The 144,179-nt window shown below is 41.6% G+C and overlaps 3 protein-coding genes across 3 annotated transcripts in view; 2 read left to right on the top strand and 1 right to left on the bottom strand.

Moving 5' to 3' along the window:
* Positions 1-33,655: 33,655 nt before the first annotated feature.
* LOC114683636 (solute carrier family 22 member 19-like) lies at positions 33,656-99,016 on the top strand. The gene is made up of 10 exons (XM_028857957.2): positions 33,656-34,271; positions 35,466-35,569; positions 42,857-43,011; positions 43,113-43,281; positions 52,702-52,825; positions 58,292-58,407; positions 94,560-94,774; positions 96,100-96,208; positions 97,250-97,453; positions 98,721-99,016. The coding sequence occupies exons 1-10, from the start codon at positions 33,870-33,872 to the stop codon at positions 98,779-98,781; spliced, it is 1,659 nt and encodes a 552-aa protein (XP_028713790.1). The 5' UTR covers positions 33,656-33,869; the 3' UTR covers positions 98,782-99,016.
* On the top strand, positions 59,553-87,714 carry LOC114683642 (lysine-specific demethylase 2B-like). The gene is given in 4 exon segments (XM_028857965.2): positions 59,553-59,637; positions 84,412-84,594; positions 84,597-86,098; positions 86,100-87,714. Coding segments are annotated over 4 exon segments (2,340 nt in total). The 3' UTR covers positions 86,670-87,714.
* A 31,712-nt stretch (positions 99,017-130,728) lies between the features above and the next one.
* LOC114683613 (solute carrier family 22 member 19-like) overlaps positions 130,729-144,179 on the bottom strand; it is a 15,184-nt gene continuing 1,733 nt past the window's right edge. Inside the window, exons 2-6 of the mRNA XM_028857935.2 lie at positions 141,719-141,834; positions 139,922-140,136; positions 138,543-138,651; positions 132,074-132,277; positions 130,729-130,919 (exon numbers count right to left, since the gene is read on the bottom strand). Coding sequence (XP_028713768.2) covers positions 130,859-130,919; positions 132,074-132,277; positions 138,543-138,651; positions 139,922-140,136; positions 141,719-141,834 — 705 coding nt within the window. The 3' untranslated portion in view covers positions 130,729-130,858. The remainder of the gene's footprint in view (positions 130,920-132,073; positions 132,278-138,542; positions 138,652-139,921; positions 140,137-141,718; positions 141,835-144,179) is intronic.

Here is a 144,179-nt window from a genome sequence, read left to right on the forward strand (position 1 = left end):
GGTAGACAGCCATTATTGGACTAGCTGGACCAAAGCCTGTAAACTATTCCAATAAATTGCACACACACATGCACACACACACACACACACACACACACACACACACTGAATCTATCTATCTATCTATCTATCTATCTATCTATCTATCTATTGATTCATTCTATAAGTTCTGTTCCTCTAGAGAATCCAGTTAATATAGATTTTGGTACCAAAAATGATTCTAGAGCAACAGAAGTCTAAGGATGAATTTTTAAAGGATCTGGAATAGGTTTCCCAATTTGCCAACACCTACAGTTACTGAAGCCTCTCCTAGAAACTTGGAGAGTACTGAAAACCCACTGTGTGAACTATTTTACAAACTTAAGGAAACAAATGCATTTGATTATCCTGATTCATCAATTGTGAGAGGCAACGGATTTGGTGCCTTTGTATACAAAACTTTTGACCATTTGTGGAAAAATAAGGAAAACGATGCTGCTGGTTGGTTGCTCCTCCATCTCTGGACAGAGGAAAAGAATGAGCTCTGTGATAAAAATTAACTGACTTCCAGCATCGCAGAATATGGTGAAGGACAAGGAACACAGAGATAAAACCAACAGGCTCCAGATACATATAAAGTTTAACGTTTCTCAGTGTGCCCTGGAAGAGAATCTTCTCTCCAGCAGCCACAGAACTCAAGTTTCAGAAAATCAAACTGAAGCCCTTATTATAAGGTTGGCTGAATTACAGCAAAAATTCAAGTTCCAGCTTCAGAGGGCATTGATTGGTACAGAATGGGATTCTGCAATGTGGGATGGAGACGTGTGGGAGGACCCTATTGAAGCTGAGAACTTTGAATATCAGATTCTTAGGGGTTTATCTCCTGGAGGAAGGAGTCTCTCCATCCTCAGCAGAAGAGGAACTCCCACCTCTACCCCCTCAAATATTGCCTTTTCTGCCTTTGACTGAGGAAATTAATCCCTCATCGTCTGTTAAACCAGCAGAGACTTTCTCTGAAGGAAACACCAGACAAGACAATACTAATGTCCCTCAGGGCTCTAGTTGCCTCTAGATCTATAACCAGACTCAGGCAAAGCAGGCTCCTAGAGGGGAGGTAAAAAGTGTAGTCCGTGAGGAGGTGCACCACACTACTCAAGAGCTTAATGGGTTTGCTAATTCATTCAAGCAGAAGTCTGGGGAATATGTGTGGGAATGGATTTTGAAGGGTGTGGGATAATGGTGGAAGGAACATAAAACTGGATCAGGTTAAGTTTGTTGATATGGGCCCTCTGGGTGGAGAGTCTAGGTTTAATATGGAAGCTTGCACAGTTTGTTTGAATTGTTGGTCTACTGAAAAGGAGTTGGAGATGCCTGATATCCCTTGACTTAATGCTGATGAAGGGATTTTAAGGCTCAGAGAAACCACAAATGCCAGAGTGAGTACACTGTGTAAAACCTAAATCATAACAACGGGAAGGCCCAGAAGACATGACCGTCACTAATCCTACAAGAAGCAAAGTGGTGAGGGGGTACCAGCACATTTGAAGAGCCTTATTGTTGACTGTTTCCTTATGCCAGACCTTAGGGCTGGAGATGCTGCTGCTCAGTTGAATGAATTAAATCCAATGGGTTTATTTGGGTCTCGAAGTAACAGAGCCTAGGTGGCAGAACTTAATTGCCAAAGGCAAGGTAGTCATAATTATTGTAATGGGCAGCACAGACAAAGCAGTGTCCATAATGGCCTGACCCATAATGGTCAGCATAGGCAAAGTGGATTTTATGGTGGCAAGACTCATATGGACCTTTGGTCCTGGTAATGTTTCCAGGCATGAAATAGATTCATGGGCTGTAACCAGTGAATTGTCTGGACGGTCAGGGACTTGGAAAGAGCATGATTGGAAAACTGGTGAGAAAGACATCTGAGGAAAAAGTAAGAGGAGAGATCTCTCCAAATGGACAAAGGATGTGAAGATATTTGTGTCCCATGTAAATGCACATCTTCAAAGGTGACTCCAGTAGAAAAGGAGTTCCATAACCAAGTAGATAGGGTGCCCCATTCCTTAGACAGTCAACCTCTTTCTCCAACCATCCCTGCCCACTGGGCTCACGAATGTGACCATGGTGGCAGACATGGGGCTTATGCATTGGGCATAACAACATGAGCTGCCACTCAACAAGGCTGACCTGGCTACCACTCTTGCTGAGTGCCAGATCTGCCAACAGCAGAAACCAGCACTGATCTCCCCAGATATGGCACCATTCCCTGGGGTGGCTAGCCAGTGACCTGGTGGCAGGTTGACTCCATTGGACCACTTCTTCTGTGGAAAGGACAATGCTTTGTCCTTATTGGAGTTGATACTTATTCTGTGTATGGGTTTGCCTTTACTGCATGCAATGCTTCTGCCAAAGCCGCTATCTGTGTACTTACAGAATGCCTTATTCACTGTCATGGTATTCCGTATAGTATTGGTTTTGACCAAGGAACTCACTTCATAGCCAGAGAAGTGAGGCAGGAGGCTCGCAGTCATGGAATCCACTGGTCTCACCATATTCCCCATCATCCTGAAACAGTGGCCTGATGGAAAGATGGAGTGGCCTTTTGAAGTAGTGCTAATTAGGTGGTAGCAGGAGGTCTGGGTAGGGTCCTTCAGAAGGTGGTATATGCTTTGAATCAGTGTCCAATATATGGTACAGCTTCTCGCAGTGCCAGGATCCACAGGTCCAGGAACCAAGGTGTGAAAGGGAATATATAGTTCCTTTCACTATCACCTCCCAATGGTCCACTAGGAAGATTTTGCTTCCTGTTCCCATGACCTTAAGTTCTGCTGCCCTATAAATTTAGTTCCAGAGAGGAGGGCACGCCTGTCAGGAGACACAACAAACATTCCTTTGAACCGGAAGCTCAGACATCCCCCTGGTCACTTTAGGCTTCTAACGCCCTTAAACTAACAGGCTAAGAAAGGAATAACAGTGTTAGGAGGGGTGATTGGTCAGCTTACCCAGGGGACATTGCATTGCTTCTCTACCGTGTCTGAAGTGCAGGAGACCCTTTAGGGCATCTCTTGGTGCTGCCCTGTCCTGTGGGTAAAGCCAATGGGAAACTACAACAACCTGATCCAGGCAGGATGGCCCAGGGCAGACGCATCAGGAATGAAGGTGTAGTCACTCCTCCAGGAAAAGGGCCAAGAGCTGCTGTGGTGCTTGCTGAGGGTGGAGGGAATACAGAATGGGGAGTAGAGGAAGGTAGTTCTAAAGACCAGCTAAGGCCACGTGACCAGTTGCAGAAACAAGGATTATAAGTGTGCTTCTGTCGTTATTGGTTAAGAATACATTTGCACAGATATTTGCTTGCTTTATCATGTAATGTAACGTCAATAAAGAGAATGTTGGTGGCTGTCATACATTTAAGTTTGGGATATTAAAAGACTGCCCTCCGATGATTATTGCCACCCTTTCTAAAATTTATAATGTGTTTGTGGTTGTACAAGGGATTGTTACATCATGTCAAACATAATTATGATCTGGCTAAATATATGTGTTTGTGATTGTACATGTGATTGTACATTGTACAAGTTTTATCTTGTTAGGTGTAATGATGATTTGGTTAAATACTTCTCCAGCACCTGGCCTGAGCTTTCTGGAAAAAAAAAAAAAGGGCATTGAAGATGGGGCAGAAGAATGAGAAATATGCATTGTTTTGGTGACTCACAAACCTACAGAAGGAAAGTGGCTGGAACAGGAGCCTGGGCCAGGTGTCAGACACCCCAGGGATACCTTCCCACAAGCCTCCATTCTCTCTGAGGTTTTGTGTCCTCTCAGGGATACCATCCACAGTGGGGGTGGACCCATTTGGTCCTAAACTGTGCTCACCCCTTCTCAGTATCTTCCTATTCCCTGGTTCCAAAGCTAGCTCCTGTTAAGCTCCTCAAATGTCACGTCCCCAGAGAGGCCTTTCCGGACCACACTGGCTAGTGCAGCCTTATCTCCATCTTTCTATGTGCTACAATAGGCTCTCTACAGTGTCCTCAGATACCTGAAGTTACGTGCTTACTTGTCACTGGTTTTCCTCTTGTGGACTGTAGGGCTGTGGAGGCAGGACCTGGCTGTCACACACGCCACTGCTCGGCTTCATGGCAGGAATCTGGTATTTTTATGTTTAATGGACATACCCTGGTGACTAAGACTAAATGGGAGGCTTAGACAAGGTCTGAGAGTCTTTTTAAGATTGCAGTCACCTCCTTTGTTTGAGGGGTGTGTCTATAGCAGAATCCAGTCTTTTGTCATCTTTTGGGGGGCCTGGAAACCCTGGGGTTGTTTCCAGGGCGCAGCCTTAGCAGAAGCAGAGTTCAGTCCTGGATCTCCCTCGCTGGGCCTTAGTGTCCTCAGCTGTAGATGGGCAGTGACAGTGGTTTCAGTTCTGATGGGCTGTGAGAAGAGTGGCGCTTCTGTGTGTGCTGTGAGGTGGTTTGTGGTGTCTTTGCACCTTTGGGTCCTGATTGGAAGCCTGGAGTTTATTGACAAGTGTCCTCCCCCACCGAATAGTGCGTTTTCCCAGCCTGCCTTGTTTTTTGCCCAGGGCTGGTGCACAGGTTTGCTCCAAGGTGGGTTTCCCTCAGCGAGATCAGTGACAGAGGAGCTGAGTGATAAAGATGAGCTGAGCTGCCAGAAGCAGATGGTACCAAAGGGAAGAAACCACAGATGCTAGGGGAGATGCTCTGAGCCAGAGAAGTCCCAACTCAATGGTTCTTGGGTCTCAGGTCTCCTCCTGGAAAGGGAGGGGCGTCCTTGTGAGGGGGATTGGCAGAACCAACTTGGCCATGATGAAGGCAAAGGCCAGAAAAAACTTGGAGTCTACATGTGGAGGACTTGGCAGTGGGGTCCAGATAGACAGCTGCTTGCACAGGGAAGAGACTCTGAGCCTGGGGCTGAGGGCGGAAGAGCATCGTGTGTGGCACCCAGTTTCGTGAATGTTCGTAGCTGAAAACACAGGCTCTGTCACCATAGATAGGGTGTCAGGGGCTGACCCTTCACCTCAGGGCTCTGTGCTCACCCCTGTTTCTCCAACACTGTTGATGAAAATCGATAAGTAAACTTGATTGAGTTTGCTGAGAACCCAAAGCTGGGATAGAGGGTGTCTAAGTGGGACGAGAGAATCAGAATCCAAAGCCATGGGAGGGTTGAGTGCTGCTACTTTGTAGCAGTATCACTTCCCACAAGTCAGTTAACATTTTTCTTTCTCAGAGAAGCCGATTGAGCCACAGCCTCACATGTTCCAGGCATCATGTGCTCTGCCACTGAGCTACATCTATTGTCTGCCTGTCACATGTGCGTGAGTGCATGAGTGAGTGAGTGAGTGCGTGCGTGCGTGCGTGCCGTGTGTGTGTGTGTGTGTGTGTGTGTGTGTGTGTGTGTGTGTGTGTGTGGTTTTAGCTTGCTTTCTATTGGTGTGGTAAACAGCATGACTGAAAGCACCTTGGAGAGGAGAAGGTTTATTTCTTCTTACAGATGTAGTCCATTATTGAAGAGAAGTCAAGGCAGGAACCTGGAGGCAGGAGCTGAAGCAGAGGCTGTGGAGGGGTGCTGCTTACAGGCTTGCTTTCCATAGCTTGCTCAGCCTGTTTTTCTACCTAACTCAGGACCACCTGCCCCTGGGTGGTACAACCCCTAGTGGGCTAGGTTTCCCGAATCAACCATTAACCAAGAAAATGCCCAACAGACTTGCCTACAGCCCAGTCTCATGGAGGCATTTCCTTAACTGAGATCCTCTCTTCCCTGCTTGTGTCAGTCTGAGAAGACTGCTGATCGGTGCAGGTGTCTTTCCTCAATCACTCTTCACCTTCACTTATTTGTAAAAAAGTTTTAGATTGACTTATGTGTATGAACGTTTTGCCCCTATGTGTGTCTATAAACCACCGTGTTATTATGGATGGTTGTGAGCTACCACATGGATACTGGGAATTAAACCCGGGTCCTTTGCAAGAACAAGTGCTCTCAACTGATGAGCCATCTTCCCGACCCCTACCTTTATTAATTAGTTAATTAATTTTTTGAGCCAAGGTCTCTCACTGAACCTGAAGCTCAGAGATTCAGCTAGGCTGGGTAGCCAATGAGTTTCCGGAATCCACCTATCCTGCTGTGCCCAGCTTTTTCTGTGGGTGTCAGGGGTCTGAATCAGGTCCTCATCCTTCTACAGCAGGCATCTGAAGAAGTTAGCCATCTCCCAGCCCACACAAGCTTACTGAATCTTGGCTTTCCCCTCTGCAAAATACAGACAATACCACCTACAGCGCAGCGTTGTGAGGGGTCACGAGACAGCTGTGATTATGATATTAGCCATGTGTTCCTGGCACAGAGTAGGTCCTTTAATAACTGGTGACTGTTGATGTGATTGGTGTCAGTGGGAGCTCCTTAAGGGCAGGGGACTTGTCTCTCATTTCTGTACCAGCACCTGGTACTGCGTGGGCACTGAACAAATGTTTGTCAGATGAACGAACAAGATGAATTTGACAGGGATAAATGTCAGTTCCTGCACTCAGATCCAAAGACCCAGCTGCACAGGGATGCAGTCGGGGGAGAGCTGTAGGGATGCAGTGGGGGAGAGCGGTCTCAGTACCAGCATATGTGAGAAAAGCCGAGGGCTTTACACTGGTGCAGATTCTGGCCAGTGTTAGGTGGCTGCCAAAAAACAGCCAAGGCAAGCTCTGGTGGCATTACCAGAGGCCCCGTGGGCCAGTCTCAAGGGCCACATACCATTCTGTCAGACGAAGTGGGGAATGAGGGCCAAGACCCACATCACAGAGAAATCCAGGCACTGGTCCTGGAGAAGTTCCCATGAGGCATGTGGTGGCATTCAGCCCTTGCCTCTTGCATTTGCTCGGGACACCATAGTAACAGCACCAAGTCTCAGTTTCCTTATCTGTGAAACATCAAAGCTACAGGTTGGACGCGGCATGGTTGCTGGGGAAAGGCAGGAACCAAGTTCAAGCCTCGCTGGACTCACTCCCCCACCCTTCTCTCCGAGCTCCCTGTGTGTGGGCGGCTCACACTGGAGGACAGCTTGCAGGAAAGCTGTGGGTGGCCGGTGGAGTCTTTCCATTTTTGGGGAGTTGGATCAGGATTACATGTGTGGCTTCTCTCGGGTAGAGCTCCATGCCTCTTTCCTCTAGTTGAATCCAATTAACAGATCTGAAAGATCGGTTACCTCTCTGGTCCACGTCCAGACCCGGCCGGTTTCCTTTTCACGTGCGGGATTCTGCCCTTACTTAATATGCACAAAACTAGGTTTTTGGTCCTCTGCCACAAACAGCGCTCCAGCCTAGTGGTCCCTGTGCGCCCTCTGGTGGCTTCAAGGAGTCACTGCATCGGGCTTAGCATAGGGTTGGAATTAGACATTTTGGCAAAATCATGGCCCTCCATCAGCAACAGATGCATGAAAAAAAAAACATACTATGATATATGTATACAGTTGGATTGTTTATTAAGCATTAAACATGAGGGAAATGTCACCACATACTACAACATTCATGGACCCTCAACATTTTTTTCTTAGTGAAACAAGATACAAAAGGCAGATAACTATAATTTTGCGTCTAGGAAGCACTAGAAAAGGAAAACTGAGACATGCAGGAATTAGAATAGAGGTTTTCGCAGGATGAGAGGGCTTGGAAGGAGAGTTATTGCTTAACAAGTTCAGAATTCCGTTTCCCATGACAACATCCTAGAGATGGGTGGTGGTGATCACTGCTCAGCACTGTGGATATGCAGAATGCCACCGAGATGTTCTCACACACATGGCGTGGTGTCTGTGCATGCCTGCGGTCTCAGCACGAAGGAGATGGAGGCGGGAGGAAACATAAGATATTGTCTCAAAAAGCAAAACAGGGCTGGCAGAGGGCTCAGTGAAGTGCTCTAGGACTTGGGTTCGGGTCCCCAGCACTCAGGGACTGTACACGTCAGGGTGTTGATTTTACAGGATCTGCTCCAGGTAGCAGATTCCTGGAGCTCATAACAGCTGTGGTTACCTGCACACTATTAAGCCAACCAAAATTCCAGCATGGATGGAAGGGCCCCTGAGGTCTCGCCCCCAGTAGGGGAGCTGTTGGCTGTTGGTGGCTGCTGAGGGAGAGAGTCACTTTCCTTTCTTCGGGAAGGTTGCCCATTCCCCAGTGGAGAGGACCCCCCAACCCCCATGAGCATATGGGCAGCACTAATTGGACTTGGGGTTATTAATCACAAATTTTTAGAAAGAACACATGGAGTTGGGAAAGAGGCAGGGTGGGGGACACTAACAGGAATCTTAGAGTGTTAAGGGTGGATGGATATGATAAAAATATATGGTGTAAATGTATGAAAATGTCAAAGAATAAATTAAATGTTATTAAAATTAATAAATATAATTAGGATAAAGTTTTCCGTTTTAATCATGGGCAACTTTATGTCTCTTTGCATGTTTGCGTATGTGTACTTATGTGCAGAGGCCAGACAGAGGTCAATGTTGGGTGTCTTTCTCGGGCTATCCACCTACAGATAGAGTCTCTCTTGGAGCAGCTAGACTGACTGGCCAGTGAGCCTAGGGATCTGTTAGTCTCCACTCCCTGCCCCCTGCTGCTGGGGTTACAGATACATGCCACTGCACCCTTATTTTACAATCCATGGGTGCCGGGTATCCAAACCCAAGCCTTCAAGCATTTTACTAACTGCTTAGCTGTACTTAAGTGAGTACATGCGCCCAGTCGTGGTCCTGCTGGGTTTTTATTTCAAATGCCTCACTCTGAGAGGTCTGAGCTGGTTCTAACATTCTAACATAAGAGCAGCACAGTTCCTAGGGAGAAATGAAACTTGAGCATATATTTTGATTTCAAGAAGTGCTGACCCAGAGGAATTTGAGTTTTTGCTAAGTGGCTTCTTTGCACTGTTTTTTAAAGTGGAGTTTTGTTTCATTTAACCCTTTGATAGAAAAGATAGTACATTTTGTTTACATTTCCCACACACATGAGCAGTGCCTTCAGAAACAGAGGTTCCCCTGCCCTTCCTTCTTGTCTTGCCATCTAGTTCTGTTGGGAAGCCAAGAGCAACGACACTAGCTTGTGTTCTGGATGTCTCTGGGGCTGGCTGACAGTAACACATAGGGAGACATCTTATGCCTGGCACTGAGACATTTCAAACGCATGCCTTCGGGAAAAGTGTTGTCCACCTCTGCTGGTGTCTCAGTTAGGATTTCTATTACTGTGAAGAGACACCATGACCATGGCAATGACTATAAATGAAAACATTTAACTGAGGGGGCTCACTTACAATTTCACAGGTTCAGTCCATTATCATCATGGTGGGGAGCATGCTGGGGTGCGGGGAGACATGGTGCTGGAGCTGAGGGTGCTGCATCTTGACTCAGAGGCAATAGGAAGTTGACTAACTGTCACATGAGGGAAGCTTGAGCAAAAGAGTCCTCAAAGTCCGCCCCTACAGGGACACACTTCCTCCAACAAGGCCACATCTCCTAATGATGCCATGCCCTTTGGGGGCCATTTTCTTTCAAACCACCACAGCTGGATACTTCTGTTCAAATTACTGTCTTATATTTATTGTATTTTAAAAACTAGCTTACAAACTAGTGGATCTCCATAAGGCTTCTTTAAGTATCCTGAGTCTGGCTAACCCACCCTACCTTGTCCTGTCCCCGGTACCACAGTCCCACCTAAACCTTTAACCTCAAGCATGCCTGTCTCCCCTTTCCTGTTGCCTGTGCTCTGCTGTTCCTGTTAATGAATTTTGTTTCTTGGGTTAGAAAGCCGTAGGCTCCATACGGTGTTTTCGAGCATCTTTCCTTTTGGTTAAGGCTTCTACCACCTACCCATTTCCCGCCCCTACCTACCTCTGTCTCGAACCAATCTGCCCCAGGAGTTCCCCTTTACATTCACTTTATTATCCCCCTCTCCCATCCCCAGTGGCCTGTCTGCAGTTTCCTGGCTTCCACATGTACTCCAGGTTAAGGGCACAGAATGGAAGATGAGAAGCTGGCATCCACATATGAGAGAGCTGTGATTATTATTTTTTTTTCTGGGCCTGGGTCATCTCACTCAGAGTAATATTTTTCTAGTTTCACTCATTTACCTACAAATTTCATGATTCATTTTCCTTTATAGCTGAGTAATATTCCACTGTGTAGATGTACTGAATTTTGCCATCCATTCCTCAGTTGATGGCCCTGTAGGCTGTTTCCATTTTTCCAGCTATTGTGAATAGAGCAGCCATGGACATGGATGTGTGACTATTTCAGCAGTAGAGTGTGGAGTGCTTTGGATATTTGTTTAGGAGTGGTGAGGTTGAGTCATATGGTGTCCCTCTCTTTAGTCTGGTTGCCACAGTAGTGGCACCCATTTACATGGCCACCAACAGTGTATAAAGGTTTTTTTTTTTCCCTCCCCACACCTGTGCCAGCCTTTGTTGCCATTTCTACTATTGAAGATGGCTGTTCTTAATGGGGTGAGATGCAACCTTAGTTTTAATCTGTATTTTCCTGATGGACAAGTATGTTGAACATTTTTAAAAAAGTGTTTATTAGGGACTGGAGGTATGTCTCAGCCGTTAAGAGCACTGGCTGCTCTTCCAGAGGACCCAGGTTCCATTCCCAGCACCCACGTGATGGCTCACAACCATCTCTAACTCCAGTTCCAGGGGGTCTATAGACACCCTCAACTGGCCTCTGCAGGCACCAAGTGCACATGTGGTCCACAGCCACACATGCAGGCAAAACATCCCCCCCCCCAAAAAAAAATAAATAAAAACCCTAAGAGTGTTTATTAGCCATTTTCACTTCTTTCGAGAACTCTCTGTTCAGTTCCACCGTCTGTTTTTTTGTTGGGTTGGTTGTTTTCTTGGTGTTTAGTTTTTTGAGGTTTTTGTTTATTCCAAGACACAAGGCCTGCGTCAGCTACATAGTTGGCAAAGATTTTCTCCACTCTGTAGGCTGCCTCTTCACTCAGCTGACAGTTTCCTTTTCATTATATGAGACTGTTCTTGCTGGTTGCTGCTCTTATTTCCTGTGTTACTGGAGTCCAATTCAGAAAGCCCTTAGCAGTGCCCACAGGCTGAAGTGTGCTTCCTGCCTTCTCTAGGAGCTTCAGAGTTTAGAATTTCTTCTGTTGAAATCCATGCTCCATACAGAGGTTTTAAATTGTTTTTAATTTATGTATTTATTTAAAAATTTTATGTGTATGAGTGCCTGACTGCATGTACGTATGTGCATCACATGCATGCCTGTTTCTGTGAAGGCCAGAAAAGGGAACCAGACCCTCTGGAACTGGAGTTACAGACTGTTGTAAGCTGCTGTGAAGGTGCTGGGAATTGAACCCAGGTCCTCTGCAAGAACAGTAATTGCTCTTAACCACTGAGCCAGCTCTCCAGGCTTGGCATTGGGCTTTGTGCAGGGTGGGTAGTAAGATTCTAGTTTCATTGTCTTACATGCTGATATCCAGGTTTTCCAGTACCATTTCTTGAAGAGGCTGTTTTTCCTCTAACATGTATTTTTGGCATATCTGTCAGAAATCAGGCAGCGTAGTTGTGTGGACTCACCTGGGTGTTGTGTGTGTTCTAGTCTACTGATTACATGTCTGTTTAGATGCCAGTACTATCCCGTTTGGTTATATGGCTCCATAGCATAACTAAGTCAGGTATGATGATACCTCCAGCAGTTTTTGTTGTTGTTATCCAGGATTGCTTTGATTATGTTTGGTCTTTTGGGCCTCTGTATAAATTCTAAGATTGTTTTTTACATGTCTGAGAAGAATGGCCCTGGAATTTCGACTGAGATTTCAGTGAGTTGGTAGATGGCTTTTGGTAGGTCAGGCACGGTCACAATATTAATTTTTCTGATCCATGAGCATGGCAGGTCTTTACACGTTCTAGTGTCCTTTCCAGTTTCTTCTGTGAGCACCTTAAGGCTTCCATCACAGTGGTCTTCATTTCCATCGGTTAGGCTTTTTCCTAGGTAATTTATTTTATCTTTGTGACTATTGTGAATGGAATTGTTTTTCTGACTTCTTTTTTTGTGTGGTATATATATGTAATAAAATTTTATTCAACTGTAAGTCTTCTTTTTAAGTATAATTATATTTGGCTTTCAAATATTTTATTGAGAAATATTGCATCTGTGTTCATCAGGGAGACTGGCCTATAATCTTGTTTTTATTTTATTTTATTTTACAATACAATTCAGTTCTCTGATTTCTTTTATAGCATGCTTGCTGTTGGTGTGCAGGAAGGTAACTGATTTTTGTGTGCTAATTTTGCATCCTGCCTCTTTACTAAAAGTGTTCATCTGCTTTGACCGGATTTAGCAGAAATTGACCTGACTTAGTTTCTTGGATACCCTGGCTGCCTAGCTGAAAAAGACTTGGGGGAACAGACCGGATTTTGTTCCCCAAGTCTTTTTTCAGCTAGGCAGCCAGGGTATCCAAGAAACTAAGTCAGGTCAATTTCTGCTTAAAGTCCCCCTCCCCACCCTTCCCTTGGCCCCATCACCCTCCTCTCTCGGCACCGTCTCCCACACTCTCCATCAAGCTGTCACTCCAGGCTCTTTTCTGACTCCCGGGTTTTGACCTCACAGGTCACTCTCTGGATCATGTTCTCTGGTTTTTCTCTGTCGTCCAAGTGAGCTCAGATGCCACCTGCTCTCCCCTGGGACTTCACTACTCAGTCAGCTCCTGGTGCCTCACCTCCTCAGCTTCTCTCTCACCTGTCCTGTGTTTTCTTCTTCAGGTCTGCTGTCCTTACTGCATTATCTTATCTTTATGAACTTGGTTTGTTTAACTGCTTGAACTTTGTAGGGCACACAGCAGGAAGTCATCCCCCACTTGCATTGGCTCTGTTGCTTCTGACTTCCTTGAAAACATTTCAGGAGTGCAGCTTTATTCCTGCGGCTGTTAGAGCAACTCTGAGTCCATCATTTAAAGAGTTAAGTTACTTCAGAGGTGCACACTGAGGGCTTTAGCAGTGATGCCACATGTCTTTTTTTTTGTTTTTTAATGAATGTCTTCTAGAATTTATTATATTTCTGTTGATTTCCAATTGGCTGATTTAATTAATTAATTAATTAATATTATGTTAACCTAATATTTTATTGATTATTTGGGAATTTCACATAATGCACCCCATCACCCTTACCAGGAAGGACAGTCCTGGGAGGTCTGTCCTCCAGCCCTTGTGGAGGAACCAAGTTCAATTTGTGTCGTCCACATAGTTACTGGAGCATGGTCAAACTCCCTGTGGTCAACCCCTTAAAGAAAAGTGAGTCCTTCCCTACCCCACCCCTTCTAGTAGCCATCTATTGTAGAGAGCATCCTTATCACAATTTTTAAGAGTTCTCTTAAATGGCTTCCTGTCTAGGTGGCTCTCTTACTTTGGGTGGGAGTTATCACAGAAGCCTTCAATGTCTCTCTTTCTCAGTTGTGAGTCTGCAGTCATCGACGTGACTGCAGAAGAAGCTTCCTTTACAGTTTATAGTCAGCAGGAACATGGACCATGGACTTCCACATGGTATCTGGCAACAACATGGGCCACAGACACCTACCTGGCCTCTGGTGTTAGCATGTGCCATGGATCTCAGCATGGTCTCCAGTGGCAGTATGGGTCATGGACACCAACACGGACCCCAGCAGCAGCCTGGCCCACAGACATCAAGATGGCTTCAGGGGGCAGCACAGATCATGGACATTCACATGGCCTTTGGTGGTAACACTGGTCATGGACATCAACACGTTCCTGGGCTGTAGCAGGACCACAGATCCAAACATGGCCCCCAGAGGCAGCAGGGATCACAGACATCAACATGGCCTCTTGGCAGTAGCTCAGGTCTCAGACGTTGAAATGGTTCAGCCTCTCTCCACCTTGCGGGCACTGCTCCGTTCCTCCATCCTTCCCGTCCCTCTACCACAAATTTATTTGTCGAAGTGGCATTGGAAACTGCAGCATATCACTGCAAATATTTTTTCCCACACAGCTCTCCGTGCAAATACTCATTCCCATGAATCATTGGTCTGGCTCAAGGCCTCTGGTCTCTGAAGCACCATAAATACCAGACCAACATAGAGATGTCTTTGACCACAGCCATGCTTCAGGTTTTCATCTTTGCTACTGATGACATGCTTCTGGATCTGGTTCTGCATCATTGGCTCCTTCTTGAGGTCCAGCAGCTCAAAGATGGAGTAGGTGTTGGGATTTACCATCTGGGCCAGATGGCTTTGGAGTTGGCCTTGACTAGATCCTGATGCCCTTGGCTTCCCCAAGTGCTGAGATTATAGGCATGTGCTACCACACCCAGTTTTGTTAGCCTGTTAGTTTTACAACATAATGCTTTCATCATGACATTTTTCATACATGTCTGCAATATATTCTGATCATTCATGCCCTCAGTACCCTCTCAGATCCTACCTCCACTTTCCCACCATTTCCCTTCCTCTTCACAAATAGCCTTTCTCTTTTCATATCTTTTTTTAGTCTAGCATCCATGTATGAGACGAGACATTTGATATTTGTCTTTCTGAGTTGGGCTTATTTTGGCTAGCTTTCAAATGCTTCAGCAAAACTATGGACAGCTGGCCCTCTGCACCTGCAGCTTCTGCCGCCTCTATTTGGTTAACTCAGTGGTTCTCAACCTTCCTAATGCTGCAACCATTTAATACAGTCCCTCATGTTGTAGTGACCCCAACCATAAAATTATTTTCATCGAGACTTCGTAACTGTGATTTTGCTACCATTATGACTCATGTAAATATCTGATATGTGACTCCTATGAAAGGGTTGTTTGACCCTAAAGGGGTTGTGACCCAGGGCATGAGAAACACTGTACTAATCTCACTTAAAAATATTTTAACAAATTGCATTGGGTCAGGTGTAGTTGTGCAGAGGCAGGTGGATCTCTATGAGTTTAAGGCCAGTCTGTTCTATATAGTGGGTTCCAGGACTACCAGGGCCACATAGAATCCTATATTAAAAAATATGAATATAGGCCATGGTGGTTCATGCTCTTAGAGTGCCAGGCCAGTCAAGGGTATGCAGTGAGACCCTCTCTCAAAAAATGGAAACGTTGACATAGTATTTGCACTACATTATGTATTGTAATTCCAAGGTGATTTAAGGTATAGTGAAGATAATGCTGAGTGGGTTCTCTGCAAATGTTACTCTAAATATTGCATGTCCGTAGATTTTGATATCTGAGGAGGTCATGGGCAAGATGCACATGGGTACCGATGGGGACAGACAGACACAAAGACACACACACACACACACACACACACACACACACATAAAGTGTGCCTGCATCTCCATCACTTCATCCTCCCTCTCGTCCAGTTCCTTCATGTCTTGCGCAGTGGTGAGTGCTCTGGATACTGCTGACATCCTGAGGTCTAAGTGGTGACCAGATGGGTGTTCGTTATAGTATTCTTTCAATTTCTTTGTATGTTTGAAAACTCTCTTTTAAAAAGTTGAGTGAAAACAGAAACTATGTTAGTAAGCTAAATATCTAAATATCTGTCTCTCCTCCAGCATAGTCTAGCCAGCTTGGCAAAGGCCTGGATTTCCTGGGGACAGATTTCCAGTGAGCAGTGGCACTGTGGTTGGTGTCTTTTCCCCTTTGAGTTCACTGCAGGCAGCTGTTCCTGCTTCTTCAGGAAAGGGAAGGGAAGGCTGTGTGTGGGCAGTTCCAAACCACACCTAAGGAGAAAAAACAGTTCAACTGTCCCTGTTGGAAAGAAGCAAAGAGCCTTCTCCAGCTGCCTTAAAACCTTCCTGGCAGAAGTGTGGTAATCACCTGCCTCTGGGAAATGTTTGCAAATCCTTTCGGAAGCAAAGCAAGCCCTTCTTCAGCCCTGCTCCCAGAAAGGTTTCACAAGATCCCCTGAAACATCCATTTGAAATGTAACCAGCAAGGAATCCAGTGCCTATTGCCCAGTTTCTGTCGCAGCAACCTAGCCTAACTTCAGCTGGGCCTGGCTCCAAAATGGCAGACCTACCTTCCTACCCACCTGCTGTCTTATTAACAGGGAAAGTGGGATTTTCATTTGAATTATTCCACACAGGTGACCACCGTTATCACCAGGCTTGGATGGATGAACTCTTTGTGAAGACAGGGTTGTTTAGTCTTCATTGTTATCTGTCTATCTCTATCTATCTATCTATCTATCTATCTATCTATCTATCTATCTATCTATCTATCCAGGTATATAATATAATGGGGAACTTTCTGCTTGGCTACACAAAATGGGGAGAGTATTTCTCTTTGCAGTCTCTCGGTATCTTGCTGACTGGCACATTCTGGCTTAGTGGTTATTCGGTATTTCTTTCCCTTCCTATTTTTTTTCTTCCCCTTTGCAGGAGACTTCCTGGATCGCCAGGAGATGGTGCCTTTCTTTAATGTGTATTTCCTTGGCAGATGGTGTGTGCCCCTTCCAGAGATGTGTGCTTGTGTGTCATCTTTTCTGTAGAAAGGAATGGCACCGTTTCCTTCAAGCCTCACTAAGGTCCCATGGGTCCCTATGTCTAATGTGGCCTCCAGGGAAGGGTCAGCCGCCCTGCGGTTATCAGGGCAGCCTCCCCTAGAAAGGGCTTGAGAAGTGTTCGCTCCCAGACAAAGACTGAGGAGAGGATTTGCCGAGACTGCTGTTGGCCCTTTGGGTAGTTGAAGAGGCTGCTCCGCCAATTCCCCCAACCCCGACAGGACCAGTGTGTAGAGTGCAGCGGGAGAGAGGGGAGGTGACAGCTTCCTGCACTGTGCTGGGTGCTGGGGACTAGGCTGGGCGCAGGGGACTAGGCTGGGCGCTGGGGACTAGGCGGGGCGCTGGGGACTAGGCTGGGCGCTGGGGACTAGGCTGGGCGCTGGGGAAGGCCAGGGCGCAGGTTGTGTGCCCCGCTGAGGCTAGGAGCGCCTCCGAAGTCACGCAGCCGCAGCCCTGCGAGACTGGATCGACAGCGACATCCTGTGGCAAGTATGGAATTGTAGGGTCTCTACGGAGAAAGTGAGCCAAAGGTGTCACTGTCCTGGAACAGCAGCGGCGGCTGGGAAGAAAGTCATGTGACAACGAGGATGCTGGGGGCTGGCTCAGGAGACTGGAAAGGATATGTGTGGGACAAGACTTATGCAAATGATATTTCCTGAATATCAATTAACAAGTTACGGTGACACCGAACTTGCTGAGCACGCTTCATTTCAGATGACCAGTTAAGTTGGGTGTGTGTGGGGAGTTGGCCCTTATGGAGATTATAGGGGAGAATCAGTTATTTTTTTTCCTCTTCCTGTTTCAAGTGTCAGGTTTCTCTGTCTCCGTCTTTCTCTTTCTGTATTTTGACTATATTCTCACCACGTAACTCAGGCTATCCTCAAACGGGTGATCCTCCCACCCAGCCTGTCCAGTCCTAGGGTTACAGGCACAAAATACATTTTAAGTTATTTCTTGGAGACAGGGTCTTGGAAGTTGCCATGTGGATGAGGCTGACCCCAGACTCACAGAGATCTGCCTGCTTCTGCCTCTGTCTCTCCAGTGTGAGATGTTTTAAGTTGTTGAGAATAACCACCGTGGGAGCTCCATGACAGGTGTGCTTGGCACCAGTATATTTCCTGTAACCCCCAGGAAAGATGCAGCACTGACTTTTCCTGGAAGTCTTGTTGGTTGTCATGGGTTTGCGCCCAAGAGGCATTGCTGATCTGAGCATTTACTGCAGGCAGTGGATGAAGGTTGGGATAGCTGGTCGGAAGATGACTCAGCCCCTGGCTCAGCCTGCTTTTGGAGATAATTTCTCTTCATTAGGCAGTAATCAGTTTTAAGTTCCAATATGTTAAGAAGCACACTATTTTTATCCTGTATAGAGAGACTAAGAAAATAACTGTCGATTTCCTGTGTATAGTAAAAGACATTGTTGTGTGGCAAAACAACACAAGACAACACAACACAATTGCTTTCCTCAGCACTGAAAGCTGTGCACACATCTGGTTACTGTTTATCAGTCAACCTTTATGTTTGATGCATTTATTTATTTCAAAAGTTAGTACTGAACACTGAGCGTCATTATGGCAGTCTCTCTCATACACTATTTTACTTTGTTCTTATTTGTCTCTTTTTGTCTCTGCTCTGTGTTTTGATATGTTCCTTATTTGTTATTGCTATGCCATCCCCTGCTCTTGCTCTTCCTCGTCTCATTATAACAATTCTTTTTTTCAGAGCAAAGACTTGATCTGGACCTCAGTGTCAGATCCCTGGATGGTGTCTGTGGACACATAGTCAAAAGATTTGCAATGCAGGGCTGGGGAGGTAGCTCCGTGGGCAGGCTGCCTGCCTAGCGCACATGAGGCTTTGGGTTTGAGCTGAGCACCGCATGACCTGGCTGACACCTGTGATCCCAGCCCTTGGGAGCTGGAGTCTGGAGGATCAAGAGTTCAGGACCAGCCTGACAGCAAGTTGGAAGTTCCCTGGGCTTTATGAAACTCTGTTACAACCAACGAACATGTTTACAATACAAATGATGCATGCAGACATTTAGACAAGGAACTGTGGTCATTCTGCACCCAGTTCTGTATTGACTTTCAATTTTTTTCCCCTAAGGAAATAGTGAGAGTCTGTAGTGGGGGGTGGGAGGGAGGGAGGGGGAGGGAGGATTGAGATTTTTGCCTCTTCTTTTGGTTCTTGTCTCATGCTGACTCCTCCAGTGGCCCTTTTCACACATGACTCTGTCTAGCAGATGATTGTCCCACAATGAGCAAAATGCAGATGATTCCACCAGAGGGCAGTAGAACACAGTGTTCAGAGTTTGGCATCTGGGTTTGCAGGATTAAAGGCACCTGCAGCCAAGCTTTCTTTTGACCCCTGCAAGTTGTCCTCTGACCTCTACATGTGCTCCAAGGTATGCATGCATGTGTCGTGTGCATGAGCACACACACAACCAAGCAAATAAGAATGTTTAGGGAATGGAGACATGGCTCAGTTGTTAAGAGTGTTTGTTGCTCTTGCAGAGGACCTGAGTTCAGATCCCAGTACACACGTCTGGAAGCTCACAACTGCCTGTAACTCCAGTTCCAGGGAACCTGGTGTCCTCTTCTGGCCTCTGCAGGCATTGGACTCATATGCATACCCACTCCCAAGTACACAAATAATTAAAAATAAAAATAACAATTTAAAAGAAAAGTTTGGGGGTGGGGGCTAGAGAGATGAGCACTGGCCACTCTTCCAGAGGACCTGGGTTCAATTCCCAGCACCCATATGAGACAGCTCACAACTGTCTGTAACTCCAGGTCCAGGGGATCTGACACCCTCACATGGAAACCAATGCACATAAAATAAAAAATAAATCACTAAAAACTATCTGGGAGAAAAAAAGAAAAGTCTGGGATCTGAGCATTTGCATCTTCTCTTTCAGTCGAATGGAGTGCAGGCTGAAAGGTGAGTCATTTTGGACCACAGTGATGAAGGCTGTACCCTAGAGATGGCAGAAGAACAAACCAAACCAATGTACCTCGATGGTTAAGGCCTTTCCACTGGGGCTCAGAAGAAGAGGCTGCACACTATACATATGCTCATACCTCATTGTCCGGAAAACACTGCTGCCGGGAGCCTTAGGCTGTGCTTATCTGCAAGACAGGCTGAGAACTGCACCCCTCAATACACCCCCACCCCCGTGGCCAAAAATCTGTTATAGAAGAATGAAAACCGGATACTGGGAATTACCTGGCAGTTTCTGCGACAAATCATCAAAGCAACTGGGGTTAAATAGCCTGACCTATAAATGGATTTTTTTTTTTAAATGAAGGCAGTGACTTCAAAGGTGATCCAGACTCAAACCACTGGCCATTACCTTTACATCCCTTGTTTGTAATTAAACTTAATTGGTGACATCAATGTTTGGAGCTGGCAGCTCAATGCCTGCCCTGGTGACATTATTTTAGCATCATCTCTGGCTGATGTCCTATCGGTGGGCTTAGGCTGAATTTGTCTGTTGCATTATTAGAAATCTTTGTTTGCCTGATTATCATCTCATTATATTATATTATATCATCTCATTAGCTTCCAGGGCCAACTGGAAGCTTCATCTGCTAGGAGATGAGGGATGAAGTCTGGGTGGTAGCTGTCTCCTTGTTACATACAGCTGATGAATCACTCACTTGGAAAACACTGCTGACTTCTGCCCCTTCTCTTTGGTAGCTTTGTGAAGCCACCAGGGCCAGCTCACTGTTAGGGCTCTGTGTTTTCTATTTTTCATATACTCCCTGCTTCCAGGCTATGAAGCATATTTTTTTTCTATATTCACACATGGAAACAAATGCATCTAAGTACTTACAGACTGATACGTCCTTAATAAATGGAACAAAAGCTCAAATACATATTTGTTTAAAATGAACTAAAATTGTCAGTTGTGGTGGCACACACTTTTAATCCCAGTGCTCAGAGGCAGGAGGATCTCTGTGAGTTTGAGGCCAGCCTGGTCTACATAGTGAGTTTCAGGCCAGCCAAGGTTACATAGTGAGATTTTGCCTCAAAAACAAACCAAAAAAACAAACAAAAAAGCCCCCAAATCAACTAAAATCAGTCCTTCACACTTTTGTGTGTTTTAACATCCATTTTTGCATACTTTGTAAAAGTTTTTCATTTGTGATTATGAATTCTTGGAATATTTTTACATTCAGTTTTTTTTTAAATTTCCTTTTTTTTTTTAAGATTTATTTATTTATTATGTATACAGCATGTATGACTGCAGGCCAGAAGAGCACCAGATCTCATTACGGATGGTTGTGAGCCACCATGTGGTTGCTGGGAATTGAACTCAGGTCCTCTGGAAGAGCAGTCAGTTCTCTTAACCTCTGAGCCACCTCTCCAGCCCCACATTCAGCTTTTTTAAAGATTAAAAAATTATTTTGTGTGTGTGGGTGTTTTGTCTGCCTGTACATCTGTACATCATGTGTGTGCCTGATGCCCAGGGAGGTCAGACAATAGGGTCAGCTCTAGTGTGCTGCCCAGGCAGAGTGCAGGGTCTGCTCTTCTGTGTGCTGTAGCGGGTGTGGGGCAGGGCCAGTTCTCTCTCTTGTGACTCTGGGACCAGCTCTCTCACTTGCCATAAGTAGCAAGGGGTAGAGGAGGGGAGTGCATCTTTCCCTTATCCATGCTGCCACACGGCCCCCAGGGCTGGCTCACCTGTATCCCTGGCCACAGGGTCAGCTCTAGTGTGCTTCCCAGGTAAGGTGCACTCCTATGGTGAGTCTTTCCTGAGAGCAGGGACAAGCTCTTCCCTGAAGGGTAGGGCCAACTTGCCTACTGCAACATCCAGCCACCCAGGACCAGGAAGGGTGGGGCTGGCTCAGCACTGCATGGTTCCCTGTGCTAACACAGGCCATGGACATCATCACAGACCCTGGCTGTAGCAGGGCCATGGACCCAGACATGGCCCTCGGCAGCAACTCAGGGCTTGATGACACCACAGTCCCGGTGACACCATGGACAACTCAGATCAGCACAAAGGTGTGTAATGTTTTAATCTTCAGAGTAGATAAGAATGTTTTATCCCCACTCACCCAGGCCTGAGGTAGAAGTTGCATTCTCTTCTTTTAGGCAGAATGAAGTAACTCTCCTTTACTGGATCTCAATGAAACTCAGCTACCTCTACCTCTTTAGATGGTAATTTAACTCCTAAAGAGGGGCTTCTTTTTCTTTTCTTTTCTTTTCTTTATTAAGAAATTTGTTATTCTGTGGGCCTCTTTAGCACTTTGTTTCTTCCTTTTCTCATGTGGTCTTCATTTACCATGGTCTCCCATATTCCTTGTTCTCCCTCTCTGTTCTTGATCCAGCTGGGATCTCCTGCTCCCCCAAGCTCTCTTTCCCTTGACCCTCGCCCTTCATTGCTCCCACTCATGTCCAGGCTGTTCATGTAGATCTCATCCATTTCTCCATCATTGGGCGATCCTCGTGTCTTTCTTGGGGTTCTGTTTTCCAGTTAGCCTCCCTGGTGATGTGAGTAGCAGTCCAGGCATCCTTGTTCCACATCTCGTATCCTCCGATGAGTGAGTACATACCATATTTGTCTTTCTGAGTCTGGGTTACCTCACTCAGGATCATTTTTTCTAGATCCATCCATTTGCCTGCAAACCTCATGATGTCATTGTTTTTCTCTGCTGAGTAGTATCCATTGTGTATATGTGCCACAATTTATTTATCCATTCTTCAGTTGAAGGGCATCTAGGTTGTTTCCAGGTTTTGGCTATTACAAACAATGCTGATATAAACATAGCTGAGCAAGTGCTCTTGTGGTATGATTGAGCATTTCTTGGGTATATGCCCAAGAGTGGTATAGCTGGATCTTGGGGGAGATTGATTCCCAATTTTCTAAGAAAGCGCCATATTGATTTCCAAAGTGGTTGTACAAACTTGCATTCCCACCAGCAGTGGAGGAGAGTTCCACAAAGATATCCCCACAAAAGACTGCTGTCAATGGTCGAGAGACAGCTGGGACTGACCTACTCTGGTGATGGATGGCCAAACAACCTAATAGTTGTGCCAGAAACCCCATCCAAGGACTGAGGAATCTGGATGCAGACATTCACGGCTAGGCCCCGGGTGGAGCGCCGGGAGTCTAATTAGCGAGAAAGAGGGTTTATATGAGCAAGAATTGTTGAAACCAAGGTTGGATAAAGCACAGGGACAAATAGCCAAACGAATGGAAACACATGAACTATGAATCAAAGGCTGAGGGGCCCCAACTGGATCAGGCCCTCTGAATAGGTGAGGCAGTTGATTGGCTTGATCTGTTTGGGAGGCATCTAGGCAGTGGTACCAGGTCCTGGGCTCATTGCATGAGTTAGCTGTTTGAAACCTGGGACCTATGCAGGGACGCTTGGCTCAATCTGGGAGGAGACTGGACCTGCCTGGACTGAGTCTACCAGGTCGATCTCAGTCCTTGGGGGAGGCTTTGCTCTGGAGGAGGTGGGAATGGGGGTGGGCTGGGGGGGAGGGGGGCAGGAAGGGGGAGAACAAGGGAATCTGTGGCTGTTATGTAGAACTGAATAGTATTGCAAAATAAAATAAAATAAAACAAATATATAAAAAAATTTGTTATTCATTTTACATACCAACCACAGACCCCCCTCTCTTCACTCCTCCCACCTCCAGCCTTCCTATTCCAATCCACCCCCCAATTCCTCATCTGAAACGGTAAGGCCTCCCATGGGGAGTCAGGAGAGCCTGGTACACTCAGCCGAGGCAGGTCTAAGTCCCTACCCCTGCACCAAGTTTGTGCAAGGTGTCACACCTTAGGCACTGGGCTCCAAAAAGCCAGCTCATGCACCAGGGATGGGTCCTGATCCTACTGCCGGGGGCCCCTCAGACAGATCAAGCTACACAACCGTCTTGCTTATTATACAGAGGGCCTAGTCCAGTCCCATGGAGGCTCCACAGCTGTTGGTCTAAAGTTCATGAGTTCCCACTAGTTTGGTTTGGTTGTCTCTGTAGGTTTCCTCATCATGATCTTGATGCCTCCTGCTCATAGAATCCATTTTCTCTCTCTTCGACTGCACTCCTGGAGCTCAGCCTGGTTCTTGGCTGTGGATCTCTGCATCTGCTTCCATCAGTTACTGGATGAAGGATCTATGATGACAGGGTATTCACCGATCTGATTACCAGGGTAAGCTAGCTCAGGTATCCTCTCCATTATTGCCAGTAGTCCAAGCTGAGGTCATCCTTGTGGATTCCTGGGAACTCCCCTAGCACCTGATTTCTCCCTATCCCCGTGATGTCTTCCTCTATCTTTCATTGCTCTCCCACTCTGTCCCTGTTCCAGCTCGACCATCCTGTTCCCTTATGTTCTCATCCCCCATCCCCTACCCTCCACTGCCCTCTCCTCACCCCCAGTTTACTCATGGAGATCTTATCTATTTACCCTTTCCAGGGCGATCCATGTGTCTCTCTTAGGGTCCCCCTTGTTAGCTAGCTTCTCTGGAGCTGTGGGTTGTAGTCTGGTTATCCTTTGCTTTACATCTAGTATCCACTTATCAGTGAATACATACCATGTTTGTCTTTCTGAGTCTAAGATCCTCAGGATGATATTTTCTAGTTCCATCCATTTGCCTACAAATTTCATGATGTCATTGTTTTTTACAGCTGAGTAATACTCCATTGTGTATATGCACCACATTTTCTTTATTCTTTCGTTGGTTGAGGGACATCTAGGTTGTTTATAGGTTCTGGCTATCACGAATAATGTTGCTATGAACATAGTTGAGCATGTGTCCTTGTGGTATGATTGAACATTCCTTTGATATATGCCCAAGAGTGGTATAGCTGGGTCTTGAGGTAGATAGAGTCCCAATTTTCTGAGAAACCGCCATACTGATTTCCAAAGTGGCTGTACAAGTTTGCACTCCCATCAACAATGGAGGAGTTGCTCCACATCCTCTCCAACACAAGTTGTCATCAGTGTTTTTGATCTTAGCCATTCTGATGGGTGTAAGATATTATCTCAGAGTCATTTTGATTTGCATTTCCCTGAAGACTAAGGATGTTGAACAATTTTGTTTTTCTTTTTTTTCCAATATTTTTCATTTTTCTTTATTAAGAAATTTTCTACTCACTCCAAATGCTATCCACAGACCCCCCTCCTCCCTCCTCCCACCCCCCAGTCCTTTTTCCCAAGCCACCCTGCATCCCCACATCCCCCAAATTGAGGTCTTCCATGGGGAGTCAGCAGAGCCCAGCACACTGAGCCTAGGCAGGTCCAAGCCCCTTCCCACTGCACCAAGGCTGTGCAAGGTGTCACACCACAGACACTGGATTCCAGAAGCCTGCCCATAGACCAGGGACAGATCCTGATCCCCCTGCCTGGGTGCCCCCCAAACAGTTTGAGCCAAACAACAGTCTTCCATGTCCAGAGGGCCTAGTTCAGTCCCATGGGGGCTCTATAGCCACCAGTCCACAATTCATGGGCTTCCACTAGTGTGGCCAGTCATCTCTGCACGTCCTCCCATCATGATCTCGATGCCGCTTGCCTGCAGTATCTCTCCTCTCTCTCATCAATTGGATTCCCAGAGCTCAGCCTGGTGCCAGGCCGTGGATCTCTGTATCTGCCTCCATCTGTTACTGGACAAAGGCTCTATGATGACAACTAGGTTATTTGCTATTAGGGTGTTTGGCCATCCCATCACCAGAGTAGGTCAGTTCCGGCTGTCTCTAGACCATTGCCAGCAGTCTATTGTGGGGGTATCTTTGTGGATTTCTGTGGGCCTTTTTAGCACATTGTTTCTTCCTTTTCTCATGTGGTCTTCATTTACCATGGTCTCCTATTCCTTGTTCTCCCTCTCTGTTCTTGATCCAGCTGGGATCTCCTGCTCCCCCAAGCTCTCTTTCCCTCGACTCTCGCCCTTCATTACTCGCACTCATGTCCAGGTTGTTCATGTAGATCTCAGACATTTCTCCATCATTGGGCGATCCTCGTGTCTTTCTTGGGGTTCTGTTTTCCAGTTAGCCTCCCTGGTGATGTGAGTAGCAGTCCAGGCATCCTTGTTCCACATCTCGTATCCTCCGATGAGTGAGTACATACCATATTTGTCTTTCTGAGTCTGGGCTACTTCACTCAGGATGATTTTTTTCTAGATCCATCCATTTGCCTGCAAACCCCATGATGTCATTGTTTTTCTCTGCTGAGTAGTATTCCATTGTGTATATGTGCCACAATTTATTTATCCATTCTTCAGTTGAAGGGCATCTAGGTTGTTTCCAGGTTTTGGCTATTACAAACAATGCTGATATAAACATAGCTGAGCAAGTGCTCTTGTGGTATGATTGAGCATTTCTTGGGTATATGCCCAAGAGTGGTATAGCTGGGTCTTGGGGGAGATTGATTCCCAATTTTCTAAGAAAGCGCCATATTGATTTCCAAAGTGGTTGTACAAGCTTGCATTCCCACCAGCAGTGGAGGAGAGTTCCCCTAGTTCCACATCCTCTCCAGCATAAGGTGTCTTCAGTGTTTTTGATCTTAGCCATTCTGACAGGGGTAAGATGGTATCTCAGAGTTGTTTTGATTTGCATTTCCCTGATGATTAGGGATGTTGAGCAATTCCTTAAATGTCTTTCAGCCATTTGAATTTCCTCTGTTGAGAATTCTCTGTTTAGTTCTATAGCCCATTTCTTAATTGGACTGTTGGTCGTTTTGATGTTTAATTTCTTGAGTTCCTTATATATTCTGGATATCAGTCCTATGTCAGGTGTGGGGTTGGTGAAGACCTTTTCCCATTCTGTAGACTGTCACTTTGCCTTGTTGACCGTATCCTTTGCTCTACAAAAGCTTCTCAGTTTTAAGAGGTCCCATTGATTGATTGTTTCTCTCAGTGTCTGTGCTACTGGTGTTATATTTAGGAAGTGATCTCCTATGCCAATGCGTTCAAGACTACTTCCTGCTTTCTCTTCTAGCAGGTTCAGAGTAGCTGGATTTATGTTGAGGTCTTTGATCCACTTGGACTTAAGTTTTGTGCACGGTGACAGATATGGATCTATTTACAGCCTTCTACATGTTGATATCCAGTTATGCCAGCACCATTTGTTGAAGATGCTTTCTTTTTTCCATTGTACACTTTTGGCTTCTTTGTCAAAAATTATATGTTCATAGGTGTGTGGATTAATGTCAGGGTCTTCAATTCAATTTATTGGTCCACATGTTGGTTTTTATGCCAATACCAAGCTGTTTTTATTACTGTAGATCTATAGTAGAGCTTGAAGTCAGGGATTGTGATGCCTCCAGAGGTTGTCTTATTGTACAGGATTCTTTTGGTTATCTTGGGTTTTTTGTTTTTCCATATGAAGTTGAGTATTATTCTTTCCATGTCAGTGAAGAATTGTGTTGGCATTTTGATGGGGATTGCATTGAATCTGTAGATTGCTTTTGGTAAAATTGCCATTTTTACTATGTTGGTCCTGCCTATCCATGAGCATGGGAGTCTTTCCATTTTCTGACATCTTCTTCGATTTCTTTTTTCAGGGACTTAAAGTTCTTGTCATACAGGTCCTTCACTTGCTTGATTAGTGTTATCCCAAGGTATTTTATGTCATTTGTGGCTATTGTAAAGGGTGATGTAGCTCTGATTTCCTTCTCAGCTTCTTTGTCCATTGTATATAGGAGGGCTACTGATTTTTTTTTGAGTTGATCTTGTATCCTGCTATGTTGCTGAAGGTGTTTATAAGCTGTATCAGTTCCTTGGTGGAATCTTTGGGGTCGCTCAAGTATACTATCATGTCATCTGCAAATAGGGAAAGCTTGACTTCTTCCTTTCCAATTTGTATCCCCTTAATCTCCTTATGTTGTCTTATTGCTCTGGCTAGAACTTCAAGTACTATATTGAATAAGTATGGGGAGAGCGGACAGCCTTGCCTCATTCCTGATTTTAGTGGAATTGCTTTGAGTTTCTCTCCATTTAATTTGATGTTGGCTGTTGGCTTGCTGTAAATTGCCTTTATTATGTTTAGGTATGTTCCCTGTATTCCTGATCGCTCCAAGACTTTTATAATGAAGGGGTGTTGGATTTTGTCAAATGCCTTTTCTGCATTTAGTGAGATGATCATGTTTTTTTTCTTTGAGTTTGTTTATATGGTGTATTACATTGTTGGACTTTTGTATGTTGAACCACCCTTGCATCCCTGGGATGAAGCCTACTTGATCATGGTGGATAATTGTTTTGATGTGTTCTTGGAGTCTGTTTGCCAGTATTTTATTGAGTATTTTTGCATCAATGTTCATGAGGGAGATAGGTCTGTAGTTCTCTTTCTTTGTTGTATCCTTGTTTGGTTTAGGAATCAGGGTAATTGTAGCTTCATAGAAGGAGTTTGGTAATGTTCCTTCTGTTTCTATTGTGTGGAACAATTTAGAGAGTATTGGTATTAACTCTTCTTTGAAGATCTGGTAGAATTCTGTGCTAAAACCATCTGGTCCTAGGCTTTTTTTGGTTGGGAGACTTTTTTTTTTAAATCTTTTTTTTAAAGATTTATTTTATTATGTATACAGTATTAAACAGGACCCCAAGAAAGATACGGGGATCACCCAATGACGGAGAAATGGATGAGATCTACATGAACAGCCTGGACATGAGTGGGAGCAATGAACGGCGAGGGTCGAGGGAAAGAGAGCAGGAGATCCCAGCTGGATCAAGAACAGAGAGGGAGAACAAGGAATAGGAGACCATGGTAAATGAAGACCACATGAGAAAAGGAAGAAACAAAGTGCTAAAGAGGCCCACAGAAATCCACAAAGATACCCCCACAATAGACTGCTGGCAATGGTCTAGAGACAGCCGGGACTGACCTACTCTGGTGATGGGATGGCCAAACACCCTAATAGTTGTGCCAGAAACCCCATCCAAGGACTGAGGATTCTGTATGCAGACATCCACGACTAGGCCCCAGGTGGAGCGCCGGGAGTCTAATTAGCGAGAAAGAAGAGGGTTTATATGAGCAAGAATTGTTGAAACCAAGGTTGGATAAAGCACAGGGACAAATAGCCAAACGAATGGAAACACATGAACTATGAACCAAAGACTGAGGGGGCCCCAACTGGATCAGGCCCTCTGAATAGGTGAGACAGTTGATTGGCTTGATCTGTTTGGGAGGCATCTAGGCAGTGATACCAGGTCCTGGGCTCATTGCATGGGATAGCTGTTTGAAACCTGGGACTTGTACAGGGACGCTTGGCTCAATCTGGGAGGAGGGGACTGGACCTGCCTGGACTGAGTCTATCAGGTCGATCTCAGTCCTCGAGGGTGGCCTTGATCTGGAGGTGGTGGGAATAGGGGGTGGGCTGGGGGGAAGGGAGGGGGGCAGGAAGGGGGAGAACAAGGGAATCTGTGGCTGTTATGTAGAACTGAATAGTATTGTAAAATAAAATAAAAAAAGATTTATTTTATTATGTATACAGTATTCTGCCTACATGTATGCCTGTGGGTCAGAAGAGGGCGCCAGATATCATCACAGATGGTTGTGATCCACCATGTGGTTGCTGGGAATTGAACTCAGGACCTCTGGGAGAATAACCAGTGTTCTTAACCTTTGAGCCATCTCTCCAGCCCCTGGTTGGGAGACTTTTAATGACTGTTTCTATTTCCTTAGGGGTTATTGGACTATTTAAATAGTTTATCTGCTCTTGATTTAACTTAGGTATGTGGTACCTATCCAGAAAAATATCCATTTCTTTTAGGTTTTCCAGTTTTGTGGAGTAGAGGTTTTTGAAATATGACCTGATGATTCTCTGGATTTCCTCAATGTCTGTTGTTATGTCCCTCTTTTCATTTCTGATTTTGTTGATTTGGATTCTCTCTCTCTGTCTTTTGGTTAATTTGGATAAGGGCTTGTCTATCTTGTTGATTTTCTCAAAGAACCAACTCTTTGTTTCATTAATTTTTTGTATTGTTCTCTTTGTTTCTATTTTATTGATTTCACCTCTCATTTTGATAATTTCCTGGTGTCTATTCTTCCTGGCTGACTTTGCTTCTTCTTGTTCTAGAGCTTTCAGGTGTGCTGTTAAGTCACTAGTGTGAGATTTCTCTAACTTCTTTATGTGGGCATTTAGTGCTATGAATTTCCCTCTTAGCACTGCTTTCATAGTGTTCCATAAGTTTGGGTATGTGGTGTCTTCATTTTCATTGATCTCTAGGAAGTCTTTAATTTCTTTTTTTATTTCTTCCTTAACCCATTGGTGATTCAGTTGAGCATTATTCAGTTTCCATGAGATTGTAGGTTTTCTGTAGTTTTTGTTGTTGTTGAAATCTAACTTTAGGTTATTCCAATTGTTTTGTATCTGTTGAGATTTGCTTTGTGGCCATGTGGTCGATTTTAGAGAAGGTTCCATGGGGTGCTGAGAAGAAGGTATATTCTTTTTTGTTAGAATGGAATGTTCTGTAGATACCTGTTAGGTTCATTTGGGTCATGACATCAGTTAAGTCCTTTATTTCTCTGTTAAGTTTCAATTTGGGAGATCTGTCCAGTGGAGAAAGTGGGGTGTTGAGATCTCCCACTATTAATGTGTGGGGTTTTATATGTGGTTTAAGCTTTAGTAATGTTTCTTTTACATATGTGGGTGCCCTTGTGTTTGGGGCATAAATGTTCAGAATTGAAACTTCATCTTGGTGGATCTTTCCTGTGATCAGTATGTAATGCCCTTCTTGATCTCTTTTGATTGATTTTAGTTTGAAGTCTATTTTGTTGGATATCAGGATGGCTACACTGCTTGTTTCTTAAGACAGTTTGATTGGAACGTCTTTTCCCAGCCTTTTATTCTTAGGTAGTGTCTGTCTTTGAATTTGAGATGTGTTTCTTGTATGCAGCAGAAAGATGGGTCCTGCTTTTGTATCCATTCTGTAAGCCTATGTCTTTTTATAGGTGAATTAAGTCGGTTGATATTAAGGGATATTAACGACCAGTGATTGTTCATCCCTGTTATTTTTTGGTGGTAGTGTATGTGTGTACTTTTCTTCTTTGGGGTTTACTGCTGTGGCTTTATCTATTGCCTGTGTTTTTGAGGGTGTATCTGACTTCCTTCGGTTGGAATTTTCCTTCTAGTGCTTTCTGTAGGGCTGGGTTTGTGGATAAGTATTGCTTAAATCTGGCTTTGTCTTGGAATGTCTTGTTCATTCCGTCTACAATGATTGAAAGTTTTGCTGGGCATATTAGTCTGGGCTGGCATCCATGGTCTCTTAGTGTCTGCATTACATCTGTCCAGGTCCTTCTGACTTTCAAAGTCTCCATTGAGAAATCGGTGTTATTCTGATGGGTTTGCCTTTATAAGTCACTTGGCCTTTTTCCTTTGCTGCTCTTAATATTCTTTCTTTATTCTGTACATTTAGTTGTTTAGTTATTATGTGGAGAGGGGACTTTTTTGGGGGGTCTAGTCTGTTTGTTGTTCTATAGGCTTCTTGTATCTTCATAGGCATTTCCTTCTTTAAGTTGGGAAAGTTTTCTTCTATGATCTTGTTGAATATATTTTCTGTGCCTTTGAGTTGGTATTCTTCTCCTTCCTCTATTCCTATTATTCATAGGTTTGGTCTTTTCATGCTGTCCCAAATTTCTTGGACATTTTGGTTCATGACTTTGTTGGCTTTAGTGTTTTCTTTGACTGATGAATCTATTTCTTCTACTATCTATTTCTTCAACACCAGAGATCCTCTCTTCCATCTCTTGCATTCTGTTGGTTATACTTGCATCTGTAGTTCCTGTTTGTTTATTCAGATTTTCTATTTCCAGCATTCCCTCTGTTTGTGTATTCTTCATTTTTTCTATTTCCCTTTTCAGGTCTTGAACTGTTTCCTTCATTTGTTTCATTGCTTTTTCATGATTTTCTTTCAGTACTTTATTGTTTTCTTCTAATTTGTTTGCCCTTTCCTCTAGTTGTTTATAGCGTTCTTCCCATTTTTTTTTTTTTTTTTTTTTTTTTTTTTTTTGGCTTTTCGAGACAGGGTTTCTCTGCGTAGCTTTGCACCTTTCCTGGAGCTCACTTGGTAGCCCAGCCTGGCCTCGAACTCACAGAGATCCGCCTGCCTCTGCCTCCCGAGTGCTGGGATTAAAGGCGTGAGCCACCACCGCCCGGCTGTGTTCTTCCCATTTTTTTTTTTTTTGTCTTTTCCTCTACCAAGCCTCTACCAAGCTTCTTCATGATGTTATTCATAAGGCTTTTGGGGCAGGATGGGAGCTGGGGGCTGGTCTCTAAGTCTCAGCTTTTCCTCTACCAAGCTTCTTCATGATGTTATTCATAAGGCTGTTTTCTTCTGCTTCTTCTGCTTCTTCCAATTTTTGATGTACAGGTCTAGATGTTGGAGGCAGGCTAGGTTCTGGTGATGCTGTATTGCTCTTCATTTTGTTGTATGTACTTCTGCCTTGACATCTGCCCATCTCCTTGTGGTTCATTCTTGGTCTTATCAGCGCACTTGGTTCAGACAGAGCTGACAGATTCAGGAAGTCTCCTCTCTTGTCCAGATGGGAGCTCTCGTCCAAATGGGAACTCCGGGGCAGGATGGGTGCTCTTGTCCAGACAGGATATCCGGGGCAGGATGGGCGCTGTTGTCCAGAAGGGAAGTCTGGGGCAGGATGGGAACTCTTGTCCAGAAGGGAAGTCTGGGGCAGGATGGGAGCTCTCTCTGGTCCAGAAGGGAAGTCCAGGGCAGGATGGGAGCTCTCTCTGGTCCAGAAAGGAAGTCCGGGCAGGATGGGAGCTCTCTCTCTGGTCCAGAAGGGAAGTCTGGGGCAGGATGAGAGCTCTGGTCCAGAAGAGAAGTTCGGGGCAGGATGGAAGCTGGGAGCTGGTCTCTAAGTCTCAGGAAGTGCTGGGGTCTTGGGCAGATGGGCGTGGGGGCAGGGCATGGAGATTGCAGGGTCTGCTGGGGTCTTGGAGAAGGGGATCCTTCCCAGTGGGTCTAGAAGGAAACCTGCCAGGTGGCCAGAACCTGGGGCCAAGTTGGGCAGGTCTTCTCCGGAGTGGCTGGTACCCAGGGATGGGGCAGGATGGGAGCTCTGGTCCATAAGGGAAGTCTGGGGCAGGATAGGACCTGGGGGCCGGTCTCTCCCATGGCAACTCTTATAAAGGAAAACATTTAATTGGCATGTGACTTACAGTTCAGAGGTTCAGTCCATTATCATCATGGTAAGACATGGCAGCATTCAGGCAGACACGGTGCTGGAGAAGGAGCTGAGAGTTTTATATCTTGATATGCAGGCAACAGTAAGTGAACTGACTCAAGGGCATGGCTTGAACATATATGAGACCTCAAAGCCCACCTCCCCAGGGACACACTCCTTCCCACAAGACCACACCTACTCCAACAAGGCCACACGTCCTAATAGTGCCACTCCCTTTGGGGGCCATTTTCTTTCAAACAACCACAATACCTTAGGGGAATCAAACCAGCAGCTTGGTTCAGAGAGACTGAGTTACTTGGAAGGGAGCTCATTTATGTCACTCCTGCTGTTTTGGCACCAGATGAATGAAAAAATGAAGACATGAGTGCTTCAAGGTATGGTGGAGGAGAAGGGTTTATTGTAGATCTGAGGGAGAGAACAGCCAGAGGCATCTGGAAGAGTCCAGACTGAACATGGCCAGCAGACTGAACCAGGCCATGAGAACACCTAGGAACCAAGAACACCAAGAGACAAAGAGACTGCATGCCCAAAATGGCTGAGTTGTACAGGGCTCAAAAGATGGGGGAAGGGAAGTAGAAGCCCAGTCCCTGGGAGGAAGAGGTTTAGGGTAGGGGTGGGGTGATGAGTGCTGGGAGGAGCCACATGTACTGAGGGAGACTTGTCCTGGGTTTCTTTGAGATCTAACACCATGCCCTTGCTCACCCTCCTACCATCTGAGTATATATTTATAATGGGAGTTCATGGGCATTGGACCTGAAGAAGGTCAGATAGCAAAGTTCAAGAATTGTTCCATACTTCATTTCCGTTAATTTAGCTTCTGATTCTTTTTATTATATGTATTAACCAAGGTGAATATTGAGCAGATTAGGAAAATGAAAAACACCTAACTTCTGAGTTTGGAAAAGTACATATTCTGTAAAGGACTGCATGTTGCATAACAGGCTAGCTCTTGTTTATTTTTTCACAGCATTTGTAGACCAATGTCTACAGGGGCTGTGCACTAAGTTTCTCACAAAGTAAACCTTTAACAGATTCATTACAGAAAACAACTCAGCAGAATGTTCCTCTTGGTGACTTTAAAGGAAGCAGCTCCCTACCTAACACCTAACTCATTAAGGGATAGCTGTTCTATGGCCTTGGTGCAAAAGGGAGGAGGGGCAGGATCGACTGTATAGTGAAACAGAACTCGTTAAAACCTTTGGAGTCACCCAGGAGCAATTGTTCTTGCCTTCCCTTGGACATAGTTCTTTGTCTTCGATGGCCTTTCAGGATCTCCTGGATCAAGTTGGCAGCCTGGGGAGATTCCAGATCCTTCAGATGACTTTCATTTTGATCTGCAATGTCATAATGGCCCCTCATTCTCTACTGGAGAACTTCACTGCAGCCATACCCAGTCATCGATGCTGGGTCCCCATCCTTGACAATGCTACTGTCTCTGATAATGAAAGTGGGATTCTGAGCCAAGATGACCTCCTGAGGGTCTCCATCCCCCTGGACTCCAACCTGAGGCCAGACAAGTGCCGTCGCTTTGTCCAACCACAGTGGCATCTCCTTCATCTGAATGGCACCTTCTCCAATGTGACAGAGCCAGACACAGAGCCCTGTGTGGATGGCTGGGTATACGACCAAAGCACCTTCCTCTCCACCATTGTGACTGAGGTAAGTGACTTCATTTCTTGTCATCAGTTCATGATGGGTGTTTAGCAATAGCACGAATAGTGCACATGTTTTGAGCTTAGATTTAATCTTTTAGCCAATGTTGATTACTTATCTGTTAAATGTGAAACACCTATTCAAAAAAATGAAAAGGACTTATTTTCCTGCTTATTTCACTCTAGGGGATGACTACAGTTTAAAAAGTAATTCTTATGTGTCAAATCAGTTTAAGCAAATAATTCATGTGCTTTTTTTTATAAATACAAGTCAGTATTTATTTTTCAGCTTGGATTTCAAATAAGAAATATCTAGGAGATTGAACAGAAGCATAGTGGGCTGTCTGGGAGTATGGCTCGCTAGTATGACACTTGTGGCACGTGTGAGCCCAGGGTTCAATCCCCATCACTCTAAAAAGTCTCAATACTTTACTTTCTGTGACAGGGTAGAATGGGGCTGTGCACATGGCCTTGGGATACAACTTCAGTACTGTCAATATATCTATATCTAATGTATATCTGTATCTATATCTATATCCTATCTATCTATCTATCATCTATCTATCTATCTATCTATCTATCTATCTATCTATCTATCTATCATCTATCATCTTTCTTTCTTCCTTTCTTTTCTTCTTCATCATCATCATATCATCATCATCTAATCTTATAAAGTCAATATCCAAACTCTGCTCTCAGAGTGATATGAGAGGCTGTGCTCAGGTATAGGATCCAGCAATTTTTTTTGTCTTTGTTTTTCAAGACAGGGTTTCTCTGTGTAGTTTTGGTGCCTCTCCTGGATCTCGCTCTGTAGACCAGGCTGGCCTCGAACTCACAGAGATCCACCTGGCTCTGCCTCCTGAGTGCTGGGATTAAAGGCATGCGCCACCACCACCTGGCTCCAGTACATTTTTTAAGGCTATCAAATTATTACAGTATATGGCCAAATTTGAGAATTTCTTAGCATGGGCTACAAAGTCAGTAGTACAACCTGAAGAACTAGGTCCTAGTTACTAGGGAAAGATTCCTGGAGCCAGGTGTGTTTAAACTGAGATCAAGATTGTAGAAATCAGGTGGTATTGAAATGGCAGAGGAGTTTAGGGGTCTGCTACAATGAGGCTTGAGGGTCACATTGAAGCATTTTGATATAGTCTGACTGACAGGGTATAAGTCTAACTTTGCTGGTTTCCATATCTTCCAGTGGGACTTGGTGTGTGAATCTCAGTCGCTGGAATCAATAGCTAAGTTTCTATTCTTGACTGGTATGTTAGTAGGAAATATCATCTATGGCCGCTTAACGGACAGGTGAGTGTCTCTGGTTTATGGCTCTCTCTGTGTATGGTTATTTCAGTTCTTTGTGAGTCATTCATTCATTATGAATGAGGTAGCCATTGCAAATTATATTCTTCTAGCTGTATCTTTGATTCTAAAGAACCACAAACAAAAATGGAAATTTCACTCAGTGTGATGAGTGCTGTCTGAATAGAAGTCTATGTGTTGTATGGACACAGGAATAGCCTCTCCATGAGATATGGGGGTGTTTCAAGATGGGGAGTAGAGAGAAAGTGTCACAGCATGGTTGAGAGATATGAGAAACAGTCAACTATGGGAATGAGACCAAGATGGGCAACACATTGTTTTCATCCTATTTGAATATTCAAATACAGACAACAGCTTTGACACTCTTCCCAGAGGAGCTGTGCTTTCTCCCTCCTGGACACCTCACTGAACAGCTGTGGTGCCCAGAGAAGGGACATTATGTCTTTACTTCTTAAGCACAGTGATGGAATGTCCTTTGATACCTATGGTGTCATTGGTGTGTTGGGCAGCTATGTCTGTCACTTTTATTTCTGCTTCTGCCAAAGATGATTTCTAAAGGTCACACTTTTAGGCATATGAAACAAATCACCTAATGACAACTGTCATCGTAGTTTGTGGCATAACTTAGATCTGGTGACTGAAAAAAAAAAAACCCCACCTCTTTTTTAAATAGATGGCCATTTCTGCCAAGCGAGGTGCTGCCTTTTCCTGTGGCAGAAGTGGCATACACTTGGGCCCTCAGATAGTACAGGTTGCACACAGCTCCATGGTGCTTCTTTTATTTTAACTTTAAACATTTGGTATTACTGTGGACATATGTACATGATGTGTGTGTAAGCACGTGTGCCACGACTTGCAATGTGGAGGTCAGAGGACGACTTTCTGGAGTCAGTTCTCTCCCTTCATCTCTACATGGCATCTGGAGGGCATGCTGAGGTTGCCAGGCATGGGCCGCAAGTGTCTTTAGCCACCACACCATCTCACTGGCTCTGCACCTCTCTCATAAGGTCACTGATTCCATTCATGAGGGCTCCACTCTCATTTTTTTTATTATTGTTTTTGAGCCTGGGTTTCTCTGTGTAGCTCTGGCTGTCCTGGAACTTACTCTGTAGACCAGGCTGGCCTTGAACTCACAGAGATCCGCCTGCCTCTGCTTCCCAAGTGCTGGGATTAAAGGCGTGTGCCACCACTGCCTGCCTCATATTTTTTTTTTTTAAAGAATATCTTTTAATCGTTCTTTGACGATTTCACAGTTGTCAGCAGTATATCCTTATACTCACACCAACTGCCCCCCTTCACTCATTTTCAGGTGCCTCAAACCAATCCCTCTCACCCTTCATATAGTCCCCTTAAAAGAAGTCATCACAAGCCGGGCGGTGGTGGCGCACGCCTTTAATCCCAGCACTCGGGAGGCAGAGCCAGGCGGATCTCCGTGAGTTCGAGGCCAGCCTGGGCTACCAAGTGAGTCCCAGGAAAGGCGCAAAGCTACATAGAGAAACCCTGTCTCGAAAAACCAAAAAAAAAAAAAAAAAAAAAAAAAAAAGAAGTCATCACAGTGTTAGGTACTATTAATACATTCTTTGTGTGTGGGTGTTTTGCCTGTCTGTGCTCTGTGTGTGCCTGGTGCCCATGGAGACCAGAAGATAGTGTCAGATACCCTCAAACTGGAGTTATAGATGGTTGTCAGCTGCCATGTGGGTGCTGGGAATGGAACCTGTGTCCTCTGGTAGAACAGCTGGGTTCTTACCCATTGAACCATCTCCTCAGCCCCACATGATATTTCAAACAAAGTGTGTTTGTGTGGTTCTTCTTCCTCCACATCCCCTCCCGCAGTCTCTATGCCCCTCCCTGTTGCTGACTCCTAGATTCTTTTCCTTTTCATGTCCCATTGTCTTTTTCCCACCCTCATCCTTCCCCATCACCAAATATTTGGCCTCTTTTCTGGTTTTTTTAGACTTAACACCTCTTCATATATATATGCATTACAGGCAATGATCCTCATATACGGAAGAATGTGCAGTTTGCTCTTTTTGGGGTGGGGTGACCTCACTTAATATTATACTTTTTGGATCCACCTATTTTCCTGCAAATCTTATGATTTCTTTACAGCTGAAGAATATTCCATCATGTGCGCGTACCACATTTTCATTATTGATTTATCTGTTGATGGACAACTAGACTGGTTCTATGTTCTTGCTATCACAAATATAGCAACAATAAAAATGATGAGCAAATGTCTCTGTGGCAGGATATGGAGTCTTTTGGGTCTATGCCTAGGAGTTACATGGATAGGTCATATGATAGTTTTAATTTTAATTTTTTGAGGAACTTCCCCACCAATTTTCATATTGGTTGTACTAATTTGTACCCCTACCAGCAGTGAATAAATGTTCCTCTTTTTCCCACATTATGTTCAACATTTGTTTTCTGATTTCCTGATGATAGCCATTCTGCCTAGGGCATCCCCACTCACAGTTAACAAAATCTGAAAGGTCCCTCTTAGTACCATCAGGCCAGAGAGTAATTGTCCAAGTCTGACTCCTGGATGCACACCAGACTGTAGCAAGTTTGTAAGCTGCTCCTCATGGAACAGTGCTGTGTAAATGCCAAACAAATACTTTTGGTTGGAAGTAATGTTCACTCATGCATTTCAAGTCTTGTGGTATATTCTTTGCTTTTTTATTAATTACCAAGAGCAATATTAAAATCTCTCACTCTACTAAACTATTTTTCCTTTAAGTTTGTTTTTATTGTGTGTATTTGAAAGTACTGTTTATGTAAATGTGAATTTGAGATTCAGCATTGTAAATTGTACTTCCTTTTCTCAATGAAGACTCATTAAAATATTTATTCATCTTATTATTTGTGGATTGTTTTATTTTATTTATTTTAAAGAAGGTATCTCACTGTGTAGCACATGCTGTCCACAAACTATATATCCCAGGGTGGCCTTGAATTTACAATCCTCATTCCCTCAGCTTTCCCCAACCTAAAATTATTATGGCTAAAACAAATTTTGGAGTTAATGTAGTGTTTCCCAACACCAGGAACACGAAGGAAGCCAGTAAAGGAGCTGGCAGCTGGGTGTGAGGTAACTGGAGAAGAGGCAGCAAAGGGATTAGGGAAACAGCAGAGCTGGTCTCAGCAGGTTCTAGCTGGCTCCTACAGAGCTTCTCTCTGAGGAACATCCAATAGGCACCTTTGCCTCTACTTAGTGTGTTGTCAACTTCGTGAGTACTTACATCTTTACACTATGTGTGTGTCTAACTGTATAAGACTGAACTGTGGGTGAAGACAGCTTCCAAGAAAGCCTCTTCCTTGCCAGGAAGGAAGACACCCAAAGACCACCCCAGGGGAGGGCAAGCAGAAGGAACATGGTACCTCAGGACCTCTAAGTTCGGATATTGGAGGCACACTTTCACACTGCTGCTTTTTTGAACTATGCTCAAGATTAACTTTGACTTCTTGTTCTACTTGGACACAGTAGAATTACCCTCCCTTAGAAGACAACAACCAAGATTGTTGGGGATGGAGGGAATGTGGGAGGGTAGATTTCCCCACAGTGTCTCACGACATATCCCACCTTAGCAAATGCTATGTGTGTTCCAGAATAGTCTTCAGATAATAATTTTGTACCTCAATGTCCTAGTATCTGGAATTGCTGGTATATACTACCATACCTGGACAAACATCTGTTTTAAAATCTATTTCTGTCTAAAATTAACATAGCCTCTTCAGCCATCATATCCTTTTAGGAATATAATTTTTTGCTAGCTTTTGAGAATTTCACATATGCATATGATGCATTTTTTTTATATCATATTCATTTCACTCTTCTCCCTAACTCCTTCCAAATGTATTCCCAACCTCACACTCTCTCCCAACTTTGTGTTCTCCTGAGCTCCTTTAAAAAATAAGCTGTTGATTACAATTTGTGCTGTCCTCGGTGTGGGGCCATTCACTGTAGAATGGTCTACCTACTGGAGTCCATACCCTTAAAGAAAACTGAGTCTCCTTTCTTGAGAAGCCCTCAGCTGTTAATAGCATCTCAGCTAGGGTTAGGGACTCATGAGCTCCTCCCTACTTCATGCTGAAGTGTTGATTGCTTGAACTGTGCAGGTCTTTTGTAGTCAACCACTGATGCTGCAAGCTGATGAGTACAGTGTCCTATTTAGTCTAGAAGACTCTGTTTTGCTCCAATCTTTCTGACCTTTGGCTCTTAACAATCTCTCTGTTCTGTCTTCCTTAATGGTCCCTGAGCCTTTGGTGCAGCCATTTTATTCTTACAGTTTACATGGAATATGTCAATTGATCATTTTTCTTCTGTTTAGCCAAAGAGCTAGTTAAATTTTGATCTTTGTTTTGAATCCATTCTTATTATCTTGACCTTTTCATTAGAATTGTTAATGTTTGATTAGAATTATTTATTAGTCTTCAAGAAATGTCAGAGTGTAAAGTCAATCTTCAAAACAAAGAAGGTAGGAAGAGGTACCCTGACATTCCAGGTTACACAGAGAAACCCTGTCTTGAAAAACCAGAAAAATTAACCAAGCAAGCAAGCAAGCAAGCAAATAGGAAAAAAAAAAACAAAAAAAAAAACCAAAAAACCAAAGCCCAAACAAACAGAAAAAAATAAAGAGAATCTGAAATGAGGAAAGAAGTATTCATACATATAATGATCTTTTAGATTTCAAACATCTAATATCCCCCTATTAATAAGAGATCATTCGGGTGTGTTCCATATTAGTGGCTTTCCTAATCTCTGTTAGCAAACTCCTGACAAGAGAAAATTAAGAAAGGGTTTTTTCAATTTAAAAAGTTTTAATTTTTGAGCATTTTATACATGAGTACTGTTTATATCACTTCTTCACCTCCTCCTCTAACTCCTCCTGTGTTCCTCAAACTATCTCTCAAATTCATGACCTCTTTTTCTTTAATTATTATTTTACATGTGTACACACCCACATATAAATATAACCTACTGAGTCCATTTAGTTTTGCTTGTTTGTGCGTGTTTAGGGCTGACTACTTGGGATTGGATAACCTATAATCCCTGAAGAAGACTGGTTCCCCTCTCTCAGCAGCCATTAATTGCCTATAGCTCTTCAACTAGGGGTGGGGTCTTATGAGATTTCCCCCATCCATGTTGACGTGACAACTGGTGCTGTCACTGTGCTAGTCTTATTTAGGTGACCATATTCTTCAGATTTTATGGGTACAGCTCCTGTTGTAGATAGAAGACAATTATTCTGGCCCTCTGGCTTTTGTAATCATACTATCCCCTCTTCTGTGATGTTTTCTGAGCCCTAGGCATAGTGGTTGTATTGTAGATGCATCAGTTGGGTTGAGCACCCCATGGCCAGTTGTTCTTTGTATTTTGGTTTTGCACCTGCTCGAGGATACAGTCATCATGTTGGAAAGACACAATGGAATGAGGGGTTAGGGGCTATGGTGACAAGGGATGGAGGCTATCTACTCACATACTGCAGACTCAGAATGGGAGAATGGATAAGGATTGGTGCCAGGCTCTCTACTCAAAGTCTTCAGAGAAGCACTTCCTCCAATGAGGCCCCATATTCCAAAGGTTCTAGAACAATGCCACCATCTAGGGACCATGTGTTTCAACATTCTTTTTCTTTGGTGCAACTTTTTCTGTTTGTTGGGATACCTATATATCTCTGTACTTTTAGTTTATTTTTCTAATTGCTACATGGTGCTTCATAGTGGGAATCCATAATGAGTGTCCTGAGCCTTCTTCTGGGAATAGACAACTAGGTTACCACTAAAGGTTTGCTGTCTAAGAAGTAGAACATTTACCAGTTTTATAGATGATTCTTTTCTATGAGAATATGTATACTTTATATGATATACCTAAGTATTGTTTTGACTGACCAAGTGTTTTTTTTTTTTTTTTTTTTTTTTTGAGACAGGGTTTCTCTGTGTAGCTTTGCACCTTTCCTGGAGCTCACTTGGTAGCCCAGGCTGGCCTCAAACTCACAGAGATCCGCCTGGCTCTGCCTCCTGAGTGCTGGGATTAAAGGCGTGTGCCACCAACGCCTGGCTTGACTGACCAAGTTTTACCAAGACTATCATTTTATCATTTCATCTAAAACACCACTTTTTTAAATTCATTCCTTGTTCTAAATTGAAGCACACATTTAAAAATTATGAATATGTTATATAAATGTGCATAAAATAGAATGTATAATTAATGTCACAATGTAAATATGCTGTCGAGAGTAGCAGATACCACATAGTGGTTCCCTAGTTACCCAACGTATGTAAAAATCAGTACACATGCTTTTGTTCAACTGGTCAGAAAGGATTTCTCTTCTAGTTGGCAATAAAACTCTGAATATTGATTTTTTGGTTCTTTCTGTTTTGTATTTCTTCATTCTTCATCTGGCTTAATTATTTCTTTAGACCTTTGTACTAGTTCTTATGCCTGCATCGTGACTTTTAAATACCTGCACAAGGAAATGCAGTGTTGTTCAGGGTCATTAAATCTAAACTCAGCAGAGAGAAGCTTTGATACAGGCTACCATCAGATATTCACAGATGTTCTGTGATACCACTTTAATCACAGGCACTGAGGTCCTGGATGCCCAAGTGCTGATTTTGATAACAATATGAAATACTGTGTGTAATCTATTCTTTTCTGGTATGAATGTGAAGTATCACCCACAGAATTCTTTGTCCCTCTACTCGATGGAAGTCTTTTGGGAAGTTATGGAACATTTGGTGGTGGAGGCTGACTGGTAGAGTTGAGTTGGTTTTTTTTCACAGTAGACCTGATGGCGATAGCACCTTCTAGGTTAAGTCTGAACTCTGCTGCCGGGATCAGTCACCATGTGAGAAACTCTTACATTCTCCTGCTACCATGGAACCACTACACCATGCCTCCCCCACGATGTGTGTACTATGTGGAACTGTGAGCCAAAGTCAAATCCTTCTCCCCTGAAGTTGGTTTAATCAAGTATCAAGTATTTTGTCATAGCAACGGAACAAGTATACATGTTAAATGCATAATTTACTAAGAGGTATTTATATTATGTTAAAACTCCAATGTTCTATACCCATCTTGTGGCTTGAATTAGTAGGAAAAATACTAGTAACAAATCAGAGAAAAGGCTTTGGTTCATACTGTTTACAAGCACAGAAAGTAGCTTTGCAGGATATACTCTTGGTTACTTTTTGATTATCATTTTAAAGTGTCTTCAATTTGTATGCCAACTGCACTGTTCCCATAATCTAATCCTCCCTTTCCTTTAGGTTTGGGAGGAGGTTACTCTTCATATGTGCTTTACTGCAAGCAGCTGTCACTGAAACCTGTGCAGCACTTGCCCCCACCTTCCTCATCTACTGCACACTACGTTTCCTGGCAGGGGTTTCCGTCTCAACTTTTTCAACAAACAGTGGCTTGCTCAGTAAGTCAAAGCTTTTGATGGACATTTTCCAAGCTTTGGTTTTGACCTGGATGTCCTTCCCACCTTAATTGGAAGTCAAGATTCACTTTCTTTTCTTTCAGTAATAGAATGGACGAAACCTAAATTCCAAGCCATGGCAACAGCACTGTTGCTATGCGCTGCAGCGACTGGGCAGGTAACATTGGCAGGCCTGGCTTTTGCTGTTCAATCCTGGCACCACATCCAGCTGGCACTGTCTGTACCAATATTTTTCTTACTTGTACCCACAAGGTATGAATTTCCTTTCTCTTCTGTCTTATGGAATCCTGGATGACAATGCACATGGAATCAGGACAAAAGAAATGCATTTGTTCTTGGTCTGCACCTGACAGCGTGTGCTCCACTTTGTATTTTGTGACATGAGGACAAGCAGGACTCTCAGATGAACCAAGGATACTGAATTAAACTTGAATTTAAGATTATAAGTATTTTTTTTAAAGATTTATTTATTTATTATGTATACAGTGTTCTGCTTGCAGTCTGGAAGAGGGAACTGGATCTCATTATAGATGGTTATGAGCCACCAAGTGGTTGCTGGGAATTGAACTCAGGACCTCTGGAGGAGTAGCCCATGCTCTTAACCCCTGAGCCATCTCTCCAGCCCTGATTATAAGTATTTTTATAAAATTATATACATGTATAACAAGAGATATAGTTATACTGAGAACTCATTATTTATATGAAGTTTCTAATTGTGAGTTCTGATTTTTTATTAATAACTGGATAAAATGTATCCCCTGTATTCATACTATGGAAAATTGGTAATTTCTGAGGAAGAATATTCAATACATACATAGTATCACTATTAAATATGGTATACTTAATAAAAATGTGTACTATTTGATATTTAAACTTTATTATAGATAAGTTAATTTTATTTACTAGGAAAAAAACTACCCTATAAAAGAGAGAGTAGCAATGAGTCCTTATCAGAATGTTCTTGGTCTTTCTGTGTGTCTTTGCTACCAAGCTTTATTTACTCAGGTTATAATAGAATTTTTGCAAAAATATTTCATTTCATTACAGGAAAATCTTTAAAGATTCGATTGCTGTTACTGTAGTTTGTATGAGTAACTGTAAAAAGAAAAACATTTTGGAAACTGTTGTGACATTTATCTTTGCAGGTGATATGGATAAAAGATAGGAAGTAAATTTATCCTCACTGTTTAATGAAAGAAGAACATACATGATTTCTTTAGATTAAAACTGTAGGCAGGGGCCTGGAGAGATGGCTCAGTGGTTAAGAGTTCTGGATGCTCTTCCAGAGGACCAATGTTTGATACTTAGCACCTACATAGTAGCTCACAACCACTTATCCACTTCCAGGGAATCTGATGCTCTCTTCTTCACATGCATTCCTGTGGTACACAGAAGTACGAACAGGCAAGACACCCTTTCACATAAAAGTAAAGCAAATAAAAAGAAAATCTTAAAAACAACGGTAGGCAGAATGACTCATTCATCTTATTTGTTCTTTACATACCCTTTTTTTTCCTTTCCATTTTTTAAATTTTAATTTAATTAAAAAAATTTTTTTTTGAGACAGAGTCTCACCACACAGCTCTGGCTGTCCTGGGACTTGCTTTGTAAACCATCCTGGCCGTGAAATCACAGAGATCCATCTGCCTCTGCCCATCTCGTGCTAGGATTTAATGTGTGTGCTACCAAGTCTGTCTCACTTTTTTTTTTTTTGGTTTGACAGTTTAAAATTTTTACTAGATATCCAAATACGATGTATGTATCTCAAATTTTCAAAAAGTTTATTCTTTGAAGTTTTCATGTATACACTGTATACTTGAATAGAATGTATCTTGATCACATCCATACCTCACTATCCCCTTCCAGCCCCCACCAGGACCCCAATCACATCTTCCCAGCTTTATGTACTATTTATACTTACATATTTATCTCTCTGAGTCCAATGAGCACTGCCCATGTGCTCCTGGGTGTAGGGTCATCCGCTGGGTTATGGAGGAAGCTATCAGTGACCATATTCCTAAAGTGACTTTCTCTTTTCCAATAGCCATCAACTGCCAATAAATCCTAAGCTAGGGGTGGAACTTGGGGTGCCCATCCCCCTTCCTGCTAGAATTTTTAACTGGCTTGATCTTGTGTGCTGTGAGATCAGGTAAAACAGCCATGCTGTGTTGAGAGGAAAGCATTCCACAGCTCTCCTTTCCACCTTCTAGTGCTTACATTCTTCCTGTTTCCTCTTTCACCGCTTTCCCTGAACCCTGGGTGGGGAAGTGTTGATAGAGATGTCCCATCTATGGCTGAGAACTCAGTCACTTATTCTCAACATCCTGAAGAGTTATGATGCTCTGCATTAACCGCTGCCCTCTTCAACAACAAGTTTGTCTAACTAACGACAATATGAATATAAACTGAGTTTGACAATCTGAGCCCACAGCAAAACATCAATAATTCTTTGTAGAAAGAGTCTGGAAGTGTTCCTTCCTTAACTATTTTATGGAATAATTTGAAAAGTATTGGTGTTAGTTCCTTGAGATTCTGGTAGGATTCTGTGCTGAATGCATCTGGGCCTAGAGTTCTTTAGGTCAGGACGATTTTATTTATGCTTCAATTTCATTGCTGGCTATGGACCTGTTTAAATTATTTCATCTTGGCTTGATTTTGTTATGTTTCATGCAACTAGATATTTGTCCATTTCTTTTAGATGTTCCAATTTAATGGACAAGAGATTTAAAAATATGTCCCCATGATTTTCTGAATTTCATTGGTATCTGTTATAATGTTTCTACTTTCATTTCTAATTTTCCTCATTTGGGTCACTTCCCTCTTTTGATTAATTTGGCTAAGGGTTTGCCAATCTTGCTTGTCTTTCTAAGTTTTTGTTTTCTTTTCTTAATTAATTTTGGCCCTGATTTTGATTATCTATTCCATCCACTGTTTTTGGGATTGGTCTGTTCTTGTTTTTCCAAGGCCTTAAGATACACCATTAAATTATTAACGTGAAATCTCTCAAATTTTTTTGATATAGGCACTTGTACTACAAAGTCCCCTCTTAGGATTGCCTTTATTAAGTTCCATAGATTTTGGTATGTTGTGTTTTTATTTCATTCAGTTTTAGCAATTAAAATTTTCCTTCTTGATTTCCTCCCAGTCATTATTTAGGTTCCAGGAATTTGTGTACTCTCTGTAGTTTCTATTGCTATTGATACTCAGCTTTATTTCTGTGTGGTCAGATAGAATATAGGTTGTTTATTTAAGTTTTCCTATATTTGTTGAGGTTTGCTTTGTGTCTTAATATGTAGTTGATTTTGAGGAAAGTTCCATGGGCTGCCACTGCAAAGGATGTATGCTATTTATTGTTTGAGTAGAATGTTCTCTAAATGCTTGTTATGTTCATTTTATTTTATGTTATTTCATACTAATTTTTAATTTAGATTTTTACATATAAATAAAACACCTAAAATATTGGAGGTGCAACATATATGTTAGCTCTTAACATTTATAGCATGTTTATGTTTTAAACAGATGCATGAATATGTTAGACATAAAAGAAAAAACTTATCTCATTTAAATGATTGACTTAGTGAAATTGAGAACAATTTTAATGTTTTTTCTTTCCCAAAATAAAGAGATTCTTCCTTTTTCTTTCACAAAATAAAGAGATTCTTCCCTTTTTTTTGTACTCTGTTGGTGATCCTTGTGTCTGTAGTTCCTGTTTCCTTACCTAGGTTTTGTATTTCCAGAATCCCCTCAGTTTGTTTCCTTTATTGCTTCTATTTCCATTTTTGGGTCTCGAACAGTTTTATTTGTTTCCTTCAACTGTTTGTTTGTCTTTTCTTGGTTTTCTTTAAGGGATTTACTCATTTCCCCAGTTTTTTGTTTGTCTTTTCCTTGATTTCTTTAAGGATTTATTCACTTCTCTTTTAAGGACCTCTATCATCATCATAAAGTTGGTTTTAAGGTCTTTTTCTTGTGCTTCAGCTGTGTTGGAATATTCAGGGCTTGCTGTAGTAGGCTAGCTAGGCTCTGGTAGTGACATTTTGCCTTGGCTTTTGTTGATTGTGTTCTTATGCTAGGGTCCAGGCATCTGAGTTAGGGATGATTATAGGTCTAGGTGCCTGTTTCTGGGTTTGTGATTTTTGGATTGGTGTTTTGTTCCTTGGTTTCTGTTTCCTCTTGGTCTTCTGGCCTGTGGCCTGTAGTTGAACAGAGTTGGGTAGGGTGAGGTGGGAGGGGGTGTCTCCATTGGAGTTGGAGGTTGTACTTCTGGTGTCCCTCTGGTTTGGCAGGGAGTCTCTGCCTGATTTGAGGTCTGGGACACGGTGACAAGGAAGGGATGGGGAATTGGGGAAAGGGTAGAAGGCACTGAGAAAGTGGGGGAGGGCCTCAGGTTGGTGGCTGGAGGGGCCTCTTATTCTTTTGTTTTTAAAAACAGTTATTATTTTATTTTATTTTTTTGTTCTGATCTATGTACTGAAGAGACTGGAGTATTGAAGTCACCCACTATCACTGAATGGGAGTCAATTTGGGATTTTAGAATTAATATTATTTCTTTTATAAAATTGAGTGCCGTTGTTTTTGGCACATATATATTTAGAATTATAGTATCTTGTGGTGGATTATTATGTTAATGAGTATGGAATGACTTACTTTATCACTTCTGATTAGTTTTGTTTTGAAATCTGTTTAGTCAGATATTAGAATATTTATCTATGCCTACATGTTTGTTGGGTCCATTTGTTTAGAATCCACCTTTTCACTTTTTAATTCTAAGGGGATATCTATTTTTGTTTTTAAGTTTTGTTACTTGGAAGCAGCAAAAAGAGATTCTGCTTTCTAATACAATCTGTTAGTCCCTGTCTTTTTATTGGGGAACTGAGACCACTAATATTATTATTGAATTTTGTATATTTATTTCTGTCATTTTTTTGTTTTTATGCTCTTTTCTTAGACCTCTTTAGATGAATTGTTCTGAAATTGTTCATTTATTCCCTGTGACTTCTTGTGTGTATTCATTCTTGTCTTGAGAGCAAATATTCCTTCTAGTGTCTTCTGTAGAGCTGGCTCAGTGGTCAGAAATTCCTTAAATCCGTTTTTATCATGAAAAGTTTTAATTTTTCATTAATTTTAGTAGATAGTTTTGCTGATTATAATATTCTTGGTGAATAATTGTTGTCTTTCAGAAGTTGGAATATATCTTTCCAAGCTCCTTTGGGTCAAAAAGTTTTTGTGAGATAATCAGGAATTATTCTGATGGGTTTGCTTTATAAATTATGTGACTTTTCTCTCTTAGTCTGTGTTTTTAATGTTTTAACTACAATATGTTGTGGGGCCTTCTTTTTCCTGGCCCCATCTAGTTGGAGTTCTGTAGGCCTCTTATACCTGGAGGACCATTTTTTTCTCTAAGTTTAAGAAATTTTCTGATATGATCTTTATTGAAAATATTCTTCATGTCTTTGCTATGGTGTTCTTCTTCTGTGCCCATAATCTGAAGGTTAAGTCTTTCCGTGGCGGTCCAGATCCTTTCCACTTTCTGTTCCTACTTCTTTTTAAATCTACTATTGACTTTTACTGAGTGATCCAATTCCTCTCATTGTCTTCCATTTCTGATACTCTTTTTTGTCACATGTCCATTTTATCAGTGAGGGTTGCTACTGAGTTTTTTTTTTGGCTTACTGAGTTTTTCAATCCTAGCATTATTTCAGTTTTGGTTTCCTTCAGTAATCCTGTCTCTATTTTCACTCGTTGGATTGACTTCTGTACTAGCTGCTTTTCTGTTGCTGTGATAAAACACCATGACCAAGGCAGCTCACAGAAGGAAGGGTTTATGGTTCTAAAAGGATAAGAGTCTATCGTAGCAGCAGGCGGCAGGCATGGAGGCTTCTAGAAAAAACTGAGGGTTCACATCTCAAATTACAGACAGGAAGCCAAGAGATTGAACTAGAAACAATATGAATCTTTAAACTGTTAAAGCCCACCCACAGCGACAAGGCTACATTTTCTAAACCTATTCAAACAGCGCCACCAACTGGGGATCAACTATTCGAGTGCTTTAGACCATCTTATTTAAGCCATCACAAGCTCCTCATTCCTTCATCTCTTTGTTTTTGTTCTCTAGGAGTGTATTTATGTCTCCTTTGACTTGTTTGAACATACTTATAATCATTCCTTTGAATTCTTTGTTCAGTAGTCCTTCCAAGTTATTTTCATTTGGCGGAGTTGGCGTTTTCTTTGGGTCACCAGTTTGCTGTTTCTACTTAGTGTGCTGGCTGCTCCAAGCTCGGCTGTACTGCAGTGCCTCTTAAAGGAGCCACATCCTTTTTTTTTTCTGTTTTTGTTCTTTAGCTTGTTTCCTCTCTTTTTTCTTCAGCTTTCTCAGGCCCTATGTGGAAATTGGGGCACCTTGTTGGGTGCCATTTGTAGTTAGTATTTTCTTTGAGCCACCAACCAGCTCCCAAATAAAGACACGGAGACTTATTAATTATGAATGCTCGGCCTTGGCTTAGGTTTGTCCTACTAGCTCTTTTAACTTAATTTAACCTGTTTCTATTTATCTGCATTTTGCTTCAGGGATTTTTACATTTCCTTCATTCTATGTCCTACTTTTCTGCTTACTCTGTGTCTGTCTGTCTGGCCCTGGCATCTCCATGTCATCTCCTTTTTCTTTCTTCCCTTGAGCCTAAATTCCTCCTCCTCCTCACTCTCCCTGCCCCGAAGTTCTGCCTATACCTCCCACCTCACTACTGGCTGTTCAGCTTTTTATTAGACCAATCAGGCGCCGTAGGCAGGCAAGGTGAAACAGCAACACATCTTTACACAAATAAACGCAACATATCTTTACATAGTTAAAATAATGTTCCACAGTGTAAACAAATGCAACACATCTTTGCATAGTTAAACAAATATTCTGCAACAATTAGGTGCCATTATTATGGGAGCAGTGACTTGTGGAGGAGAAATGCTGTGTTGGTCTTCCACTTTATTTCTATTTCTGTTATGGGACTTGCACATCTGGAGTTAATTTGTTGGTTGTGTTTTCCTTTATTCTTTTACATTTTTTTTTTTTTTGGTTTTTCGAGACAGGGTTTCTCTGTGTAGCTTTGCGCCTTTCCTGGGACTCACTTGGTAGCCCAGGCTGGCCTCGAACTCACAGAGATCCGCCTGGCTCTGCCTCCCGAGTGCTGGGATTAAAGGCATGCGCCACCACCGCCCGGCCTCTTTTACATTTTTATTTACTAAAGTTATGTCTCCTTTAAAAGTTTCAGTAAAGTTCTACTAGAGCTGAGATGCTCCTTTTCTCTCTGGGACTGGTTTTTAGGGCTGGAAGATCTAGTTCTATTGTTTCTCTGAGGGTCAGATATTGTCCTGTGTCAGTGAGGCCCTCTTGACTGGGTTTGCAGCTCTTGCTGTGAGTTAAGGAACTCTTTACATGCCTGGGGTCTTTACCAGAGTCATATCTGGCTCACCCTAGTTTCTCAGCTACTGCTAGAGCTACTAGGAGATGTGGAACTTTCCACACATCTGTAGTCTTTTCTTCCTTTCTCTCTTCTCTCTCTCTCTCTCTCTCTCTCTCTCTCTCTCTCTCTCTCTCTCTTCCACCCCCCTCTTTCTTTCTTTCTTTCTTTCTTTCTTTCTTTCTTTCTTTCTTTCTTTCTTTCTTTCTTTTTTTTTTTTTTTTGAGACAGGGTTTCTTTGTGAAGCCTTGGCTGTCCTGGAATTAGCTTTGTAAACCAGTCTGGCCTCAAGATCACAGAAATCTGTCTGCTTCTGACTCATGAGCACTGGGATTAAAGGTGTGTGCCACCAGCACACCTGTAGTATTAACCTGGAGTTAAAAACAGGCCCTTTCATGGGCCCTCAGCTTCCTTTGAAGTTGGCAAAAAATGTGGAACTCTGCAAGCAACAATCCTTTCATGTATATTTAAAAATGTATCATTGACCTTCACTGAATGACCTGTTTCTTCTACCTTGTCTTCCATCCCTAACACTTCATTTTCTGCATCATCCATTCTGTTGATGAGGCTTTCTACTGAGTTTTTTTCTCTACAAAATTGTTATTTATTTACTTTAGTTTATTCTTATCTCATACAATACATCCTGACCACAGCCTCCCCTCCCTTCCATCCTCTCAGTCTGCCCTCCATCCCCATCCACTGCTCCTCCACTTCCCTTCAGAAAAGAACAGGCCTCCCAGTGACATCAACTGATGGTGGCATAACATGATTCAGTAAGACTAGGCGTAAGTCCTCATATCAAGACAACCCAGTAGGAGAAAAAAGGTCCCACAAGCAGGCAAAATATTTAGAGACATCCCCATTCCCATTGTTAGGAGTCCAACTAAAAATTTAAGCTTAACAGCCTGTTGTAGTGGCACACACCAGTAGGATTTGCTGAAGGAGGCAGAGGCAGGAGGATCATGAGTTTGATGCCAGCCTGGGTTCCACTGAGGTTTCTATTTGAATTAATTATTGAATTTTTCATTTTCAGTATCATTTCAGCTTAGTTTTTCTTCTACTTCTTCACTGAATTCTGTTTTTATATCTTGCATAGACTTTATTTTATTTCTATCTTTGTTTTTTTTTTCTCTTGGAGCATATTCACATATTATTTGAAGTGCTAAATCTAGTTATGATAATTATGTTGAATTATTTGTCTGGGATTTTTTCTGCTCATTTTTATAATGGATCATTATTTTGGGATTAGTAATTTTTGGAAGAGTCATGTTGTCTTGGTTTATCTTGTTTCTGAGTGGGGACTGAAGCAGTTGGAGAACTTTGTTGGCTGAGTGTTTATTTCTTCCTCTTTTTTTGTTCAGGCTGCCTTTTCTTTTACTAGAGATACTTACAATATTCAGGAGAGGACTAAGTCTTAGTATGCTTGAGATGTAATTTTCCTCTTTAGGTTGGTTCAGTGAGTTTCAGAGCTGCCTGAATGAGCCTGAGCAGGGAAAGCTGGGATCCCCTATTTAGTGCAAGGGGCTATGTGGGGCTTAGCTCCCAGAGGAAAAATCATACCCTTTCCTCTTTTAAAAACACTTAAAAAGTGTTAGAATATTAGACCAACAGAGAAGGTTAGAAATGACTCTAAGAGGTGCTTATAGGTCTGATACAGTGAGATGAGTTCTTATAGACAAAGGAGTAAATCTGTCAGACTCATTCACATAATTTAAATCTTTACAACACATCAATCAACATTGTAGTACTGAAGTTCCCATTATATAGGTGAGCAACTGAGTCAGGTTCATCTTTAATGAGTGGCTAGATACTATCAGGTTCTTGGTGTAGGAACGAATGCAATTCAGATGGTATAATTACTATGCAAAATTTTCCAGAGGTTCTTAATTTAGGAAAAAATATGAATAAATGCATTCCTGCATTTTGCATAGGCAAAGTGCTATATAGGTGTCCCTTATATTCCAGTTCAGTGAACTCCATGTAAATTTGCATTCAAATCATGGCAGGGAGACCAAAATGACTCTGGTTCTGCATTCCAGAAGTACAGGTGTATTGCATGGGTGAATTGTTTCCTAGTGACGATACCAGACAACATAGGATTATATTTACTGCTATAACAGAATGAACTAACCATTAGACTAATAATAAAACTACCCAAGGACAAATGTGGTGCAAGAAATGACCAAATGAAAATTGATTTTACTTTCAACATCTTCTTGAGCAGGTGGATGTCAGAGTCGGCTCGGTGGCTGATTGTGATCAACAAACCTCAAAAGAGCTTAAAGGAACTTAGAAAAGTTGCACACATAAATGGAGTGAAGAATTCTGGAGACATCCTAACCATGGAGGTGAGCATAATGGACTTGTTACGACACAAAGCAAACACAAGCCTGATACATATATGTTTAGGTGTCAAAATGCAATAAGCCACTATTATACATAGTGCATACATATATTTATTTCAAGAGGGACTTTTGCTTATTGGACTTAATTTCTAAAAAACTTATCCACAGGATTTATTCATTTTAAAAACTTTTTCTTAGCATATCTTAGTTATACATAATGATGAGTGTTATATACATTTTCATATATGTATTTTATATATTTTTATCATATTTATCACTCATTGCTCTTATTCTTCTCTCATTCCCACTCATCCCTTCCTCTTCTTACACAATCCTTTTGCACTTTCATGTCTTTTTTGTGTATGAACCAAGAAGTTAAATTAGGATTAACTCTAGAAGCATGGGTAAGATGTTATTTACACGACAGTGGGCAACTTACAGTGGCTATTCCGTTGAAGAAAATGTCTTTCTTCTCCCAGAAATCATTAACTGACTATCAGTCTTGTGGATCAGTAGGCCTTTATGACCCCTTCCATCTAGCAATGGTCAATAAATCCTGAAGAAGGAGAATGGCCTTATAAGCCTCTCTACTTCCCACAATGGAATGCTGAATGGACCATCTGGACAGGTCTTGGGCAGGTAACCACAACTTCTAAGAGTTTAAGCCATAGAATGGCCATATAAGGCCTTGAAGATAGAATTCTATGTTTCCACCCCTTCCCTTGCCCCTTAAATCCCTCATATTGTTTCTTGAGCCTTGGAAGTGGTGATACAGATGTCCAATTTAAAAACGAGCACTCGATAGCCACCTATTTTCAGCACTTTGACCAGCTTTGAGTTTGCAGTAACTGCACCCACTATAAAAAGGCGCGTCTCTGACCATAGCTGAGAGCAGCACTGCTGTATGGACACAAATAAAGATATTTAGATGGCAATTCACTGGTACCTTATGTCCAGACAAAACAGCTCCCAAAACAGCAGCAGTAGCTTCCTGTTTTGGTTACTTTCCTATTACCATGACAAAAACACCATGACCAAGGCAACTTATAAAAGAAAGCACTCAATTTGGGGGAATACAGATGCAGAGGGTTAGAGTCTATGGTGTGGAGCATGGCAGCAGGCAGAAAGGCATGGCACTGGAGAGGGGACAAAGGGGTAGGTGGAAGAGAGCAAGCTAGCTAACTGGGAGTGACATAGCTTTTGAAACCTCAAAGCCCACCCTCAGTGACACATCTCATTTAACAAGACCACACCTCCTAATTCTTTCCAAACAGTTCCACCAAGTGGGGACCAAGCATTCAAATACATAAGCCTATGGGGGCCATTCTCATTCAGACTACCATACTCTCCCACTAAGGCCTATAATGTGTACAGCTATGGGTTTTTACCTAGGTTCAATGCACCAGATATGAGTTCTCTCCTGTGGTACAGGGCCTCAACTTCAATCAGAAAGTGGCTTGTTAATTTCATGGCAGTGATGCCAACATTGCCCAAGGAGACATACCTTCCCTGGTATGTATAGTGTGGCACAAGTATTTACAGATGAATAAATTGTTGATGAAAATTCTTTTGCAGATGCCTGAGGAGCACTTTCTAGTCCTGTGAATGCTAGCCAGCAGGGAGAAACTTTCAAGCTTAATGTCAGCTTGATTTCTCTATATCCTGATAGTAAGGCATGTGATATATTTAGTAATATATTCTTACTGGTAGTTCTGGTAGGAAACCATAAGCAATGGTATGGTCAACTTGACAAGATCTAGAATCACCTAGGATACAAGTTTTCAGGCATACCTGTGAGAGTTATTTGTATTAGTTTGGTTTCTGAGCATGACTGTAAAGGATCATCTTGATCAGGATGAACTAGGAAGACTACCTTAAAAAAGGGCATCACCATCCTCTGGGCTTGTGTTCTGGACAAGATAAAAAGAAGAAAGCTAGTAAAGTTTATTGAAGCGTTTATCTAATTATTCTTTATCAATAAAAAAATCGGGAGTCGGGTATTGAGGTAAGAACCTGAATGATCAGAGAAGTGGCAGAGAAGCCACAGTGACCTCCTATCTTTTTTGTTCGCCCATCCAAAAGGCCTGAGATCCTCTCACAGCCCTGCCTTACTACTTCTTGTCTCCTATCTGTCCTCAGTCCAAAACTTCTATGGTTAATTTTGGTCAGCTAGTGGCTAGCTCTGACCTCTGACTCAAAGCAAACTTTATTGTCAGAATGCAATCAAAATATCACACAATAGTATATTAGTTTCTTTCTGTTGCTGTGATAAAGAGTTTACTTGGTTTATGATTCCAGAGGGAGAGTCCATAATGATGAGGGAGGCATGGCAGCAAACAGGCATAGCAGCAGGAAGCAGAGAGTGAATTGGAAGTAGGGTGAGGCTATAAACTTCTAAAGCCTACCCTCAGTGATGTACTTCCTTCAGCAAGAATCCACCTCCTAAAGGTTCCATATCATCTCCAAATAGCATCATCAACTGGAGACTAAGTGTTCAGTTATATGAGCCTATGGTGGACATTTTTTTTTGAGACAGGGTTTCTCTGTGTAGCTTTGCGCCTTTCCTGCAACTCACTTGGTAGTCCAGGCTGGCCTCGAACTCACAGAGATCCGCCTGGCTCTGCCTCTCGAGTGCTGGGATTAAAGGCGTGCGCCACCGCCGCCCGGCTATGGTGGACATTTTTAATTGAAATTGCCACATTCTACTCTCTGGATTCCATGGGTTCATGGCCATATCATAATGTAAAATGAATTTAGCCTAAAACTTGAAAACAAGCCATTTATAGTCTTGAGAATTGTTCAAAAGTCTAAAGGACAAAGTATCTTCTGAGACTCAAGAAAATCTCTTAACTGTAACCCCCATTTAAAACAAAACAAAACAAGTTATATAGTTCTAATATACAATGGCATAGAATGTACATCCTCATTCTAAATGGGAGAAATGGGAGCATAGTGAAAAAACACTGGACTAAAGCAGGACCAAAATATAGCAGAGCAAACACCAAATTCTGTAGTCCCATGTCCAGTGTCTAGACATTTAATTTCAAAGGCTTAGATTAGCTCTATGATTTCAGACTTGTCACCTGCAACATACATCTCTTTTAGGCTTGTTCAACTCTCTGTATTCAGCTCTCCTTGGCAGATGTCTTATGGCCCTGGTACTTCCCGTATCTTGGGGTTTCCACTGAAACCCAGGCTTCCCTTTCACAGCTTTATGCAAAGGACTCTGAAGGCCTCCTAGACTCTAAGGAACTTATTGCAGTGATTCCAGAACTGGCACACATTTGGCTGGTCCCAGTGGCTTTTTGAAAACACAGAGGAAGAATCTGACTTGTAACTTGAATCTTAAAAGGTCCTATTAAATAAAAAACCTGAAGCCAGATATTGGGGTTAAAACCTGAGAGACCAGAGGAATAGGAAGAGCCACAGCTAACCTCACCTCACCAACTTCGCAGCTTCCAAAGAGACCTACTTCCTGTATACCCACTCCTATATACCTTTCTGTTCTGCTAACTCATTTCCTCTCTACCCAGCTACATCACTTCCTCTTCCAGCTCAGCCCTGCCACTTCCTGTCTGTCTGTACAGACCTCCAGACCTTTATGGTTAACTGGTGTTGGAGTTTAAGGCATGTGCCACCACACCTGTCTCTGTTCCCAGTGTGGCCTTGAACTCACAGAGAGCCAGATAGATCCCTGCCTCCAGAGTGATAGGGTTAAAGGTGTGTGCTAACATTGCCTGACTTCTGTGTTTAATATAGCGGCTGGCTTTTTCCTCTGATCCTCAGATAAACTTTACTGGGGCACACAGATAAAATATCACCACACTTTTGCATCTTTAATGCCTTCAAAGCCAGTACTACATGTACAATACCGCCACATTGGGCTGTGCTAGCTTGGGACGGACCCTGGCCCCTTTGACTGCATCAGCTTTTTATGTTGAAACAAGTGCTTTCTCTCTTAGGCTTTCTCCTTTCACAAGCCGGAAGCTTAAATGGCAGGGTCTTGCTCTCTAGCAGATTTCCCGTTGTCTCAGAAGGGCAAGAAGACTTTCCTTAATGGCTCTGATCTTAACAATTACAGCCTTTCTTTAAACACATGCTTTGCTTGCAAAACATCCTAGTGACCTTTTATTTTTTCCTCTGCAAACTTTACATTTTGCGTTTCTTTTGCTCCACTTGCTCTTTTTCACTGTAAAGCTGCAGAAGAGCTTTCAGGAATATAACCACACCGCAGACTCGACGTTCCTCTGGTTTGAAATGTTCTTTGCTAGAGAAGTTAGTTTATTGCCTGTTAATTTACTTCAGTGGTTCTCAACCTTCCTAGTCCCGCAGCCCTTTAATACAGTTCCTCATGTGTGGTGACCCCCAACCATAAAATTATTTTTGTTGATACTTTATAACTGTAATTTTGCTACTGTTATGAACTGTAATGTAACTATCTGTTATTTTCTGATGGTCTTAGGTGATCCCTGTGAAAAGGTCATTTGAACTCCAAAGGGATCATGACCCATTGGTCGAGAACCACTGATTTAGTCTCATGTAAATTCTCAGGATCTGGGCAAAAAACCAGCCATATTCTTTGCCAAAGTATCCTATCCGAGGTCTGTAGCCCAGCTGCTGATATTACTCTTTGACACCTGAACAACTGCGCTGCCACCACCTGCGCCGCTGTCAGCACTGCTGTCTCCCAGACCCCTGTTAGAATGGCCTGTTCATCTCTGTTTAAAAAAGCGGTAGTAGCTTTTTGTGTCCAAAGCTCTACAGTCTTCAATATCCCTCCAAAAACCAACATGGTCAGATTCTTTACAGCAGCAGCCTACTTCCTGATATGTTCTGTACTGGTTACTTTTCTGTTGCTGTGATAAAAATACCATGACGAGAGAAGCTTACAGAAGTTTACCTGAGCTTACAGATCCAGAGGAGAATACATAATGGTGGAGGAGCATGGCAGCAGGGAGCTGGCGCAGGAAGCTGAGAGACTGTGTATCTTTAACTGCAAGCCAAAATCAGTGTGCAAACTGGAAGTAGGGTGAGGCTGTGAGTTCTCAAAGCCTTTCCACCTTCTAAACAGCGCCACCAACTGGCTACCAGGTGTTCAAAGACCTGAGGCTATGGGGCACATTTCTCTGTCAAACCACTGTAGATCTTAATCTAAATGAGTCTTCACTTGTTTTTTTTCTTCCTAATCTGCATCTCTAACGTACACCCTACCTTCAGTGTTCTGAATCTATCTATACTTCCTTGCTTAACATATCCTTACTGCAGAAATCACTTAAATTTTTTTTTTTTTTTTAGCTGTTGGGTTCACATTTCTCACCAGTTTTATAGCTGACATGGCTTCTTTGATGTTTCTATTTCTCACTAGACAGAAACAATTGCTATTGCTACAGTTCTCTGCAGGTGCCTGGTATACCCACAATGCCCATCATTTTGTGACAACTAAACAGTTCATTAATGCTGTTGTTGAAGGTTGTAAGAACCACCATGAAGGACGAGCTGGAGGCCTCACAAACAAAATCTTCCCTGTGGGACTTGTTCCGTACACCCAACCTGCGCAAGCGGATATGTCTCCTGTCTCTTGTGAGGTAGGCCTCATGTAGTGCCTATTAAAATAGTTTGAAGATAAAACTTCTCACTGATATATTTGGAGATAAAAGATGAGGAATTTCTGTAGCCGGAGGTAGTCAAAGGGTTTTAAATATACGAGCCCAGACTAATTGTACAGTGATGGGTGTGTTCATCCAACCACCTACTGAATTTAGCACCAGAGACTGATGCTGAGAACCTCAGTCATGGTACAAACTTGGTCCCTGAGTATGCCTATTTGTCTATTTCAATTTCAAAAGAGATAAAAAAATCTCAAAATTAAGGTGCATAAATGTAAACTTCTCAATGAACACACACAGTTATATAACCTCCAACCAGCTTAAGATACAGTTAAAATTCTAAAACTCTGGAAGGACTCATCATGCATCCCACAAACTCTACATCTTTAATAATTCAGTAGCAATGTTATATCCCATCATTATACAATGATTTTATTATGAGTATAAAATTATCATTTACAATAAATATTCCAGAGAACAAATTATAAGCATGCACAGGAAAACTAACAAATATAGCCATTCTCTGTGGAGAGAAAGAACAGTTTAATAAAAAAAAATCCTGTCTAGCTGCCTTGAGCAGTGGAGGACAGCAGCAGTTACCAAAGCTTGTTGGTTTTCTATGGGTTGATGCCAGGGAGAGGCGGCTCAGGTGCTTAGCCGGGGGAACCAGGTGGTTAGCTTGAGGATTCTGCCAGACAGATGAGGTGCTAAGAGTTGTGGTCAGGAGTGCTCATACTGCCTTCAGGGGCTTCTGAGAAACACTTTAGGTTTCTGTTCCCTAGCAACCCCAGCTCAGGTGGGAGACTAGTCACTGCCATCAGCACTGCCACTTTGGGGCCTGCTTTGAGGATCTAACATTCCAGCCTTTTGTTGGTGATAAAGCATGGTTGTCCTCTGACTACTTGAGTTGAGTGGGAACATTAGCAAAGGGGGTCTGGAATGTAGGGCCAAAGCAGGGGGTCAAACCAGCAGGCAATGGTAGGAGACCTGAGGGAATTCTGTCAGAAGTATCTGGTTCACTGAGCAATGAGTCAGTTCATTAATTTTTTCCTGAAAAAAATCTGAAGAAACCCAGAACAATTGTTACTATGACTAAGATAGAGGTCAGAGGGCTGAGGAGAGGCATGAGGCAAGAGTCCAAAGGAGATGACAGTGCAAGTCCTGCATTCGAGTCTGTTCTCAGAGGTTCAGTTCTGTGTGCCAGCTCATGTAAGTTCTTAATACTCTTGTTTACCTGGTTTACATAGTAATAGAATTTTTAAAGAAGAGACAAATGCCTCTTTTCTCAGCAGTCACCAAGTCAAGGGCCCTCTGGTTTTGCAGGACCACTGAAGCTAAAGAGGTGAGCTGGTTCTGGAGCAGTAGTAGAGCCAAGGTTTATTTCTGTAGAATTTACCAGGACGGAAGTCTGCTGGGATAGATAAAGACTATGGATAGAAGGTAAAGTTAAGGAGCTTGTACATATATTTGAAACTTTCAATCCTGTTGCACCGACTTGGTGGTTTGGGGGGTGGAAAGGAGCCTCAAGACCAGGGGAAGGAAAGGCCCCACCCCCAGTGACAGGTGGTAGGCAGGAGAGCTTAAGCTTTTCACTGACAGTAGTTCTTGTCAGACAAGGGATCTGGTGCAGATTTGAGCAGTGGCCGATGGAGCCAAGTCACAAATCCCTGAAGCGTTCATGGATGTTTTAAAGTTGACAGGACAGGTCATTAGTACCACTGCCTGTTTCAATCTGCATTGGAATCTTCATCGTAGGGAAAGCAGTTAATAAGTGTCTTGCAAAAAGCTCAAGCAGGTACATTCCTTTGAGTCATAGCAAAAATAAAGCCTGAAAAGTTTTCAACATAAACATGAACATTCATCTGTAACAAGACAGAAACTTCCTGGCAGGAAAGCGAGCAAAGGCAAGGGAAAGCTTGAGGACCTGGAAGATGGTTCTGGGACAGAAACATGGACATTCTTTCCTCTGGCCTGTTGTCTTTGCATCACCACATGAAGAGGGCTGGGCAGATATAGGTTGGACAGAGATGCCTCCAGCACAAGAAGTACTTTTTAAAACTTAATTTTTTTCATTTATTTTATATTCTGACTACAGCATTCCCTCCTCCCACTTCCCATCTGCCTCTCCCCAGTCCATCCCTCTTCCACCTCTGTTCAGAAAGGGGCAGGTCTCTCATACTTGCCAACAAAGCATGGTATACCAAGTTGAGGTAGGACTAAGCTCCTCTCCTTATATGAAGGCTGGGCAAGGCAACCCTATGGTGATATTTTATTTGTACTGAAATGTGATTTTATTTGTATGTTAATAAAAATAGTTGCCTGGGGGTCAGAGCTAATAGAAAGCCATAGCAGAAGCTGGGCGGTGGTGGTGCACGCCTTTAATCCCAGCACTTGGGAGGCAGAGCTAGGTGGATCTCTGTGTGTTCAAGAATACACACACCTTTGGAGACACACACCTTTAATCTCAATACCAACCATAGAAGACCTGGAGGTCTGTACAGACAGGCAGTAACGAGGTCATGTGGTTGGGTTTACAACCAATGAGAAGGCAGAACAGAAAGTCAATAAAAAGGACAAACACACAGGAAGTAGGTCTCTTGCGGAGATGAAGGACAGCAGTGGCAGTGAAGGGTAAGGTTTTTAGCTCTTAGCTATTGCTCTGACTTCTTGGGCTATTAACTCTGCATTTGGCTCTGTGTTTCTTATTTAATAAGACCATTCATCTACACAACCCAGCATTAGGAACAGGTTCCCAAAAGCCAGCCCAAGCGTTAGGAACTGGCCCTGCTCCCACTGCTAGGAGTCTTACAAGTAGACCAAGCCATACAACCGTCACACACATGCAGAGGGTCTAGGCTGGTCCCATGCAGGCGTTCTAACCATTGGTCTATAGTGATCTTCCAAGAGCAGACCAGTTGCTTCTGTGGGTTCCCTTGTGATGACCATAACCCATGTCTCATACAATCCTTCCTTCCTCTCCTCAACAGGATTCTCCAGGCTCTGCCCAGTGCTTGGCTGTGGATCTCTGCATCTGTTTCCATCAGTTATGGGACAATGGCTCTCTAACAACAATTGGGGGTAGCTACCAATCTGATTACAGGAGATGGCCAGTTCAGGCTACCTATACACTATTGCTAGGAATCTTTGCTGGGGTAATCCTTGTAGACTTATGGGAGTTTCCTTTGCAGCAGGTTTCTACCTGACTCCAAAATGCTCCCCCATCAAGTCATCTCTTTCATTATTCTTCCCCTCCATCCATCACTCAACCTGATCTTTTAAAACTCTGTATTGAGAAAAGAAAACATCCAAAGGAAGTTTAAAAATTTTGAGCCTATGACTATGATAATTTTAATTATCTTTTAATAGCATATGCTTGTACCAAGACCAGATTAATATATCTTATCAAAACTCAATTGATTAATATGTTAAATTTTGGATTTTCTTTTTTTTTTTGCTGGCCATATACTTTTTTTATTACTAAGAAATTTTCTATTCATTTTACATACCAACCACAGATTCCCTCCTCCTTCCTCTTCCCACCCCCAAGCCTTCGCCACAACCCTCCCCCCATTCCAACCTCCTCCAAGTCAAGGTGTCTCATGGGGAGTCAACAGAGCCTGGTACATTCAGTTGAGGCAGGTCCAAGTCCCTACCCCCTGCACCAAGACTGTGTACATAAGGTGTCACACTTTAGGCATTAGGCTCCAAAAAGCCTGCTTATGCACCAGGGACGGATCCCAATCCCCCTCACTGTGGCCCCAAACAGTTCAAGCTAAACAACTGTCTCATGTATCAAGAGGGCTAGTCCAGTCCCATGGGGGCTCCACAGCTATTGGTTCACAGTACATGGGTTTCCAATAGTTTGGCTGGTTGTCTCTGTATGTTTTCCCATCATGACTTCCATGTCCCTTGCTTATAAAATCCCTCCACTCTCTCATTGATTGGACTCCTGGAGCTCAGCCTGGTACCGGGCCATGGATCTCTGCATCTGCTTCCATTAGTAACTGGATGAAGGCTGTATGATGACAATTAGGGTATTCACTACTCTGGTTACCAGAGTAGATCAGTTCAGGCACCCTCTAGACTATTGCTAGTAGTCTAAGGAGGGATCATCCTTGTGGATTCCTGGGAACTTCCCTAGCACCCTGTTTCTTCCTATTCCCATGATGTTTTCATTTATTATGGTATCTCTTTCCTTACTCTTCCACTCTGTTCCTGTTCCAGCTCTCTCATTCCCAGTTTGCTCATGTAGACCTCATTTATTTCTCCTTCTCTGGGCTATCTATGTGACCCTCTTAGGGTCCTCTTGTTAGCTAGCTTCTCTGGGCTGTGGGTTGTAGTCTGATTATCCTTTGCTTTACTCTTGGTATCCACTTATGAGTGTTGGTTTGTCCTTCTGAGTCTGGGTTACCTCACTTAGGATGATATTTTCAAGTTCCATCCATTTGCCTGAATATTTCATGATGTCATTTTTTTTTTTTTTTGAGACAGGGTTTCTCTGTGTAGCTCTGTAGACCAGGCTGGCCTCGAACTCACAGAGATCCACCTGCCTCTGCCTCCCGAGTGCTGGGATTAAAGGCATGCACCACTACTGCCTGGTGATGCCATTGCTTTTTTACTGCTGTACAGTACTCCATTGTGTATATGTGCCACATTTTCTTTATCCATTCTTTGGTTGAGTGGCATCTAGGTTGCTTTCTGGCTATTATGAATAATGCTGCTATGAACATAGTTGAGCATATGTCCTTGAAGTATGATTGAGAATTCCTTGGGTATATGCCCAAGAATGGTATAGCTGGGCCCTGAGGTAGATTGATTCCCAATTTTTCTGAGAAACTGCCATACTGATTTCCAAAGTGGTGCACTCCCACCACAGTGGAGGAGTGTTCCCTTGCCCGTATCTCTCAACTTAAGCTGTCTTCAGTGTTTTTGATCTTAGCCATTCTGACAGGTATAAGATATTATCTCAGAGTCATTTTGATTTGCATTTCCTTGATGACTAAAGATGTTGAGTAATTCCTAATGCCTTTTAGCCATTTGAGATTCTACTGTTGAGAATTCTCTGTTTAGCTCTGTAGCCCAGTTTTTAATTGGATTGTTTGGTATTTTGCTGTCTAGTTTCTTAAGTTCTTTATATATTTTGGAGATGAGCACTCTTGTCATATATGGGGTTGGTGAAGATCTTTTCCCATTCTGTAGGCTGCCATTTTGTGTTATGATCATATCCTTTGCTATACAAAAGTTTCTCAGTTTCAGGAGGTACCATTTATTAATTGTTGCTCTCAATTTCTGTGTTACTGGTGTTATTAGGAAGTGGTCTCCTGTGCCAAAGCATTCAAGACTACTTCCTACTTTTTCTTCTATCAGGTTCAGTGTAACTAGATCTATGTTGAGGTCTTTGATCCACTTGGATGTGAGTTTTGTATATGATGACAGATATGGATCTATTTGCAATCTTCTACATGTTGACATCCAGTTATGTCAGCATCATTTATTGAAGATGCTTTCTTTTTTCCATGGTACATTTTTGGCTTCTTTGTCAAAAATCAGGTGTTCATAGGTGTGTGGATTAATGTCAGGGTCTTCAGTTCCATTCCATTGATTCATATGTTGGTTTTTATGACAGTACCAAGCTGTTTATATTACTATAGCTTTATAGTAGAGCTTGAGGTCAGGCATTGTGATGCCTGCAGAGGCTGCTTTATTGTAAAGGATTGTTTTAGCTATTCTGAGTTTCTTGTTTTTTTCATATGAAGTTGAGTATTGTTCTTTCAAGGTCTGTGAATAATTGTGTTGGGATTTTGATGGGGATTGCATTGAATTGGTAGCTTGCTTTTGGTAAGATTGTCAATTTTATTATGTTGGTTCTATCTATCCATGAGCATGGGAGATCTTTCCATTTTCTTTTCTTTTTTTTTTTCAAAGTTTTTTTTACAATACTATTCAGTTCTACATAATAGCCACAGATTCCCTTGTCATCTCCCTTCCTGCCCCCCTCCCCTTCCCCCCAGCACACTCCCCATTCCCACCGCCTCCAGATCAAGGTCTCCCCCAAGGACTGGGATCGACCTGATAGACTCAGTCCAGGCAGGTCCAGTCCCCTCCTCCCAGATTGAGCCAAGCGTCCCTGCATAAGTCCCAGGTTTCAAACAGCTAACTCATGCAATGAGCCCAGGACCTGATACCACTGCCTAGATGCCTCCCAAACAGATCAAGCCAATCAACTGTCTCACCTATTCAGAGGGCCTGATCCAGTTGGGGGCCCCTCAGCCTTTGGTTCATAGTTCATGTGTTTCCATTCGTTTGGTTATTTTCCCTGTGCTTTATCCAACCTTGGCTTCAACAATTCTCGCTCATATAGACCCTCCTCTTTCTCACTAATTAGACTCCCAGCGCTCCACCAGGGGCCTAGCCGTGGATGTCTGTATCCAGATTCCTCAGTCCTTGGATGGGGTTTATGGCACAACTATTAGGGTGTTTGGCCATCCCATCACCAGAGTAGGTCAGTCCCGGCTGTCTCTCGACCATTGCCAGCAGTCTTTTGTGGGGGTATCTTTGTGGATTTCTGTGGGCCTCTTTAGCTCTTTGTTTCTTCCTTTTCTCATGTGGTCTTCATTTACCATGGTCTCCTATTCCTTGTTCTCCCTCTCTTTTCTTGATCCAGCTAGGATCTCCCGCTTTCTTTCCCTCGACCCTCGCCCTTCATTGCTCCCACTCATGTCCAGGCTGTTCATGTAGATCTCATCCATTTCTCCGTGTCCTTCCTGGGGTCCCATTTTCCAGGTAGCCCTACTGGTGATGTGAGTAGCAGTCCAGTCATCCTTGTTCCACATCTAGCATCTTCCTATGAGTGAGTACATACCATATTTGTCTTTCTGAGTCTGGGTTTCCTCACTCAGGATGATTTTTTCTAGATTCATCCATTTGCCTGCAAACCTCATGATATCATTGTTTCTCTCTGCTGAGTAGTATTCCATTGTGTATATGTGCCACAATTTATTTATCCATTCTTCAGTTGAAGGGCATCTAGGTTGTTTGCAGGTTTTGGCTATTACAAACAATGCTGATATAAACATAGCTGAGCAAGTGCTCTTGTGGTATGATTGAGCATTTCTTGGGTATATGCCCAAGAGTGGTATAGCTGGATCTTGGGGGAGATTGATTCCCAATTTTCTAAGAAAGTGCCATATTGATTTCCAAAGTGGTTGTACAAGCTTGCATTCCCACCAGCAGTGGAGGAGAGTTCCCCTAGTTCCACATCTTCTCTAGCATAAAGTGTCTTCAGTGTTTTTGATCTTAGCCATTCTGACAGGCGTAAGGTGGTATCTCAGAGTTGTTTTGATTTTCATTTCCCTGATGATTAGGGATGTTGAGCAATTCCTTAAATGTCTTTCAGCCATTTGAGTTTCCTCTGTTGAGAATTCTCTGTTTAGTTCTAAAGCCCATTTCTCAATTGGACTGTTGGTCATTTTGATGTCTAATTTCTTGAGTTCCTTATATATTCTGGATATCAGTGCTCTGTCACATGTGGGGTTGGTGAAGATCTTTTCCCATTCTGTAGGCTGTCGCTTTACCTTGTTGACCGTATCCTTTGCTCTACAAAAGCTTCTCAGTTTCAAGAGGTCTCATTGATTGATTGTTTCTCCCAGTGTCTGTGCTACTGGTGTTATATTTAGGAAGTGGTCTCCTATGCCAATGCATTCAAGACTACTTCCTACTTTCTCTTCTAGCAGGTTCAGAGTAGCTGGATTTATGTTGAGGTCTTTGATCCACTTGGACTTAAGTTTTGTGCACGGTGACAGATATGGATCTATTTGCAGCCTTTTACATGTTGATATCCAGTTATGCCAGCACCATTTGTTGAAGATGCTTTCTTTTTTTCCATTGTACACTTTTGGCTTCTTTGTCAAAAATTATATGTTCATAGGTGTGTGGATTAATGTCAGGGTCTTCAATTCGATTCCATTGGTCCACATGTCGGTTTTTATGCCAATATCAAGCTGTTTTTATTACTGTAGATCTATAGTAGAGCTTGAAGTCAGGGATTGTGATGCCTCCAGAGGTTGTTTTATTGTACAGGATTCTTTTGGCTATCCTGGGTTTTTTGTTTTTCCATATGAAGTTGAGTATTATTCTTTCCAGGTCTGTGAAGAATTGTGTTGGTATTTTGATGGGGATTGCATTGAATCTGTAGATTGCTTTTGGTAAGATTGCCATTTTTACTATGTTAACCCTACCTATCCATGAGCTGGGAGATCTTTCCATTTTCTGACATCTTCTTCAATTTCTTTCTTCAGGGACTTAAAGTTCATGTCATATAGGTCCTTCACTTGCTTGGTTAGTGTTACCCCAAGGTATTTTATGTCATTTGTGGTTATTGTAAAGGGTGATGTATCTCTAATTGCCTTCTCAGCTTCTTTGTCCATTGTATATAGGAAGGCTACTGATTTTTTTGAGTTGATCTTGTATCCTGCTATGTTGCTGAAGGTGTTTATAAGCTTTATCAGTTCCTGGGTGGAATCTTTGGGGTCACTCAAGTATACTATCATGTCATCTGCAAATAGGGAAAGCTTGACTTCTTCCTTACCAATTTGTATCCCCTTAATCTCCTTATGTTGCCTTATTGCTCTGGCTAGAACTTCAAGTACTATATTGAATAAGTATGGGGAGAGTGGACAGCCTTGCCTCGTTCCTGATTTTAGTGGAATTGCTTTGAGTTTCTCTCCATTTAATTTGATGTTGACTGTTGGCTTGCTGTAAATTGCCTTTATTATGTTTAGGTATGTTCCCTGTATTCCTGATTGCTCCAAGACTTTTATCATGAAGGGGTGTTGGATTTTGTCAAATGCCTTTTCTGCATCTAGTGAGATGATCATGTGGTTTTTTTCTTTGAATTTGTTTATATGGTGTATTACATTGATGGACTTTCGTATGTTGAACCACCCTTGCATCCCTGGGATGAAGCCTACTTGATCATGGTGGATAATTGTTCTGACGTATTCTTGGAGTCTGTTTGCCAGTATTTTATTGAGTATTTTTGCATCAATGTTCATGAGGGAGATAGGTCTGTAGTTCTCTTTCTTTGTTGCATCCTTGTTTGGTTTAGGAATCAGGGTAATTGTAGCCTCATAGAAGGAGTTTGGTAATGTTCCTTCTGTTTCTATTATGTGGAACAATTTAGAGAGTATTGGTATTAACTCTTCTTTGAAGATCTGGTAGAATTCTGCACTGAAACCATCTGGTCCTGGGCTTTTTTTGGTTGGGAGACTTTTAATGACTGTTGCTATTTCCTTAGGGGTTATTGGAGTATTTAAATAGTTTATCTGGTCTTGATTTAACTTAGGTATGTGGTACCTATCCAGAAAAATGTCCATTTCTTTTAGGTTTTCCAGTTTTGTGGAGTAGAGGTTTTTGAAATATGACCTGATGATTCTCTGGATTTCCTCAATGTCTGTTGTTATGTCCCCCTTTTCATTTCTGATTTTGTTGATTTGGATTCTCTCTCTGTCTTTTGGTTAGTTTGGATAAGGGCTTGTCTATCTTGTTGATTTTCTCAAAGAACCAACTCTTTGTTTCATTAATTTTTTTGTATTATTCTCTTAGTTTCTAATTTATTAATTTCACCTCTCACTTTGATAATTTCCTGGCGTCTATTTCTCCTGGGAGACTTTGCTTCTTCTTGTTCTAGAGCTTTCAGGTGTGCTGTTAAGTCACTAGTGTGAGATTTCTCCAACTTCTTTCTGTGGGCATTTAGTGCTATGAATTTCCCTCTTAGCACTGCTTTCATAGTGTTCCATAAGTTTGGGTATGTGGTGTCTTCATTTTCATTGATCTCTAGGAAGTCTTTAATTTCTTTCTTATTTCTTCCTTAACCCATTGGTGATTCAGTTGAGCATTATTCAGTTTCCATGAGATTGTAGGTTTTCTGTAGTTTTTGTTGTTGTTGAAATCTAACTTTAAACCATGGTGGTCTGATAGAACACAGGAGGTTATTCCAATTGTTTTGTATCTGTTGAGATTTGCTTTGTGGCCAAGTATGTGGTCGATTTTAGAGAAAGTTCCATGGGGTGCTGAGAAGAAGGTATATTCTTTCTTGTTAGAATGGAATGTTCTGTAGGTATCTATTAGGTCCAATTGGGTCATGACATCAGTTAAGTCCTTTATTTCTCTGTTAAGTTTCGATTTGGGAGATCTGTCCAGTGGTGAAAGTGGGGTGTTGAGATTTCCCACTATTAATGTGTGGGGTTTTGTATGTGGTTTAAGCTTTAGTAATGTTTCTTTTACATATGTGGGTGCCCTTGTGTTTGGGGCATAAATGTTCAGAATTGAAACTTCATCTTGGTGGATCTTTCCTGTGATGAGTATGTAATGCCCTTCTTGATCTCTTTTGATTGATTTTAGTTTGAAGTCTATTTTGTTGGATATCAGGATGGCTTCACCCGCTTGTTTCTTAAGACCATTTGATTGGAAAGTCTTTTCCCAGCCTTTTATTCTTAGGTAGTGTCTGTCTTTGAATTTGAGATGTGTTTCTTGTATGCAGCAGCAAGATGGGTCCTGCTTTTGTATCCATTCTGTAAGCCTATGTCTTTTTATAGGTGAATTAAGTCCATTGATATTAAGGGATATTAACGACCAGTGATTGTTCATCCCTGTTATTTTTGGTGGTAGTGTGTGTGTACTTCTCTTCTTTGGGGTTTACTGTTGTGGCTTTATCTATTGCCTGTGTTTTAGAGTGTGTATCTGACTTCCTTTGGTTGGAATTTTCCTTCTAGTGCTTTCTGTAGGGCTGGGTTTGTGGATAAGTGTTGTTTAAATCTGGCTTTGTCTTGGAATGTCTTGTTCATTCCGTCTATGATGATTGAAAGTTTTGCTGGGTATATTAGTCTAGGCTGACATCCATGGTCTCTTAGTGTCTGCATTACATCTGTCCAGGTCCTTCTGGCTTTCAAAGTCTCCATTGAGAAATCGGGTGTTATTCTGACGGGTTTACCTTTATAGGTCACTTGGCCTTTTTCCTTTGCTGCTCTTAATATTCTTTCTTTATTCTGTACATTTAGTTGTTTAATTATTATGTGTCGAGGGGACTTTTTTTGGGGGTCTAGTCTGTTTGTTGTTCTATAGGCTTCTTGTATCATCATAGGCATTTCCTTCTTTAAGTTGGGAAAGTTTTCTTCTATAATTTTGTTGAATATATTTTCTGTGCCTTTGAGTTGGTATTCTTCACCTTCTTCTATCCCTATTATTCGTAGGTTTGGTATTTTCATGGTGTCTCAAATTTCTTGGACATTTGGGTTCATGTCTTTGTTGGCTTTAGTGTTTCCTTCGACTGATGAAACTATTTCTTCTACTGTATCTTCAATGCCAGAGATCCTCTCTTCCATCTCTTGCATTCTGTTGGTTATACTTGTATCTGAAGTTCCCGATCTTTTACTGAGGTTTTCTATTTCCAGCATTCCCTCTGTTTGTGTCTTCTTTATTTTTTCAATTTCCCTTTTCAGGTCTTGGACTGTTTCCTTTATTTGTTTCATTGCTTTTTCATGATTTTCTTTCAGTACTTTATTGTTTTCTTCCAGGACTTTATTGTTTTCTTCCAGGACTTTATTGTTTTCTTCTAATTTGTTTGCCCTTTCCTCTAGTTGTTTACAGCGTTCTTCCAATTTTTTTGTCTTTTCCTCTACACAAGCCTCTACCTTCTTCATAATGTTACTCATAAGGCTACTTTCTTCTGCTTCTTCCATTTTTTGGTGTTCAGGTCTAGGTGTTGGAGGCGGGGCTAGGTTCTGGTGAAGCTGTATTGCTCTTCATTTTGTTGTATGTACTTCTGCCTTGATGTCTGCCCATCTCCTTGTGGTTCCTTCTTGGTCTTATCAGTGTACTTGGTTCAGAAAGAGCTGACAGATTCAGGAAATCTCTCTCTCTTGTCCAGATGGGAGTTCTCTCATGCAAATGGGAACTCTGGGGCAGGATGGAAGCTCTTATCTGGACCGGAAGTCTCTGGTCCAGAAGGGAAGTCGGGGCAGATCTTTCCATTTTCTAATATCTCCTTCAATTTCTTTCTTCAAGCACTCAAAGTTCTTATCATACAGGTCGTTCACTTGCTTAGTTAGTGTTACCGCAAGGTATTTTTATATTATTTGTGACTATTGTAAAGGGTGATGTTTCTTTGAGTTCTTTCTCAGCCCACTTATCATTTATATATAGGAGGGCTACTGATTTTTTGAGTTAATCTTGTATCCTGCTACATTACTGAAGGAGTTTATCAGTTGTAAAAGTTCCCTGGTAGAATTTTTGTGTCACTTATGTAGACGATCACATCATCTGCAAATAGTGAAAGTTTGACTTCTTCCTTTCCAAATTGTATTCCTTTGATCTCCTTTTGTTGTCTTATTGCTCTAGCTAGAACTTTGAGTACTATATTGAATAGATATGGGGAGAGTGGACAGCCTTGTCTTGTTCCTGATTTTAGTGGAATCAATTTGAGTTTCTCTCCATTTAATTTGATGTTGCAGTCTGCTTGCTGTAAATTGCCTTTATTATGTTTAGATATGTTCCTTGTATTCCTGATCTCTCTAGCATTTTTATCATGAAGGTGTGTTGGATTTTGTCAAAGGCTTTTTTAGCATTTAATGAGATGATCATGTGTTTTTTTCTTTCAATTTGTTTATGTGGTGTATTACATTGACAGATTTTTATATGTTGAACCATCCTTTCATCCCTGGGATGAAACCTACTTGGTCATGGTGGATAATTTTTTGAATGTGTTCTTGGATTCAGTTTGCCAATATTTTATTGAGTATGTTTGCATCAATGTTCATGAGGGATATTGGTCTGTAATTCTCTTTCTTTGTTGCATCTTTGTGTGGTTTGGGTATGAGGGTAATTGTAGCCTCATAAAAAGAGTTTGGCAATGTTCCTTCTGTTTATACCGTGTGGAACAATTTGAGAACTATTGGTATTAACTCTTCTTTGAAATTCTGGTAGAATTCTGCTCTGAAACCATCTGGACCTGGGCTTTTTTTTTGGTTGGGAGATTTTAATGCCCGTTTCTATTTCCTTAGGGGTTATTGGTCTATTTAAATAGTTTATCTGGTCTTGATTTAACTTTGGTATGGGGTACCTATCCAGAAAATCATCCATTTCTTTCAGATTTTCCAATTTTGTGTAGTATAGGATTTTGAAGTATGACCTGATGATTCTCTGGATTTCCTCAGTGTCTGTTGTTATACCCTCTTTTTCATTTCTGATTTTGTTAATTTGGATATTCTCTCTCTGCTTTTTGGTTAATTTGGATAAGGGCTTGTCTATCTTGTTGATTTTCTCAAAGAACCAACTCTTTGTTTCATTGATTCTTTGTATCATTCTCTTTGTTTCTATTTTATTTATTTATTTATTTTATTTTTATTTTTTATTTTTTTAGGTTTTTCGAGACTGGGTTTCTCTGTGTAGCTTTGCGCCTTTCCTGGAGCTCACTTGGTAGCCCAGGCTGGCCTTGAACTCACAGAGATCCGCCTGGCTCTGCCTCCCGAGTGCTGGGATTAAAGGTGTGCGCCACCACCGCCCGGCTTGTTTCTATTTTATTGATTTCAGCCCTCAATTTGATTATTTCTGGCATCTGCTTATCCTGGGTGAGTTTGCTTCTTTTTGTTCTAGAGATTTCAGGTGTGCTGTCAAATTGCTAGTGTGAGATTTCTCCAACTTCTTTATGTGGGCATTTAGTGCTATGAATTTCCCTCTTAGCACTACTTTCATAGTGTCCCATAAGTTTGGGTATGCTGTACATTCATTTTCATTGAATTCTAGAAACTCTTTAATTTCTTTCTTTATTTCTTCCTTGACCCATTGGTGATTCAGTTGGGCATTATTCAGTTTCCATGAGATTGTAGGCTTTCAGTAATTTTGTTGTTGTTGAAGTCTAACTTTGAGCCACGGTGGTCTGATAAGATACAGGAGGTTATTCTAATTTTTTTGTACCTGTTGAGATTTGCTTTATGACTGAGCATGTGGTCGATTTTGGAAAAGGTTCCATGGAGTGCTGAGAAGAAGGTATATTCTTTTGTGTTAGGGTGGAATTTTCTGTAGATATCTATTAAGTCTACTTGAGACATAATGTGTGTTAGTTCCCATTGGTGAGAGTGGGGTGTTGAAGTCTCCCACTATTAGTGTGGGCTTTAATGTGCAATTTAAGCTTTAGTAATGTTTCTTTTACAAATGTAGGTGCCCTTGTATTTGGGGCATACATGTTCAGAATTGAGACTTCATCTTGGTGGATTTTCTCTGTGATAAATATTTAATGTCCTTCCCAATCTCTTTGATTGCTTTTAGTTTGATATCTATTTCATTAGATATTAGGATAACTACACCAGCTTATTTCTTAAGTCCATTTGACTGCAAAGACTTTTCCCAGCCTTTTACTCTGAGGCACTGTCTGTCTTTTTATTTTTTAATTTTTTTTTTATTTTTAGTTTTTGAGACAGGGTTTCTCTGTGTAGTTTTGTGCTACCACCGCCTGGCGGTAGTGTCTGTCTTTGAAGTTGAGGTGTGTTTCTTGTATGCAGCAGAAGGATGGATCCTGTTTTCATATCCATTCTGTTAGCCTGTGTCTTTTTTCTTTTTTTTATTGTTTTTTAAAAATTTTTCTTTATTAAGAAATTTTCTACTCACTCTACATACCATCCACAGATTCCCACCTCCTCTCTCTTCCCACTCCCAGCACTCCCTCCCAAGCCACCCCACATCCCCAAATCCCCCAAATCAAGGTCAGCAGAGCCTGACACACTGAGCCTAGGCAGGTCCAAGCCCCTTCCTACTGCATCAAGGCTGCACAAGGCATCACATCACATAGCCTGTGTCTTTTTATAGGTGAATTGAGACCATTGATATTGACAGATATTAATGACCAGTGAGTGTTAATTCCTCTTATTTTTTGGTAGTAGTGTTGTGTGTTTCCCTTCTGGTGTTTGTTTGTGTGGGATTACCTATTACCTGTGTTTTCATGTGTGCATCTAACTTCCTTAGGTTGGAATTTTTTTCCTTCTTGTGCTTTCTGTAGGGCTAGATTTGTATAAAGATATTGTTTAAATCTGGGTTTTATCATGTAATATTCTATTTACTCCATCTATTGCTATTGTGCATTTTCCTGGGTATAATAGTTTGGGTTGGCATCCATGGTCTCTTAGTATCTGCATAACATGTGACCAGGACCTGTCTTTTAGAGTCTCCATTGAGAAATCAGGTGTTATTCTGATGGGTCTGCCTTTATATGTTACTTGGCCTTTTTCCTTTGCAGCTCTTAATATTTTTTCTTTATTCTGTATGTTAAGCAGTTTAATTATTATATTGCAAGGGGACTTTTTTTGGGGTCTAGTCTGTTTGATGTTCTGTAAGCTTCTTGTATCTTTATATGCATTTCCTTTTTTAGGTGGGGGAAGTTTTCTTCTCCTTCTTCTGTCCCTATTATTCTTTGTTATTCTTAAGTTTGGCCTTTTCACGGTGTCCCAGATTTCCTGGATGTTTTGTGTTATGACTTTGTTGGCTTTAGTGTTTTCTTTGACTGACGAATCTATTTCCTCTATCCTATCTTCAATGCCAGAGAGTCTCTCTTTCATCTCTTATATTCTGTTGGTTATGCTTGAATCTGTAGTTCCTGTTTCTTTACTCAGATTTTCCACTTCCAGCATTCCCTCATTTTGTGTCTTCTTTATTGTCTCGATTTCAGTTTTCAAATCTTGAACTGTTTCCTTACCTGTGTAATTGCTTTTTCATGGTTTCTTGGCTTTCTTTAAGGAATTTATTGATTTCTTCCAATTTTGGGGGTCTTTTTCTCAATTTCTTTAAGGGAATTTTTCATTTCCTCTTTATAGGCCTCTATCATTTTCTTCTCCTTCTTCTTCTTCTTCTTCTTCTTCTTCTTCTTCTTCTTCTTCTTCTTCTTCTTCTTCTTCTTGAGACAGGGTTTCTGTATAGTTTTGGTGCCTGTCCTGGATATCACTCTGTAGACCAGGCTGGCCTTGAACTCACAGAGTTTCACCTGGATCTGCCTCCTGAGTCCTGGGATTAAAGGCATGCACCACCACCGCCTGGCTCTCTCATCTTCTTAAAGTCATTTTTAAGGTTGATTTCTTTTGTGTTGGGATGTTTGTGTCTTGCTGATGTAGAATCACTAGGTTCTGATGGAGCCATATTAGTCTTTATGCTGTTGACTGTATGTTTGCACTGGCATTTACCCAGCTCTTTCTTTACTTAGTGAAAGTGTCTCTGTGTCCGAGGGAGCCTCTCTTGGTCTGATCGATACACTTGGTCCAATGGGAGCTCTTGGTCTAATCAGGGCTCTTGGTCTAATCAGTGCTGATGGACTCTTTGTCTTAGGGGGCAGCTCTTGGTCCATTCAGCCCTGGTAGGCTGTCTCAGGGAGCAGCTGCAGTCTTGGAAGATGGGTGAGTTTGGGAGGGGTGGGTCTTATGGGTTACAGGGTCTAGTGGGGGATGGTGGTAGTCAGACCTGTCTGCAGGAGATCTGCCTACTGGCCTGAAACTGGGACTGCAATGGGTGGTGGTATGAGAGTACAGGGTTGTGCCCCTGGGCCCAAAGCCTAAAGGCTGTTGTGTTAGGCTATGAGGACAAAGACTCACCTCTTAGTCCAATTGGGTGCTGGTGGGCTCTGTCTCAGGCTAAACTTTGGACTTTTAAGTTTTAATATCATATATATCATTTTAAAATCCCATTTTTATATACCTTAAACAACTTTCTAGACTTTTGTAACTTGCATAAATATTTAGTAATTTACCATGAGACATAGTTACTTGATTATTGAGAGTAGTCATTGAAAAGGCAAGTATTTTATCCATTTCTCCGTGTCTTTTTTGGGGTCCTGTTTTCCAGGTAGCCTCACTGGTGATGTGAGTAGCAGTCCAGCCTGGTCATGAGTGGGAACAATGAAGGGCGACGGTCGAGGGAAAGAGAGTGGGAGATCCTAGCTGGATCAAGAAAAGAGAGGGAGAACAAGGAATAGGAGACCATGGTAAATGAAGACCACATGAGAAGGGGAGGAAGCAGAGAGCTAGGGAGGCCCACGGAGATCCACAAAGATATCCCCGCAAAAGACTGCTGGCAATGGTCGAGAGATGGCAGGAACTGACCTACTCTGGTGATGGGATGGCCAGACACCCTGATAGTTGTGCCATAAACCCCATCCAAGGACTGAGGAATCTGGATGCAGACATCCACGGCTGGGCCCCTGGTGGAGCACTGGGAGTCTAATTAGTGAAAAAGAAGAGGGTTTATATGAACGAGAATTGTTGAAGCCAAGGTTGGATAAAGCACAGGGACAAATAACCAAATGAATGGAAGCACAGGATCTATGAACCAAAGGCTGAGGGGCCCCAACTGGTTCAGGCTCCCTGAATGGGTGAGACAGTCATTTGGCTTGATCTGTTTGGGAGGCAGCTGTGCGGTGGTGCCGGGTCCTGGGCTCGTTGCATGAGTTGGCTGTTTGAATCCTGGGACTTATGCAGGGACGCTTGGCTCGGTCTGGGAGGGGCGGACTGGACCTGCCTGGACTCAGTCTACCAGGTCGATCCTGGTCCTTGGGGGAGACCTTGATCTGGAGGAGGTGGGAATGGGGGGTGGGCTGGGGGCAGGAGGAGGGGGGCGAGAGGGGGAGAACAGGGGAATCTGTGGCTATTATGTTGAACTGAATGGTGTTGTAAAATAAAATAAAATAAAAAAAAAAAAAAGAAAAGGCAAGTATTTTTAAATCATCACTGGAGCATAAAGGAACAGTATAAAGAAAATTTTCAGTCAGTAACAACAGGCTGGTAGTTTTGAGCTTGTGGTGCCATTGAAATCTATTTGTGAGTTTCCCTTTTTCAGTAGGAAGCCCGTTAACTCTAGGAAAAAAACAAGGCCTGACTTTTACACTTGAAAAGTTATAGGTTTAATTAGAATTTGTATTTTCATAAACATTTTAGGCTGATGTGTAATTGAGCCTCAGTTTTGAAGGTTTTTTGTTTTTTTTTTTTTGTTTTTTTTTTTACTTAAGAGACTCAAGTATTTAAATTTGTCTTTAAAGCTCTTATTTATATCATTGGCAAGCAACACGTCCATCTTACAATAACCCAAAGTTATTGTAAAGTGAGATTTTTTTTCAGTGAGACTGTTTTTAAGGTGAAAGCAGACTTTTAATATTTGACCAAATGAAGCACCTAAAGACTATATATATATCAAAGAATCTCTTTTTTTCCATGATAGGCACAATTTATTTATTTGATATGAAATAGAAAATTATACTCAATTTCTATTTAAAAGAAAGCTAAACCACAGGGTGGCTAGTCCTCAGAGGCTAAGAGAAGAAGGAAAATTCAGGAAGAAGTTGGATGAAAGAAAAGAAAAAAAGCATAATTTAGGCATGATACCCCTACCTAATACCTGGGCTGGGCAATTAGGCATAGTGAGGAAGGAGTGAGTGGTCAGGTGGCCCCAGAGAGAACAGAGGAGAGGCCCTGTAGCCCTAGGTCAGAGGGGCTGCCTATCCATACCCATCACAGGGATCTGAGAAAGATAAGTCTTACCAGAGTGAGCAGGAGTATAGACCAAGTGACCTCTGTATAAATTAAAAGTGACAGAGACTTACCCACTACCTGGACAGTCAGCCTGGGTTCCTTCCTAGTAATCTTGATGATTACTTCCTAGTAATCTTTATTAAGGGCAGTAGTCTCAGGATCAGTCTTTGGCTGCCAGGCCCAGAAGATCTGAGAGTGGAGGAGGAACTTGGGGGACTGATCTACCTTCGTGAGGTAGGGTGATGTAGTCGACCCTCCAGTGCTCTGTCTGTCCAAAGTTTGGGCAGGGGCCCCAATGGTGGGGTGAGCCTTGGTGGCCTTTCTTTGCTCAGTGGTTAGTGTTGTCATACTTGAAGTAGATCCCAGGTGGAGTCTATTGGTGCCCCATCTTCTTTGATGGTGGCTCAGGGCTGCTGCCAGAAGCTGGTATTTCTACCTGCCACAGGAAGCCCTTTACTCCTTCTTGCCTCTATTAGAACACCTTAAGCGCCACATCCAGCAGATCTCTCTGAGAAGTTTAAGGGACATCATGTAGTACCTGATTTTGAATATTATTTCACATTTAATAAACTTTACTTGTTTTCTGTTACTTGCTTTAGACGTAACTTCGACAGCATATACAGGTTAGACAGGAGGTTAAAGCTTGTCCCTGTATATGAATTTCACTTGTACGTAGCATGACTACAAACATAGTTTTGAGTACATTAAAGAATTTGATCATTTATAAGGTGTCTGACCAGTAACTTCATGTCTTAATTATCTTTAACAATTTAAAAATTAGTAACTTTGATAAGATTAAGATTTTATTTTATTTATTTTTATTTTTTTAATTAATTTTTTTCCTAATGAATACCTTTAAGGTCCAGCCTTAAAGACTTTTTCTCAGCACCCAAAGGAGGTTCTACAACCACTGAAGGAAACTAGACCTGAGAGTTGAGGAATGAATCTGTTTTTATCATTCTTCATTCCATATTTTTTTTTTTTTTTTTTTTTTTTTTTTTTTTTTTTTTTTTTTTTTTTTTGGTTTTTCGAGACAGGGTTTCTCTGTGTAGCTTTGCGCCTTTCCTGGAACTCACTTGGTAGACCAGGCTGGCCTCGAACTCACAGAGATCCACCTGGCTCTGCCTCCCGAGTGCTGGGATTAAAGGCGTGCGCCACCACCGCCCGGCTTCCATATTTTTTTTTTATTCTCCTGCTTCTCGGAATCTGAAGCTTTTTTTCCAGCTCACATTCTTACCACCTCTCTTTCTTGACTATCTATACATTTCTTTTTAAAAATTTTTTAAAATTCATTTTACATACCAACCACAGATCCCCCTCTCATTTCTCCTCTAGCCCCTCCCCCATTTCCTCCTTCCTCCCCTCCTCCCATGGGGGGGGGGACAGCTAAGCCTGGCACATTCAGCTGAGGCAGGACCAAGCCCCTCCCCACTTTATCAAGGGTGAGCAAGATGTCCGACCATAGGTAATAAGGTCCAGAAAGCCAGCTCATGCACCAGGGATAGATCCTGATCCTACTGCCAGGGCCCCTTCAAACAGACCCAGCTACATAACTGTCTCCAGTATTCAGAGGGTCTAGTCCAGTCCCACTCAGGTTCAATAGCTGTCAGTCTAAAGTTTGTGAGTTCCTTTGAGCTTAGTTCAGTTGTCTCCATAGATTTCCCCATCATGATCTTGACTGCCCCCTATAGGCAGGACAAGGAGAGAGGAGAATTGGGGAAACAGGAAGAAGGAGGGAGAGACACTACAGCCACCACCAGGACAAGCAACATGTAAAGACGCTGGTAAGCCACCAGCCACATGGCAAGGTATAGATTTATAAAAATGGGTTAATTTAAGAAAAAAGAACAGTTAGCAAGAAGCCTGCCACGGCCATACAGTTTATAAGTAATATAAGTGTCTGAGTGATTATTTTATACGTGGATTGTGGGACTGCGGGGCTTGGTGGAACCTGGAGAGAAGCCCTCCAACAACAGCTCCCCTTGCTCATGTAATCCCTTTTCCCTCTCTTACTGAACTCCCAGAGCTCAGCTTGGCGCACAGTTGTGGATCTCTGCATCTGCTTCCATTAGTACCTGATGAAGGCTCTATGATGACAGTTAGGGTATTCACCAGTCTGATTATCAGGGTAGGTCAGTACAGGCACCCTCACCACTGTTGATAGTAGTCTAATCTGGGGGTCATCCTTGTGGATTCCTGGGAATTTTCCTAGCACCAGGCTTCTCTGTTACCTCATAATGTCTCCCTCTATCAAGATATTTCTTTCATTGCTCTCCCACTCTGTCCCTCCCCCAGCTTAACCATCCCATTCCCTCCTGTTCTCATCCCCATCTCCTCTTCTCTATCACTCCCCCTCATCTCAAGTTTACTCATCGGGATCTCCTCTGTTTCTTCTTCCCAAGGGGATCCATTTATCTCTCTTAGGGTCCTCCTTGTTTTCTAGCTTCTCTGGAGCTGTGGGTTGCAGTCTGGTTATCCTTTGCTTTACATCTAGTATCCACTTATGAGTGAGTACATATCATAGTTGTCCTTCTGAGTCTGTATTACCTCACTCAAGATGTTCTAGTTCCATCCATTTGCCTGCAAATTTCACGATGTGATTGTTTTTTACAGTTCAGTAATACTCCATTGTTTTTTGCGCCACATTTTTTTTAGCCATTTTTCTGCTGAGGGACATCTAGGTTGTTTCCAGGTTCTGGCTATTATGAATAATGCTGCTATGAACATAGTTGAACAAGTGACCTTGTGTGGTATGGTTGCGCATCCTTTAGGTATATGCCCAAGAATGGTATCATTGGGTCTTGAGGTAGATTGATTCCCAATTTTCTGAGAAGCCGCCATACTGATTTCCAAAGTGGCTGTACAAGTTTGCACTCCCACCAACAGTAGAGAAGTGTTTCTTTTGTTGCACATCCTCTCCAATATAAGCTGCCTTCAGTGTTTTTGGTCTTAGCCATTCTGATAGGTGTAAGATGGTATCTCAGAGTCATTTTGATTTGCATTTCCCTGATGACTAAGGATTCTGAGCAGTTCCTTAAATGTCTTTTGGCCATTTGAGATTCTACTGTTGAGAATTCTCTGTTTAGCTCTGTAGCCCAGTTTTTAATTGGATTGTTTGGTATTTTGCTGTCTACTTTCTTGAGTTCTTTATATATTTTGGAGATCATCCCTCTGTCAGATGTGGAATTGGTGAAGATCTTTTCCCATTTGTAGGCTGTCGTTTTGCCTTCTTTACTGCGTCCTTTGCCTTACAGAAGCTTCTCAGTTTCAGGAGGTCCCATTTATTAATTGTTGCTCTCATATCTGTGTTACTGGTGATATATTTAGGAAGTGTTCTCCTGTGCCAATGCTTTCTAGGCTACTGCCTACTTTCTCCTTTATCTTGCTCAGTGTAGCTGGATTTATGTTGAGGTCTTTGATCCATTTGGACTTGAGTTTTATGCATGGTGATAGATATGGATCTATTTGCAATCTTCTACATGTTGACATCCAGTTATGACAGCACCATTTGTTGAAGATGCTTTCTTTTTTTCCATGGTACATTTTTGGCTTCTTTGTCAAAAATCAGGTGTTCACTCTGAGATACCATCTTACACCAGTCAGAATCGGTAAGATCAAAAACACTGAAGACAGCTTATGTTGGAGAGGATGTAGAGCAAGGGGAACACTCCTCCACTGTTGGTGGAAATTCAAACTTGTACAGCCACTTTGGAAATCAGTATGGTGGCTTCTCAGAAAATTGAGAATAAGTCTTCCTCAAGACCCAGCTATACAACTCTTGGGCATATACCCAAGAAATGCTCAATCTTACCACAAGGACACATGCTCAACTATGTTCATATCAGCATTATTCATAATAGCAAGGACATGGAAACAACCTAGATGCCCCTCAACTGAAGAATGGATAAAGAAAATGTGGCGCATATATACAATGGAGTACTACTCAGCAGCAAAAAACAATGATATCATGAAATTTGCAGTCAAATGGAACTAGAAAATATCATCCTGAGTGAGGTAACCCAGACTCAGAAGGACAAACATAGTATGTACTCACTCATAAGTGGATACTAGATGTGAGGGAAGGGATGGCCAGACTGCAATCCACAACTCCAGAGGCTAGCTAATAGGGAAAGACTCTAGGAGGGGCACATGGATGGCCCAGTGAAGGAGAAGTGGATGAGATCTACATGAACAGACTGTGAGTGGGAAGGGGTGGCAGAGGGCGAGGTGTGGGGCATGAGAACATAGGGAAATGGGAGGGTTGAGCTGGAACAGGGACAGAGTGGGAGGGTAGGGAGGGAGATACCATGATAGATGAGGACATCATGGGAATAGGAAGAGGCAGGGTGCTGGGAAGGCTCTCAGGAATCCACAAGGATAACCCTGCCTTGGACTGCTGGCAGTGGTCCAGAGGGTGCCTGGACTGGTTTTCTCTGGTGACCAGTCTAGTGAATACCCTAACAAAGGTCATCATAGAGCCTTTGTCCAGCGACTGATGGAGGCAGATGCAGAGATCCACAGCCAGGCAACAGGCTGAGCTCTGAGAATCCAATTGATGAGAGAGAGAGGAGGGATTCTGCAGGCAGGGGACATCGAGATCATGATGGGAAGACATGCAAAGATGACCGGCCATACTAGTGGAAGCCCATGAACTGTAGACTAGTGGCTATGGGACCCCCATGGGACTGGACTGGGCTTTCTGGATATGGAAGATGGTTGTTTGGCTCAAACTGTTTGAGGGGCACCCAGGCAGGGGATCAGGATCCATCCCTGGTTCATGGGCAGGCTTTTGGGAGCCTGGTGCCTGTGGTGTGACACCTTGTGCAGCCTTGGTGCAGTGGGCAGGGACTTGGACCTGCCTGGGCTCAGTGTGCCTGGTTCTGCTGACTCCTCATGGGAGACTTTGATTGGGGGGATGTGGGGATGTAGGGTGGCTTGTGAAAAAGGGTGTGGGGGGTAGGTGGAGGGAGGAGGGGGGATCTGTGGGTAAGTATGTAGAGTGACTAGAAAATTTCTTAATAAAGAAAAATGAAAAAAAATTTAAAAAGAAAAAAAACAGGTGTTCATAGGTGTGCGGATTAATGTCAGGATCTTTAATTTGATTTCATTGGTCCACATGTCTGTCTTTATGCCAATACCAAGCTGTTTATATTACTATAGCTTTATAGTAGAGCTTGAAGTCTGGGATGGTGATGCCTCCAGAAGTTGCTTTATGGTAAAGGATTGTTTTAGATATCCAGGCTTTCTGTTTTTCCATATGAAGTTGAGTATTGTTCTTTCCAGGTCTGTGAATAATTGTGTTGGGATTTTGATGGGGATTGCACTGAATCTGTAGATTGCTTTTGGTAAGATTGCCAATTTTATCATGTTGGTTCTACCTATCCGTAAGCATGAGAGATTTTATCATTTTCTGATATCTTCTTCAATTTCTTTCATTAAGGACCTAAAATTCTTGTCATACATGTCTTTTACTTGCTTAGTTAGAGTTACTCCCAAGGTATTTTATATTATTTGTGGCTATTTTAAAGGGTGATGTTTCTCCAATTTCTTTCTTAGCTCATTTATCATTTTTATATAGGAAGGCTACTGATTTTTTTGAGTTAATCTTGTATCTTGCCACATTACTGAAGGGGTTTATCAGTTGTAGGAGTTCTCTGGTAGAATTTTTGGGGACACTAATGTAGACTATTACTATTACATTATGTATCACTATTACATAGTGAAAGTTTGACTTCTTCCTTTCCAATTTCTATCCCCTTGATCTCCTTTGGTTGTCTCTTTGCTCTAGCTAGAACTTTGAGTACTATGTTGAATAGATATGGGGAGAGTGGTTAGCCTTGTCTTGTTCCTGATTTTAGTGAAATCACTTTGAGTTTCACTCCATTTAATTTGATGTTATGGTCTGCTTGCTGTAAATTGCCTTTATATGTTTAGGTATGTTCCTTGTATCCCTGATCTCTCCAGGACCTTTATCATGAAGAGGTGTTAGATTTTGTCAAAGGCTTTTTCAGCATCTAATGAGATGGTCATATGGGTATTTTCTTTCAGTTTGTTTATATGGATAGATTACATTGACAGATTTTTGTATGTTGAACCACCCTTGCATCCCTAGGATGAAGCCTACTTGGTCATGGTGGATGAATTTTTTGATGTGTTCTTGGATTTGATTTGCCAGTATTTTATTGAGTATTTTTGCATCAATGTTCATGAGGGAGATTGGTCTGTAATTCTCTTTCTTTGTTGAATCTTTGTGTGGTTTGGGTATCAGGGTAACTGTAGCCTCATAAAAAGAGTTTGGCAATGTTCCTTCTGTTTCTATTGTGTGGAACAATTTGAGGAGGATATTAGTTCCTCTTTGAAATTCTGGCAGAATTCTGGGCTGAAACCATCTGGTCTTGGGCTTTTTTTTTTTGGTTGGGATACTTTTAATGACTGTTTCTATTTACATAGGAATTATAGGTCTATTTAAATTTTTGTCTGGTTTTGATTTAATTTGGGTATATGGTACCTATCCAGAAAATCGTCCATTTCTTTTAGATTTTCCAATTTTGTGGAGTACAGGTTTTTGAAGTATGAGCTGATGATTCTCTGGATTTCTTCATTGCCTTGTTATGTCTCTTCATTTCTGATTTTGTTAATTTGGATATTTTTTCTCTGTCTTTTAGTTAGTTTGGATAAAGTTTTGTCTATCTTGTTGATTTTCTCAAAGAACCAACTCTTTGTTTCATTGATTCTTTGTATCATTCTCTTTCTTTCTTTTTTTTTTTTATTGATTTCAGCCCTCAATTTGATTATTTCCTGGCATCTACTCCTCCTGGGTGAGTTTGATTCTTTTTGTTCTAGAGCGTTCAGGTGTGCTGTTAAGTTGCTAGTGTGAGATTTCTCCAACTTCTTTATGTAGGCATTTAGTGCTATGAACTTTCCTCTTAGTAGTACTTTTATAGTGTCCCATACATTTGGGTATGTTATGCATCCATTTTCATTGAATTCTAGGAAGTCTTTCTTTATTTCTTCCTTGACCCATTAGTGATTCAGTTGGGCATTATTCAGTTTCCATGAGTTTGTAGCCTTTCTGTAATTTGTGTTGTTGTTTTGTTGTTGAATTCTAACATTTTTTTTTTTTTCAAGAGAAGGATTCTCCGTGTAGTTTTGGTTCCTGTCCTGGATCTTGATCTGTAGACCAGGCTGGGCTCAAACTCACAGAGATCTGCCTGGCTCTGCCTCCTGAGCACTGGGATTAAAAGCATGCACCGCTGCTGCCTGGTGTTGAATTCTAACTTTAAGGCATGGTGGTCCGATAAAATGCAGGAGGGGAGCATTTGGCTGGTTAAGCTTTTAGGTTTTGAGCAGCACAGTTCAGCTGAGAACCATTCGGATATGAGGACACAGAGGCTTCCAGTCTGAGAAAACAAGATCAGCTGAGAAGTTGGCCAGAACCGGGTGGTGGGCCGGCTGAAGGGTAAACTGGGCCCTGCCTCAACAGTGAAGTTGGCTGCCAACCGAACAACAGCAGGAGCTCGCCGGTGCCGCCGGACGCGATGCCTCAAGTGCGAGGCCTGCCTGCGGACGGAATGTGGAGAGTGCCACTTCTGCAAGGACATGAAGAAGTTTGGGGGCCCGGACACATGAAGCAGAGCTGCATCATGCGGCAGTGCATCGCGCCAGTGCTGCCCCACACCGCCGTGTGCCTTGTGTGTGGCGAGGCAGGTAAGGAGGACACAGTGGAAGAGGAAGAAGGCAAGTTTAACCTCATGCTCATGGAGTGCTCCATCTGCAACGAGATCATCCACCCTGGATGCCTTAAGATTAAGGAATCAGAGGGTGTGGTCAACGATGAGCTTCCCAACTGCTGGGAGTGTCCAAAGTGTAACCATGCTGGCAAGACCAGGAAACAAAAGCGTGGCCCTGGCTTTAAGTATGCCTCCAACCTGCCCGGCTCCCTGCTCAAGGAGCAGAAGATGAACCGGGACAACAAGGAAGGGCAGGAGCCTGCCAAGCGGAGGAGTGAGTGTGAAGAGCCTCCCCTACGCAGGTCAGATGAGCACCCCAAGAAGGTGCCCGCAGATAGCATTCTACGCCGAAAGTCTGATGATGTGCACCTAAGGAGGAAGCGGAAATATGAGAAGCCCCAAGAGCTTCAAACGTCCCCCGGTTCCTCTCACTTCTCGCCGAGGCCCCCTCTAGGCAGCAGTCTCAGCCCTTGGTGGAGATCCAGTCTCACTTACTTCCAGCAGCAGCTAAAACCTGGCAAAGAAGACAAACTTTTCAGGAAAAAGCGGCGGTCCTGGAAGAACGCCGAGGATCGGTTGGCACTGGCCAACAAACCCCTTCGGCGCTTCAAGCAGGAACCAGAGGACGATCTGCCTGAGGCACCTCCTAAGACCCGGGAGAGTGACCAGTCACGCTCCAGCTCACCCACTGCTGGGCCCAGCACTGAAGGGGCTGAAGGCCCAGAAGAGAAGAAAAAGGTGAAGATGCGCCGGAAACGGCGGCTTCCCAACAAGGAGCTGAGCAAAGAGCTAAGCAAGGAGCTCAACCACGAGATCCAAAAGACAGAGAGTACCTTGGCCCATGAGAACCACCAGCCCATCAAGTCAGAGCCCGAGAGTGAGAACGAGGAGCCAAAGAGGCCCCTAAGCCACTGCGAGCGCCCCCACCGCTTCAGCAAGGGGCTCAACGGCACCCCTCGGGAGCTGCGGCACCCACTGGGACCTGGCCTGCGCAGTCCACCTCGTGCTATCTCCCGGCCCCCATCCTCTGCGTCCCCACCTAAGTGCATCCAGATGGAGCGTCATGTGATCCGGCCGCCACCCATCAGCCCCCCACCTGACTCGCTGCCCCTTGACGATGGAGCAGCCCATGTCATGCACAGGGAGGTGTGGATGGCAGTCTTCAGCTACCTCAGCCACCAAGACCTGTGTGTCTGCATGCGGGTCTGCAGGACCTGGAACCGCTGGTGCTGCGATAAGCGGTTGTGGACCCGCATTGACCTGAACCACTGCAAGTCCATCACGCCCCTGATGCTGAGTGGCATCATCCGGCAACAGCCTGTCTCCCTTGACCTCAGCTGGACCAATATCTCCAAGAAGCAGCTGAGTTGGCTCATCAACCGAGTTGCCTGGGCTCCGAGACTTGGTGCTGTCAGGCTGCTCATGGATTGCCGTCTCAGCCCTCTGTAGCTCCAGCTGCCCACTGCTCCGGACCCTGGATGTCCAGTGGGTAGAAGGACTAAAGGATGCCCAGATGCGGGACCTCCTGTCCCCACCCACAGACAACAGGCCAGGTCAGATGGACAATCGGAGCAAGCTCCAGAACATTGTAGAACTGCGCCTAGCTGGCCTGGACATCACAGATGCCTCCCTGCAGCTCATTATCCGCCATATGCCCCTGCTCTCCAAGCTCCACCTCAGTTATTGTAACCACGTCACTGATCAGTCCATCAACCTGCTCACTGCAGTCGGCACTACCACCCGAGACTCTCTGACAGAGATCAACCTATCAGACTGCAATAAGGTCACTGACCAGTGCCTGTCCTTCTTCAAACGCTGTGGAAATATCTGTCATATTGACCTGAGGTACTGCAAGCAAGTCACCAAGGAAGGCTGTGAGCAGTTCATAGCCGAAATGTCTGTGAGTGTTCAGTTTGGGCAAGTGGAAGAGAAACTCCTGCAGAAACTAAGTTAGTTCCAGGACAAGGGTGTAAATATGGAGGGTTGGGGGCCACAGCCGGGGAGGGGCGAAGACTGCAAAAGCAATTGGGCTTCTGTTTCCCTTTGGAATTGGAACAAGAGACCACGGGACACAGTTGTGTTTCTCAAATCTTGCCAAGGGAGAAGCCGTTCAACACCCATTTGGGGATGAGTGAGCCAGACGTTTTCCTTTGCTCCTGCATCATAACTGCACTGCTTTCTGGACCATTCTAAGGCGGCCTTTAGAAGACATTCCAGTTGGAAAAGAAGATGAGCTTTGGAGAAATCCTCTGAGAAGCCTGAGTTTAGTGTTTTTGTTGGTAGTTCGTTTGGGGCACCCTGTTCCTTGCAATGCCAAGGCTTCCAATGTCAACAGAGTGGCCACACACACCATTTGCAGCCCTCTTGACACATTTTGTTTAGTTGGTTTTGTTACATCTTACATTATGCAGAACTATTTTTGTATAAATTGTTTAAAAATTATTTATGCAAGATTTGAATGTATACCAGTGTTTTTATTATTTAGATTGCCAACTTTCCTTCAGGTAGGAAGAACTTAACCTGTACTTCATCAACATAAAGAGCCCATCTACAGCTGTACCCAGGTGTGACAGGGGGCTATGACCTTCCACTTAAAAGCATGTTTAACTGGATGTTGAGAGCCTACTTTGTATGTCCAGAAGTTACATGAGCATGTTGTGGATAAGTGTATAGTCCAGGTAAAACACTTTGCCAAGTTTCAATAGAGAGTCTACCTTTTCCTTAAAGTTTTACAATTCAGATTTCAGCCTTTACACTCAGGAGGGTTTTGCTCCAAGCATGAGCTCTTATGTCCTACCTACACAGATCTAATTTATACCATGGATCAAGTAGAATAAATATGCCCATAGCCTTCCTTTCCTTGGAAGTGTTCAGTTCTCACTCATGTTGGTAGCCAGGCTATTTTCTAGTTGTCAAGTTCTGCATCCATAAGTGCCATTGTTGTGTGGTGGTGTTTCCTAGACTTCCCCTGATTTGTATAAAAAATTGTACAAAAAAAATGCAGGAGGGTATTTCATATTTTTTGTATGTGTTGAGATTTGCTTTGTGACTGAGTATGTGGCCAATTTTAGAGAAGGTTCCATGGGGGCTGAGAAGAAGGTATATTCTTTTGTGTTTGGGTGGAATGTTCTGTAGATATCTATTAAGTCCATTTGAGTCATCGTCTATTAGTTCCCTTATTTCTCTGTTAAGTTTCTGTCTGGCAGACCTGTCCATTGGTGAGAATGGGGTGTTGAAGTTTCCCACTATTAGTGTGTGGGGTTTGATGTGCAATTTAAGCTTTAGTAATATTTCTTTTACAAATGTGGGTGCCCTTGTATTTTGGGGCATAAATGTTCAGAATTGAGACTTCATCTTGATGGATTTTTCCTGTGACGAATATGTAATGTCCTTCCCGATCTCTTTTAATTGATTTTAGCTTGAAGTCTATTTTGTTAGATATTAGGATAGCTACACCAGCTTGCTTCTTTTTTATTTACTTATTTTTTATTAAGAATTTTTTAAATTCATTTTAGACACCAATCAAAAATTCCCCTCTTCCCTCCTCCTACCCCCTTAGCTTCCTCCTCCCAACCCACCCTCACTCCCCTTCACGAGAAGGCAAGGCCTCCCATGGGGATGCACATCCAGTAGAGGCAAGTCCAAGCCCTTCCCCCTGCCTCAAGGCTGCACGAGGTGTTCCATCATAGGTTTTGGGCTCCAAAAAGCCTGCTCATGTACCAGGAATGGATTCTGATCCTACCACTAGGGGGGGCCTTCAAGCAGAACAAACTACACAACTGTCTCACCATGCAGAGGACCTAGTCCAGTCCTATGCAGGCTCCACAGCCATTGATCCAACCTTCATGAGTTCCCACTAGTTTGGTTTGGTTGTCTCTTCAGAGTTTCCCATCATGATCCTGATGCACTTGCTCACAGAATCCTTCTTCTCTCTCTTTGACTGGACTTCTGGTGCTCTGTCTGGTGTTTGGCTGTGGATCTCTGCATCTGCTTCCATCAGTCATTGAAGAAAAGCTCTGTGATGACGGTTAGGGTATTCATTGGTATGATCACAGGGGCAAGCCATTGCAGGTCAGGCACCCTCTCCATTATTTTTAGTAGTCTAAATTCAAACTGGGGTCATCCTTGGGGATTCCTGACAACCTCCCTATCACTGGGTTTCTCTCTATCCCCATGATATCTTCTTCTATCATGGTATCTCTTTCATTGCTTTCCCACTCCATCCCTGTTCCAGCTCAACCATCCCATTCCCTTATGTTCTCCTCCCCAATCCCCTACCCTCCATTGCCCACCCCTCATCCCCAGTTTACTTATGGAGATCTCATCTATTTCCCCTTCCCAGGGTGATCCATGTGTCTTTCTTTGGGTCTTCCTTGTTAGCTACCAGCTTGCTTCTTAAGTTCATTTGACTGCAAAGACTTTTCCCAGCCCTTTACTCTGAGGTAGTGTCTGTCTTTGAAGTTGAGGTGAGTTTCTTGTATGCAGCAGAAGGATGGATTCTGTTTTTATATTCATTCTGTTAGCCTGTGTCTTTTTATAGGTGAATTGAGACCATTGATATTAAGGGATTTGAATGACTAGTGATTGTTAATTCCTGTTATTTTTTTGGTGGTAGTGTGTGTGTGTGTGTTTCTCTTCTTCAGAATTTCCTGTTGTGGGATTATTTATTGTCTGTGTTTTCATGGGTACCTTTAACTTCCTTTGGTTGGATTTTTCCTTCTAGTGCTTTCTGTATGGCTGGATTTGTGGAGAGATATGGTTTGTATCTGGTTTTATCATGGAATATTTTGTTTACTTTGTCTATGTTGATTGCTGGGTATAATAGTCTGGGTTGGCATTCATGATCTCTTAGTATCTGCATAACGTCTGTCCAGGACCTTCTGGCCTTTAGAGTCTTCATTGAGAAGTCAGGTGTTATTTTTATGGGTCTGCCTTTATATGTTACTTGACCTTTTTCCTTTGCAGCTCTTAATATTTTTCTTTATTCTGTATGTTTAGTGGTTTGATTATTATGTGGCAAGGGGACTTTTTTTTTTTTTTTGATCCAGTCTATTTGGTGTTCTATAACCCTCCTGTATTTTTATAGGTATTTCCTTCTTTAGGTTGAGAAAGTTTTCTTCTATGATTTTGTTGAATATATTTTCTGTGCCTTTGAGTTTATTCTTCTCCTTCTAATATCCTTATTATTCTTAGGTTTGGTCTTTTCATGGTGTCCCAGATTTCCTGGATGTTTTGTGTTATGGCTTTTTTTGATTTAGTGTTTTCTTTGACTGACAAATATTTCCTCTATCCTATCTTCAATGCCAGAGATTCTCTCTTCCATCTCTTGTATTCTGTTGGTTATACTTGCATCTGTAGTTCCTGCTCATTTACTCAGATTTTCTATTTCCAGAATTCCCTCAGTTTGTGTCTTCTTCCTTGTTTGTATTTCAATTTTCAGGTCTTGAACTGTTTCCTTCACCTGTTTAATTGCTTTTTCTTGGCTTTCTTTAAGGGATTTGTTGATTTCTTCCAATTTTTTGTTTGTCTTTTCCTCAATTTCTTTAAGGGAATTTTCTTTTCATTTTTCTTTATTAAGAAATTTTCTACTCACTCTACATAACACCTACAGATCCCATCTCCTCCCTTCTCCTATCCCCAGCTCTTCCTCCCAAGCCACCCCACATGCCCACATCCCCCAAATCAAGGTCTCCCATGGGGAGTCAGCAGAGTAAGGGAATTTTTCATTTCTTCTTTAAAGGCCTGTGTCATCTTCTTAATGTCATATTTAAAGTAATTTTCTTCTGCCTTTTCTATGTTGGTATGCTCAGGTCTTGCTGATATAGAACCACTAGGTGCTGGTGGTGCCATATTGCTCTTCATGTTGTTGAATGTATTCTTGCATGGCATCTACCCATCTCTTCCTCCAATTGGTGCCAATGGTGTCTGTGTCTCAGGGAGCTACTCTTGGTCCAACTGGAGCTCTTGGTCCAATCAGAGCTGGTGGAGTCTGTGTCTCAGGGAGCAGCTGGGGTCTTGGAGGATGGGTGGGTTGGGGGGTGGATTGGGGCTTGTAGGTAACAGGGTCCAGTGTGGGCGTGGTGGTCAGACCTGCCTGCAGGAGTCCTGCCTGCTGGCCTGCAACTGGGGCTGCAATGGTTGGGGTATGGGGACCATTGTTGTGTTGCTGGGCCTAAAGCCTAGAGGCTGGGGTGATCGGCTAGGAGAGCAAAGACTCACCTGTTGGTCCAATTGGAGCTAGTGGAGTCTGTGCCTCAGGGAGGATTGGTGTTTTGGGGGTGTGGATTGGGGCTTGTAGGTTACAGAGTCCAGTGGGGAATGGTGGGAATTGGGCCTGCCTGTAAGAGTGTTGGCCTGTAACTGGTTGTGTCCTTGAACCTAAAGACTAGAGGCTGGGGTGATGGCTAGGAAAACAAAGATTCAACTCTTGGTCAAATTAGAGCTGGCAGAGTCTGTGTCTTAGGGAGCAGCTGTGGTCTCAGAGGATAGGTGAGTTTGGGGCATGGATTGGAGCTTGTAGGTTACAGGGTCTGGTGGGGGATGGTGGTAGTTGGGCCTGTCTTCAACTGGTTGTGCCTCCTACCCATGCATTTCTAACAGAATACTTCTTGCAATCCTGAGAAAAGTTTCAAAACCCTCAATGCCATAGCACATTGTTAGAATAGACAATAAGGAGCAGAGCCATTACCATGAAAACACAAGGATCCAAGGTCTCAGAACCAGAAGGAGGGGGCACAGTGCCTAGTGCAACAAACTCTGAGACAGGTTTTTTTTTCTTTTTTTTGGTCAACAGACTTGGCAAGCAAAGAATTGGAGATGAATTTCTAAATGGTCTTATTAAATAAAAAAACATGGAGCCAGATATAGGGGTGAAAGCCTTAGAGAGATCAGGGAAATAGGGAAAGTCACAGCTAACCTTACCTCACAACTCTGCAGCCTCCAAATGGGAGTTACTTCCTGTCTACCCATGCCTATATGCCTTGCTGTTCTGCCATCTGATTTGCTCTCTCTGTTCAGATACATCACTTCCTCTTCCTGCCCAGCTCTGTCACTTCCTGTCCATCTGTACAGACCTCCAGACCTCCATGGTTAACTAGTGTTAGAATTTAAGGATTGTGCCACCACACCTGGCTCTGTTTCCAGTGTGGCCTTGAACACACAGAGATCCTGCCTGCTAAGTGATAGGATTAAAGGTGTGTGCTAACATTGCATGACTTCTGTCTTGTGGCTGGCTTTTTCCTCTGATCTTCAGGCAAGCTTTATTTATTAAAGCTCAAATAAAATATCACCACATTTCAGCACAAATAAAATATTACCACAAAGAATTGGCAGGCTTTTCTTAGAATGTTTTGTGTTAGTAACCTTGGTAAGACACCTGTGACTCTGACCCGGTGCATATCTGTAAAGTTTTAAACTTATGATCTATTTACATAGGCCTTTAGTCCAGTTTGAACTTACTCTGAAGTAAAAATGAGCTAAGTGTGTGCAGTTTGTGTTAGACTGAGGAGAGATTACTATTTTCTGTGTCAGTCTGAGCAAAAGGAACAAAGCAGGCTTTAAGTGTCTACAGTCCTCATGGGACAATGGATCTGGTTATGAAGCACATCCTAGTATATTTTCTATATATCAAAATTACACAGCTAAAGAAAAGTCATCTTCCTGACCACACACAGATATATGTGCTCATAAGATTGAGATGTAATCATGACATTAGATATACACATTACATAAAGATGGATGGTAATGGGGAGATATCATAGCTGCAATTGCACAAGAAATCTGCAACAAGAAACAGTCAATTCATTCAAAAGGAAATAATTCCAAAATACCTGCATTTTGGTTTAATCCTGCATCAGAATCCTTGACTCTGGTGTGTTGGCCTTTTCAGATAGCTGAATTTCTCACTGCATAATCCTGCAGGCTGCAATAGCTCATGACAATGGCTCCTGACATTTTTTGTTTTACATACCATTCCCAGTTACTTATCTTTCCCCTTCTTCTACTCCCCATTCCCCCATCCCACTCTTCATTCACTCCTTAGAGAGGGTAAGGCCTCCCTTGAGTAGTCAACAAAATTTGGCATACCAAGTTGAGGCAGGGCCTAGCCCTTTCTCCTGCAAGATTAAGATTTTATAATTTTATCCCTGTTAAGTTTGAACTTAAGTCTTTGCCAACTATGTTCAATACCAGGCCTCCAAGAGATTTTAGATAAGGAACAATATATTTTAATGATAAGGTTTATGAATTTCTGAGGTCTACTCAGGCTAACACAAACTGACTTAAAGATACATGTCTAGCCACTCATGTGTTAGTGTGTTAGGCTTTAGCTATTTGGATAAATAGTTTTGTTTTGTTTTCAAGGCAGGGTTTCACCATGTGGCCCTAGATGTCCTGGAACTCACTCTGTAGACCAGGCTGACTTTGAACTCACAGAGATCTGCCTGTCTGCCTTCTGAGTGCTGGGATTAAAGGTGTGCACCACTACTGCCCAGTTTATTTGAATAAATTGAGTCATACAAGAAACTGTGATATTTTATAAAATTACACTATACAAATACCAGGAAAATGAGTTTTTTTAAAATGAGGCACATTTTTTTTTAATAAAATGTGCTTTTATAAAGTCTCACAGATTTTCTAGTTTGCAGTAAACATAAGGTAGTAAGGCCTAATTAAATCCCTGAGTCTGAAGAGGGAAGGAGATTTGAGAAGGCAGGCAGGAGGATCGGCAACATCTGGCCTGGGGTGGGAGGATCCTATGGTTGATGAGATGATGGAGAGCTGAGGATGGGGTGGCAGAAAAGGAAGCCCACTATCAGGGCAAAAAGTAGATAGAAAATGGTTAGGAAAAGTCTTTTCTTCCAAGTCCAGATACTGGGAACTATAACTAGAAGATCTGCTAGAAGGAGGAGACCAATGGCATATATACGTGCAAGGAGAGCATGCAGAACATAAGGATGCAGAGGAAGGGAACAGCGAGCCTGTAGGGTGGGGTGGGGAAAGTGCCTCTGGATGGAAACTCAGTCCAGAGGTGGTCCCTAAGTGAACTGAGGTTTGTCAAGTGAATTCGCAGATTTCAAGAGATGGTTGTCCCCAACCAAGTGAAGTGTGCTGAGGAGAGTGTGAGAGACTGCCTGATGTACAGCAAGACTTTTGTATCAGGCTTCAGTGAGTGTGAGAGAAAAATCTGAAACTGAGAGAAGGGCACTTGCTCTAGTCTGTGAGAAGAGATGGGTAGGGCTTCAGGAGAAATGGGAGAGAGAATCTGGAGTCAAATATAATACATGACGGAGGCAAATGAGCTCTACCATGGAAGTGCCCAGCTGGTAGTTCTTGGTTTGGTTAAAGGAGGGACTGGTTCTCCAAAGGTGGACACAGGTATCTCTCCCGGGTTTTGGCACAAATATAAGCACACGCAACAAGAAACAGCCAAACACAGCCATTGTGAGTACCTAGAAAGAACTATTTAACTTAAAAAAGCATCAAACTGCTTCAGACAGCAGAGGACAGGAGTAGTTGCAGAAGCTTGTGGGTTTGGTTTTTTTTTTTTTTAGATGGCGCGGGGTACTGCTCAGAAGATGGAACAGTCAGGTGGTTAAAATGGGAACTCTGTCAGACAGATGAGATGTTGACAGTTGCAGTCAGGAGCGTTCAGTCAGACTTTCAGGGCTTCAGAAATGCTTTAGGTTTCTGTTTTCTAGCAATCCCAGCTCAGAAGTTGAGTCATACCATCAGCCCTGCCACACTGGGGACCTAACCCAGCTGTAACTTTATGTTTTAATAACTAAAACTGACTGCTTTGACATCAAGTCCAAAGTCATGATGCAACTTTCTTTGTTCTTTACAGATTTCTGACATGGATATCTGTGTTTGGCCTGCTGATCAACTTCCAGCACCTGAGAACTAATGTCTTCCTATTGCAGTGTCTTCTTGGTGTAATCACCATTCCAGCCAATTTACTTGGAATTTTTTTACTGAATCACATGGGCCGTAGAATGAGTCAACTGTTTACCATATCCTTGCTTGGAATTTCCATTTTGGCCATAATATTTGTGCCTCAAGGTGAGGAAAGAACGCAGGGTGAGCAAAGAGATTATCTTTTTCATTTTCTTCAGGACTTTTAGGCCCACCTATGAAATCAGAACAAAGTACATTCCAATAATTTCTCTCAGGAAAGACTCCAAAGCTACACAGAAAAATCCTGTCTCAAAAAACAAACACACACACACACAAACAAACAAACAAACAAACAAACAGAAAAAGAATTTCTTGTGACCCATCTGGGCATTTAGGGCACAATAGTCAGTCACATTTGGTTCTAGTAGATGAATGTTTATTATATTAAAGATGCACATGAAAACTGGCCAATCATTTCCAAGTTCTGTTAGTCCATACAGGACCTTATAATCTGATTTAAAATGACCACAACATACTGTTTCTTCCTCTGTATGGCTCTGTCTCATTACTTCAGCTTCAGTAACAATTAATTTTCTGAACTCTGTATAGAGTTAGAACTTACGAACTTCATAATATGAGATCACAAATACAACCCTCATTTGGAAAGTTATATCAAGAAAATAAACATCACTTGTATTGAAATACATGAAAGTATGAATGGATTAAGCATTAAGACTGTTAAAACTGACTCCACTGAATTAAATGGACTTAAGTAATAAATAGGTGGTACACAGGTGGTCATAACTCTTGAATTCAGGAATACTGTAAGTGTTTTTTGCCTCACCTGAAGGCTCAATACAAAGTTTGAATATTACATTAAATTGAATTGAGTAGAAAATGACTTTATAAAACTTTCCTTGAGTGGTTTCCAAAATGTGACATTTTTTCCATCGCAGCAGTCCTTATTCTTGAGTCTTGAAACATTATTTCAAACCAAACCAATCTCCATCTTGCACACCACAGTAGGACTTCTGTCTTTTCATGACACAATTCTACAGTATTTCACATTAATTGTGGATTTAAATTTCCTGAGAATCTGAATGAGTGCATAGTCCTTAGTTATTTCTCCATGATATTCCTACACTCTGCATGAGAAATTGCTGAAACACTGGATAGAGAAGATGAAAGTAAAATCCTTCTGAACTCACCCAGCTTTCTACTTTTTAAGCAAATATCAAGATATTTAAGGCACATAAATCCAAATTCTGGAAGCTTTGCTTCTCCATAAACCAATATATGCAGATAGGTTACCTTCTTCAATTTATTAGCCAGTGAGGGAATTCTGCTAATAAATTTTTCTATACATTTTCTCTACACTATATTTTACACTTTTACTCATCCCCAGTAAGAATGTTTTCCATTTGGGATTTGGGGAGTACAAATTTCCACAGCTCAGATTTCATGACGGTCATTGGTCTTCTTCTCTCTAGAAATGCAGATCCTGCGTATGGTTTTGGCAACTTTGGGAGGAGCATTTTCTTTTGTCTCTGTTGGCAATACTCTTGTGCATGCAAATGAGCTACTTCCCACCACAATCAGGTACAAGACTCACGGTTCATTGTCAGGGTCAGAACAAACTTTTCTATTCTCAAATATTTTTTACATTTACTTTTAATTAATTAATTAATTAATTAATTATTTTTAGTGTGTGTGCATGTGTGTGTATGATAGGTGTTTATGCAGGTATGTGCTTGCTACCATGTGTCCATAGAGGTCAGAAGATAACTTTCAGGAGTTGATTCTCTTCTGGTCTCAGGGACTAAAACTGAGTCATCAGGTTTGATGGCACTTTTTCTTGCTGAGTCATCTTGTTGGCTTAGCTTATTCACTCTCATTGACTGGATAGTTATCTAAAACAATTGATTGTGACAGTAACAACAAAGTATGTCCAAAGTTTCCTCAAAGTCACCTTTTTATTAGTTGCTGTTAAGGCTATTAATGTACCACTAATTAAATCTAAGATAAAACTTGGAACTCAGAAAAGGCAAAATCATGAGAAATAATCTACTTTATTTATTTTTTACTTTTTAAAAATTAGTTTTAAAAAGTTAGCATGAAGAATAATAGGCTTATTATACATTTTCACATATATTCTGTTTTGGTTGCTCTGTTACTTTGATCCCTCAAATCCCCTCCTGCTAGTTACCTCCGTCCTTCTAATTGCCAGTCTCCTCCTTCCATGTCACATGTGCACCATTAACTTAACCTCTTTCTCACTTAAGATCTTTTCTTTTTCCCTCATTGTCTCCATTCTAGTTTTCTAGCTTTACCCACACTTCCACCCCATGTACACATAGACGCTAAAATCTATGGGTTATCTAGGATCAGCACAGTGGAGAAAACATGTAGTATTTATTCCTCTGGGTATGAGTTTGTAAGTGATAAATGAGTGTTTTAATATTGTGATCTTGAGAAAAGACACTATCAAATGAAACAGAAATGGGAAAAACAAGCAAAAATTATCAACATTCTTATGCCTAAATATACTGCTGATTTTCATAAATAATGCAGGATTCTAAGTCACAAATTTCAAATGTGCATCCTCATGCAGTTATTTCTGCATTCTATTTTGTGCTCAAGGGCAACTGCTTTAGGAATCATTGGAATTTCTGGAAGTATTGGGGCATCCTTGTCTCCTTTGTTTATGATCCTCAAGACATACTTTGACTCCTTACCTTGGATCATCTATGGGGTCCTCCCCATCCTTGGTAGTCTTGTTGTCCTTCTTCTTCCTGAGACCAAGAATCAGCCTCTGCCTGACTCCATACAAGATGTGGAAAATGAGTGAGTAAACCCCTGCTCCTTATGGGACTTGTGTGCTAATGGTCTGTTATGAGGAAGGTGAAACAGCCTTGTCTCCCAAAGTACTCTGTGCCAGGTGGCCTGATAACTAGGTAGGTTCTTTTTTTGTTGTTTACTCATGGAAATTGTGTTTGGTATAGAACCATTTGCATATCCTTTCATACAATGGTTTCAGATGTGTCTGGAAAGTCTCTATATAACAAAGACCAGCTCTACCTAGCTGGTAGATTGGGAGATTTAGAGATAAATAGGACAAGAGTATGTGTCTTTTGTCCTCTCCGACCTTGTGTGAAACACATATCCTTGATGATATTTCACAAGCATGCTCAAATACAAATGTTATTTCATCCCTCAAACCTAGTAAGTGCTGGTAAGCTGTCTGAAACTGACAGTACCTATATGCTTGAGTGTGCAATGGTCACTGAATAACTTAAAGGAAATTAGATATAGGTCTAAAGACCTGCCACAGATGACACATGTCTGAGAGAAGGACTCTTGTTTTTGCTATGAGATTCAGATTATCTTTTTCACTAGGAATGAAAGAGTTCATGACAGAGAAGAAGGGAATGGTCAACAAAGGGGTCATAGAATGTAAAGAAATGGGCAAGATTTCAAAACTTTTGGTGCATTTTCATTGCCTTCCCCCACCTAAACCTCCTTGGAGAATATCATGATAACCAAGGAAGAAAGTGTTCAAGTTTGCTTTTGTTGCTGTGATAAAACACTGACCAAATGCAACTTAAGGAGAAAAGGGTTTATTTTTAGTTTATAGATTAGGGTTCATCACTGAAGGAAGTCAAGACAAGAACTTGAAGAAGAAAGTAATCAAGGAATGTTACTTACTAGTTTGCTTCCTCTGGCTTGCTCAGCTACCTTTCACATAGAGCTTAGGCTATCTGCCTAAGGACAATACCACCTACAGTAGCTAGGCCCTCTTACATTAATCAGCAATCAAGAAAATGACATGCCACAGGCTTAATCTGATGAATCAATTCCTCAACCAAAGTTTTCTCTTCTCAGGCATGTCAAGTTGACAACCAAGATTAGCTATCACACAGAGAGGTTACCAGGGTAGTTGGCCTTTTATGCCACAAGATGTACTCAAGTCATTTGGCAAAAGTAATGGATGTTTTCAAAGCAGTTTGGTGAAGGATGAGTTTGCTCTAAAGAGTACTGGGGATGCCACTTCTCTCTGTGTCCTCTCAGTTTCACTGTTATATATTTTTGATGTTTGCTGTATGTGTTACAGAGGGAGAATCTTCAGACAAGTAAAGCAAAAAGATACTTTCATCAAAGTGACACAGTTTTAAGGAACTCCAAGAATGGAATCTGATCAAGAAGCAAGATAAGAAAAATATCACTGATGTTTATGATGATCCAAGATCACTCTGAATATAGCAAACATTTTTCAGTAAATAACAATATAGTAGATAATTTGTATTAAAATTAAAATTGCCATACTCGATTGATACATATATTATCCAAAAACAAAATTAAAGGAAATCATAACAGTGAAATAAACCTTCAGAGATATTTCTATGATAACAGATACCTGTGAAGTTTCCAATAGGATGCGATGAACCTTCGTCCCACTGTTGTGACATAATGCCTGGGAAAATTAAAGATGGATGATTTATTGTAGAATTATCATCAATTTCAGCCCATGGCCACTTGGGTCTATTATTTCAAGGTTTGTGGAAGACAGTACATGATGGCAGAAGAGTGTGCTGGGGGAAAGCTGCTCACTTCATGGTTCCAGGATGGTAGACAGAGAGAGGGAGAGAGAGAGAAGGAGAGAGAGAGAGAGAGAGAGAGAGAGAGAGAGAGAGAGAGAGAGAGAGAGAAAAGAAAGGAGAGAGGATGAGGGGGAGAGGGAGAAAAGAAGAGAGGAGAGGGAGTAAGAAAATGAAGAAGAAAAGGAGGAAGACTAAGAGAAGAAGAAAAGAGAAATAAGATAAGATGAAGAAAAAAATAAACAAAGCTTTCAAAGGCATGTTCCACTAGCACTTCTCCTGGTCCTATTTTGCAATAGTTTTTAATTTCTTTTCAATAGTACCACCAGTGGGAACATACCCTTCAACAAATGAAACTTTAAGAGATGCTCTAGATCCAGACTATAACAAGAAGACTGATTAAGTTTAAAAACATGCTTTTTTTCTATAGTTTATAGAAAAAAAATTGGTGGAGTAATAATTAACAACATCATACTTTTGAAAATAAAACCTGAAAGATATTTCAAATTTGTCTAAATATTAAGAATTATTTGTGAGTCTGCCTTCATTTGCAGTGAGAAAGTATATTAGATAAAATATTATATATAACAATAAAGGCAATATACAACAAATCTACAGCCAAAATCATACTAATTATCAATTTAGTTAAACTTTAAGCATTTGCACTAAAATCATGGACAAAGCAAGCTTAGCTTGCATAATAAAACAAGAGAAGTAAATAAAGGAAGAAACAGAAAAGGAAGAACTCAGAGTATTTGTAGATTGTGTGATTATATAATAAAAGACTCTAATGTCCACACCAGAAATCTAAAGCTTATAAACATTCATCAAAGTAACAGAATACAAAATAATCACTAGCCCTCTTATATATCAATGACAAACATTTTGAGAAAGAAATGAGGAAAGCAATCACATTTACAATAGCCTTAAAAATCTTGAAATAGATATAAACAAGGAAGTGAAAGACTTGTATGATAAAAACATTTAAGGCATTGAAGAAAGATCTTGAAGATATCAGAAGATGAAAAGAATTGCCATGTTCATGGATTGGTAGGATTAACACTGTGAAAATGGCCACCCTACCAGAAGAAATACGCAGATTCAATTCAGTCCCCACCAAAATTCCAACACAATTTTTTCCATAGAAATTAAAAAATGGAATTAAAATTCAAATGGGAACACAAATGACCCAGGGTTACCAAAACAATTCTGAACAATCAAAATGCCACTGGAGGTATAACCATTCTTGGTTTCAAGTTATAGCATAAAGTTATAGTAACAAAGCAATGTGGTATTCTCATAAAAACAGATACACAGACCAATGGCATGGTATTTAGGACCCACATTAAGCCCACACTCCTAAGGCTACTGATTTTTCACAAAGATGCCCAAAATACACATTGAAGAAAAGACATTTTTTTTTCAACAAATGTTGCTGGCAAAACTGGAGAGATACAAGTAGAAGTATAAAACTAGCTCCTTATACCTCACTTTGCGTAAAACTTAACTCCAAATGGATCAAGGACCTCAACATCTGATATAATGAATCTTATAAAGGAGAAAGTAGGCAATGTGCTTTAACTCATTTATGCAAGAAAGGGCTTTCTGAACAGAACCCCGTTAGCACAGGCATTAAGATCAACAATTGACAAATGGGACCTCACGAAACTAAACATTTTTTGTACAGCAAAGAACACCATTATCTGAGTGAAATGTCATCCTACAAATGGGAAAGATAATCTTTACCAGCTGTCTTAGGGTTTCTATTGCTGTAAAGAGACACTATGATCATGGCAACTCTTACAAAGGAAAACATTTAATTGGCTTACAGTTCAGAGGTTTAGTTCATTGTCATCATGGCAGGAAGCATGGTGGCATGCAGGCAGAAATGGTGCTGGAGAAGTAACTGAGAGTTCTACATTCAGATCCAAAGGCATCAGGAACAGAGAGTGACAGTAGATCTGGCTTGAGCATTTGAAACCCCAAAGTCTGCCCTTGTAGATGAATTTCTAAATGGTCTTATAAAATAAAAAACATGGAGCCAAATACAGAGGTGAAAGCCTTAGAGATCAGGGAAATAGTGATAGCCACCAACCTTACCTCACCAGCTCTGCATCTCCCAAAAAGTGAGCTACTTCCTATCTACCCACACCTTTATTGCCTTGCTGTTCTGCCTTCTCATTGGCTCTTAGCTCAGCTACCTCACTTCCTTGTCACTGCCTATCTGTACAGACCTCCAGGTCTCTATGGTTGGTACTAGGATTAAAGGCGTGTGTCACAATGCTTGGCTGTTTACTAGCATGTCCTTGAAAACACAGACTGCCTGTTAAGTGATTGGATTAAGGGCATGTGCTACCCCTGCCTGACTTGTGTTAATGGCTTGCTATTTCCTCTGACCTCCAGGCAAAGTTTATTTATTAACATATAAATAAAATATCACCACATTTCAGCACAAATAAAATATCACATTTCCCCTTTTTTGTGTAATGAAAATAAAAAATAAAAAAGTTATAGCTAATATAAGAAAAACTATATACAATAAGAACATAACTATATACAATATATGCAAGCAATAAATACATCAACAATGTCTAGTCCATTTGCATTTGACAAATTCAGAGAAAATATTCCATTATTTATCCTATTTTGGTAAGTCCAAAATGTATCTGATTCACTTTCTATCCAAATTTATATTACTAACAGAGAACTATCTTATACTGTCTTTCAAATTTATACACTTTACACCTCTTAGTGAATTTATTTTCTGAAATTTCTTAACAAGGAAAATTGTTACTACAACTATCTAATCTTCAACTCCCTCAGAGGCTCAAGAAGGAAATATTACCTAGTAATGGCTTCATCTCCTTTATTAAATGCCAGTCTAACATTGAGAGGCCAGACTCCGTCAGCCTAGTTACTCCTTCAAGAATAACTGCTTCAGCTATGGTTCCACTGCACACCAGAAGCCATTGGTCCACTGCCTGTTCATCTGCCTTCAAAGAAAGGGGCACTGTACCTTTTCCATTGGCCACTTCAGTGATGGTGCCATATTGTCCTGGCCTCAGAGGATACTTGTTGCTAAAGCTGTACCCACATTTGTCTTGGCAAGGATCAGTAGTCCTTTGTTTTGTGTCCTGTTTGTCCATTTTGGATAGCATACTGTCAGCAGTTGATGTGAGGGCACTTTGTTGACCAGTGGCTAACTTTTGCCACAATGAAAGTTAACTCCACATGCAGTTTCTTCAGTGCCCATATCTTCTCTGAAGTAGTGTGGTACTGCCAGGAGGCGACATATCTCATAGTCATAAAAAAAAGAAAAAATTCTAAGTTATTAAAACATTTTAATGCTATATTCTGTAGATCTCTGAAGGGTTTGAAGATGACCTGTCTATCTAAAATATATCTCTGCTTAACCTTGAAAACATACCTAATATGACTACAAGTTTGATTGTAATGTCTAACTACTAACTTTCATTTCTTTATATCCTAATAGTTGGTAATAATAACATTCAAGGATTAGCAAATTGCATTACATTGTTAAATGAACTGTATAAATACAATATCCTGAACAAGATCAGAAATAAACTGTGGTATTGTATTCCTCTAAATATTGTGCATGCTAATAAACTTATCTGGGGTCAGAGACAGAACAGCCACAATATTAAACATAAAGGATAGGCAGTGGTAGCACACGCCTTTAATCCTAGCATTCCAGAGGCAGAAATCCATGTGTTCAAGGATACAGCCAGGCATGGTGACTCATCACACCTTTAATCCCAGAAAGCAAGCCTTTAATCCCAGGGAGTGGTGGTAGAAAGCAGAAAGGTATATAAGGTGTGAGGACCAGAAATTGTCAAGTTCCAGGAGAGGTAGCTATATCATTTGTTGTCCAGTCTCTGTATAATGCCAAAGTGCAGGGCTTATCTCAAGTCTTTGTTTGAGTAGTCTGTGAAGCTGGATCATCTCATCTAGCCATCTCGAAATTGTTCTGAGCAGTTTGTTGTCCAAAGCTTTGGGTGAAGTTTGTCAGTCAGTTTTAATTTTTAATTGAACTGGGACTACAAAAAGACAATTTGTGTTAAGTGTCTGTAGAGAACATCAGAAACACACATTTAGAAAGACTTAAGAAATTTTATATGTGATATACCAATAGGCCAATTTACTCTTTTTCTTGGACCATTTTTTCTAGGTGATTTGTCCTTTTTCTTCAGATATCTCATTTGTCCATTGTTCTTCAGATTCCTTAGCCTTCGTTCTCCTGAAAGATAAAAACAAAAACCTTTCCCCAAGCCTAATTTTGGGGAGGTTCCCTTTTGACAAGTAATATCTGATTAAATGAAAAACATTTGTTAGTGGTATAAGTTAGTTTAAATTGGATGGTCATGCTGGTTGATGAACTATCATCTTTTCTAATTAAGAGGTCTCTCTTGTTCAAATAGAACCTTTATAAATTTTGATAGTATCCACAGATTATCTTCTCCTGTAGAAATAAAAGCAAAACTTTGTCCCCAACATAACACATATTCTGGTTTCCATTCTGAGGTCAGCACATCTTTAAAGTATATAGGCTGATTTAATTCTGTAGTTTTTTTCTATTATCCAATGTCTCTCTGCAGCTGTTGTTCATTTCTCATTAGCATTGAGAAAATTCAAAGTTAATAGAGCATTATGTAATCTACTTCTGGGGTTTTTGTTACCCCTTTCTGTTTATTTCAGCACAAATAAAACATCACCACATGTCCTGGTGTCACACTTCCTCCAACAATGCCACATCTACTTCAACAAAGCTCACCTCCTAATAGTGCCACTTCATTTAGGGCCATTTTCATTCAAAGCACTATAATAGCTATTTATCTGATGGAGGGTTAATCTCTAGAATATATAGATAACTCAAAAAATTAAACATCAGGGGAAAAAGCAGGGTCTGGAGAGATGGCTCAGCAGTTAAGAGTACTTGTTGCTCTTGCAGGGGACCCAGGCTCAGTTACCAGTACTGGAAACCATTTATAACTCTAGTTCCAGAGGGTCTAATGCCTTATTCTGACTTCCAAGGGCACCAGGCACACATGTGGTACACATATATACATGCAGTAAAACACTCATACACATAAATTTAAAATAAAATATAATAAACAAAAAAATTAAAAAATGAGGCATGCATTTTAACATCAAACACATAGGCAGAATGATCCAAGAATAAAAGCAAATTCTTCCCAAAATAGAGAATTAACAACTTTACACCAAAAATATTTAGATAGTAGGACTTACAGAAACAGAGACTTGGGGAATAGTAAAATAAACACTTGGAGAATAGGAAAGAGAAGGAGAGAAAAGCAAAGAATCTTACAGTTTTAAATACAGAAAACAAAAGCAGCAACAAGTTGGGTGGTGGTGGTGCACTCCTTTAATGCCAGCACTCAGGAGTCAGAGGTGGATCTCTGTGAGTTTGAGGCCAGCCTGGTCTACAGAGCAAGTTCCAGGACAGTCAAGGCTACACAGAGAAACTATGTCTTGAAAAAACAAACAAACAAACAAACACACAACAAACGAAGGAAGAAAGAAAGAGTAAGGAAGAAAGAAAGAAATGCAGAAAAACTAGATCTCCCTACCCTATCTAGAGCTGGAGATAGAATCTAGGACCTGGCTCATGTGAGGTGAATGCTTTCCCACTGAGCCATGTCCCAGAAAAACTAGATACTTTAACTTTGTTAAAGTGCATTGTATACCAGTGTAAGTTCTGGGCACATATTTGTTAGGTGATTGACCCACACTGAAAAGTATAAAATTAAACAGAATTTAAAATGTTAAAAAAATGGGGCATAGAATTAACAGAGTATTGTAGATGGAAGTTTTCCTGTGTCCCACAGCTGTTTGTTCCCAAATAAACACACAGAGGCTTATATTAATTACAAGCTGTTTGGTCTATGGCTCAGGCTTATTGCTATCTATCTCTAACATCTTAAATTAACCCATTTCTATTAATCTATATTTTGCCAGGTGGCTGTGGTGTTACTGGTCTGCTGGCAAGTTGTTCCTTGGGTGACAGACTGGCATCTCTCTGACTCCACCTTTCTTTCTTTCTTTCTTTCTTTCTTTCTTTCTTTCTTTCTTTCTTTCTTTCTTTCTTTCTTTCTTTCTTTCTTTCTTTTTTTTTTTGGAGTTAACTTTCTTTTCTTTTTTTATTATTTTATTTTATTTTATTTTACAATACTATTCAGTTCTACATAACAGCCACAGATTCCCTTGTTCTCCCCCTTCCTGCCCCCCTCCCCTTCCCCCAGCCCACTCCCCATTCCCATTCCCACCTCCTCCAGAGCAAGGCCTCCCCCGAGGACTGATATAGACCTGATAGACTCAGTCCAGGCAGGTCCAGTCCCCTCCTCCCAGATTGAGCCAAGCGTCCCTGAATAAGTCCCAGGTTTCAAACAGCTAGCTCATGCAATGAGCCCAGGACCTGGTTGCCTGGATGCCTCCCAAACAGATCAAGCCAATCAACTGTCTCACCTATTCAGAGGGCCTGATCTAGTTGGGGGCCCCTCAGCCTTTGATTCATAGTTCATGTGTTTCCATTCATTTGGCTATTTGTCCCTGTGCTTTATCCAACCTTGGTTTCAACAATTTTCGCTCATATAAACCCTCCTCTTTCTCACTAATTAGACTCCCGGCACTCCACCCGGGGCCTAGCCGTGGATGTCTGTATCCAGATTCCTCAGTCCTTGGATGGGGTTTCTGGCACAACTATTAGGGTGTTTGGCCATCCCATCACCAGAGTATGTCATTCCCGGCTGTCTCTCGGCCATTGCCAGCAGTCTTTTGTGGGGGTATCTTTGTGGATTTCTGTGGGCCTCTTTAGCACTTTGTTTCTTCCTTTTCTCATGTGGTCTTCATTTACCATGGTTTCCTATTCCTTGTTCTCCCTCTCTGTTCTTGATCCAGCTGGGATCTCCCGCTCTCTTTCCCTCGACCCTCGCCCTTCATTGCTCCCACTCATGTCCAGGTTGTTTATGTAGATCTCAGCCATTTCTCCATCATTGGGCAATCCTCGTGTCTTTCTTGGGGTCCTGTTTTCCATGACTCCACCTTTCTTCTCCCTGTATCTTTGCTTGGATTTCCCACCTGGCTATAACCTGTTTTGCCATAGGCCAAAGCAGCTTCTTTATTAAACAATGGTAGCAACACATATTCTCAGCATGCAGAAAGACTATCCCACAGCTGAGTGATCTCAAAAGTTGAAATAAAAATCACTGAGAAACAGCTAATAAATATTCAACATCTTTAGTCATCAGAGAGATCTAAATTAGAACTACTTTAAGGTTTGATCTTACCCCAATCAGAATGTCAAAGTTTAAAAAACAACAAAATGAATGACAAATAATGGCATGGATGTGGAGAAGACACTTATTCACTACTGGGGAGTCTAAAATTATGCAGCAACCATATAGATCAGTGCATCATTTAAAAACAACAAAAAAACCAAATAAACAAATAAAAACAACCAACAACAAATCAACCAAATAAACACCACCACCATCACCACCACCACCACCACCACCAACAACAACAACTAAAAAAAGACCTACCACATGATCCAGCTACACCCACTCACATCCTATAGTAGTTTGAATATAATTAGACCTCATAAGCTCATAGGGAGTTGCATTATTAGGAAGTGTGGCTTTGTTGGAGTAGTTATGACATACTTGTGAAGGAAGTGTATCACTGTGGAGGCAGGCTTTGAGATCTCATATATGCTTAAGCTACATCCAGTGTCGCAGTTTACTTTCTGTTGCCTGCAGATCAAAGATGTAGAATTCTCAACTCCTCCAGCACCATGTTTGGCCTGCATGCCACCATGTTCCACCATGATGATAATGTACTGAATCTTTGAGCTCTTAGCCACCCAATTAAATGTTTTCCTTGGTAAAAGGGAAGTTGGAAGAGGAAAGCGGGGGTGGGTGGGGTGGGAATCTGTGATTGGTATGCAAAGTGAATAGAAAATTTCTTAATAATAAAAAAGAGAAGACAAGAAAACAAAATAAAAAGTCATCCAAAAAAAAAAAAAAAAGAGTCATGGTGTCTCTTCACAGCAATAGAAATCCTAAGACAAAAGTTGGTATCAGGAGTGGGATATTGCTGTGAGAGGCCTGATCATGCTTTTGTTTGAAGGAATTTGGACTTTGGGATTTGGGTTAAAAAGCAATGGAATACTTTGAGTGTTGCATAATGGGCCATACTCCCAGGGGCATAGAAGACAGTGGTGCTGAGAGTGATTTGAACTATAGGTGCATGGCTCTAGAGGCTTAAGAGGAGAAGAATATTAATATGTGGCCTAAAGATCATTCTTGTGATATTTTGGTAAAGAATGTGGCTGCTTTTTGCCCTTTTCTAAAGAGTCTGCCTGAGGTTAAAGTAAAGAGTTTTGGATTAATTCTGTTTGCAGAGGAAATCTCAAAACAGCCTGGTATAGACTCTGTCATGTGGTTATTAGTGGTAACTCGAATAAAGATTTATAATGAAAAGAAGCAAGCTGAACAAGGAAAAATACAACATGTAAAATTTGAGAAAAGTAGTACCAGGAAGTAGAATAGTACTAAGTCCTGTATTCAAGGAGATAAACAGATTAAGAAATCTAATAAAGGGAGTGGTGAGCTCAGGGCAAGATCCCACCTAGGTAAGTTTCCAACTTGTAAAAAGGAATTAAAGAAAAGCTTAGAGCCATGTGTGGTGGCACATCCTAGCACTCGGGAGACAGAGGCTGGTAGATCTCTGAGTTTGAGACCAGCCTTATCTACAGATCAAGTTTCAAGAGAACCAAGCTTAGGCAGTGAAGGAAACCATTGAATATATAAAGTTGATGAAAGTGTAATTGAATGAGGGGCCCATGTACCAGCCCCAGTAAGCAGCAGAACTTGCAGCTTCAGCCATGTGGTTCTGGAGTTACGAAAGAAATACCAGAGTCGTGGGATACCTGCTGAGGAAAGCTGTTAACAGGGAATGTAACCAGCTCAGGAGAAAGAAGTGTATTGCAGTCAACAAAGCTGAAAAGAGTTGGAGATGTGAAGAGCATTTTGACATCCGATATGGAGATGCCGAGTTTGGAGTTCACCTGGCTGGTTTTTGGTCTTTGGTTCAGTATTTCCTCACTACATACCCTTCCCTACATTTTGGAATGGCAATGTATATCCTGTGCCATTATATGTTGAAAGTGTGATCTGTTTTTTGATTTTGATTTTATAGGAGATTACAGTTAAGGGATTTCATGAATCTTAAAAGAGACTTTGAACCTTGGGCTTTTGAACATTGTTGAGACTGATAGACTATGTGGACTTTTGAAGTTGAACTAAATGCATTTTGTGTTATGATAGTGTTACAAGCTTATGAGGGCCAGAGAGTGGAATGTGGTAGTTTGAATGTAATTGGCCTCCATGAGCTCATAGAGTGTGGTATTACTAGGAGGTGTGGCTTTGCTGGAGTAGGTATGGCCTTGTTGGAAGAAGTATGTCACTGTGGAGGCAAGCTTTGAGGTCTCAAATGCTCAAGCCATACCCAGTGTCTCAGTTTACTTCCTGTTGCCTGTGGATCAAAGATGTAGAATTATCAGCTCCTTCTCCAGCTCCATGTTTGCCTGCATGCCACTATGTTCCACCATGATGATAATATACTGAACCTCTGAACTGTAAGCCACCCAATTAAATATTTTCCTTGATAAGAGTTGCCTTGGTCATGGTGCTTCTTCACAGCAATAGAACCCCTAACTAAGACATATCCCCAAAGGGTGTATACCCTACTAGATCACACTTGCTCATCTATGTTCATCACACTCTATTCACAACAGCCAGGAAATACAAGCAGCCTATGTGCTATCAATTGATAAATGGATAATGAAAACATGGTATAGTTACACAATGGAACATTACTCAGCTCTTAAGAAGTTATAAAAAATGCAGGTGAATGGATGGAGCTAGAAACAATCATTTTGAGTAATTCAGACCCAGAAAGACAATGCCACATGTTCTCTCTCATATGTGCATGCTAGCTTTGAATCTTTAGTATGTGTGTTAGACTGCAGTATCCATGTAAAACAGAAAGCTAGTAAGGGGGTATGGGGAAATATCAAGGAAAGGGGGCTAGAATGCATGTGATGAGAAACGGGGGAAGGGGAATAAAGTAACTAGGAGGGATGGATGGGGTGGGGTATGGAAAGCAGGGTAGAGGTGGGGGTATGGAGAAAAGTAACTAACACTAAAAGTCCTTTGAAAATGTCATATGGAAACCTATTACTGTAGAAACTTCCTAAAATATATGCATGCACATATACAAAGGGAGTTTAAATGAAGTCACCTAATAATAGGGGTATAATGCCTCACTCAGACACCACTGTGTCACATCCACCATAGTTCCAGGGATGGGGTGGTGAGTGAATGAAGAAAAGATGGACACACAGAAACACACACAAAAAAGGTGGATTTGGGTAGACTGGTCTCTCTGATAGAGAAACTGCAGCATCCCGGAAGCTCAGCATGTTTATTATATACAGTTGAACAGGGAGGTGAAGTTATTGCATATAGCTGAACAAAGGAGCAGAATTATTACATACAGATAGACAAGGAGGCAGGGTATATGGCACACAGTTGGATCGAGGAGACAGCTTTAGCTAATCTCAGTAGGAGCAGTGTTTGAGGGGAGCAGTCTCCAGGCCATAAATATCTTGGGGGAGAAAGCTATGGTGGACACTTTTGGTATACTCTTCTCACATATACACCCAGACTAGGAGGGGAAGCTTTGTCATTTCCCTGAGGTTAGCCAGGGAATGCTCTGCCATTTCCCCATGGCTCTGAGGCAAGGGTACTTGACATGGCCACATGCATGTCAATAGCACACATTTGCTGAGGACTTTACAAACTCAGGGCTTCCCTTGCTCACCACTCACACCATTGGCTATCAAATAAAAAGCCCAGTGCAGGTGTGGGTTACTTCCTTTTGAGTTGTTGGCCATTGAGATCCTATAGAATCTAAACATTATAGTCTATTGCCATTTCCATTGGTTACCCTCCAGAAGTTGATGGTAAGACCCACTGGTGAAGACACCACACAGCTGAGTCATAGGACATAAAGTAAACAAGATGGCACCAAACCAGAAGCTTTGTCCATATTGGTAAGTTCATAATTCTGAACTCTGTTAGTTCATATGCAATGGCTGCACAAATTTTATGGGAATAACAAACCACTTTCTGACTGGATTTAAAACTCACTTGATAAGATGGACCCCATTCCTGGTACTGGTAACAGGGCCAAAACTATGATTGGGATAGATTATAGGTCCTAGGAGAGGACCTAGTACTATATTATTCTGCTAAATGGACACAGTAATAAATTGCCTATTAAGTTCTCATCTTTGTACCTAAAGATTACTGCATCTTTTATTTCTTATCAGAGATGCTCTTTTCAGTAATGGTGATTAATACAGAGAACAACTGATCAATATGTATAGAGTAAGAGTGCTCAGCTCTAGATGGAATATGTATATGTATGTGTAGTGTACGTGTACATATATGTGTATAAGTATATCTCAACCTAAGGCTCAGAGATCATCTTGGAAGAAAGGGCAGAGAGATTGTAGAAGCCAGAAATAGTGAGTATATGTAGTAAAACAATGTTTGCTGGAAATGACAGTGCAGTTGCATACATGAACTCAAAATCACTGGGACTTCAAGAATAATATCTGTACAAAATCAAGGTAATCCAAGTCCCAGAATAGACAGAAGACATACTCATGAAGTCCTGCTCTTATTTGGGGTGTTATTGGCAATTGATTGTTACTGAGAGAGGGAGAGCTACTTTTCTTCAGGGAAGCCAGCTCTGAGAGGTTACCCATGCTTCAGTAGGTGGTCCCAGACCCATGCACATACAGTGAACAATTAAAAATAAAAGTGAGAGCACATGAAGTTGGGGGAGGGAGAGTAGGAGAGGAAGAAACCAGAGAAGATGTAATGGGCAGTGGATTGGATCCAAACACATTGAATGCATATTAAATAAAATATTTAATAAAATATCATATATAAAAAGATGTATTTTTCTTCACAATTTCAGAGGTTTTATTCCATGGTTTCATGGCCCATTCCCCTGTCCCGTGATAGGTCAGAACATCAATGTAGACAGGATGTGGACCTAAGTTGCTAACTTCTGGGGTAATGAACCAAAAAGAGGAAAGTACCAGGTTACTAGCATCTTCTCAAGACATCAGTAACCTAACTTCTTCCAACAAGACACCATCACCAAAGTTTCTACTGCTTCCTAAGAGCACCACCTGCAAGCAAATACTTTATGAAAATCTCTAATCAAATTATGCTATTCTACCCCTGAGCACAATTGTTTGTTTTTATCTCATAAGAAAAAAATCATTCAGAATCCCCATGGCCTTCACAGTCAGCATTTCTGAAAGGTCTAAAAGTGCAAACTCTCCTAATAATATAAAAAATTCTTAGAAGACATGATCTATAAAAATTTAAAACAAAACAAAACAACCAGCCAAACAGCAAACTTATCTTAATCTATTTCCCTGCAAGTGACATAATTTCATTTTTCTTGCAGCTGAGTAAGCTCCATTGTATGTGTGTGCATGTGTATATTTATATATATATACATACATATATATATACACACACACATATCTATCTGTCTGTCTATCATCTATCTATCTATCATCTATCTATCTATCTATCATCTATCTATCTATCTATCTATCTATCTATCTATCTATCTATCTATCATCTATCTATCTATCTATCTATCTATCATCTATCTATCTATCTATCATCTATCATATTTCCTTCATACACTCAGCTATTGATGGGCACCTAGGCTTATTATACCCTGGATTGTAATTAGTGCCATAGTAAACATGGATGTGCAAGTTTGCATCATACTACATTTCCTTCAGGTATGTACTGAGGAGTGGTATAGCTGGATCATATAGCATCTCTATGATTCCATTATGGCAGCTAATGGAAGGCATGACAGTAGAAACAGAAGCTTAAAGCTTGCAAGAAAAAAAGGTGGGGGCGAGAGATTGGCATGGGCTTTTGAAATCTCAAAGCTCACTCTCAGAGACATACCTCTTTTACTCTTCTAACAAGGTCACACCTCCTAATCCTTCCTAAACAGTTCCATTAACCAGGGACCAAGAATTCAAACATACGAGCCTATGGAGGCCATCCTAATTCAAACTTCTCTCCAAACCACACACCATAACCTCCCCAAGCAATGCCACCAACTGGGGACCAAGTGTTCAAACGCCTGTGACTACATGGGACATTTCCCATTCAAACTATCACAGAGACCATGTAAGGAAAGGAAGGGTCTAAAAGGAGTTAGAGAGCAGGGCAAGGAGGTGATGGGTGGCTCTTTACCAAAGGCTCTGTAAATTATGAACAATAGCCTGATGCCTAAGAATCTTTGTACAGCAATCACTCATTACCTCATGTGGTTTCTGAGGGTTGACAATTCAGCAGTTGCACAGATGAATACTTTAGACTCAAACAAGCTCTTTTTTAAAATTTTTTTCATTTTATATACCAACTACTGTTCCCCCACTCTCCCCTTCTCTGTTCCCCCCACCTCCCCATCCCAACCCCCCCATTCACTCCTCATAGGGGAAGGCCTCCCTTGAGTAGTCAACACCAGCTGGCATACCAAGTTGGGGCAGGACTAAGCCCCTCCCCCCTGCATCAAGTCTGAGTAAGGCATCCCACCATAGGGAATGGGCTCTATAAAACCAGTTCATGTACCTGGGATAGGTCCTGGTCCCATTGCTGGGGGTCCCATGAAAAGATCAAGCCACACCACTGTCACCCATATTCAGAGGGCCTAGTTCTGTCTCACGCGGACTCCCCAGCTGTCAGTCCAGAGTCCATGAGCTACTACCATTATCTCGGGTCAGCTGTCTCTGTGGTTTTTCCCATCATGATCTTGACCCCCTTTGCTCGTATAGTCCCTCCTACATCTCTTCACCTGAACTCTAGGAGCTTGGCCAAGTACTTGACTGTGGGTCTCTGCACCTGTTTCCATAAGTCATTGGATGTAGGTTCTATGATGACAATTAGGGTAGTCACCAATCTGATTACAGGGGAAGCTTAGTTCATGCACCCTCTCCACTATTGCCAGGAGTCTTAGCTGGGGACATCCTTGTGGGTTCCTGGGGATTTCTCTAGCACCAAGTTTCTCCCTAACCCCATACTGGCTCACTCTGTCAAGATATCTTTTTCATTGCTCTCCTTCTCCACCCCTCCACAAACTCGGCCATTTGGATCCCTCATGTTTCCACCCCCCATCTTCTCTCCTCTACCCCACTCCCAGTTTACCCAGGAGATCTTAACCCTTTCCCCTTCCTGGGGAGATCCATATATGTCCCTCTTAGGGTCCTCTTCTTTACCTTTAGCTTCTCTGGGGTTGTGGATTGAGGTATGGTTATCCTTTGCTATGCATCTAATATCCATTTATGAGTGAGTACATACCATGTTTGTCCTTCTGGGTCTGGGTTACCTCACTCTGGATGATTTTTTTTCTAGATCCATCCATTTACCTGCAAACCTCATGATGCCATTGTTTTTCTCTGCTGAGTAGTACTCCATTGTGTATATGTACCACATTTTCTTTATCCATTCTTCAATTGAGGGACATCTAGGTTGTTTCCAAGTTCTGGCTATTACAAATAATGCTGATATGAACATAGTTGAGCATGTGTCCTTGTGGTATGATTGAGCATTCCTTGGGTATATGCCCAAGAGTGGTATAGCTGGGTATTGAGGAAGATTGATTCCCAATTTTCTGAGAAAGTGCCATACTTATTTCCAAAGTGGCTGTACAAGTTTGCATTCCCACCAACAGTGGAGGAGTGTTCCATTTGCTCCACATCCTCTCCAGCATAAGCTGTCTTCAGTGTTTTTGATCTTAGTCATTCTGACAGGTGGAAGATAGTATTTCAGATTTGATTTGATTTGCATTTCTCTGATGACTAAGGCTGTTGAGTAATTCCTTAAATGTTTTTCAGCCATTTGAGCTTCTTCTGTTGAGAATTCTCTGTTTAGCTCTATAGACCCTTTTAAATTGGACTGTTAGGTATTTTGATGTCTAGTTTCTTGAGTTCTTTATATATTCTGGATATCAGCCCTCTGTCAGATGTGGTGAAGATCTTTTGCCATTCTGTAGGCTGTCGTTTTGTCTTATTGACCATGTCCTTTGCCCTACAAAAGCTCAGTTTCAAGAGGTCCCATTTATTAATTGTTGCTCTCAGTGTCTGTGCTACTGGTGTTATATTTAGGAAGTGATCTTCTGTGCCAATGCGTTCAAGACTACTTCCTACTTTTTCTTCTATTAGGTTCAGTGTAACTGGATTTATATTGAGGTCTTTGACCCACTTAGACTTAAGTTTTGTGCATGGTGACAGATATGTATCTATTTGCAATCGTCTACATATTGACATCCAGTTATGCCAGCACCATTTGTTGAAGATACTTTCTTTTTTCCATGGTACAGTTTTGGCTTCTTTGTCAAAAATTAGGTGTTCATACATGTGCAGATTAATGTCAGGGTCTTCAGTTCAGTTCCATTGGTCCACATGTCAGTTTTTATACCAGTACCAAGCTGTTTTTATTACTGTAGCTCTATAGTAGAGCTTGAAGTTAGGGATTGTGATGCCTCCAGAGGTTGTTTTATTGTACAGGATTCTTTTAGCTATCCTGGGTTCTTTGTTTTTCCATTGGAGTTAAGTATTGTTCTTTCCAAGTCTGTGAAGAATTGTTTTGGGATTTTGATAGGAATTGCATCGAATCTGTACATTGCTTTTGGTAAGATTGCATTTTTAATGTTAATCCTACCTATCCATAAGTATGGGAGATCTTTCCATTTTCTGACATCTTCGATTTCTTTCTTCAGGGACTTAAAGTTCTTGTCATACAGGTCCTTCGCTTGCTTAGTTAAATTTACCCCAGAGTATTTTATATTATTTGTGGCTATTATAAAGGGTGATGTTTCTGTGATTTCTTTCTCAGCCAGTTTGTCATTTGTATATAGGAGAGCTACTGATTTTTTTGAGTTACTCTTGTATCCTGCCACATTACTGAAGGTGTTTTTCAGCTGTACGAGTTCCTTGGTCAAATTGTTGTTGTCACTTATGTATACTATCATGTCATCTGCAAATAGTGAAAGTTTGACTTCTTCCTTTCCAATTTGTATCCCTTTGATCTCCTTTTATTATCTTATTGCTCTAGCTAGAACTTCAAGTATTATGTTGAATAAGTATGGGGAGAGTGGACAGTCTTGTCTTGTTCCTGATTTTAGTGGAATCACTTTGAGTTTCTCTCCATTTACTTTGATGTTGGCTGTTGGCTTGCTGTAAATTGCCTTTATTATGTTTAGGTATGCTCCCTGTATTCCTGATCTCTCCAGGACCTTTATCATGAAGGGGTGTTGGATTTTGTCAAAGGCCTTTTCAGCATCTAATGAGATGATCATGTGGTTTTTTTTCTTTCAGTTTGTTTATGTGATGTATTATATTGACAGACTTTCATATGTTGAACCATCCTTGCATCCCTGGAATGAAGCCTACTTGGTCATGGTGGATAATTGTTTTGATGTGTTCTTGGAGTCTGTTGGCCAATATTTTATTGAGTATTTTTGCATCAATGTTCATGAGGGAGATTGGTCTGTAATTCTCTTTCTTTACTGCATCTTTGTCTGGCTTTGGAATCAGAGTAACTGTAGCCTCATAGGAGTTTGGTAACGCTTCTTCTGTTTCTATTGTGTGGAACAATTTAAAGAGTATTGATTTTAACTATTCTTTGAATATCTGGTAGAATTCTGCATTGAAATCATCTGGTCCTGGGCTTTTTTTGGTTGGGAGACTTTTAATGACTGTTTCTATTTCCTTAGATTTTATTGCTCTATTTAAATAGTTTATCTGGTCTTGATAATAGTAATCTGGTCTTAAGTTAGGTATGTGGTACCTATCCTGAAAACTGTCCTTTTCTTTTAGCTCTTTTTGTTTGTTTGTTCATTTTGTTTTTCAAGACAGGGTTTCTCTGTGTAGTTTTATTTCCTGTCCTGGATCTTGCTCTGTAGACTATGCTGGCCTTAGTCTCACAGAGATCTGCCTGGCTTTGCCTCCCAGAGTGCTGGGATTAAAGGTGTGTGCTACTGCCATCCGCCCATTTCTTTTAGATTTTCCAAATTTGTGGAGTACAGGTTTTTGAAGTATGACCTGATGATTCTCTGGATTTCCTCATTGTCTGTTGTTATGTTTCTCTTTTCATTTCTGATTTTGCTAATTTGGATTCTCTTTCTGCCTTTTGGTTAGTCTGGATAAGGGCTTGTCTATATTGTTGATTTTCTCAAAGAACCAACTCTTTGTTTCATTGATTTTTTGTATTGTTTTCTTTGTTTCTATTTTATTTATTTCAGCTCTCAATTTGATTATTTCCTGGTATCTATTCCCCTGGGCGAGTTTGCTTCTTTTTGTTCTAGAGCTTTCAGGTGTGCTCTTAAGTTGCTAGTGTGAGATTTCTCCATCTTCTTTATGTGGGTATTTTGTGCTATGAATTTTCCTCTTAGCACTGCTTTCATAGTGCCCTATAAGTTTGGGTATGTAGTACATTCATTTTCATTGATCTCTAGGAAGTATCTAATTTCTTTCTTTATTTCTTCTGTGACCCATTGGTGATTCAGTTGGGCATTATTCAGTTTCCATGAGATTGTAGGCTTTCTGCAATTTTTGTTGTTGTTGAAATCTAACTTTAAACCATGGTGGTCTGATAGAATACAGGATGTTATTCCAATTCTTTTGTATCTGTTGAGATTTGCTTTGTGACTGAGCACATCAATTTTAGAGAAGGTTCCATGGGGTGCTGAGAAGAAGGTATATTCTTTTGTGTTAGGGTGGAATGTTCTGTGGATATCTATTAAGTCCATTTGAGACATAACTTCAATTAAGACCCTTATTTCTCTGTTAAGTTTCCATTTGGCAGATCTGTCCAGTGGTGAGAGTGGGGTGTTGAAGTCTCCCACTATTAAAGTGTGGGGTTTTATGTATGATTTAAGCTTTAGTAATGTTTCTTTTGCATATACAGGTGCATTTGTGTTTGGGGCATAAATGTTCAGAATTGAAACTTTATCTTGGTGGATCTTGCCTGTAATGAGTATGTAATGCCCTTCTTGATCTCTTTTGATTAATTTTAGTTTGAAGTCTATTTTGCTGAATATTAGGATGGCTGCACCAGTTTGCTTCTTAAGACCATTGGATTGGAAAGTCTTTTCCCAGCCTTTTATTCTTAGGTAGTGTCTATCTTTGAATTTGAGGTGTGTTTCTTGTATTCAGCAGAAAGATGGGTTCTGCTTTCGTATGCATTCTGTTAGCCTGTGTCTTTTTATAGGTGAATTAAGTCCGTTGATATTAAGGGATATTAATGACCAGTAATTGTTCATTTCTGTTATTATTATTTTTTTTTTGGTGGTAGTGTGTGTGTACTTCTCTTCTTTGGGGTTTACTGCTGTGGTGTTATCTGTTGCCTGTGTTTCCTTAGGTTGGAATCTTCCTTCTAGTGCTTTCTGTAGGGCTGGGTTTGTGGATAAGTCTTGTTTAAATCTGGCTTTGTCTTGGAATGTTTTGCTCATTCCGTCTATGATGATTGAAAGTTTTGCTGAGTATATTAGTCTAGGCTGGCATCCTTGGTCTCTTAGTGTCTGTATTACTCGTGTCCAGGTCCTTCTGACTTTCAAAGTCTCCATTCAGAAATTGGGTGTTATTCTGATGGGTTTGCCTTTATCCTTTGGCCTTTTTCCTTTGCTGCTCTTAATATTCTTTGTTTATTCTGTACATTTAGTTGTTTAATTATTATGTGGCGAGGGGAATTTTTTTGGGGTCTAGTCTGTTTGGTGTTCTATAGGCTTCTTGTATCTTCATAGGCATTTCCTTCTTTAAGTTGGGAAAGTTTTCTTCTATGATCTTGTTGAATATATTTTCTGTGCCTTTGAGTTGGTATTCTTCTCCTTCCTCTATCTCTATTATTCATAGGTTTGGTCTTTTCATGGTGTCCCAAATTTCTTGGACATTTTGGGTTATGACTTTGTTGGCTTTAGTGTTTTCTTTGACTGATGAATCTATTTCTTCTACTGTATCTTCAATGCCAGAGATCCTCTCTTCCATCTCCTGCATTCTGTTGGTTATACTTGCATCTGTAGTTCCTGTTTGTTTATTCAGATTTTCTATTTCCAACATTCCCTCTGTTTGTGTCTTCCTTTTTTCTATTTCCCTTTTCAGGTCTTGGACTGTTTCCCTCATCTGTTTCATTGCTTTTTCGTGGTTTTCTTTCAGGGATTTATTGTTTTCTTCAGCTTTATTTGTCTTTTCCTCTAGTTTTTTATAGCGGTATTCCCATTTTTTGTTTGACTTTTCATGTTCTTGATTGATTTCCTCCACTTTTTTTGTTTGTCTTTTCTTCCATTTCATTTTTGATTTCTTCTTTAAAAGCCTCTAGCATCTTCATGATGTTGTTCTTAAGGATGCTTTCTTTTGCTTCTTCCATTTTGTGATGTTCAGGTCTTGTTGTTGGAGGAGGGCTAGGTTCTTGTGATGCTGCATTGCTCTTTATTTTGTTGTATGTACTTCTGCCTTGATGTCTGCTCATCTCCTCGTGGATTCATTCTTGGTCCAGACCGAGCTGACAGATTCGACGTTTCAGGAAGCCTCTCTTGGTCCAATGAGAGGTGGCAGATTCTGCTTCTCAGAAAGCTACTCTTTCTCTAATCAGGGCTGGTAGATTCCCTCTCTCCTGAGTTTACTCTTGGTTCAATGAAGGCTGTTTGTCTAATGAGAGCTCTCTGTTTTTCTGGGCTGGGTGGAAGCTCTCTGAGCTAGATGGGAGCTCAGGGCCAGATGAGAGCTCTCTGGGCCAGATGGGAGCTGGGGGCTGGTCACTAAGTCTCAGGAAGTGGCAGGGATCTCGGGTGGATGGGTGTGGGGGCAGGGCGTGTAGATTGCAGGGTCTGCCGGGATGTCTTGGGGAAGGGGAACCTTCCCGCAGGGCCCTGCCCAATGGCCAAAAACTGGTGCCAAGTTGGGCAGGTCTTCCCCAGGAATGGCTGGTGCCCAGGGATGGCACCTAGGAGCAGGCCTCCCTGGGTATGATCCCAGATACTCACCTCTCGTCCAGATGGGAGCTCTCTCTATCATCTTCTTAAGGTCATTTTTAAGTTTGATTTCTTGTTTCTTCTGTGTTGGGATGTTCAGGTCTTTCTGATGGAACCATATTGGTTTTTATGTTGTTGACTGTATTTTTGCACTGGCATCTACCCATCTCTTTCTCTACTTGGTGCAAGTGATGTCTGTGTCTGAGGGAGGTTCTCTTGGTCTGATCAATATTCTTGGTCCAGTAGGAGTTCTTGGTCTAGTTGGTGCTGATGGACTCTTTGTCTCAGGGAGCAGCTCTTAGTCCAATTGGCACTTGTGGGCTCTGTCTCAGGGAGTAGCTGTAATCTTTGTGCATAGATGGGTTGGGAGGGGTGGGGCTTGTGGACTACAGGGTCTTGTGGGGGATTGTGGTAGTCTGAGCTGTCTGCAGTAGGTCTGCCTGCCGACTGGCCTGAAACTGGGACTGCAATGGGTGGTGGTATAGGGGTGCAGGGTTGTGCCCCTGGGCCCAAAGCCTAGGGGCTGGGATGTTCGGGTATGAGGATGCAGACTCACCTTTTAGTCCAATTGGGTGCTGCCGCGCTCTTTCTCAGGGAACAGTTGCAGTCTTGGAAGGTGGGTGGGTTTTGGGGGAGGTGGGGCTTGGGTTACAGGATCTGATGAGGGATGGTGGTAGTCTGACCTCTCTGCAGGAGATCTGCCTACTGGCCTGAAACTGGGACTGCAATGGGTGGTGGTGTGGGGGTACAGGATTGTGCCCCTGGGCCTATAGCCCAGGGGCTGGGGTGTTTGGGTATGAGGATAAAGATTCACCTCTTAGTCTAATCAGGTGCTGGCGGGCTCTGTCTAAGGCAACAGTTTGAGTAATTGACTGTTTGCACATAGTCTCAACCTCAGTTGATGCTATAGGCTCAAAGTTCAGCCAACCGTTTACTTACTGTCTGGGATTCTTCACCAACTTAGAGCTAAGTGCATGGGTCAATGTGACATTACTATCCTAAGAGAAACTATGTGACTTAACTTGTGTTTTGAGAATGGGTAAGGTCTGAAAAATGTAACTTAAAATTGTCCAGAGTTTGGCTGTGAGGGAGCAGCAGTGGCAGTGTGGAGAGAGACAGCTACGTAGAGCTGTGTGTGAGCTGCTGCAGAATGTGAGTGAAGTGTGTGTGTGTGTGTGTGTGTGTGTGTGTGTGTGTGTGTGTGTGTGTGTTGAGTGAGAGATGAAGAAAAAGGAGCATGAAAGAAGTATGAGGTAGTGAGTGGGTGAAAGAGTGAGTAAAGAGTGAGTGAATAATGTAAAAGAAGATGTGTGAGTGAGTGTGTGAGAGAGAGCTGTATGCAGAGGAGCTATGCCTAGGAACTGTGTAAATAGCTATATGATGAGAGAGCTATGCAAATGCGATGTTTAGCTGTGACTGTGTGGAGATTTGTAACTGTGTGGAGACAAGGAAGATGAAGCTGTGTAGGAAAGATATGTATAAGAGGAATGTATGTAAAAGAAAGATGTGTAGCCATGTGAAAAGATGTATGTATGTAAATATATGGAGATGTATGCAACAGTGTAGAAATATGTAGCTGTGTGGAGACAAGAGTCAGATGTATTCTTAAGATGAAGTAAAAGAGAAAGTTAACATCAGAAAGCATGTGTGTTTCCTTATTTCACTAGTCAGAGATAGATTAAAATTTATTCCTAAATACCCTGAGATAAAAAGTTTCCTATCCCCCACTACTCTGAAGCATTCCTTTTATTACCCTGAGCTGATTGTGGCAGCTGGTCTGCCATGGTCTACATTATTTTTCCACTAGTTTGTATTTAAATGTTACACTTTTTCTTCATATATAAATGTTCTGTTTTGATTAAATCCACCTCTTACTACCCCTTCCAACTCTTCTTGGGTCCTTCTTCTCCTCTCTCCCCAAACTTGAGTTCTTTCTTTTATTTTGTTTTTATTATTGTGCAGTTTAATTTCAAATAAATTTCACTCCTGTGGCATAGCATTATCAGCAGTGAAGGAGTGTATAAGATTTAGTCCTGAATCAACTTTACTATTTTATTCCTATTTTATCATTCTCAGAGTGTTCTCACATGTGCTAAGGATCAGGTACAGATGAATGATACACTTCTTTATCTGTCTCCATCTCTGTTAAGATCAGAGATTCTTAGTGTTTTTCTTTTTCTTTTTTTTTTCGAGACAGGGTTTCTCTGTGTAGCTTTGCGCCTTTCCTGGGACTCACTTGGTAGCCCAGGCTGACCTCGAACTCACAGAGATCCGCCTGCCTCTGCCTCCCGAGTGCTGGGATTAAAGGCGTGCGCCACCACCGCCCGGCTTCTTAGTGTTTTTCTTAAATCCAGAAAAATCTTTCCCACTTAGCTATTGGGTCTCTCTGCACTGACAGTAAATGTTTGGACCCCTCTCTACCCGAGAAAGGCACCTTTAATTTCCTGTTAGATTCTTTTGCTTTTGTCCTGGGGCTGGTACCCACATTCTGAGGGAGAAGAAGAAAATTTGGTACTATGGTTGAGGGTCCAGTTTTGCAGTTTCTATGCTAACATTTGTGGCTGTGAGCATTCTGAATCATCAAAGGATTTTTTTTAGAACATCTAAAGAGATCTGGAGGCCACAGTTGGGTTAATCATTTATGAACAGAATCCTCAAAAACTAGCTGTGAACAAAGGTCCCTGAAAGAGACCCAAGGTCTCAATTCCAACAATCAAAAGTGCAATGAGTTTTCAGATCTTCTTTCGTAGATGTATTCAGACCCTACTGAGTGGAATCAGTGTTGTCCACATGTACATGTGTGTCAGGCTATCTACTGTAGTATGGGAAATGTACTTGTTTACAACCCCAAAGAAAACCAACTTTCTCTTCACACTCACTCACTTCCTAGAGCTGAGGGCCATGGAAGTATACATCAGGTGACAACCAGTGTTTGACAAGTCGACCCAATAGATGTATGACTCCCTGATCGAGAGTCCCACCTGGAAAAGCTGTAGAGTCCCTGGCTGTGGAAACCAGCTCTTTTCTATCCGTAACTTCTCAGGTGCCACTGCTATACCTCCCTAATAAGAACAACTGTGGGATTCCTTCCACACCCTTTGGTAGTGTGTTTTACACCTTTGGGCATCCATATTGACATTATGATTTATGTTTAAGCTATATAATTATGAAATATAGAAACAATACTAGGCTATTTTACATTACTCAGACTGACATAGGATTCTCATTCACAAAGACAGCCTTTTACTAAGGACTTAATCCAGTTGCTGCAGATATTGGGATATGGTGTCTCCATGGAAAGGCTCATTTCTGTTAGATAGAGTTTTCTATCTGGGATACAAGCTTGCTCAAGGTGGGAGAACTGGCAGGAGAACTCTCAGTGCTGATCAGAAGGAAAACGTTGTTTTGGATCCCCAATCCCCAATCCAAGAAGCAGGTATGTGAATTTCTGTGGGAGGCGGCGGTGGGGGGTAGGTGGGTGGGTGGGTGAGCTTCAGAATATTGCAGACTCTGCACTCATGGGCTTGTTGAAATAGCTCATCCTCTTCATTCTGTCTCTACATGAGACCTGTATTTGAAATGGACTGAAACCTAGAAAGAAGCTTTCCAGAACTAAAGAAGTCTCTATCCCCAGCCCCAAATTTGGCCCCACCAGATGTCATGAAATCACGGTACCTTTTCATCCATAGAACTTGGTCATTGCATAGGGTGTTTTAACTCAGATTCTGAGACTTTGACAGAGGCCCATAACATATCTGTCTAAGTGTCTGGATCCAGTGGCCTCCAGTTGATCATCCTGTTTGCATGCCATAGCTTCAACCACCGTACTAGTAAGGGAAGCAGAAATGTTCACCTTAGACTAGAATCTCACTCTAATGGGTTCCCATACTGTGGAAACTCTCTTATGAGGGGTCAAGGGCTGGAATGCCCACATCACTCAATATTAAGAGTCTCTTACTTGAGCAGCCCCATACTAATTTCACTGCTGTACAGAATCTCAATCCTATGATATTGATGCCTGATGACAACTCTGATGTCCCATTCCATGGTGTGAGGACTTGCTGGAAATTTCTCAGGCCAGTTGCCTAGATCTCTGGGACACTTCCTTGTGTGAGGTAGAGGCTGATCACTTTACCCATGGAATCAGTCTGGTCATCAATAGATTCAGGAGAGCAGGGGCAGCAGTAACTACCTAATGGATCACCAAGTGGGCACCAGCCTTGTCACAGGGCACTCAGCCCAAAAGGCTGCACTGATTGTTCTCACTCAAGTTCTACACTGGGGAAAGGACAAGTGAGTAAACACACAGACAGCATCTATGTCTCTGCTACCCTTCATGTCCATGCCATGATTTATAAGGAGAGAGCTCATTAATTGTTAAAGGAAAAGTGTTAAAAACAGAGGAAGGTCTATCTCCTTGAAGTGACCTGGCTTTCCAAGAGGCAGCAGTCATCTATTGGACTGGACATCAAACAGCCAACACACCTGAAGTCAAAGAAATCAGAGGGCAGATCAGGATGTCCAACAAGCAGCAAAGATGCCTGTGGATCCCATTTCTGTCTTGGTCCTTGCCTTTCCACAGCTCCATCCCCAACCCATCTACCCCCAGAAGGAAGAGGAGCAGGCCCATTCCCAAGTTGGAACACAGGATCTGAGTGGGTGGTAGATCTTGACAGACTCAAGAATTATCCTCCTTGTGGCCCTCGTCACCTTCTGTGCATCAACTACACCAGATCACACATCTGGGTGCCACTACTGACTGAGTTACTGTTTTCTACCAGATTCTGCATCTCTATGAACCTTCAAGCAAATCACAAAGTATTTAGTACTTCCCTGATGTTTCTGCCATGATCGTACCAGCTGGCATGTCTGTTTAGGCCAGCCCTTCTTTTAACTTGAAGAGTTTACAGCTAGGAAAAATTGTTGATTACTTTTCTCTTCTGATAGCTTGTAAAGCACCTCCCAGTCCTTTGAATGCTAGCCAATAGGGATGAAACTTCCAGGCCAATCAACTTGCTTCATTTGTCCATGTTCTATGACTCAAGCATGTGGTATCATCAGAAATACGATCTTACTGGCAAGAGCAATCACATCAGCCTGTAATGTTTGGAGTCTATAGAATCTTACTGTCTCAAAATTCCAAAAGAACTAATTTCTGTCTCTGGGCTTTTTATTGGTTACTTTCTGGTGTCTAGTGGGAGAATTGTTGCCCTTTTATAGCCAAACTCTTTTACATTATCTTTTCAATACAAAAGAAAACAGACTAACATAGCATCAAATTTTTCAATTTTTACATAAATTTGAATTTTATTAAAGGTGTTTCAAAAATGTTGTTCATTATTCTTAATACACCAATTTGTCCTTCTATAAACTGTGGAAGATCCATGTTTTTAAACCTAATCTTTTGCTTTGTTACAGTTTGGATAAGGATCTCATAATTTCATCTGTAGAAGAATTGGTCCTTGGTGTTAGTACTTTTGTAAAGGTGCTGATAACTTTGTAAGTTTTGGTTTATTTTAGTTATGGTTTCTATTGCTGTGAGGAGACACCAGAGCCATGGCAACTCTTACAAAGAAAACATTTAATTGTGGTGTCTTGATTTCAGTTTCAGAGGATCAGTCCATTATCACCATGGCATGGCATGGTGGCAAGTAGGCAGTCGTGGTCTTGGAGGAGTAGCCGAGAGTCCTACATCTTGCAGGCAACTGGAAGTTGACTGAAACACTAGCAACATCCTGAACATAGGAAACCTCAAGTCCCACCACATAGTGTCACACTTCCTCCCTAGGGCCATCCCCACTCCAACAAAGTCATGCCTTCTAATAGTGCCACAGCCTACTAGATTATGGTGGCCAATTCCATTCCAACTACCACAGTTCTCATAGTCTATAACAGTCTCAAACTTATTCAGAAGTATAAAGTTCAAAGTCTCTTCTGAGATTGCTACAATTTCTTTTTTTTTTTTTTCTTTTTTTTTCTTTTTGGTTGTTTTTCGAGACAGGGTTTCTCTGTGTAGCTTTGCGCCTTTCCTGGAGCTCACTTGGTAGCCCAGGCTGGCCTCGAACTCACTGAGATCCGCCTGGCTCTGCCTCCCGAGTGCTGGGATTAAAGGCGTGCGCCACCAACGCCCGGCTGCTACAATTTCTTAATTGTAATCCCATGCAAAATTAAAATAAAAAAATATCACATACTTTTAACATAAAATGGATAAAATATATACATTACTGTAGATGTAACCAACCGTCTTATTAAATAAAAAACACAGAACCAATGTAAAAGAGAAAGCTGAGAGGTCAGAGCTCAGAGCTAAAATCTCACCCTTCCTCCTGTGGTGGTCCTAGCTCTCCGAAAGAGACCTATTTCCTGTGTGTATGTCTTTTCATAATCTTTTGTTCTGCCTTCTCATTGGTTGTAAACCCAAACACGTGACTACCTCGTCACTGTCTGTATGTACAGCCCTCCAGGTCTTAAAGGCCTGTGTCTCCAATGCTGGCTGTATCCCTGAACACACAGAGATCTACCTAGCTCTTCTACCAAGTGCTGGGATTAAAGGCGTGTGCCACCACTGCCACACTCTTGCTATGGCTCTAATAGCTCTGACACCCCCCCCCCCCCCCCCCCGCGCAACTTTATTAACATATAATCAAAATCACATTTCAGTACAATTAGAATACCACCACACATTACCATTCCAACATGGAGGGAAGACAGTGCAGAGAGGAAATACTGGAACAAAGCAAGACAGAAAACCAGTTGGGCAACCTCTATGTTCTGTATCTCCATGTCTGATTTCAAAATGTTTTCAGTTCTCCAACTCCTTTCATCCTTGTGGACTGCAACATACTTCTTTCTCTTGGGCTGGCTCTACTCCCTATTAGCAGCTCTCCTCATCAGGTATCCCATAACTCTGGCATCTCTAACATCTTGAGTTCTCCAAGGCAAGCCAGGCTTCAACTCCACAGCTTCATGCAATGGCCTCTCTAGCCCTCCATTCAGAGACACCCCTGACACATGCCTGGCCTCACCAGTTTTCCTTAATCTGAGGGGCAAATTCTATAATTTGCTTATTTTATCCTTAACTCTAAAGCCTAAACCATGTGGCCAAAACTGCCAAGTTCTGCTTCTTACTATGGCTGGAACATGCCCCTCTTGTTCAATTACATCTTTACTTATTTTCTATCTTTCGCTACCTAAGGGTGGCAGTCCTGAAACTGGATTTCTAGAACAGACTGGCCTCAAACTCGGAGATCTACTGGCCTTTGCTATACCAGTGTTGGTATTAAAGACATGCACCACCTCACCTGGGTCTAAGCTCTTCTTTAATTCCTTTTCACAAGTTGAAATCTGCTGGGTGGGATCTTGGTCTGAGGTCATCACTTCTTTATTCCATGTCTTAATCCATTTATCTCCTTGAACACCGGATTTAGCTCTATTCCAGTTCCTGAGCTTCTTTTCTTAATATGTAAATCTTATATTTTTATTTTCTCAGCTTGCAAATTATATATCTTTGTTAGAGTTACCACTAATATTCCCAAAACAAAGTCTAGGCTAGGCTGTTTTGAGATTTCTTCCGCCAATGGAATTAATCCTGAGGCTTCACTTTAGCCTCAGGCAGACTCTTCAGACAAAGGCAAAAAGCAGCCACATACTTCACCAAACTATTACAAGAATGATTTCCAGGGAAAATACTAAAATTCCTCTCCTCTGAAACATCTTGAGCCAGACCCCTGACAGTTTAAATCATTCTCAGTACTACTGTCTTCCATACTCCTAGTAGTGTGGGCCATTGAGCAGTGCTTAAAGCATTTCACTGCTTTCCTAACCCAAAGTACCAAAGTCCAAATTCCTCCAAACCAAAGAATGGTCAGGCCTATCAGAGCAATGCCCCAGTCCCTGGTATCAACTTCTGTCATAATTAGGGTTTCTATTGCTATGAATAGACACCATGACCATGACAATTCTTATAAAGGAAACATTTAATTGGGTGGCTCACTTACAATTCAGAGATTTAGTATATTATCGTCATGGTGGGACTTGGTGCTGGAGAAGGAACTGAGAGTCCTACATGTCTCAGGCATCAGGAAGTGGTCTGTGACATTGAGAGCAGCTACAGCATATTGGAGACCTCAAAGTGTGCCTCCACAGTGACACACTTCTTCCAACAATATCTCATCTCTCCAACAAAGACACACCTCCTAACAGAGCCACTACTATTGGGGGGCATTTTCTTTCAAACCACCACAGGGGTGTATTTGGAGGCAGAAGCTTACTGGGGCTCACCTTTGAAAGGAGTGTTTGGTTCTTGGCTTCTTTCCACTTTTATATTCTTGTCATTTTCCTCTTTCTCTTCTCTTCTTCTTTATTATCCCCCTGTCCCTCCTCATGCTCCTTCCCCACACACCTTACTGCCCACTGGAAATAAGTAGCTTTCCTTCAGAAATCCTTCTGCTGTTGTACACCACTTCACACAGGCCTTAGGTACTGCAGATAATGGCCAGGACTAGAAACCAGTGATAGGGTCAGCCATGACGATCTGTCTGAGGTACTTCATCAGAGCTAAGGGAAGATGGCCACCCTATACTATCCAGAAACTTGGCCATTGTCTCTGACTATAAAAATACTCTGTCAGAATTTCGTTTATATATTGTTACTTTCTTCACATCTTTCTTTTCAATTTTTTATTAATTCTTTGTGAATTTGACATCATGCACCCCAATCTCACTCAACTCCCCATCCCTCCGTATCTGCCTTCCACTCTTGCATCTCCCAAAAAAACAGACAGACAAACAAACAAAAACCTCTCCGGAAGCTGCCGTGTGTCTCAGGGTGTCACATAATATACCCTGTTGCCCAAGTTGCTTTACTTGCCAATGTTCATTGCAATGACTCATTGGACTGGTTTGAGGCCTCTGGCTTCTACTACACTATCGATATTATATTCTTAAGGGATTCTTCTCAGATATCTTGTTGTTGTCCTGTGTCATGGAGATCCTGGGCTAGTCCCTTCACATGCTCCAGCAGTTCTTAGATGGGGTAAATGTTAGAGTGTGCGTGGTAGCTGAGTTGGTCAGTCCATCTGCACTCCGGCACACAAGCACCAGGGCCAGTTCTCCTACTTTGCCCAGGTGAGGAGTCTGGCCAGCTCTCCTGCCTGTGGTAGCTATAAAGTGGTGGGGCCAGCCCTCCCATGCTATCAGGGCTATCTTTCTCTCACCTACATAACCAGAGCCAGCTCTCCAGCATTGCCCAGTGAGGGGGAGGACCAGCTCACCTGAGTGCCACAGCCAGCAAGAGGCAGGGCGATCTCTCCTGCTCTCACACCCTCAGGCTGACTCTCAGGGTCCCATGGCCCTATGGCCAGCTCTACTGTGATGCCCTGGTAAGGTGTGGGGCTTGTTGTATGGTATTTTGTTTGTGTTATGACAAGTAAAGCTTGCCTGGAGATCAGAGGTTGGAGCTTGCCACTAGTTAACCATAAAGCCTGGAGTGGTTATGGATGCTTTTAGTCAAACCACTTGGGAGGCTCAGTCTTTTAATCTCAGCACAATTGGGAGGTGGAGACAGGAACATAAGGTGGATGGAGACAGGATCTCGACCCCTTTGGTCAGAGGATCTGAGGAGGTAAGAAGTCTCTGGTGGCTGCTCCTTTGCTTCTCTGATCTTTCAGGTTATTACCCTGATATTTGATCTGATTTTTATTGATAAGACAAAATATATTCATGCTTCAGGGGCTTGCTCTCTGGCATGCTGCAGCTAGAAAACAGCAGAGCTCCCTAGTCCTCATGCCTTACAGGCCAAATTTCCCACAATGACCAGGTGAGAGGCAAGACCAGCTCTCCCAAGTTTACACATTCAGAGGTGGCTCACTGGTACCTATACCACCAAGTCCAGTTCTACATTGCTGCCCAGGTGAGGAGTGGGGCCTGATCTCCTAAGTGCTGCATCTGGCAAGGGGTGGGGCCAGTTTTCCCACTCTAAAGACCTGTTCCCCCACCAGCCATCGGTGGTTTCTCTTCCAAGCCCCAGTCACAACAGGGCCTACATGGGTTGGGGATAGCTCTCCCAAGCTCATGCCATCAGGGCCAGCTATCCCACATGGCCCAGGCAAGGGGTGAGGCCAGCTCTCCTGAATACTGCAGCTACAGAGGGGTCAAACCAGATCTTGCATATCCAGTGAAGGGTGGAGTCAGATAAGCATGGTACCAGGACATCAACATGGCTTCAGGTGGCAGCAGAAACCATGGAGTAGTGTATGTCCACTCAGCTTTTGGTGGTATCACATGCCATGGACATTAACACAGACTCTGGTTAAAACGGTGTCACTTTGATGATGGCACCTTCCTCATTTGTATGCCTTGAACCTTTCCACCTAGAACACACACAACAAATACCATCAACATGTAAATGAACCTGAAAGGACACAGAGAATAAAGTAGGACCATGGACCCTTGGCCCTCAGTTGCACCCCAGGCCCAGACATCCTTATAGAAGACCAGACAACAGTCATCCAAATGATCCCTGATGGCAACCCAGGCCTCAGTTATCAACATAGACCCCAGAAATGTAGGGCCTCAGATCCAAACATGATGCTTGGTAGCAGCTGGTCCTGGATGGAACCATGGCCTTCATGGTGGCAGCACAGACCATGGAGTACTGTATGACCTTTGGTGGTAACTCAGGCCATGGACATCAACACAGACTCAGGCTAAAGTAAGTCCTTGGATCCAGACGTGTCCCTCAGCAGTAGCCTGGACCAGGACATCACCATGACCACAGGAGGCAGCACTGGACACTCAGATCAATTTGGCCCCTGTTGACTGTAGGGCCCCCAGACATCTGAATGGCATCAAACAACAGTCCAGACCACAGATATCTGAGTGGTTCTCAGTGGCAACATGGGCCATGGACATCCACACAGATTGCAGATGTGGCAGGGCCATGGACCCGGACATGGCCTTTGTTGACAGCTCTGGTCCAGACATCTTCATGGCCTCAGGTGGCAGCACAGGCCATCAATCAGTGTGGTCCCAGCTAACAGTAGGGCCCCAGGACACCAACATGGCTTCAAGAGGCAGCAAAGGCTCCTCATATCTGTCTGTTCCTCACAGCCTTTGAACCTCCACCTCTATCCACAGCACATGAACTGCTATACTTCTCTTTTTCTCCCATCTCTACCACATACTCTGTCTTTCCCACGTCTCCATCACACATTTGTTCATTGTAGTGGCATCTGCTGCCCCAATCTGTGGGACGAGGGCAGGCACTTGTATATCATCTCCACATTTCTTACTGTGAATAATTATAGGTGTTTCATGTATAATAATTTAGTTAAATGGTATAAAATACAATCCATATTTGCATCAGCATTTATTGAAAAATTTGCTAGTAGCTAGGAATGCTCCTGGGACAGCACATTCTGAGTGACTTTTTTCATTATCCTGCTATTTGACCAGAGGCCAGTTCTCAGAGTTCCTTAAAACGGTGTCACTTTGATGATGGCACCTTCCTCATTTGTATGCCTTGAACCTTTCCACCTAGAACACACACAACAAATACCATCAACATGTAAATGAACCTGAAAGGACACAGAGAATAAAGTTATATCCTGAATTCATAAGAATAATCTCATCCTTCACCCATCATCTTTTGTAAAGTAAGATTCCTACCAAAGGATTTAAGTAAATCTGGGGAAATAAAAACCAACTCCTCCCTAGTAACCTCTAAGAGTCAGCTTTGATACTTACTACCTTGGTGGTCATAACATTCTCCAAGGAGGTTTGGAGGAAAAATGGCACAGGAAACACCCACATTTAAAAATCCTGCTCATTCTTTTTGTTTAATCTCATTATTGACCTTGTCATTCTTTCTGTTGTGAACTTTTCATACTTAATGAAACCAAGATGATCTGAATCTCACAGCAAAAATTCACTGTCACCTGTCTCTGGTTCTATTTCCTCTAAGTTACTGAGTGATCATGGCAGACCCCTAAGCCTCCAGAAACTGTCAGTTTCAAACAGCTTGACAGCACTCACTGGGCTGATAGATGATTCTGATTCTTAAGGATGAAATGCCATTTGTATTTGTGCATGCTTGTGAAATATAGGCAAGAACATCTGTTTCCTTGTTTAATGGATAAGCTCAGTGCATTGAGTGTTTTCTGCAAAAGAAGCAGGCCCTGAGTTCAAATCCTAGGAACTTATGTAAAAAGCTGGGCATGGACACAAATGCTTCTAATTGCAGTATTGTGGTACTCTTTGGTCACCATCCCTGCTCCTGGTTCATTGATGGAATCCTCAGAATGGGAAAAGAATGAGTTGAACATCTAATGCCCTTCTCTGGCCTTTGTATACATATATGCATTACACATGCACCACATTAACACATATGCTTTATGTGTTTTACATAAAGGCATAGTGGGCAGAAGACATCAATTTGCCTATTTATCAATAAATCTCCTAGTACATCCTAGTAGAGCTGGTCTTTGTGTTTAGGGAAATCCAAGCCCATTTACATCTACTTTATGAAGGGATACAGGATAGACTCCTATACCAAACTCAAGGACCACATGGGAAAAAGCCTAATTGTCTGATTCATTGGAAGAGAGATGGTCTGAATACTATTTTGCTTTCCACATCATAGACCATTGACATACAAGTCCCCTTAAGTGGGAGGTAGAGGTGTTACTCACTCATTTTCTACATCTTGAATGGAGTCAGGCAGAGGTTGGTTCTTGGTCTCAGGAAGGAGAAGAGGAACAAAGCCAGCAAGGATAGAGATGGCTCCATAGATGATCCAGGGTAAAGAGTCAGAGTACATCATGAGGGTCATTAAAACTGGAGACATAGCTGAACCTACATTTCCAGCAATACCAATGAGTCCTACTGCCCTTGCCCTTGGAAAATAAAACATAATTCAGAAAGCAATCTAGCAAACTGGAACTTAATATATTTGTGATTACATTAACCATGATTCAATGTGCAGAATAATTTAACTTAAGATTTTTGTTACTTGCTTTGGAAATTTCTGTTTTATTTGATAGTAATTTTGTCAAGGTCATAGTATAAAGTCATTTATAACGTGCTCAGAAAAATAAATACCACATGTGTTCTCTTACATGTAGATCTTACATTTTAGCTTTATGGAAGTGTGTGTGTGTGCGTGTGTGTGTGTGTGTGTGTGTGTGTGTGTGTGTGTGTGTGTGTGTGAGATATGGGTGTAGGAATGTCAACAGGAAGGAAGCAGAAAAAAATCACTAAAGGAGAAGAGATTAGGTGTTTCTTTAGGACCAGAGAGTAGCAGGTGTCCAGGTTTCCAGTTTCTCAGGAAGACTGAGCTCTGGGCAACCAACCTTAAGTTTCTAAGAGATAATAGATCACCAGGTGATAAGATCTCTAGCTACAACAGGACCAGAGAGCACAAGGCACTCAGGCTTCCCATTATTGCAGGGTCACAGAGGAATCTGCAACCTGATCTCCAGCCCAGTGCTCTCAGAGTTCAGTGCAGAGCTTTGTCTCCAGTGTTCCCAGCATCCCTTGAGAAACTGGAGCTTTGGTTTTAGTCATCTCTGAGGTCATTATGGGTGCAGCGTTCTGAAGTTTCCAGTGTTAAAGGTCACTCCAGGACCAAGAGTCTATATTTCTGTAGTCCTATAGTTTACTTTGGCCTGTGGTGCCAACCACATCCCTCTGATAGCAGACAGATTTCATTTCTTAAGTTTGGTATCTTGCCTCCAGCAGGTTCATAGAATCTAAAAGGCCAAGATTTGATTCCAGCTGGTCACTTTGGTGCTTAGTATCCAGCCCCACCCTTGGTCCTCAGGCACACAAACATGACAACTTTATCAACTCATTCAATATCATCATGTTTCATCAGTCCTCATAGCTGAATGCCATGTAGACATTCCTCCTAGAAGAAGCACTAGAACAGCATATCCCAATAGGATCTGGGACATGTCCAAGAGGCCAAGCCCAAGAATTCATGGTATAGAAGAAGAAAAAGAAAAATGAAATGGAATAGACAGACCATTAAGTGAATTATAGCAGAAAACTCCCCAATGTACAGAAGGCAGATATCCAAATTCAAGACGTGTGTAAAACTCCAAACAGACAAAATAAAAGAAGAAGTACTCCATGATATATTATAGTCAGGATGTCAAAATACAAGTAACGAAGGAATCCAGAAAGCAGCATGAGAAATGCCTCCACTCACACACAAAGGCCCCAGAGCAGAATTATCCCAGACTTTTAGCCAGCAACCAAAATGTCAGAAGAGCATCAAATGAAATATTCCAAGCTTTGAAAATAAGCAAGTGTGAGCCAAAAACAATACAGCCAGTAAATTTATCTTTCAAAACTAATGGAGAAATGAGGGCATTTCAAGACAAATACAAATTCAAGTGATTCCTGGCAACCAGGCGAGCAATGCAGAAAGTTCTTAGTTAATGATTTGCAAGGAGGAAGAGGAGAGGCAGTTTTTTTTCAAGTGATTACATTCATGCTCACACTTAATCAAAAGCACAGATGAACAACAAAGAGTTTTTTCTTTCAAAAAGTTAATAAGATCAACAAACTCCTAGCTAATCTGATTGAAACAAAGGGGGAGAAGATGAAAATTAGTAAGATCAGTGCTCAGAAGGGTGTCATTGCAACTGATTCCAGTGAAATACAGAACATCATTAGAACTGATTGCAAAAACTTATTCTCTGAAAAACTGGACAATCCATAAGAGGTAAATGAACTTCTAAATGAATATCAGTTGCCAAAATAAGGGCCTGAGACATGAAAACATAAACAGATCCATCAAAGGCAATGAGATTGGAGCTGTTATTAAAAGTCTTCTTTCAAAGTAAAGGTTAGGACCAGATGGATTCACTGCTGAATTCATTAAACTTTCAAGGAAGACACCAGACCCATCCTTCTTAATTTGTTCCATAAAATAGAAAATGAAGGAAAACTGCAAAATCCATTTAATAAATCTAGTAATATCCTGCTATCATGTAAAAACACCACAAAAGGAAGAAAAAAATAAGAAAACTGGAGACCAATTTCTTGGATTAACATATGAAAAATCTTTTTTTAAACCTTTCTTTGTTTTTTATTTAGAGATTTTCTATTCATTTTACATATCAACCACAGATTCCCCTGTCCCCCTCTACCCACCTCCCCAAGCCTTTAGCCTCAAACCACCCCCATTCCCATATCTTAAGATAATACTTGCAAACTGAATTCAGGAATACATGAAGAAGATTGTATATGATGACCAAGTGGATTTCATCCTAGGAAGGCAAGGTTGGTTCAAAATATGTAAGTCAAAAATATAATACACTATATAAATCAACGGAAGGACAGAAATCACATAGTTACTTCAGTTGATGCTGGAAAGGCACTTGACAAGTTCAGTATGCTTCAATGATAAAAGTTCTGGAAACTTTAGGAATATATGGAACATACCTCAAAACAATAAGGGCTAAATATAATAATTACATGGAGAAAAACTGAGAGCAATACTTCTAAAATCAAGTATGATACAAGAATGCACATACTGTTCTCTCTTATATAGTGCTTGACGTTTTACCTATAGCAATTAGGACAAGAGAAACACATAAAACAGGTAATAACATCAGTAAAGGAAGAAGTCAAGTTGTCCCTATTTGCATATGACATGATTCTTTACTTAACAGATTGTGGATACCCACAGAGGCTTCCTATTAAGACCTTACTCAAGGTCAGAAAATCTGAGCTTGCTTTACCTAGTAGGGCTGCATAATGAAATGATTTGGCCACAGGCATGGTTACCAGGTGTGCTGAACGGTCTGCACTTGGCTGTACATTGTGGTTTGATCTTGAAAGGGGGAGGTCTTTTGCCTTGCCTCTTGGTATTGTATAAAAAGCCCCTTGGAATAAATCTTGAAGTGAGTGGGTATTGACCCCGGTCTTTAAGGAAGCTATCCTGTGTCTCTGTCTTTCTTATTGTCTCTTATCTTTCTATCTAATATTTCCTCATTCTCCTCTCCTTCTCCCAAGAACCTTTTGACAGGTCAGAGCTGGACTCTGACAGACCCTGACAAAAGATCTTAAAATCTACCAGGAAACTATTTGACTTACTAAATACTTACAGTGATGTTGCAGAACAGAAATCATTATAAAAATTCAGTAGCTTTTATTTATATATTCAGTGTACTCTCAGTGAAAGAAACTAGGAAATATATCCCATTCAATATAATTCCCCCCAACAAGATTTAGGAATATATCTAACCAAAGATGTGAAAGACCTCTACAATGAAAATTAAAGGTATGAAGGAAATAAAAGAAGCTAGATGATTGGAAGACATTTCATGTTCCTGAGTTAACAGAATTAATATTGTGGAAATGGCCATAGTACTAAAATTAATTTACAGGATAAATATAATACCTATCAAAATTCTAGTGTTATATTTCACATGTTTAGAAAAAAACTATACAAGAATTCATATGGCTCCACAGAGGCTGTGAATATTGAAAGAAATCCTAAGAGTAAGAATAATGCTGGGGGTATTCCAATACTCAGTCTCATATTACACTATAGAGCTATAGTGAAAAAGACTGCCTGGGACTCACATAAAATCAGACAGAGAAGACCAGTGGTAAAGAATAGAGGACATGGAAATAAAATGACAAAACTGTGCTAAAAAACAAAGTGAGTTTTGACAAGGGAGGAAGCAATTAACACTGGAAAAAGGATAACCTATTCAACCAAAGGTGCTGGCCAACTATCAGCAGAAGAATAAAACTTGATTCTTTCACTTAGTGCAAAGATCACTTCAAAATTGAATAAACACCTCTAACTTTAAACCTAAAATCTGAAATGTCTAGAACACACATAAGGGAGACCATTTAAGCTACTGAGGCAAGCCAACTTTCCAAACACCAATAGAACACCAATGGCACAGAATTGAATCCTGTTACCAACAGATGAGACTAAGTGAAAATATGATTTCTGCACAGCAAAAGAAATGATTAGCAGAGTAAAGAGGCAGCCTGCAGCTTTGAAGAAAAGCTTTACCAGCTACACTTCAGAAAAATTTGGAATATGCAGAATTTATAAAGTGCAGAAATTAAACACCAAATAAATAAACCTGTACGTCGACAAATGGGCAACTATACTGAATAGAAAGTTTTTTAAAAAGAAAGAAAGAAACACAAATGGCCAATAGTATTTTAAAAGATGTTCAGTATCCCTAGTGGTATAGGAAAGACAAATTTAAACTACTTTGAGATATCACCTCACCTTGATCAGAATAACTATCATCAAGAAATCTGACAACAAATACCTGAGAAAATGTGCTGAGAAAGCATCACCGATTCACTGTTGGTATGGGGCAAATTAATACAACCATTGAGGAAATCAGTTTGGAGATTTCTCAAAAATTAAGTCTATAACTACCAAAGGACCTAGCAATTGCACTTTTGGACACAAACCCTTGCACCTCCACATTCTGTTACAGAAATATCTGCACCGTCATGTATATTGCTGACATATTTATGATAGGAAAGAACTGGAATGAAAGTAGTTGTTCTGGAACAGTTGAATGGTTAATGAAAATGTGCTGTATAAATACATATAAAACTGGAATCCTATTCTACCCTCCAGAAAAATGAAATTACAGCATTTGTAGGAAAACGGATAGACTTAGAATGTATGACATCACACAGTTCAGATAGAAAAAGGTACATGTTTGTGGTTGATATATTGTGCACCCCAATAAACTTCTCTGGGGTGAGAGAACAGAAGAGCCACTAGATAGACATAGAAGCCAGGCATGGTGACTTGAGATCTCATGTCTTGCTTGGGAAAGACACATGCCTTTAATCCTAGGAAGTGATGGCAGGAAGCAGAAAGGTATCTACCGTGTGAGGACCAGGACCTAGAGACTTTTTAAACTTTTAGCTTTTAGCAGAAGTTTAGCTGAGATACATTCGGATGAGGACTCAGAGGTTTTCAGTCTGAGGAAACAGGATTGGCTGAGAAGTTGGCAAGGTGAGGTTGATTATGGCTTGTTCTGTTTATCTGAATTTTCAGCATTCACCCCAATACCTGACCCCGAGTTTTCTATTAATAAGTCTTTTAAAAATTTGTGTTACACATGTTATCCCTCATTTTAAAACTGTAGTCAATAATTTATATATATCTATATGTAACAAGTGTATGTGTATGTACAGTATAACAAGTAGAAAAGAGAATGAGACAGATGTAATATTAGGGAATGAGGAAGGAAGGAATTCTTGTAATGGACAGGAGATATAAAAGAGGATATAAAGGTATCATTTGGTTTTGTCAGTTCTAACTGTGCCATAGACTATTTTCATTTTTGGTGGTGGATGAATACAGAAAACTTTCTAATAGTGAAAGTGTAAAATTGAATGTGAAGGTCCACAGCTCCAGAATTGTTATTCTAACTGGATAGAAGCTCATTGAAATGCATATATTTTGGATCTGGCTAATTTTTGTGTGTGATGTTCATTGTGTTTGCAAAGACTTTTTTATAATAAAATTTAGAATGTTAAAATGATAAAAGAGAGGGGAGTTTGGTAGCACACTTTGAACTGAAATGACGAGGACAAGGGGTTCCACTGGCAGGAAGAAGGGCTTGCAGAAGAGGGAACAGAGGGATGAAAAAGCATTTGTGAAAATGTGATGACCAGATCCATTACTCACACCCACTTTACGGCACGTACATGAGCACATGCAGGGGTGCTCGAGTGCATGTGTGCATGTGTGCGTATGCACACACACCCACACACATGAACACAAAGATGGGATGGTAGATGTGGCAGCAACTGAGAATAAGGAATTCAGCATAAATGGCATGTAGGTAAGAGTGATAGAGGGTAAACACAACCACAGTGCAGTCTATATCTGCATGAAATTGCTAAAACAAAATAAATGTCATAAAAACCTAATTATACATGAAAGGGACAGAGGTCTTATTTCTCATAACACTTATGTTTTAGGTGGCTCCAAATATTCCCATGATGTCTTTATTAGTGAAAACAGCTGGTTCACAGCTGGACTTAATCTATCTTGCAAAAAGCAAACTTCTGAGAAACTTTGGTCACTCTTGTAATCACTACTATTGATTGCTGTTGATAACTGCCCAGTGTTTACACCAAGTCATGTACCTGATCACGGTGGGGAGTAGCTCATTTGAGTGTAGTCTATTACTGCTAGCAATCACAGCAGAATTTGCTCCTGCCAGTGTTATCAAAACTGTATGCAGAGTCCGCATTTCTGTGGAGAGGAAAATCAGGGACAGTGTCATTCTGAGGTAAAGAAATTCACTTTCCACTTGTAAGTAGGGAATACAGAGTGGAGAAACTGCAAGAGTAAAAGTCCTCAGTGGGTAATAATTTAAGGAAGGTGACCTATCTGCAAGCACTGGTTTATGGAGAGTCAACACTGTGGTTCACTGTATTCCTACACCTGGTATCTCTGACACATTTCAGAAGTAGAGAGCTTGATGAATCAAGGAGATACTCATCGACTTCCCTGTTTTCTACCCAGCATCTCACTGTCCTTCCTACAGAATGTAGGGCAGTCATGGGGAAATTTCAGAGGACTGTGTTCTCATTTGAACACTTAGCAGGAATGTGCCATGGATAAGAATGAGGGAAGGTGAACCTGACCATAGTATATTCTATCTACACCTGCATGAATGTCAGAAACAAAAGTAAATGTTATAAAAAAAATAATAACAATTAGAAGAATAGATGTTGCATATCTCGTGGCACTTGCATTTTGGGTGACTCCAAATATTCACATGAGATATTTATTCATTTTCTATTTCAATATGGTAGAAGAGTGTCATGGAAGGAGAGACGTGGGCAAGTTGGGAATCAGTTTGAATTGAAATGGTGTTTCAAGATTCAAGAATAAGGGCGTTGCTGCTGACATTCAAGAGTTGTGCAGGTTTTAAAACATACCACAGTCCCGAGCTTCAGCAAAACCTGAGGACTGCCTGGGAACTGTGCTCCTTGCCCACATTCACATAACACCCACCACCAGCTTCAGCCTGGCAGTCCTGCTGCCTAGACCACTCTGGGACAGAGAATGTAACAGTACATTTAGATCATTTTGGATCAGAATAGTAAGAGCTGAAACCTACATGACTGCTATGAAAATGTCATTGAGAATGAATGAGGGAGGGGTAGATGTTTGAGAGGGATTGGAGAGAGGATAATGAAGCAGAAATGATGTCATTACATTTTAATTAAAAATGTAATTGAACAATGAGTAAATGATCTATTATTGACCTGTAGAAACTTGGGAATAAATGGCTTCAATGTTCCAGATACTTCTTGAATGTACTAGACTTTTACATATTTAAACCAAACTTACTGACTTTGGCTTTTCTCTCAGTGTCTGAATGGAGGAAAGTTTCCTAAATGCCTGCTTTCGAAAAATCTCTGGATTTTTTTTTTTTCTGGTAAGTAGGAGCTGAAAAACACTGATGAAAGGGACTGGATATTTTTTTCCCTCTTATCATACACTCTTTATTCACCTTCAGGAACAAACACTGTAGCCAGGATGGTGATTCCAAACAGGAAACAGAGGAATAGTTGACTTAGTCTACGGCCAATGTGGTTCAGTAGAAACATTCCAGCAACACAGGCTGGGATGGACATTACAGCAGAGAGACATTGCATTAGGAAGACATTACTCTTCAGGTGTTGGAGATGGATGTTGAAGCCAAATACAGGGATTGCTGTTGTAAATCTGTAAGAAACAAAGAGGAGGGTCACATCATACTACTTACAGTTGACGTCCAAAGCCAAGAATATGATTATCCCAAGAAGATGGTGTTAGTTGTTAACATATGATGGCCTATCTTTATTTTGACCTATTTGTATTTACTTGAGTGATAATGTAATAATCATCATAAAATCATTGTATCCTGACAGGACATATTATTCTTTGATTTTTAAGGAGAGGCAGAGTATTTGTGGAATGCATGTTAGATCCAAACAGGTTTTTAGAGTTTTTTTTCTCCAACATGATCTTAGTGAAGGGTATAACTTTTTTTTTTAACTTTAAAAACATTTTCTTAATTTTTTGAGAAGTACATGCAATGTATTTTAATGATATTCTTCCCTAATTCTTCCTTACAATTTCTTCCTAGTCCACTTACACATCCTGACCACTCCCAGCTTCAAGGCTTCTTTTCATTAAAAACAGGTATATATATATATATATATATATATATATATATATATATATATATATATATTTTTTTTTTTTTTGGTTTTTCGAGTAGGGTTTCTCTGTGTAGCTTTGCGCCTTTCCTGGAACTCACTTGGTAGCCCAGGCTGGCCTCGAACTCACAGAGATCCGCCTGCCTCTGCCTCCCGAGTGCTGGGATTAAAGGCGTGCGCCACCACCGCCCAGCGTAAAAAACAGGTATATTTTAATATTACATATTTTGATTAAATCCCCCCCAACTCCTCCCAGTTCTTCCTTACTTTCCCTTCCATGAAGGTCCACACCATTTCTGTCTCTTTTTAGAAAGCACACAGGCATTTAAGGAATCATAATAAACTAAGGTGAGATGAAACAAAAATAGGTCTGAATAGGACAAAGGAGCAGATAGAACAAAAGAGCAAAAGAGTAAAGCACAAGAAACATACAGATACAGAGACACACATGTTCACACACACAGGATCCTATACAAACACTGGAAGCCATAATGTATACACAAATGATCTATCTGTAGGATTAGAAAAATGCCCTGACACAACCATATGAAACAAAAAACCCTCCAGATACCATTGTGTGTGTGTTTTTTTTTTTTTTTTTTTTTTTTTTTTTTTTTTTTTTTTTTTGTGTGTGTGTGTGTGTGTGTGCTGGCCATGTACTGTTGGGAATAGGGCCTACCCTAAAGAGTGGTTTGTTTCCCTAGTGAAACTCCATTGAAGAAAACTAAGTTTTCATTTGCAAGTGGACTGGGTCCTTTAGTGGGCTTTCCCCAAGTCAGGATATTATCACTTTACATTTGTATATATTACTGATATGTAAATATGTGTGTAATTTACATTAAACATTTTATTTCCTTTGAAATGGAGAATGACGAATTGCAAATGCAGAGAAGTCTGGAACATGATTGAAGATTCATCATGAGTCTGCATTGACAACTCTGCCAGGGTGCTGTAAAACATACCCCTCGTTCTATAATTAGTTCTGTGCTTCTATATTCCAAACCTCTAGAATACCACCAGATACAGAAATCCCTCATTTTTTCTTCAACTCTGAGTTGGGAAAATTCATTTCTCTGTTGTTTTAAGAGTCACTGTATGAAGCCTACCTCAAAAGGCACAGGATAAACACACGCTTTCGCAAGTTGGGGGTGCGGAATAAGTCACGCAGAGAAGGTTTTGTTTGTGTTGCCTCCAGCTCTTCCCTCATGGTGGTTCTCACAACCTTTAGCAAGAGCATCAAGAACTGTTTAGTTTGCACAAAATGATGAGCATTTTCGAACATACTGGGCACTCACAGAATGCCAGGTCAGAATCTACTATGTATTGTTGTTTTTAACTCTTTCCTTGGGAGGCCTGCCACCCAGCTCCGAGATAAATCCCACAAGGAGGCTTATTTTTAATGATCAATATCTTGCCTTAGCTTTGCTTAGTTTCTGGCCAGCTTTCCTTAACTTAAAATAACCTGACTACCTTTTACCTCTGGGCCTTTCTATTTCTCTAACTTCGTTAAGTGTGACTTTTACTCTGTTGCTTGCTGTGGAGATGGGAGGCTGGCCCCTGGGGTCCTCCTCCTATGTCTGCTCGATCTCCACCTCTCCTCCCAGTCTTCTCCTTCTCTATACACTCTCTGCTTACCAGCCCCATCTATCCTTTCTCCTGCGTTGCTGTTGGCCAGTTTTTTTTTTTTTTTTATTAAACTATCAGGTGTTTTACACAGGCATGGTAACACAGCTTCACAGAGTGAAACAAATATTCTTAAAATTTTCTAAAATATTCTAAATATTCTGAAATATTCTACTGCAACTACTTCTGTCTAGTGAAAAACACAGACATCAGGGGACCTATGGCAAGCATAATAAAATGTTAAGAATTGAGAGCCAAGGAGATAAAGGAAACGTTTGTATTTCTAGAGAGAACCTTTTAAACAGTAGTTGGCTACAGAATGTTGACAGCAAGTACAGAGTTATTATTCTGGTCCAAATCTCCATTCATATCATAATGAATTTGAATGACATAGCATCTTAGTATGGTTCTCTGATTTGTGCATTCACATGAGTATGTGTGCATGTGTGCCTGTTTTCTTTGATTTATTCCTTTTTGTCTCATTCTTCTCTAATGATCATTCCATGTTTATTCATTCCCATCACTGATGGAAAAATAGACACAGAAAAATGAATTCCTCTCAAGGTCTTTATGTCCATTTTGGAATCCTGATATTTGAAAGAATACATAGTGTGATATTGAGATGCTGGGTCTCTGGCTGGTTGTATGTTCAGAAGCTGAGGAGCTCTCAGGAGGTAAAGCTTACCTCATGGGGAGCCTTTGAAGGTGGTAGCTGTCTGTGGTTAGGGCTAAGCTTCTTGGCCCAAAATGATGTGATGAGTGTTTGCCACAAAATCCTGTCTCAGTATTACCATGCCTGTTCATGATTAACTGAATGTTGTGAATCCGTGATCTCAAATCCTTTTTATTCCATTTTGTTGTTTCTGTCATGAGGTTTGGTCACATCGATCTTGGTCACAGCAAAGCAAATGTAGCCAACAAAATAATTCAGTGCCATATATGCAGTTGTTATTCGTAAAAATCTGACCATGGTGTAGACCATGTGTTGTGATTTGGTGGTGGATTTTTAGAGAGTTTTCAGAGGCAGGTTAGAGAGAATGTTTCTTTGGAAGTTCACTATACTGAAATGCTGATACAAATCTTAACAGTGAAGGCCTTCTCCGTGAGATTTCAGATGAGAAAGGGCACATCATTGAGTATTTGGGTGGAGGACATTCATCTTTCCCTTTTGAGGAACAACAACAACAAATTCTGGCAGTATTCTGACCATGTTCTGAAAATGTGAGTGAGGCTGAATCAAAGCAGTGCACTAATTTATTTACAGAGAAAATTCAAGACTGCACAGCATTTTGGATATAACATGGTGAAGAAGAGGGAGTCATGAGTGCCTATGCTGAGCTAGGTTTCTGTTTATGTACTCTGAGACACAAGTTCATGGCTGGTCTTCTGTTCTTTAGAGTGGATATTCCCTCCTCAGTTAACATAATCAGGATAATCCCACAGAGGGGTGGCCAGAAGCTGAACTAAAAACTAAGTCATCCCTCACAGATGTGCCTGGAGGTTTTCTCCTAGATGATCTTGTTGAGCTGACAATCAAAATTAACCACCACAGCTCTATTTTTTGTCAGCTTCACATCAGAACACATCACCTTTGAGCCATAACTTTCCAACTCTTATCTCCAGGTTCTGATAGGAATTAGTCGATGGAGTTACACAAATAATTTAAAAGTCCAGAATCCAAGGTTCATCTGAGACTCAAGAGAGTCTCTTTTTTCCCCAGTGCCCTGTGAAATACTTCTTTATTTTGAACATCAATAAAATATGTCAACAATGCTTTTCCCTTCATAATTCAAACTTTTATATAATAAACTAGATGTTTTACTTCTAGTATTCAAGGGAACAGAATAAATGTTCCTATTTTAAAAAAGAAGTGCGGGGATATAAGAACAAATGACTGTTCCTATGCAGGACTGAACCTCAGAAATGAAAACATTTAATACTGAA

The sequence above is a fragment of the Peromyscus leucopus genome, chromosome 1 (genome assembly GCF_004664715.2).
Source record: "Peromyscus leucopus breed LL Stock chromosome 1, UCI_PerLeu_2.1, whole genome shotgun sequence".
NCBI classification, from domain to species: domain Eukaryota; kingdom Metazoa; phylum Chordata; class Mammalia; order Rodentia; family Cricetidae; genus Peromyscus; species Peromyscus leucopus.

Bases quoted from the DNA above. Each gene is read 5' to 3' on its own strand.
- LOC114683636 (XM_028857957.2), top strand. From the start codon at position 33,870: ATGGCCTTTCAGGATCTCCTGGATCAAGTTGGCAGCCTGGGGAGATTC. The intron at 43,012-43,112 runs GTAAGTCAAAGC...CTTTTCTTTCAG, and splicing joins AACAAACAGTGGCTTGCTCA to TAATAGAATGGACGAAACCT. The intron at 58,408-94,559 runs GTAGGCCTCATG...TGTTCTTTACAG, and splicing joins TGTCTCCTGTCTCTTGTGAG to ATTTCTGACATGGATATCTG.